The following is a 144,179-nucleotide window of genomic DNA, read 5'->3' on the forward strand; positions in this document are numbered from 1 at the left end:
TCGTATGTATATGAAATTGTAGATACTGCATGTTATTTTTTCAAAATTATTATGCTCTGTTTGGGCAGAAAAATAAGGAAATGTAAACACGCAATATATATATATATATATATAATGGAAAAAAAAAAGGATGTTCAAGAGAAAATAATTTTAGCTCTCTAACAGGGTGTACAGCGTAAACTTTAGGGTGTTTTTTCAACCGACATCTAGGGGGAACGCGCCGCAGCAGTTGGCACCACTGCCAGCAGTCGACCTTCGTCGGCCAATAGGGACAGTCGCGTCCGCGCGACGTGGGATATTTCCGCCGTCCGCATTACGTCATCGCCGAGTGAGTGTGCCGTCGTCTGCACATCTGCCACGCCAGGTATCACCTCGCATTAGCGTGTGTTCTGGCGGTGTCGTCAGGGTGTTTACAGTGTCCACGTGGTGCGCAGCCATAACGCCCGAGCGTCTTTTGTAGTGCGATTGTACGCTCAAACGGCGCGTCCCATAACTACGTAGTGCAGCGCGACTCTCATCAGGCCTTAAGGCCCTTAATTAGTCACCAGCTGTGAGCTCGTTACCGTACGTCACCGCGCGTGCTGCGTCCAACCCGGCTTACAGACGTGGGGCTGCGGGCTGATAACGGTATATTATCCACGCTCCACCGGAAAACGTACCGTAATTCTCTGACTGCGCACCAACACGCGGAGCGCGTTCCGTTACGGCACTCGTGAGCGCCTCGGTGTGAATCGGTGACGTCGAAGGTAAGCAACCACTGAATAATCAGCATGTGCGTAAAATACACTGTTGTGTCAGCGAAATACGAACAGTTTGATTCATGATAATCTACAATTCTTTTTTTAAATTTTATTTCGAGAATATAAATTCATCAATGATTTCTTTAATAACTTTTTTTTAAATTTAAAGATAGAGTAAAATAAATGTGTCTATCAATGATTTCAAAACCCGTGTATTGCCGTAGCAAACATAAAACAATATTTAAAAAATACTGTAACAGTTCCTAACCTTAAATAATATTCTTTACGTTAAACTTCATTGTAAATATGTTTGTGTGGCTCCTAACGCACACAACTATATTAAAAGACAACCGTGCAACATTATTTAATACTAGCTAAAGTTACAATACATTGTTAACCTCTTATTCGTTTCACATTACCAACGGATACATGCGTAGTAAATAAAGTAGCACCGGTACGATAAATCCTACCGTACGATATTATGTGTTTTTACTCAAATGTTACGGTATATGACGTCAAAACGACATCAGTGGTCGGAGTTTAAGAAAACAAATGGGGTGTGGCTGTGTCATGGACACGGCCGTGTGTTGTACGTAAACACAAGAACGTAACAGGTAGTATTGGCTATACAAAATACAAAATTCCGCTATTTTATGTATTTTATAATCATGTTTAACACTGAGATGTCCTTCGGGTTTCCATGTTTTGTTTATGATAGTACAGTAACTATTTCCGTTCGTCGGGTTCGGGAAAGAAATCAAGTAAACAAACAACTAGTCGACCCGTGCGGAATTCCGCAGTGCGCGCCAAATCGTTTTGTGTGGCATTCCATTTTTTAAAAATTTGGAGGAAAAAAAACATTTTGAAGACGAATAGAAAAAAGTAAACTGGTGTTGGTACAAACGAAGACGTGTAATTGAACACAACAGTACAAATAGCTGTTACAAATTTTTTTTACAGAAGTATTATACTCAGGGGCGCAACAACTAAATTTCCAAAGGGGGGGCAATATACCTTTGTATAAAGAATCATCGATCCCCCCTATTGAAGCGGGGGATCCGGGGGTCCTCCCCCGGGAAAATCTGTATTTCAAGGTGGAAAATGGTGCTATTTAAGCAGTTTTATTATCTAAAAATTGATTACACAGCACATTCTTTGCCCCCGTTTGCCCCCACTTCAAGGTTTTAGAGGGGGGGGGGCAAAATACCCTTCCCCCACCCCCCTGTTTTTGCGCCCCTGATTATACTCAAACATACCAATTGTATCATTTTGAAGAAAAGTTAAAAACACATAGTAAAAAAAAGTAGATTTTTTTTATATCATCTTCTTACAGAATTAATTTAAAACTTTTAAAACCATAGCATTACTAAGGTTTTCCAAAACTACAAATATGGTTTTTGTTTGACGCTGTTATTAAAAGAATTGTGGCAATTGCGTGAAAGATTCTGTTGGCTTCTAAATGCCTATCCCGCGGTCGGACTTTATTTGGATGAAGTCCGGCCTTCACAGACTCAAGTATTTGCTCGGTCAGTCCGCAACACCAGAATGAACAACACGCCCTCTTCTAAAGCTGTGTACAGATTGCAGTACAGAGTAGTTTGCAGTACAGAGTAGGTTGCAGTACAGAGTAGGTTGCAGTACAGAGTAGATTGCAGTACAGAGTATGTTGCAGTACAGATTGGAATGCAGTACAGTGTAAATGGCATCCACTGTTGCCAGGTGTTAACATTTAAATCTTTAAATAATTATAATTATTGACAATATTTTTTATTATTATTACTATTTTGTTAATTATTCTAGGACCATAAATATTGTCTGTTTACAGTATTATTTCAGCTGTTATAATTCCGAAACAAAAATGCAATTCTAAAGAAAAATCATTCACGTCTACTATTTGTAGCAGTTGGTTACTATTAATAACAAGGCCTTCGATTAAATTAATTTACTTGCTGAAAGACAGCACACGGTTTTAAAATTAAAGATATAAACAAATTTGTTGACAAAAATATTTGAAACCCAAGATAATGTTTTTTTCAGTTTAGTCACTTAAGAATTAAAAATTGAATATTATTAGGTGAAGGTTTTGATGAATTACAAAAAGAAAACGTATTACCAGAATTCACATTTTTAATTTTTCTTTAAAAATTCGCATGCCAAATATTATATTCAAGATATTGAAGACTTTAGTAATTCTATGGTTTTAAAAGTTTTAAATTATTTATCCAAGATGGTGATCTATTGTGATACAATAAAAAAACATTTATACAATTTAACAAGGCGTTTTTAACATTGTACTTCAAAAATGCTGGAACTCCACAGCAGAATATCTCAAAAATACATCTAAAAAAAAATATAATTTCAAGTTGTGTGTAAAACGTTAATTATATATATATATATATATATATATATATATATATATATATATATATATATGCCAAATCTCTAACACATTACGAATTTCAGGAGATGTGTGTCTTTGTAATTCGGATCGAACAAGAATGATTTTAAGAAATCATATCGTAATTTATAATATTTTATACTATTACACATATAAATTTGTAATAATGCCACTTTGATGTAAATTTTAAATAAAAACTACCTATTGTAGACGAAAATTTCGTATAGTTTTCTTTTATGTTCTAAAAATCCCATATATTATATATAATCACATTTTCATGGGCCCGATAAATGCCGTATTTTTGGACAAGTCATGTCCAAAATGATAAATAAAATACGGTAATGGAAATTCTCGGTCAGGTAGTTATGGGAAAAATCCGATCAATTGGGTCGAAATGGGGAAGATTTTTTGAAAAACAGAAAAATCGCAACAATTCCCATAATATGAATAATATCGCATCTGTTTTAACGTATGCCAAAAAAATGTTTTTTAAATAAATTTTTGATACGACCAGCCATAATTGCATGGGTTCGAAAAATATTTTCACCGGACAAAAAAAAACGTAACTGCCTTAGTAGACACATTATCAAATCTGTTTAAATTGTTTGTAAATATCATAATTATTTTCCAAAACTTTGTCAAAAACAATGTTTGATAAGAATCTTGGTGTTGAGAAGGATAGAAAAATAATTCAAAATTTTGTACCATCATCGCTATTAAATTCCTTGGTATTTATTTTATAAATTTTACATATTATGTTCAAGATTCGATTAAAATATATATTGTAACAACCATTACTGCAAGGGGAAGAAAAAATATGGGTTTAAGGATATAAAAATCCCTTTTTGTTCTAATGTAAAGAAATATAATCATCAAAATCTTCCTGCGTCTTTAGGCTGTGCCGAAAAGGAATTATTTTTAACTTTAACTTACAACAAGAATCTGTTCACACACATTTCATTTATATGAATTTATACGATAAATGTAACGTTAACTTGATTAAGAAATTAATAACATCACATACCTTTTAATGAGTATCGCTACCGCTGACCAATGTTGATACCCCTTCCATAAGAGTAGCACAGAGCTGACCAGAAGAATGGTAAGCTTCCTTAATTGCATTGCACACACTCATATTTTTTGAAAAATACTCAAATACATTCAACACAATCTTGCGCTCCCTCCCGCGTAGCCTACCGATATAATTTCTTTTCGGTGTTCTAACTTCCATATTTTATATGTACGTAATAAAAATAAATGTAGAAAATAAAATCACGTATGTCAATATATAATTTGTTTGTCAAAATTATAACTGTAACGAGTCACCGAACACAACCTGTTGCTTCGTCGCGAGACGCGATACTAACTGGCAGGCTGGTTTTCAGAAATGCGTGTCTAAGGAAATACATGGTTGACTAAGGAAGCCATGTATTTGAAATTGCTTGCAGGACAGAACCTTACTTATCTAAACACACGACCCTGTTTCCTCTTACGACGGCAGCTTGTGAGAGAAACCTCTATTGCAGCGCGCTCTTGTACTGATAAGACACATCTTTAACAGCTATTTCCACGGAAACTGTAGAAGCAATTGAGATGGAGCTGCTTTTAAAAACTAATTCAATTCATTGTGAACATTTTCCACGCTTTCGTCCCCCATCTATCTTTAATAGAAAAAAAAGTTTTCCGCTGGTCAACTTTTTGATGTGTCAGTTTGTGAAAAAATGCATTTCAATATATTAAAAAAATTATTTAAGTGAAACCTGTATAGTTTTTGTCTTAACATTTGTTCGGTGGCGTCCTAAGGCATTAATTTATTAATAAAAAAAATTCTGAATGAAATACACATGTAGGTTATTTTTTTTATGTGAAACATCTCGGAATACTTCAAAACAGTTCGCAGTGAATAAGTTATGTTTTTTTTTAATTTTTTCGGACACTTAAAAAATATTGTTAAGTATTCAAAATAAGCATTGACTGATGCGTATTTCGATGCTATACAATATGAAAAAAGCTTGGTCCAAAAATTAAAATTTTAATTTCGTTTGATATTTGGCAACAACGCACGAAGAAACAAGGACAGCACTAACGGCAATCGGCGTGTGTTAGAGAGAGAGAGAGAGAGAATGCGCCCATTTTCTTCCACACTGCAATCTAAAAGTAGGATGCTCTATAACTAAGGATGAAGTCTTATGTCACCACATGTCACTGGACCTGGTGAACTACCAAGGCTCTACTTTCATCCACGTAAAGTGCAAAGCAGAGCTTAAGCATTATGTATACAAATATTTAAAATAACAAGTTACATACTTAAGAGGCCGTGTCAGTAAATGTTTATTTCCAATATTCTGCTCTAGAAGTTCTCTCTTTTAACAGTGAGATTTAGTGGCTTTTTCAACCGAAGGAACTGTAGCCGCAGCGCGTGATAAAGCTACTATACCCTTATCACAGGATTAGTGGGAAGGTTGACAGCTCGAGTTTACTCGACGAAAAATGTATCTGGTTCCTCGACAATCTGAGAGGATGACAATCTGACCGGCGGCTCACTAGGAAATTGCAGATGCAGGGATTCAGAATCAAGAAACCTCACTTTAACAAATGTAGTATGAGTCGTATCTAAAACTAAAACTAAAAATTTTAATACTTTAAACGTATCGGAATACAATTAATCTTCAAACATGTGGTAATTATTCTTTATCTGGATGTAATAGTCCGTGAAAAATAATGTTAGTTGACATTAAAAAGTATACGAAATTCATCATGTAACGTTTTAAAAGGATAATAACATAAATGCATATGCTTAGATATTGCATATGCATCACACACAATCTAAATACAATCTCACTTAAGTCAGACTACCTAATTTTTTACAATGCACCATCATACAGTTTAACAGAGGTAGGTGAACCTCTTATCGACGTTGTTTCAAAGAATTTAAATTTACAAATATTACTATTTATCTTAATACGATATGTAGCCTACCTTTATGAATACGAACATACAAAAAAAATATTGAATTTATCACATTACACAAGACTAAAACACTAACAAAACTTAATTTTATACATTGCTGTAGCATATTAGAAGACGAAATAACTCACAAGACTAACATTAAGAGGGCTGCATTACAAATTTACTTTACAGAGAAGAAAATATCCTTTCAGGATATTTCATTACCTCATTGATTACATAATACTGCCGTTGATGTGATCGTAGATATAAAGTATTTAAAAAATATATTCCATTATGTTTATGTAAATATTTTGAAAACGTTATTGCTTAAAGATGCTCATTATTTAAATAATAACGAATCTTTTACTTTTATGTACTGAACAAACAAAATACTTATAAGTTAATAAGAATAAGCTTAGTTGAGTAACATCTTCAATTTGTATTCAATTCAATGTACATATCGAAAATCATGTACAATGAATGCAACAGATTGAATTCAATAAATATTTGATCTTGTGAAACGGCCAGAATATTGATGTAGATTAGGGACCGGAAAAATTCGCGGTTTCGACGGCCTTCAGGATAGACTGCACATTCCCCTGTACACTCGGGCAAATAACGGCAGTTCATTTGCTGCTGACTTGTTAGTCGTCTCAGCTTGTTTGTCTGTGATTCGATCCTTCTTTGGTTGGTGTTTTATAATTGGTTGAGATTCGTCCAGATGAACAGTAAGCCAATAGCAAAATCATCTAAAAGGTATATGTATTTGACTTCTAGCCTATCGCCGAATGAATCCGCGAATTTTTCCGGTCTCTATTAATTATAGATGCTCACATGCATCGTGAGAGTCCGTATAAAGCCTATTACAATTCTATAAGTATACATTAAAATGCTTTTAAAATATACATGTGTAATATAATTAAAACTTGTTTAAGTAAGATCATCACAAAAAAAATGAAAATCCTTCAACAGTAAGTGATGTTTTATAAGATTTTAACAAAACACATCTTACAATAAGAGAATACTAATCATACCACATAATTCAACACAAAATATACATTCCAGTAGGCGCTACGTAAAAACAACTTCTATTTTTATGCTGATTACTCTGCATTGTTTTATATATATATATCATTATTTCTAACTTTTAATATTCTCTACACATTAACTGAAATTACTTATTTACAGAGTCTTAGCTAATGTTGGTCTGTACCACATACAGTTCGTACGATATCTCTACGCAAAACACATACAGTTCATTATTAGTAATATCAATTATATTTCATGAACATAATGAAATTAGTATAGGCCCTAGGTTGTTCACTGTTAATTGAGTACTTCTGAAGTATTTTCATTGTGAGTTAACATACATACCAAATGCCATTCTTCCAGTAAAGTTACAAAGAAGACAACAAGATAATATAAATATGTATGTAGTACCATATTTTAAACTCCTATTAAATGAAAAATAACTCAATCTCTATTCTGGACTATTAAGTAATAATTTTTATTACTGTTATTTATAACTTAAATAAAATTACAACTAACAAATTAGTAAAAAATAGAATTACGTGCGATATAGTGTGACATTTGTACTTGGACGGCAAACGAATATAATAAAATGTCTATGACAATGTTAACTTTACTCATTATTATGGAAAGAAACAAAATGGGCAGATAAGCATATTCTACGCTGACATTTAAAAATGCTCAATTCAAAATGAACATTCCCTAGCAAGAAAATTTATTTTATATCACCACAAAAAATCAAACTGCGGCGTCATTTTCCCGATGACAAACAAAAAAGTTGTATGGTCGCGAATAATACATTCGTATAGCGTCACATCAGCGGAATATTCCCTTGGCATAAATGTGTGAAGTCTGTGGCACTTATGGAGAAGTAAACCTTCGCTCGAACACAAAAACAAATGAACGAACAGCTTTTTTTTTTTTGATAAGATGTGCAATCGGAGACCCCTGGGGTGGTTGAAGAGTGTCAGGTCCGTCGCCAGACCAGATAGTAAAAGCTCAGGGGCTGAGGATAGAAAAGGCATATCTCCAAATTATTAAGTATAAATGTTGTCATGTAATTGTTAAAGACTTGATTACACCCAGGTTTATAAACCCATCATGATCATGAAGACACTGATCGGAAGGTAATGTGCAATACATTTCAATGGCGTTTTCAGTTTTTGCTAAATAATTATAAATATAAGCAAAATTTCAATGTATCTGGACAAATCAAAATATTGATAATATTATTTTCATCACAGAAATAATATATGATATGATAACTAAATTTGAAAAAAGCGGTTATGTAAAAATGTATTGTATACTTTCAGTAGGCAAAATTTCCGGCCCCTACCTCTTATAGACTTTGAGAAAAACTGCCTTTTAAAATAACATTGATATAGATAGGAGCGCAAATTTGTGACACGACCTCTTAACTTAAGTTACAGAGTTTTAGTTCAATTTAAAATTTAGTTTTCATATTTATTAAATTGCAGTTGGACTAAAGTTCATCAGGCCACTTCGGGTATGCTGTGTCTCTTACTATAAAATATTCCTAGCTATGCATTTTTAGTAATAGTGAAAAACCTTTTTTTATGAAATATATATTTTTTACTCCCACCCCTACACTTTTTCTGGTTTATGTCGCCTTCTGTCCCTGGTTCATTCTTCGAACAATACTTCGGTTAAGTTTGGTGAAAAAAGGCGTGGGGTAATCCCCAAATCATCCCCACCTTCTTGTATGCGGCGGGAGGAGAGGGGGAAATCTACCCACCACGTTTTAGGTCGTGTCCCAAACTTAAGGTAAAAATATACAATATACCTCACAGTTCATAGATGGATTGCTCGTTTAACGTATTTTATTGTTCGCACCAGCGTAACGCCTTAAGGTAATTCCGACTCTTGAAGATGGCGACTAGGTATAATGAAATCCGAACAGTCGGATATTGATTTTTCATCGTGATGCAATTTCAGTTAGTAACCATGAGTAGTTTATCATAAACCATGAATCATTTCTCATCTTCCTGTCCGCCATCTAAAGTGTGTCGCTCTGTTGGAAGGATGGAAGAGATGGAGTGTGAAGAGGCTGAGGTCAGACCGTGGTCCAGAAGGAGATCGCTGCCCCAGTACCTGGCAGCTCTCTCAGGTAGGTGTCCCGTGTTGCCTCTTGGGGCATCTGCTGGTGAAGGCTGTGATGGCAGTAACCACCTGAACATGGAGTGTTGTAGACTACTCAACTAAATTCTCTCTAGCATCCATCATCCTGCGACGGGAAAAATCGAAATTATGTTCCACACTTTGCAGTTCATGGCTCTGGCCTCTAGGTGGAGGAGCCAGGAGATCCTCAACTCCATTTTCCTCTTTTACTGCCCAATCGCAAACTCTTATAACTTCGGAGTGTTTTAAATTCCTGCTACAATGATGGAGGCCACAGTAAGCCTGCTTGAAAGCCAAATAATCATTCGCACGCATAGATGTGACTAAATTTCTGGCAATGGGTGGTCTAATTCCTAGAATCGAAGTGCAAATCCCTTGGTATATTATATAGTGTGATAAAGTCCCAACATATATTATTATTATTATCGTCGAAAATAAAAAAAAATAAAGAATTTGTATCTGTATATTCTTTTAAGCAGAAAAATTCTTATTTAATACGATACAATATACATAACAGGATATCAGTGTTAGATGTAAACACATCATTATTACTCGTAAAATAGTATAAACTACATTTGAATATAGCCTCTAGTTATTTAAGAATGAGTTAATAATTATCTATTAGCCTGTTTTTTAGCTATGTTTTCTCAAGGTGAAATGCAAATGTAAGATAAAAAAGATTTTAAAAGCAATTTTGACATTCAGGTTTTGTGTGTTTCAATGGTTATGTTTGCATGAAAATTATTTTCATTTTCCCGCCATTTGCGATTCGGCATTAATCCTTGATACAGTTTAGTCAATGGTGGTGTCACTTGTTTGTAGGCACACTTGTTTGTTGGCCACCGCAAGTGGACTCACCTGTGCAAGTGTCACCTGTCAGACCTGAAGGGTGGTCCTTAGCATAACCGGCCCACCTCGTCACGCCTATGTATGTCCGCTGTTGGAAAGAAACCCACGACCCGGGAACGAAAACTGAGGAATGATGGTCACTATACCAGCTTGGCTCGAGAGGTGCAGACAAATCTCGTAGTACACATGCCATGAGCATTTTGCAGTCATTTACATATGTTTGTCACTAAATAGTTCAATTATTGATATTTATTTTTTTGTATTCAAGATTTATTTTTTTAGTATTGGCATGTGTTCACAAATTGATAAGAAAATCTCTTTGAGTTTTCAAAGAGCAAAAATTATGTTATAAAAGGTTTATGCCTGCATTGATACATTTTTAATATATTAATAATGACTTTTTTTATTTTTCATCTATAAAAAATATATTTTACCTTAAATTATAACCAGAATTTTATTTCTGTGCATATAATACAGTTTCTAAATATCTGTAGGACTTGTAATAAAATGTGATTAATGTTTTACGTTTTGGTCTGCCTGGTTGTCTGTTTATTTGTTACAGCATATTACACGATGAATTTGAGGAGAAACTAGCACAATAATAATATATGTGTTTTTAAAGTAACATTGCTAGTATAACGATCACGTGACCATTTTCAACCACATCCCTCATGCATTGGCATATCATATCAGGAAGTGTATTAGGAGTTGGCTTACAAACAGTTCCTAGAGACACCCATGTTTGAGGTGGAACTGGAACAAACGACCACTAGACTGCTAGACAGGTATGCTGAACCTCAAACAACCCAGGCCAGTAAAATAAAAGATGTGACGAAAATTCGGCCATAGCTTATTGAAAAGGTTAATGATTTTTTACGACTAAGATCCATGCAAACGACTCGAAGGTATGAGTTCAGCTTTTTTTTTCCCGGTTGGTCCTAGTCATTGATGCCCTCTTTGTCCAAGAGCTTAATGTCAGTGCCTCGTCAGCGTAGAGTTCTAGGCAATTGCAGTTATCCAATGTCGTGCTATGTCATTTCCATACTTTTGAATCTAGAAAAATTATATCGCTCCACGCGAAAGCATTTAACCCACTCACTGTTCCACAAAACACCACAGGGTTGAACCTGCAGGAGCTAAATGAATTGGACTGAGATGTATCACACCTCTACAGACACATTTCCTAACGAGTCTTATTCCTGTAGACGATGTCATAGCCTTTCGCGGGACTCTTCCCAGTCTGCACTGCACCGATGACCACCAGAGCCTGCCTTAAGCAGGACACTTTAACCACCTCTCCCCTAAAGACCTACCAGAATGATTGTAGATGAAAGAACCATGGATTCTCGTGCGTCACACGAGGCACCGGCGACTCTACTAAGCATGCATATGTTTTCACCCCAACTGGAATCCACGGCTCCAGAGGATACCAGACAGCCTTTATCCAAGCTGTTATCTAACGATCCCTGGCCACATTTCAAAAAGATACAGTTACCCAAGGCACCGGTGACTACTATGCACTTTGTGTTGTCACCCTAACGAGTCTCCACTGCACCAGAGGACACCAAATAGCCTTTATTCAAGCAGACATGTAGTGACCCCTGTCGGCCATCGTTCAGCAAAGGGCAAGGGGTCGCAAACGTAATGACCTTAGTCGAACATTGCACAAGAGTGTTCTGTTCTTCTGCAAACAAGAACATTATATGCCAATTCTTCCTCACACTGTTAGCCACTGAAGACCAAAATTTTCCAGTCCATAGCATTTGGTGTGAGGAGTGTATTGGTTAAGAGAGGGTGTATAGTTGCATGATACTCCTTTTCATAGACAGATAGATATTGTAGGAGTGAGAATTCACACGGGAAACATAGTTACAACTATCACTTCCACACTTGCTTGTCCCTACACCCACCATGGCTGATAAACTGAAGCGATAACTAATTTTTAAGGCAAAGTGACAGACAGAAAGAACTTTTTCCTCTCGAGAAACCTGTCCATGATGTGCGCAGTTCGTTTGGTGCGCACTTACTTTCTCTGGTGTACCGCCTGGTGAAGTGCTAGAGTTCCATAGACGGACCCACGAGGTGCGTGGACATGTCCATAAAGTCGCAATCCTACATATGGAAACTGTAAGGATTGGGCATTATGGTCAAAGAGCCCAAGATTGTGGGTTCCATCCCAACCGCCCGCTTGAATAATCCTTGAGCACCAATTTGGTTATCAAATTGTTTTAGAGCCTTCTGTGGTCTTGTAGACCTAAGCCTTTATAGCACAACCCTGACTTTAAAATCCCAATTGTTTTACCTTTGGTGGGATTTTTTTGATTGGGAATTTTTCCTGTCTTTAGGTAAACTTTCATACTAGCTGAGAACCTTGGCAAACATTGCGACCGTAAAATCAATTCTTTTATCCTGTGTTTGTGTAAGCATATTCATTTTTCGAATTCTGATATAGTTATTTTTTTTTGTTTCTGTGTATGCAATTAACCACATATGTTCTGACTTGTTCCATTGTTAAGTGTATCATGCCATTAATTGTATAGTTTGTGTGATTCTTTTGAATGCATTTGTTCGAAAAGCTATTATTTGTTGAGAATAGCAGTGGCTGATGTCGAACCGGGCATGCCCGCTGATGGCACGCGATTGACCTTGCAGCGACGCTGACGGCATTCTGCAGCAGCTCGAGCCTGGTCTGGTACGGCATCGCGAGGGGCATGCTGGAGGAATCGGCAGCTCCGACGTTCGGGCAGCAGGCATCGGCGTACCGGCTGCAGCTCCTGGGCGCGATGCTGGGGGCGCTGGTGGCCGGCCGCCTGCTGCAGTGGCGCGGCCCCAGAGGGATGCTGCTGCTGCTGGTGGTGCCCTTCGTCCTGGGCCACGCGGTGGTGCTGGCCCTGCACACCCACCGCGCGTGGCTGTTCCTCGCGAGTTTCCTGTTCGGCGTCGCCACCGGGGCCATGCACGTCGCCGCGCCCGTCTACCTCGTCGAGATCCTGGAAGACTCCAACCGCGGGAAACTGGGCTGCTTCATACATGTAAGTGATTGTGTGCCATAGTGGACTCGCGATTTACGAATCTCTCTCGGAACGTGGATGACGCTCATTGTGCAAGAATTTGGTAGAATGTTAAGTATCGTGATGTTCAGTCCTAACAAAGGTCTGTCATTTTTCATCTTGAGGTTTTTTTTTCTTCAAGGATTTAGAACTGGCTTTTTAGGACTGTTACTTACTCGGGGATCACATGGTTTCGACAACTACTACTGTTGTTCAGCAGGAATTTAGTCAGTTTTCTATAAACTCAATGATCCTTTTGTGGAATTTACGTTCCCTCCGTGTTGGCTCCAACTGCAGCATTTCAATACTGTATGCCTTGAATGTAATGGTAGGGATCAGTTTGCTGATGGACATTGTTTAGAAAAAGATTAATCTATTTTTTTTGTAAGTTTATCCATAAGTAATCAAACTGGTGACTTTCGATATGTGTCATTTATTTAAGTGTATTTAAATGATTATTTTAAATGTTTAAGCATTATTTTTAATTTCTATAGTATTTTAAAATACATTACTACTGTTGGCAATTGCATGGTGTATTTGGGGACATCTGAAGTCGAATATGGAATGGGTTGTTTAATATAATTTAATTTATTTTATTTAAACTTTATTATATCGTATTTGGTAAGATTAAAGGTGTTAGCCTGGATGGGAGTCATATAGGCCGATTTATCTTCAAAAATATTTAAAAAAAAAAAAAACGGTAAATTTTGAGAAACTAGGTATAACATTATAGACCAAATAATGGGAATATGTAAGTCTAACCAGGACATCACACGGTTCAAGGTCACTAGCGCCACCTCTCCACTCTCAGAACCTATCACCAGTAACTACACACACACACACACACACCAACCCACACACGTATATATATATATATATATATATATATATATATATATATATATATGTTTGTGTGTGTGTGTGTGTGTGTATGTGTGTGTGTCAGAGGTGGACTGATGCCTGGTCTTATAAGATTAATTGTATTTCCCATTCAAACAAACCATGTTCATAGATTTTTGTTCAATACTCGGCTAAGTATTATTCCACATTTTTTAAAGTACTTTTACATTCACCTTTTTTTTATTTATTTCTGAGCTTTGTCGAACCTTGCTATTTCTGCTTACTGGACCTGAGACATTGATGCCAGACTGCACTGTTTGCAGCTCATGTTCAGCAGCGGCATCCTCTTCGTGGACCTGCTGAATCTAGCGGACAGCTACGTCCTCCTGGCCGCGTGCTGCTTCGTGGTGCCTCTCGTCTCCACGGTGGTGCTGTTCTGGATGCCCGAGTCCCCGCGCCACCTGCTCGCGAGGAACCGCCGGCAGGAGGCCAGAGCGTCCCTGCGCTGGCTGCGCGGGGGACATCGCGACGTGGCGGGCGAACTGCAGTCCCTCCAGGCCTCCGTCGACGAGGTTGCCCGACCGGTGGGCTCTTGGAGGGACCTGGCTTGCAGTCCCGTGGCGGCCAAAGCGCTCGGCATCTCGATGACCCTAGTGGCCTTCCAGGAGTTCAGCGGCCACGACTTCGTGGAGCCGATGTCCATGAGGTTCTTAGTGCTAGCGAGCAGCAGCACGTCCAATTTGACGATCCTCGCGGTGGTGGCGGTGCCGGTGGCGGGCTCGTGTCTCGGGCTGGTCCTCGCCGACCGTCTGGGCCGCAGGGTCCTGCTGCTGACGACGGGACTCGTCGTGACTGTCTCGCTGCTGTTCCTCGGAGTGTACTTCCTGCCCGACGATCCGGCGTACACGTGGGTGCCGGTCCTCCCCGCTTTTGTCTTCACGCTCGCCTTCAACGTCGGGCTCGGCCCCTTGCTGTGGACCCTCATGGCGGAGCTGATGCCGCCCAACGTGCGGGGTCTCGGAGCAGCGCTGGTCGGCATGTACTTCTGGCTGCTCAAGCTGCTCATGTCCTGGCCGTTCTACTCCATGACGTGGGCGGTCCACCGGTACATCTACTGGTGCTTCTTCCCCTGCTGCATCTTAGCCATCGTCGTCGTGTACTTCATCGTCCCGGAGACGAACGGCAAGTCTGTGCGCCAGGTGCAGGAAGAAATGAAACAGTGCATGTGCTCCCTGCGTCAGTGCACGCTAAGGACCCCCGGCTCCTACAGATCACGTTACTAACTGAGGGGCATGTTCTTGATCACGATCCAGTCAATCTTGAAAATACTCTCCGGAAAAACTTTTCATGCCACTTCAAGGTCTACACCAAGTAAAGAAATTTGACTAAAAAAAATCTAGCATTATGTGTTATTCATATAGAATCTCATCCGTCCAAGCTCTTATGAATTTTTATTTTCTGTCGGATTATTACATAGGAATTCCCACTATAGATACTTGTATTGCTTATTCGTTGGCAGTTATTTGTCACTAACATTGAAATATATTTAGTAAATGGACAAGAGTACCTACATGTTATGATATCAGAAAACAAATTTGTGCACACACTATGTTACTTAATATAATTTACACTGCAGTGCGCATGGTTTCAAGATAATAATAGCGAAACAAATCATTGTTGGATCTGATAGTTGCATTGGTAGAATTACATTTTATTGAAATATTTTATTTTTTTTGACATATAAGACAGAGGTGCCCACCCCCCCCCCCAAACATTATGACTCACCCCCCCCCCCCCAACCACATGATGCGCCCCCCCCCCCCCCCGAAATTTTTATGCCATTTTCTCATTGATTTACTCAATTATTTTATAATATTTTACTTTTTTAGTATTATATTTTATCACATTTTGCATTAATTAAAACTGATTTTCTAATAATAATAATTTTGGTCATATCAGGTAATATTTCCATCCTGAACCGACAGATGCCAAACTGCTTTTGTTGAGGAAAGTGTGGGGTTGCCAATTTGATTTACAAGATCCCTTTCAATTATCAAAGCACCAGAAACGTATTTTCACATTAGAAGCTATAATTATGTAAATAATATATACATTTTTCTCGTCTTTAAAACACCCCACCCCCTGAAAATTTAATGACGCAGTCTGCGTCGTTACCCCCCCTTGTGGGCACCCCTGTATAAGAGGTATTATGCAGATAAAATTTCAGTGAAAAACATTCTGCATTAGAACAGTCGATTTTGACTTTTTTTCAATATTTTTGTAACAACTATGTTTTTGAAGGAAAATGTATCATTCATAAATAAATACATAATCTCATGTCTGTTAAACAAAATTGTATAAATATTTACTTGAGGTTTTTTTTATCTTCGACTATCTTAGCATAGCTGCGTGTATGGTTGCTCATGTTTATTTTATTAAAGTGTAACTTTTTTTCCATATAGTATCTATAGTAAGTCAATGCGATTAATAATCAGAGCATAATGAAAAGAGCAAAGTTGTGGAGCCTCGCCTACACAAAAGCTGTTCATTGCGTTATTGTGTACTTCATTGTTTAGTTTTAATTTTATAAGTTTATTTCTCAGTATTTAGTTTTTTTATCGTTCGAGTAGAATAATGGAAGTGTAATGTTTCACTTCCAAAGCGCATGTTGGCCACATTTATTTTTGTCATAAATATTGGCCTTTTAATTTGGACATATTTTTTATCTGGCTGACGATAATATTACTAATTTAAAGCGACTATACTTGAGCAGCATTTTGAAGCGTCAAGTCACTTATTTTGAAACTAAATGTAAAATACATGATAAAATATTTTCAAATGTGACATGTAGCTATGTTAGTAATACATTAGCGGGTGGGCCCGAGACAACTTCAAGAATATAGTCTTCGGCCCCGGCAATAAGGAGGTATTTCCCGTGGAAGGGGGAGGGACTGTCACAGAAAGGCGTGACGAAGGACAGGGTGCTGTCAAGGTCACAGGCGCGCCTACCTGGCAGCTGTCCCCGGCCGCACTCCGCCCCTCGCAGACACACGCACACACGCGCACACACAATGCTCCCGCGGGCCACTGAAGGCCCGACACCCGCCTGCCGCGCCGTTATATCCCCTCTCTCCGCCCGGGGCGTGGCCCCCCAGGGAGACGATATGTGGCTCATCTCTCACGCGCAGGCGTACCTGCTCGGCGGAGATGTGTCCTCGCCCGTCACGACCGCTGTTTGCCCTCGGGATCCGTCTGCAAATCACTCCGCGCCGCGTGCACACAGCCCCGCGTCGCGCGAGGCCGTGTCTGAGCGCCCGACCCTCTGCCCCGGACCGCCCCTTCCGCACCACGCACGTCTGTGCCCCGGGTGCCCTCCTGCTCCCCCAGTCCTCTAGCTAGCATGGCCGAGCTCCCCCGAGCTCCCCCCGACCCTCTGCCCTGGACCCCCCTACCCACTGCCCTGGACCGCCCCTTCCACACCCCGCACGTCTGTGCCCCGGGTGCCCTCCTGCTCCCCCAGCCCTCTTGCTAGCATGGCCGAGCCCACACTGAGTCCCCCCTGACCCTCTGCCCCGGACCGCCCCTTCCACACCCCGCACGTCAGTGCCCCGGTGCCCCGCTGTTCCCCCAGCCCTCTTGCTAGCATGGCCGAGCTCCCCCGAGTCCCCCCCAACCCTCTGCCAAGGACCGCCCCTTCCACACCCCGCAACGTCTGTGCCCTGGGTGCCCCCCTGCTCCCCCAGCCCTCTTGTTAGCATGGCCGAGCTCACGCCGGGCTCCACCGAGTCCCCCCTGACCCAGGCGCCTCCCGAGCCGACAGCCCGACCTACCAGTTACTCGTGTCCGAGCGGCGACCCCCGGGGCCAGGGACAACCAGGAGCCATGTTGCAGTTCGCGTGAGGCATAGCCCCAGCTGCAAGCACCGACCCTTGCCGACCCACGAGGCACACACTTTTGCTTGCCTAGGTGGGGCCTGGCATGTACATCAAGGTAAAAACATCACAGAGGAAGTAACCTAAATGCTGAAAACATCAGAAGGTGGCAGAACATTATAAAGACAAAACAAGTAAGTTCTATTTTATTTATTCAAATGTGCATATCAAACATCTATAGGGAAAAAAATTTTCTTTAAACAATACACAGGCAAGTCTTACGTTTGTACTCTTCTTCTTGCTAAGATCTCGGTTAGTACCCCTTAGTTTGTTGGGCGTTTCGCAATGCTTAATCTGAATTGTGCATCATGCCTTCCCAGGAAAAATGGAAATCTTGGAACCGACATTCGAAACTCAATCCTGCCCCTGTATACGAGAAGTTAAACTTAAACAAAACCTGTTTTACACCTGTTTCAAATGTGATGTCATTAATACAACCAGTTTCATGTCTTAAGATGGTGTCTCACATTCCTTTATAAATTTTTTTTATTTACGCATCATTTCTTTTAGGAAGAGCTATTTCTGTAAATGTAACCCTGCACCTCCCTTGCATTTGTTGTTATGCAACAAACATTTTAAACAGATATTTGCTAAGTACATATAATCATTATGAAAAGTCGAGGAAGTGATAATAAATTACAAACTTTTGCGCGACTTTTTACACCCATTCTATAACACTTAGTAAATATCTGTTGAAAATATTTGGGGCAGACCACCAAACTCCTAATGTTAAATTTCAAGGAAAAAGCCCTGAACTAACAGTAACGACGGGATAATGAAATTCGATCAACATGGTGTGTGAGACTCCGCCTTAATGCATAATTGAGCAACATAAGCCGTTTGGCAAGAGTTAAAAAAAAAAAACTTCGGATTAGCTGGCATGCATGTAAATAAGATGATCATGTTAAGCAACGTGACCCAGGTGTACTTGAAAAGAAGTGGTCGTTTATCTCAAGGCCACGCGAACTGTTGCAATTTCTCGGTGGTTGTAGTGATAGTGCTGACAATGCTATCGCCAGATGGCAAGGTCTCGGCCGTCCAGGTGTAGAAGAAGGTCAGTCATTCGACGCGCAGCAGACATGACGGGCAAGGCGGTCCAATGGCGGCGGGTGTACAGGCAGCTGTTTGCGGCGGCTGTAGGTAAGACCACGCAACAGAACAAGGAGGGAAATAATAAGAAGTGCGACTCTTACAGTGGAAACTGAGACCATGTTTCACGCGACAAGTGTCGCTATTGTTGGGCGGGCCCATAACTACCAGCAGATAAAAAATCGGAATAGAGAGTCAATACGCTTTTTTGGTTATATTAAGTTATCTTCTTGGCGGCGCAAAACTAATTTAATCGATGCGAAAAACTTAATTCTGTTTTGTAATAAATCGTTATGTAATAAATAAAGGTGTAGGAGGTGCAAAAACTCATTGTATTACACACCACAAAATTAGTGGCTACCTAAATAGAGTGAATTTTCACTGGTTTGTTTGCCTGATAATAGCTTATACATTACTTCTCCTAATAAATTAATGTAGTTATGTCAGCAATATAATGATGAAAACTACTATCTAGCGGACGGGCCCATAACTACTTCAAAAAAAAACTAGGACTCAGTCTCGGTAAATAGAGTTTCTCCCCCATGGACCACGCCCACTCCCGGCCCACCCTGGCCCCTGATTGGCGAGCCGTGCTCCGCCATCTTGCTGGCCAGTCGCGCCGTGATGGCGACTCTCCCGAGTGTTTAGTTGCCCCGAGGATGGGGGAAACTCTAACTGCCGAGACCGAGACCCAGTTTTACGAAGTAGTTTCTGGCCCGCCCGCAAGATGGTAGCTTTCATAATAGATTTATAACAAAGATAAATTGATTGTGAGAAGTAATGCATAAAACCAGTGGAATTAATTCACTTAATCTTGATAGCCACATATTTTGTGGTGTGGCAAACCAGAAAAAAACTGCATCTACTGCTCATTTATTATAAAACAGTATTCCGTGTTTTTCGCACTGTCTGGATCTCTGTTATAAATTATAAAGTCTTCAAGTAGTTAAATTAACATTTTAACAACTTCTGATTTAAACTTCATCAGCGCCGATTTTTTTTTTTTTTTTTTTTTTTTTTTGCTAGTAGTTATGGGCCCACGAAACAGATATCTCGCAAAACATGTTTTCAGTCTCTACTGTAATGCTGGATTCACAATTGAAAAAATAACAGTAACAGTAACAGTAGGTCTTGTGCATAGGATATGAACACCATGTTTCCTAACCTAACGATTCACAATAGCAGAAAGTTGGTCGTGTGCATGGGAGCGAGGTCGTGCGCACAGGAGTGAGATGAATATATTTTATTTCGGTCGCGTACGCATGGCACAACAGCCAATGAGAGAAGAGCAGGGTGGTTTTTTGGCGGGACTAGAAATATGTGTATATTTACTAACCATATTGTGGTAAGAAAATGTCGAAATAATAATAGTATTATCATTATTTTGAAAGTTAATATGTTTATTTACTAACACTGCCAACAGATGTCGCATAGTTCGCGAAATTTCATTGGCTGAAATTAATAGTAAGAATTCAATTGTGAACCGATTTCGCAGTTCGCACAGGTCGTGTTCATAGGTGGTGTGCATGGCTTGCTGTGCACTCGCTTAATTTTTTTAATTGTGAACCCAGCCTAAGTGTCTATATCTCCCTTCTTGTTCTATGGAGCCAGCAATTGAACGTTTCGGCGGACTCGAATTGGTAACCTACGATTCACCAAACCTTTCAAACACGCCTTCGTGTAGATTCGGGATTTTCTGAACTTCACATGTAGTAGTAGCAGCAGTAGTAGTAGTATTATTATTATTATTATTATTATTATTAGTAGTAGTAGTAGTAGTAGTAGTCTTTAAACCACTAAATATTATTAAAGATATCTTTAAACGATACTATTCGCATTTATATAAATATATTTTACTGTTTAAAATGTATATAATAATTCCTTTAAATAGGTCCAGAAGTTATTATTAATTATTAACTAATGTGTGTCCCCGTGAAAATAATCGCTCGGTTATTTTTTCTTTAATCATCGCATCATGTATGTATATTTTAAAAATTTTACAGACATTCACATTTCTGTGGTTTTATTGTTATCTCTCCGGTTCCCGTCAGCATAACTAGATAAAATATGTAAAAAAAATTTTAAGCCTAATCATAAGCTTTAAAACACAAACAGGTTTCATCAAAATCGTTCCAGTAATTTATACGATATACTCTAACAAATAGACAAATATTAAATAATATTTAAATTCGATAAAAAATAATTCACTAATAAACTATTTTAATTCAAACAATTTTAATCAATAATAAAAAAATATTTATAAAATGATACCAAATTAATATGGATTAACTGCGTGGTTTTTGCAAAAATATATAGATCAATAATTTCAGTTATTATTGTATTAATATAAATATATGATTTTACAGTTTCTTTCAATAATGTGGGGATTAATTAAGGCAGTACAGCGAAAGGAAGTATCAATTTTTTGCGTCCCCCTTAATTTCAGCACAAAGTATTTTGTTTTGTTTAAGGATTGCATAAATATTTATTTCCATATTTGTAGCTTATTTTCAAAGAAGAAGAAAAAACGTTGTTGGTGTATCTCATGTTTTTTTATTATTATTTTTTATTTATACCGGAAAAAACTTTTTGACGTACCAGAATTCTTAAAAACATTACTGGGGGAAAATGAATGCTTTTTAAACTGGAAAACCTGTAAGCAAACTCCCTGAAGACTTTAGCCAGTATCATAGGACAAGTGGCAATATATTTTGGGATGCTAATGCTAAACTTAGGTTTGTCCGTAGACTGTAGCACGTATGTTTAAGGGTTTGGAGTTAACGTTGTTGTCAGACAAGATAAATTTTCATCAGCTGTGGTTATTTTGAGCACAGCTAGTCTTGAATGTGTTTCCCCCACCTAACCCCTGCAAAAAGCGCTGTTTCTACACGCAAGCACTTCTGTTCTGTTCGTCTCCCGAGCACTGGCCATTGGGGCGGTTATTGCGGTTACGAAACGGCGTGAAGCATGCCACGAACTGTCGAGCGAGTGTTTGCAAGCAGCTCCTGTTTGCCCGGGCCGTGGTAAATTAGTCGCTCTGAGCAAATGCAGCCTGTGGCTGGAACTGTGTGTCGACTGTCCCTCGCCGTCTGCAGTATATCAGCCGTGAAGTGGGCGGTCTCGTGACACTTGTCTGCTCGCTCATTGGAGCAGCGCTCTCGTTCCGTCTGTGCCTGGATTGTTAAGGAAACCATGGGGTAGGTTTTTCTGTTCTAGAGTTGAAGTCACCCTCGTCAGCTATTGGTTTGCCAAAGAAACTGTTATCGTGAAAAAGCGAAATGCTAGAAGTTTGTTTAATATATTTCTTGTGAGAAACTCTTTAAGAAATATCTTTCAAAAAAATGTCACGGAGTGGGTATAGTTAAACAAACGTTTTAACAACATATCGGCAATAAATCAGCTTTAAACGTCATTGTAACCAAAAGAAAAAGTATTTTTTTAAAGAGTCGTTCTCATTTTTATTTCAATTATTAATACTTATGACATATATTAGTAGTATATGTAGGCCGGTCTGGGGACAGAGTTTCAGGTGTGGTGTCGTTGGTGTCAGCCGTCATAGTGAATTTGACGTCACAGTGGCCATCTTGGATGACTTTGACCTTTGAGCTTGACCTTTACCTTTTAAAATTAAATTTACAAAAAATTCACCAAACTCCACCAAAATTTCCAGTTTTTAGGGGGAAAAATACCATCAAAAAATAAAATTAAAATAAAATTAAAATAATCCATTTTCGAGGGGAAAAACTCGCAAAGAATTCAAAATTTTGAAATTCGAAATGCCTCAAAAGCCTTTAAAAGATCCAAAATTCCTAAAAACATAATGGCTTAAGACTCCTAAAAGCAAGCCGCCATAATTCGCCGAGGTCATGACCTTGACAATTAGGATGGTATGGCCGCCATTTTAAATAGTTACATAACCTTACAATTTCCGTTATGGCCGCAATCTTGAAAATCCATATATTTATGCTAGAAAATCGGGAATATTAAAAAAAAAATTTTATCAATTTCAATAAAAAAAATTCGCCATCTTGGATTATGACGTCATAACCAGCCATCTTAAAAATTAGTAATTTAAATAAATTATAAAATTTTAATAAAAATGTTTTGCTATTTTAAAATTATGTAATGTCCTCTATAACGTAAATCCGTAATTATTTAGCTATAAATTCAGGGTAAATAAAATTTTTATTTAAATTTATTTGAATGCAAATTTTATAAAATTTATTAAAAAATAATTCCGTCATGAAGTTCAGAGTCCTCGGTTGGGACCTGGTGAAGGTCATTCCATTAAAAAACATGGCGATGGATCCTTCCTCCATGGAAGCCACCGGCAGACTGACCTCCCACCACTAATGCCAACGTATAAATATATCGCCAGCTAGTATGATGTCATGTCCGCCATCATGTTTTAGTCTGCTGGAGGGCACTATCTTGGAATCGAAATACTGTTTTCGCCCAACACCATGTTAATTTAATTTTTACCTGCTAGAGTGCAGAACGACCCGCCAATTTGAAATTTGTCTGCCATCTTGAAATCTTTAATTATTTAGCCAGAAATTCGAAAAAAAAAAAATAATTCATCAAAAATATTGCTTTTTAAAATAATGATTATCTTATCACCTTAGTTATATACTTGATCAATGCAAAAATTGTTTATTTTAAACAAAAATGCTTATTTAATAAAATATGGCAAAAAATCCTAAAAGAGGCATAAATTCCTCATGTCCCAAATTACAGCTGATTCGATACGAGCGATTCTAGTCCATTTTTCGATCCTTGCAAAAAAATATAATTGAATTAAAAATACCATAAAAACAGGTTCAATAAAACAACAAAATAACAAACAAAACATGTATTACATAAATACTACACTACTATGTGAACACTCACTAAAGTTAGCAATCTAATAAATATTCAGTTCTTGCATTGGCTTGAGCTGACTAATTCTCAGCTCCAAATGGTTTACTGAAGACAGAAACCAGTCAGATATTTTTCCTACATGGTATATTTCTTCCCGAGTTTATCAATGCAATTTTTTTAACAGAATGCTTCCCATCGTCGGAATTGTAAATGGGAGTATTCACTATCTTGAATGCAAACTTGTTCACTTGTTCCTCGAACCGATACGGTTTATCATAATACGCAGTCCAGCAACACGTTATATTTTAAAGGTCCGTACGTTGCGACTCCATCAGTAAGCTGATCGTTTATGTTCTGCTTGATATCGTCAAGAAAATCACAAATGTATTTTGACTCACTAAACGTATTTAGATAATAGTAGACTTTCAACTTTCCACGAAATGCAGATTGCGCCAAGTGGAATCCATTATCACTTACCTGCAAGTCACAGAGCACAGTCTTGTGTTTAGTGTCATGTCCAGCAGTCTGCCTGTGTGCTTGTACGCGCACGAGTCTCCAACCTAAACCGAGGGGTCGAAATGTCTGCAGGTAGTTCCACAGCAAGGCACGTGGATTTCACCTCTACAGTTTTTTCGCGTGTCGTCTCGAGCTGTCAATACGAGTAAACCACGAATGAAACAGCGAAACTTCGCACAAGAAGGTTTCTTCGTACATTTACTTATTTCGTGTCTTCGTGCGTCATTGGTCAAGGTCATCTAAGATGGCCGCCGTGGCGTGGCCGACACCACCGACACCACACCTTAAACCCTGTCCCCGAACCGGCCAGCATATACTACTCATATTGCTCACGCCATCTCAATAACATCTTACCTCCATGCTCAAGGCTGCGAGATGGACTACAGTTTCTCTGACACCGCGTGTTCACGTACGAGCCTTTCAACAGCTACAGTCACGAATTTTGGTATAAATGCATCTAAATGGTTTTAAAAGTTTTTTTTTAATCTCCCAATTCCAGTTGATAGTTATATTTTCCGCGCCTTCACAGGTGAGAGAGGGAAACTCAGTAATGGGTCGAGACTAGTGAATCTGACGCTATTTCACTGTTATAGACCATCAAAAATCATGCAAGAAAATTTCAATGTAAAATTAAAATGTTATAAAAAAGGTTTTTGGTTAGGTTACTGGACATTTAGGAACTAACAGACCTTTGTTACAAAATGGGGGGATAGGGTTTGAAAGGATAGCCTGACTTATTCACTAATATTCACATCAGTATCGGTCTGCAACGTGAGAACGACGCACGCCTCACGTCGGGGCGTGTGAGCGCAACACTGTCCCAAACACCAGGCACCAGTCTCACCAGCGTCGCATCAACAACTCCGCCTCTTCGACGTCACCTTGAGTTTCGCTCTTCGCCCTGAAGCCGCAGTCGCTTGTCGCCGGGAAAATCCCCTGCTCTCTGTTATCGCAAACTGCACCTCGCTGGTATCTGTATCACTACCAACATCTCCAACTCAAAACCATGACCGTAGTGGGCGGGGTAGGGATGGGGATAAAAAATATCCAGTTGGCAGGGTAGGGTTGGGGGGGGGGGGGCAAAAACCCCCAGTAGGCGGGGTAAGGTTGGTGGGACAAAAACCCCCAGTTAGCGGGGTAGGGTTGGCGGGACAAAAAACCCCAGTTGGCGGGGTAGGGTTGGGGGGACAAAAAAACCCAGTTGGCGGGATAGGGTTGGGGGGGGGGACAAAAACACCCAGTTGGCGGGGTAAGGTTGGTGGGACAAAAACTCCCAGTTGGCGGGGTAGGGTTGGCGGGACAAAAACCCCCAGTTAGCGGGGTAGGGTTGGGGGGACAAAACCCCCAGTTGGCGGGGTAGGGTTGGGGGGACAAAAACCCCCAGGGTCCCGACATCACAAGGGCCCCGGTTACATTGCAAAACTTATATTGTTTAAGTTTATCCTGATGGCAGGACGAAATTTACAAATTTGGGAACCTTACGTTATGCGATATCTTCATATCACGTTTACAGTCGTGGCCGCGGTGACTTTGTATTTGCACAAGCAAATCTGCCTGGAAGAAAATTATAACAGACTACAAGTGTGTGTGTGTGTATTATATGAGTTTGTGTAATGTGTGTGTCTACAAGTGTGTGTCTTGTCTAAAAGCTTGTGTATATTATCAAGTTTTACATAAATTATTAAGTTTTTAAATTTAAAAAAAATTGTCATATTTTTTTTAAAAAGATATAAAGGAATTAAAATTAAGTTTCATTAATAGAAACATAATAAAAAATTTATACAGCATGATGATCTCTTAAATTACTGCAGTGATTTGGAAAGGGGTAGCGGGAGTGTTTTAAGAGTCGAGTATTGGGTAATGGGAAGAGAGGCCGACCTAATGGTTTGACCCGGGGCCCCTAATTTCTCTCGACGGATGGCCCAGACTCGCCAGTATCGCGGTCCCGCTGGTCTACCCAGGGCCGGTGCGTCCATACAGTCGAACCAGGCAACCGCCTAGGGCGCCAAGTAGCTGGGGGCGGCGCAGCACGACACATAACAGTTGATATCATATGTTTAACGATTATTGAAACTAGATGGAAATGGATTTTTGTAACAGTTTGGAATGTTTACATTGAATATAAGTAATTATTTAAAGTCCACGGTGACCTGTTTATGATTTGTAATAAGTAAAAAAAAGTAAAAAAAAAACACAAGCCTGCTTACATTTGATTGTTGACAAAATCTTTGGCTTACGTGATGTATTTTGAGGCAAGGAAAAACATTTTTGGGGTGTCCGGCCGTGGTGGGGGGGGGGGGGGGCATTAAGAGGTTTTTCGCCTAGGGCTCTCGGCTGATCTCACTGAGTCTCGTCGACCAGGGCCTTGTAATTAATACACCCTTTTATGAAAGCCCGCACCAATATCTTGTAACCTTCCAATTGTATCGTAACATGAGGCGATGGACAAAACCGTCCAAGACGCCTATTGGCGTACCCAAGGAGCCGATGACACAAGTATCGTGCGGGTGATGTAGATTCTCACGCATGTACCGAGGGAAGGGGTAGAGTTCACTGACAGGACACGTGCGATTACGCCACATGTCATTCTGGAGGGGTATACATAACAAAGTGAAAACATCGAAACAATCCGAACCGAAACAAATGGATTTGAAATACAATCAAACAAAACGAAATGATATGAAACCTAATGTATCCAAACAAAATGAATTATTACAACACAAATGAAATGAAAAGTATCCAAATGTAATGAGATAAATGAAATGAAGTGAAATTACATGAAACAGAATCAAAATAAACCAATTCTAATGAAATAAAACGATTTTAAAAGAAAAGAATTTCAATTAATTCCCAAGTCGGCCATGCTTGGGTAGGCTGGCCGATGTAGGACTGTGCCGTAACAATATATTCCTGTGAAGGCTTTGTCCAACAACACATTAGAGAGGAAGGTTTTTTGGTACAACAAAAGTCTCCTACCGGAGAGAGGGTTGATGAAGGCATGGCATGGTTCAACAACACGCTAGGGAGGAAGTTCATGGAACAACAATAGCCTTCTACCTAAGAGAGAGTTGATGAAGGTATGGCATGCTTCAAAAACACACTAGGGAGGAAGGTCGTGGTGCAACAATAGCTTCCTACCGGAGAGAGGGTTGATGAAGGCATGGCATGCTTCAACAACACGCTAGTGAGGGAGGTCGTGGTACAACAAAATCCTCTTACCGGAGAGAGGGTTTATGAAGGCATGGTATGCTTCAACAACACACTAGGGAGGGAGATCGTGGTACAACAATAGCCTCCTATTTGAGAGAGGGTTGATGAAGGCATGGCATGCTTCAACAACACGCTAGTGAGGGAGGTCGTGGTACAACAAAATCCTCTTACCGGAGAGAGGGTTTATGAAGGCATGGCATGCTTCAACAACACGCTAGGGAGGGAGATCGTGGTACAACAATAGCCTCCTATTTGAGAGAGGGTTGATGAAGGCATGGCATGCTTCAACAACACGCTAGGGAGGGGAGTTCGTGGTACAACGATAGCCTCCTTGCGAATAGAGGGTTGAAGAAGGCATGACATGGTCTAACAACACGCTAGGGAGGAAGGTCGTGGTACAACAATAGCCTCCTATCTGAGAGAGGGTGATGAAGGCATGGCATGCTTCAACAAAAAACTAGGGAGGAAGGTCGTGGTACAACAATAGCCTCCTATCTGAGAGAGTGTTGATGAAGGAATGGCATGGTCCAACGACACGCTAGGGAGGGGAGTTCGTGGTACAACGATAGCCTCCTTCCGAATAGAGGGTTGAAGAAGGCATGGCATGGTTCAACAACACTCTAGTGAGGGAGGTCGTGGAACAACAATAGCCTCCTACCTGAGACAGGGTTGATGAAGGCATGGCATGGTTCAACAACATGCTAGTGAGGGAGGTCGTGGTACAACAATAGCCTCCTACTGGAGAGAGGGTTGGTGAAGGCATGGCATGGTCCAACAACACGCTAGGGAGGGAGGTCGTGGTAAAAGAATAGCCTCCTACCGAAGAGAGGGTTGATGAAGGCATGGCATGGTCCAACAACACGCTAGGGAGGGAGGTCGTGGTAAAACAATAGCCTCCTACCGAAGAGAGGGTTGATGAAGGCATGGCATGGTTCAACAACATGCTAGTGAGGGAGGTCGTGGTACAACAATAGCCTCCTACTGGAGAGAGGGTTGGTGAAGGCATGGCATGGTCCAACAACACGCTAGGGAGGGAGGTCGTGGTAAAAGAATAGCCTCCTACCGAAGAGAGGGTTGATGAAGGCATGGCATGGTCCAACAACACGCTAGGGAGGGAGGTCGTGGTAAAACAATAGCCTCCTACCGAAGAGAGGGTTGATGAAGGCATGGCATGGTTCAACAACATGCTAGTGAGGGAGGTCGTGGTACAACAATAGCCTCCTACCGGAGAGAGGGTTGATGAAGGCATGTCATGGTCCAACAACACGCTAGTGAGGGAGGTCGTGGTACCCTACCGGAGGGCTGGCGTGCTGACCGCAGTGAACCTGGCGACGCTGTGCGGCGGCTGCATCGTGACGTGGGTGTCCCCGGCGCTGACCTCGCTGGCGGAGCAGACCTCGCTGGTGCTGACGACGGCCGAGCAGTCGTGGGTGGGCTCGATGCAGCTGCTGGCGAGCGTGCTGGGCCCCGCCCCGGCCGTGTTCCTGGTGCGACTCTACGGTTGCCGTGCGACGCTGATGGCGGTGGCTACCGTGTACGCGTGCGGCTGGGTCCTCGTGGCGGCCATGCGCTCCGTCCAGGTGCTGCTGGTCGGGAGGTTCGTCCTGGGGCTGGCCATGGGCGCCACCTTCGCCGTGCTGCCCATCTACACTGGCGAGATCGCGCAGGTGAGGCCTTGCCGTCGACGTGCCTACCTCACCTTGACGTCTCTTCTATGACCCTCATCTGGCAATACATAACCACGGTTGCTAAATGTTGCACTTTTACAAGTCAAGCGTAGTCTATACCTAATGTTTGCATATTTGTCAAAAATTAAAAAGAAATAGTACTCTACTGATTTTGTTCACAACATTCTTGGCAGCAGCTGGATGGAATCTATCTGCTGTCATGCTAATGTCTAATGTTTTTGAACAATTTATCACTACATGTGTTGAACGTGCAGGTTTTTTTTCTTTGCTTAAATAGGTGGACTTAAATTGTTCGACCAATCACCTTCCAAACAAAAACCACCTGGATCATATTCTGGGTGAGGAATAAACCTTGTTTCTTCACATGTTGGAACCACGGCAGATGTTACAGTGAGCCTTCATGTATCTTACGGGTGCACATGCCATTGTTACATCCTCATTGTATCATCCACCGTCCCTCTCTTGTGTCCTACATGTGAATAAGTCGCAGAATATCGGGCTTGCGCGAACAGGATATCGGAGCAGTGAGGTGGCGCTGTTGTCGATGTGTAGAGTACATACAAACGTCGATCAAGTAAAAGGGGCATTTTCTGTGTGGTGTTGAAGAGGACAGTGTATTTTCTTACACTCTAAAACATGTTTACAAAAAGTGATCAGCGGTCGTGGATTAAAATCGTGGATTAAAATCGAGATGGCCCGAGGCACAAATGCATCGCAATGTTAACAAGGATTATCTGAAGCCTGTGGAGCGAAAGCGTTACTGCATGACACGGTTGCACGATGGGTCAAAGCGTTTCGAGCTTGTCAGACTGAGAATGCTGATTTGCACCGCACAGGTCAGCCATCTATTCCTCAACATCATGTTTACATCGTGAGTGGTCTCCTTTCCATAGGTCGTCGTTGGACTGTACAGGAAAATATATCAGCTAACTTTGGGCTCAGTCGTCAAATTGTGTGGCACTTACTGAAGAAAGATTTAACATGAGGGAATTTTTCATCCTGCTGGGTTCCACATAACATAATCAGATCCTGAAACCACTCATAGACATCGTGTGTGGTCCCCTTTCCATAGATCGTCGACGTACTGTACAGGGAAATATATCAGCTAAATTTGGGCACAGTCGTCAAATTGTGTGGCACGTACTGAAGGAAGGACTTAACATGAGGAAAATTGCATCCTGGCTGGGTTACACATCGCATAATCAGTTCCTGCAACCACTCATGGACAAAGCACAAATGTTTTAGACACATATGTGTAATGTTGCAGGAATGTTACCATGGTTCAGTGAGTCATTGTTTGTGTGGCATATATGTGCGCACATATATGAAATGTTGCTGCGGGGTTGTCGACAGGCTGAGGTTCGCGGCGTGCTGGGCTCCTTCTTCATGCTGTTCTTCACGTCGGGCTTCCTGCTCGAGTACAGCGTCGGGCCGTTCGTGTCGTACCTGGCGCTGGCGCTGCTGTCCGGCGCGCTGCCTCTGGCGCTGCTGGCGGGACTGCTGCTGGTGCCAGACTCGCCGCGCCAGCTGCTGGCGAGGGGCAGGGTGGACGAGGCGCGCGCGGCGCTCGCCTGGCTCAGGAACTGCTCCGGCGAGGAGGTCTCCACCGAGCTTGAGCTCATCAAGGTCAGCTCTGAGCTCACTTCGTCCTCAGACACCAGCGCTCTTTCCCAACCGGCGGGTCGCGACCCACTAGTGGGTTTGTCTTGCCATTGTTTCAATGATCATTCATTTTGTTTTACCATGAGACGATCTCTGGCCACATGGACACGCACGATGCGGATAACAACTGTTCCGAAATGCACTCAGAAACAATTTTTTTTTACTGGATAATTTATTGCGTATCTCGTATTTCAGGGGCACGTACCAGAATCGGTTAGTCATTAATTAACCTTTTTCGATGTGACGCAAGGTTTCCAACAGCCGAATTCGGTGATTTATAACGGAAAATTTTTTTATCATGTGTAAAGAAAGAACGGTCCACGAAATGTATAAATTTTCAAATTTCGCCTCATTCCGTTCAGTATTTCAAAAGTTATTGACGTTTGAATTCGGTCCCATATATCTTCCACTAGTGGGTTACAGGTGGGTCGCGACTCGATCCTGAAGCTATCAAAAACCATCGCATAAACCATCAGAAAAGATAAGAAGAATCAAAACAAATCGAATTGTGCTTTGCTACAAAGGGCTTTTATTTTTTCCATCATTTTCATATCAGAACACAAATTGTTTGTCAATAAGCAATCTGTATCTTCAAAAAACCATACATATTTAAAATATTTTATGGTCTATTATATATACGTAAGGAATGGATGCGATACAAATAATGTTTTTTTTTTTTTTTTTACTCCACCATGGACCGATGGACCGTGGAGGTATTCCGATTAGGAAAGGTGGGTCGCCAGCTGAAAAGGGTTGGGAACCACTGCTCTAAACACAGCTTGGCCTTTGTGACTTGGCACTGATCTTATTCACATGCCATAAATTCTGAACTCGTTATGTGATAATTGGGTTCCAAATATGTGTCTTTATTGCAAGGGTTTAAAGATGACTTGTGTCATTTAAATTCACATAGTGAATGCGTACCAATTTTTACAAAGTTCTTTGAAATGATTTTTTTTAAATATTTTAATAACAGTTTGAAAAGTATACTTATGGGATCCCACTAAGTTTTTATTCCAAAACCGTTATTGTAATAACAAGAGCGGCATTCAAACTCAACTTTATCTAATATTCGATTAAAAACACTCCACATGTGCATTCTCTCAATGTCACTTAGCTTTATATGTTAGTTAAAACTTGAGCTCACTACTGATTTTGTACTTGAGAAACCATTTTTTTCACATCACATTTATTTCTCACCTTGAATTTTATATTTTACTATTTAGGCTAACTTTGAGGCATATATACATATACTAAAAAAATAAAAGCTCTTTCAACAATTAGAGGGGCAGCATGCAAACATTAATGATAGTTTTTATCTTTTTGATCTTGGAAATTTATACAATTCCCAAAACCATTAAACCTGCTCTCCTTGAAGTAACCTTGTGTAGTCGAAGGAGAAGTTTGAGGTAGGGAGGAAACAAAATAAAATAGCTCATCGTGCAAGTGGTGGTACTGCTTGGGAAATGTGCTGCATTATTTATCTGTGTAATGTTGATAAATTTTCATATTTCCAGATGATATTATGAGTTTTATCTGAAAAAAAATTATTTTTCACTGATTAAAATTAATGTGTAGGAAGAAAGTGAGATTAACTCTACAAACTGAGTAGCCTGCTAATGAGAGTTCATTCCTCTCCATGAAAATATTTGGAGTTGTTGAAGGTAAAGTAGCTTGGCTTCTGGGTTGTAGCCGTGTTCTTGGCAAATAATTCACCGACGTTTCGGTCGACATTGCAGTCGCCATCATCAGGAAGCAGTTACTCACCATCCCTGGTGATGACGACTGCAATGTCGACCGAAACGTCGGTGAATTATTTGCCAAGGATACGGCTACAACCCAGAAGCCAAGCTACTTGAGACAATGGCTGTGAAAGCCTACGAACATCATTTTTGAGACACAGATAGATAGGAAACTAGGAAAGTGCTCTTTAAGTCAATTGTGGAACATCACCAATAAGTTCAGAAAGTGGTGTCTCCTGCGCCGAGTAGAATGACGCGATGTTGTCCACAGGCTAGCGAGAAGGCGCGGGCCCAGGACAAGGAGAAGAGCTCCTTCCAGCACCTGGCCACGCGGGGGAACCTCAAGGCCCTGGCCCTGTGCCTGGCGCTCTGCTTCTTCCAGCAGATGAGCGGGGCCACCGCCCTCGCCACCTACACGCAGACCATCTTCGCCGCGAGCGGCGCCGGCATCAGCCCCACGCTGTCCACCATCGTGACCGGGGTGTCCATGGTGCTGGCGGGCATCGCGTCCTGCCTGCTCATCGACCTCGTGGGCCGCAGACCGCTCATCTTCGTGTCCTCTGCCGGGGTCGCCTCGTCCATGGTGGGGCTCTCCACCTGTTGTGTCACTTGCTCGTCTGCCTTTTGCTCAACACGTCCACAATTTCGGCATTTGTCAGTATCAGCAGACACCATGTTGTTCTGCAATATAAAGACACACACTCTCACACAAGTCATCACTTGCTCGTTTGCCTTTTGCTCAACATGTCCACAATTTCGGCATTTGTCAGTATCAATAGACACCATGTTATTCTGCGATATAAAGACACACACTCTCACACAACCCATTATCACTTGTTCGTTTGCCTTTTGCTCAACACGTCCACAATTTCGGCATTTGTCAGTATCAGCAGACACCATGTTGTTCTACGATATAAAGACACACACTTACACAAGCCATTACCACTTGCTCGTTTGCCTTTTGCTCAACACGTCCACAATTTCTGCATTTGTCAGTATCAGCAGACACCATATTTTTCTGCTATACAAAGACACACACACTCACACAAGCCATTATCACTTGCTCGTTTGCCTTTTGCTCAACACGTCCACAATTTCTGCATTTGTCAGTATCAGCAGACACCATGTTGTTCTGCTATATAAAGACACACACACTCACACAAGCCATTATCACTTGCTCGTTTGCCTTTTGCTTAACACGTCCACAATTTCGGCATTTGTCAGTATCAGCAGACACCATGTTGTTCTACGATATAAAGACACACACTTACACAAGCCATTACCACTTTCTCGTTTGCCTTTTACTTAACACATCCACAATTTCGGCTTTTGTCAGTATCAGCAGACATCATGTTGTTCTGCAATATAAGGAAACACACTCTCACACAAGTCTTCACTTGTTCGTTTGCCTTTTGTTCAACACGTCCACAATTTCTGCATTTGTCAGTATCAGCAGACACCATGTTGTTTTCTATATAAAGACACACACACTCACACAAGCCATTATCACTTGCTCGTTTGCCTTTTGCTCAACACGTCCACAATTTCGGCATTTGTCAGTATCAGCAGACACCATGTTGTTCTGCAATATAAGGAAACATACTCTCACACAAGTCATCACTTGCTCGTTTGCCTTTTGCTCAACACGTCCACAATTTCTGCATTTGTCAGTATCAGCAGACACCATGTTGTTCTGCAATATAAGGAAACACACTCTCACACAAGTCATCACTTGCTCGTTTGCCTTTTGCTCAACTACTTCACAATTTCTGCATTTGTCAGTATCAGCAGACACCATGTTGTTCTGCTATACAAAGACACACACACTCACACAAGCCATTATCACTTGCTCGTTTGCCTTTTGCTCAACACGTCCACAATTTCTGCATTTGTCAGTATCAGCAGACATCATGTTGTTCTGCAATATAAGGAAACACACTCTCACACAAGTCGTCACTTGTTCGTTTGCCTTTTGTTCAACACGTCCACAATTTCTGCATTTGTCAGTATCAGCAGACACCATGTTGTTTTCTATATAAAGACACACACACTCACACAAGCCATTATCACTTGCTCGTTTGCCTTTTGCTCAACACGTCCACAATTTCTGCATTTGTCAGTATCAGCAGACACCATGTTGTTCTGCAATATAAGGAAACACACTCTCACACAAGTCATCACTTGCTCGTTTGCCTTTTGCTCAACACGTCCACAATTTCTGCATTTGTCAGTATCAGCAGACACCATGTTGTTCTGCAATATAAGGAAACACACTCTCACACAAGTCATCACTTGCTCGTTTGCCTTTTGCTCAACTACTTCACAATTTCTGCATTTGTCAGTATCAGCAGACACCATGTTGTTCTGCTATACAAAGACACACACACTCACACAAGCCATTATCACTTGCTCGTTTGCCTTTTGCTCATCACGTCCACAATTACGGCATTTGTCAGTATCAGCAGACACCATGTTGTTCTACGATATAAAGACACACACTTACACAAGCCATTACCACTTGCTCGTTTGCCTTTTGCTCAACACGTCCACAATTTCGGCATTTGTCAGTATCAGCAGACACCATGTAGTTCTGCGATATAAAGACTCACACTTACTCACACAAGCCATTACCACTTGCTCGTTTGCCTTTTGCTCAACACGTCCACAATTTCTGCATTTGTCAGTATCAGCAGACACCATGTTATTTTCCGATATAAAGACACACACACTCACACAAGCTATTATCACTTGCTCGTTTGCCTTTAGCTCAACACATCCACAATTTCGGCATTTGTCAGTTTCAGCAGACACCATGTTCTACGATATAACGACACACACACACAAAGCCATAACAATAACGGTTATTTACAGACTCGGGAAGTTTACAAACACATCGACAGATCGCACTTAAGGTTAAGTACGATTAAGAAAATTGGTGTGGGAATTATTGTTCTGATCGCCTCCCTCACCCAATATGTACCTGTTTGTTCTATCTAGAACTTGATGGGTGTGATTATCAAATGTGTCAATACACCAACCTGGTTTGTTATGTTCCCATTCATATTGTATGTGTATACCAACTCATTGTATTAATGAATATGGCCAACAGCCAACTTCAGAGAAAACTCATAGAGTAATCTGAGAGATAACTACTAAAACACATATGTTTATATTCATCTTTCATTCAGGCGACTCTTTCACAATTTAAGTGGACACCTGCAGAACATGCGACCATTACATTAATGTTGACTACCATTGATTTGGGACACCATCAAATTAAAAGTGTTTCTTGAATGGTTCTTGCAATGTGGGAGATGGGCTTAAAATTATTTTTGTGGACATACACCATTCTTGGTTACACTGTATGCCATAAAAAAACATTTTTTGCCACTAAATTGGAAGTGTATACACTCTTTAAAATCTCCCTTCTATCCTATCCCCCCTCAAATGCCTCAGAAAAACCACGAAGTCAGAGTCGCAACTGAATCCTTCTAAACTGGTTACACAGTCAAACAATCGAAAATCGAATGAGACTTCCAGACGTTTTCCCTAACGAGGTCCCAATTCTTCAGCTGTTAAGTTGGTGCACATGCACCCGTCCCTAGTGATTAATTGTACGAAGTTCATACATACTACACACAGCCTACAGTTTTGGTGGTGTTTACATAAAAATATTGTTTTGTTCAACTCCTTTATGTTAGAGGTAATTATTTTCTTTACATTTAAACTCATCTCTGTTACTTCAATTAAACACATGTTTGCAATATTAATGTGACCTTACAAATTGTCACATTATAGTTCAATATTATTTTTATTCGCATATAAGTAGTAAAATTAACAGTGAATATTATCAAAGTTTTTAATTAATGCCATAGTTTCCTTTAAAGGTATTGTTACATTGTATTATTTGCTCATGTCTAGTAAATTATCTTACATTATATATTTAAAAATAGATAAGCAAAAATTTTTATTGATTTTTTTACTGAACTTGAAATTTATAAAGAGGCAGGAACAAAATAATGTTGGAAAGGAATCATCTATTGCATAGCTTAAGAAGCTATACCAGCATGTGTCTAGTCGAGAACTGGTACAGCAATTTTAATTACAGTTGTCTATGGTTTTCCGAAATATCAGTTACAGCGAATGGTTTTGACCAATATAAATGCTTAGCATAGGCGTGCCCAGACATTTCCATTAGGGGGGGCCCTGCTAAATTTTTTAAATCAGAAGCTGAATTTAGAATGTTAAATAGCCTAAATACATTCACTCATTGCCGTGTTTATATTTTTGTGCAGTATCAACGAGATATGTTTACTAGTTAATATTTATATCCGTATAATTGAAACAATATTGAAAATATGTTTTTTTTATCCATAGACAATGTTTAAAGGGTACTTACACATTTCCCCCCTCCGAATTTTCCAATAGCTTGGTCCAGATCTACCTTGAAATGAACTTCTTTTTAGTGAATGCAAACACAGCAATTCAGACAACAGAACTTTAACAAACCTCTTAATTTTTTTTTTTTTTTTTTTGCTTGGTCATGACCTCGTGTTTTAAATAAACTAAGTCGGCTGTATTTCCAGAACGATAAAATGTTTAAAAATATTGGTATTGCTGCAACACTGAAAAACAGTTTGAGTGTAACAGTGCCAGGAATATACGAATATTAACGAACGCATTAGAGAAAATGCCGATCTGAGTGATTACATTGGGGAGGGGGGGCATGGCTAACCTGGCCCCCCCTGTAGGCACGCCTATGATGCTTAGTTGTGCATTTGTTTCAGATTCTTCTTGGCACATACTTTCATATGAAGGAAATCGGAGATGTTTCTAAATATGGAGTGTTGCCTATCACATGCGCTATTGGATTCAACATTTTCTACGGCATAGGTGAGATATTTTTATTGCTGTTAACAGTTTAAGACTGAAAAAACTTAAACTTTTACTAAACATCACAAAGTTTATTCAATGGTCAGTTCCAGATTTAATTTTCCGTTTAAAATATTTCGATAGGGTAAAGTTGTCCTCGAAATCGTTTTCATGAGTGTATAGTAGTGTGTTATATATGAACCTAAATGTACTGCCCATAATGTGTACGTCAATCCTTAATGCTTCCACGCACAAGTATCTCACCTGACACACAGTTATACAGTTGGCACCACGCCTCCACGGGGTCACGTGGTTGGTTATCCTTTGTTGGGAAACACGTGTTCTTGAAACTCAGAGTATTGAGACACCAATTTCAAAAACAGATATTTGAAAAATAGTCAAAAATTGTTCATTGCACTCTTAAGGTCTAGAGGGAGATAATAACTCAATTGATTTTTTTTTTTTCATTATTTTTTTCAAAAATGTTTACAAAAAACATGTTACAAATAATAATTACAAATAATGTATGTATGTTTATGTTTTAAAAATGTCTGTGATGGTTCATGTATATAATAATTTCTAAAATGCAAAATTCCACTCACATGTGAGCCAGTGTTAAAGGTAAAGAGGTACTAGGCCTCGCCATATTGCGATTTCAAGAACTGAATACCTACCGCTTGCAGTAAAGCTTCTGTATTGATTTTTTTTATTGACATTTCATAGGACTTAGCTTTGACTACTTGTTGAAGTCAACGTTTGTGAGTTGGCGTGATTATCACGACGGTTGTAGTCACCTACGTGAAAATTATAATTTTTTTCCTCGTGGCGCTAACTGACTAGAACCTGTTAGTAAATATGTGTGGTGGCAACAAGGTGTAGAAGGCTTGGGAGATACTATTTATGCCTTGACATGCCACAAATTGGGATAACCTAACCGACCACTTTTAATACTTGAATTCATTTTTTTTTTCCTGCGCAAAAATAAAACAAATCCCGAGGTTGGCCGAAGGTGAATTGTTCGGGCGTGTTCGGGCAGGGGACAGAACTTGATGTACATCTTTGGCTTCTCGTAATCTCTCTCGCGGGAGATCTATTGCACTCGCTCGGCTCCGAGCTGCGGCGGCTGAAGGGGGACTGTTGTGACGCAGGCTGGGGGCCAGTGCCCATGACGGTCGCCGCCGAGGTCTTCTCCGGCGAGGTCAAGGAGCGGGCCGTGTTCCTGACCATGGCCTGCCTCAACTTCCTGGGCTTCCTCAACGCGCGCTTCTTCCTGGAGGTGGCCGAGCGCGTGGGCATGGGCCCCTGCTTCTGGTTCTTCGGCGGCTGCAGCCTGGCCGGCGCGCTGGCGGCCTTCCTCTGGCTGCCGGAGACCCGGGGCCGCTCACTCGCGCAGATACAGGCCTCCTTCCACGGCTGAGCCCGGGGGCTGGTCTCAGTAGCGCCTGCTGCCCTGGTGGCATGGTGGCCTTCCTCTGGCTGCCGGAGACCCGGGGCCGCTCACTCGCGCAGATACAGGCCTCCTTCCACGGCTGAGCCCGGGGGCTGGTCTCAGTAGCGCCTGCTGCCCTGGTGGCATGGTGGCCTTCCTCTGGCTGCCGGAGACCCGGGGCCGCTCACTCGCGCAGATACAGGCCTCCTTCCACGGCTGAGCCCGGGGGCTGGTCTCAGTAGCGCCTGCTGCCCTGGTGGCATGGTGGCCTTCCTCTGGCTGCCGGAGACCCGGGGCCGCTCACTCGCGCAGATACAGGCCTCCTTCCACGGCTGAGCCCGGGGGCTGGTCTCAGTAGCGCCTGCTGCCCTGGTGGCATGGTGGCCTTCCTCTGGCTGCCGGAGACCCGGAGCCGCTCACTCGCGCAGATACAGGCCTCCTTCCACGGCTGAGCCCGGGGGCTGGTCTCAGGAGCACCTGCTGCCCTGGTGGCATGGTGGCCTTCCTCTGGCTGCCGGAGACCCGGGGCCGCTCACTGGCGCAGATACAGGCCTCCTTCCACGGCTGAGCCCGGGGGCTGGTCTCAGGAGCACCTGCTGCCCTGGTGGCATGGTGGCCTTCCTCTGGCTGCCGGAGACCCGGGGCCGCTCACTCGCGCAGATACAGGCCTCCTTCCACGGCTGAGCCCGGGGGCTGGTCTCAGGAGCACCTGCTGCCCTGGTGGCATGGTGGCCTTCCTCTGGCTGCCCGAGACCCGGGGCCGCTCACTCGCGCAGATACAGGCCTCCTTCCACGGCTGAGCCCGGGGGCTGGTCTCAGGAGCACCTGCTGCCCTGGTGGCATGGCGGCCTTCCTCTGGCTGCCCGAGACCCGGGGCCGCTCACTCGCGCAGATACAGGCCTCCTTCCACGGCTGAGCCCGGGGGCTGGTCTCAGGAGCACCTGCTGCCCTGGTGGCATGGTGGCCTTCCTCTGGCTGCCGGAGACCCGGGGCCGCTCACTCGCGCAGATACAGGCCTCCTTCCACGGCTGAGCCCGGGGGCTGGTCTCAGGAGCACCTGCTGCCCTGGTGGCATGGTGGCCTTCCTCTGGCTGCCGGAGACCCGGGGCCGCTCACTGGCGCAGATACAGGCCTCCTTCCACGGCTGAGCCCGGGGGCTGGTCTCAGTAGCGCCTGCTGCCCTGGTGGCATGGTGGCCTTCCTCTGGCTGCCGGAGACCCGGGGCCGCTCACTCGCGCAGATACAGGCCTCCTTCCACGGCTGAGCCCGGGGGCTGGTCTCAGTAGCGCCTGCTGCCCTGGTGGCATGGTGGCCTTCCTCTGGCTGCCGGAGACCCGGGGCCGCTCACTGGCGCAGATACAGGCCTCCTTCCACGGCTGAGCCCGGGGGCTGGTCTCAGTAGCGCCTGCTGCCCTGGTGGCATGGTGGCCTTCCTCTGGCTGCCGGAGACCCGGGGCCGCTCACTCGCGCAGATACAGGCCTCCTTCCACGGCTGAGCCCGGGGGCTGGTCTCAGGAGCACCTGCTGCCCTGGTGGCATGGTGGCCTTCCTCTGGCTGCCGGAGACCCGGGGCCGCTCACTGGCGCAGATACAGGCCTCCTTCCACGGCTGAGCCCGGGGGCTGGTCTCAGTAGCGCCTGCTGCCCTGGTGGCATGGTGGCCTTCCTCTGGCTGCCGGAGACCCGGGGCCGCTCACTGGCGCAGATACAGGCCTCCTTCCACGGCTGAGCCCGGGGGCTGGTCTCAGTAGCGCCTGCTGCCCTGGTGGCATGGTGGCCTTCCTCTGGCTGCCGGAGACCCGGGGCCGCTCACTGGCGCAGATACAGGCCTCCTTCCACGGCTGAGCCCGGGGGCTGGTCTCAGTAGCGCCTGCTGCCCTGGTGGCATGGTGGCCTTCCTCTGGCTGCCGGAGACCCGGGGCCGCTCACTGGCGCAGATACAGGCCTCCTTCCACGGCTGAGCCCGGGGGCTGGTCTCAGTAGCGCCTGCTGCCCTGGTGGCATGGTGGCCTTCCTCTGGCTGCCGGAGACCCGGGGCCGCTCACTGGCGCAGATACAGGCCTCCTTCCACGGCTGAGCCCGGGGGCTGGTCTCAGTAGCGCCTGCTGCCCTGGTGGCATGGTGGCCTTCCTCTGGCTGCCGGAGACCCGGGGCCGCTCACTCGCGCAGATACAGGCCTCCTTCCACGGCTGAGCCCGGGGGCTGGTCTCAGGAGCACCTGCTGCCCTGGTGGCATGGTGGCCTTCCTCTGGCTGCCGGAGACCCGGGGCCGCTCACTCGCGCAGATACAGGCCTCCTTCCACGGCTGAGCCCGGGGGCTGGTCTCAGGAGCACCTGCTGCCCTGGTGGCATGGTGGCCTTCCTCTGGCTGCCGGAGACCCGGGGCCGCTCACTCGCGCAGATACAGGCCTCCTTCCACGGCTGAGCCCGGGGGCTGGTCTCAGGAGCACCTGCTGCCCTGGTGGCATGGTGGCCTTCCTCTGGCTGCCGGAGACCCGGGGCCGCTCACTCGCGCAGATACAGGCCTCCTTCCACGGCTGAGCCAGGTGGCTCGCCGCAGTAGCGCCTGCTGCCCTGGTGGCATGGTGGCCTTCCTCTGGCTGCCGGAGACCAGGGGCCGCTCACTCGCGCAGATACAGGCCTCCTTCCACGGCTGAGCCCGGGGGCTGGTCTCAGTAGCGCCTGCTGCCCTGGTGGCATGGTGGCCTTCCTCTGGCTGCCGGAGACCCGGGGCCGCTCACTCGCGCAGATACAGGCCTCCTTCCACGGCTGAGCCCGGGGGCTGGTCTCAGTAGCGCCTGCTGCCCTGGTGGCATGGTGGCCTTCCTCTGGCTGCCGGAGACCCGGGGCCGCTCACTCGCGCAGATACAGGCCTCCTTCCACGGCTGAGCCCGGGGGCTGGTCTCAGTAGCGCCTGCTGCCCTGGTGGCATGGTGGCCTTCCTCTGGCTGCCGGAGACCCGGGGCCGCTCACTGGCGCAGATACAGGCCTCCTTCCACGGCTGAGCCCGGGGGCTGGTCTCAGGAGCACCTGCTGCCCTGGTGGCATGGTGGCCTTCCTCTGGCTGCCGGAGACCAGGGGCCGCTCACTCGCGCAGATACAGGCCTCCTTCCACGGCTGAGCCCGGGGGCTGGTCTCAGTAGCGCCTGCTGCCCTGGTGGCATGGTGGCCTTCCTCTGGCTGCCGGAGACCCGGGGCCGCTCACTCGCGCAGATACAGGCCTCCTTCCACGGCTGAGCCCGGGGGCTGGTCTCAGTAGCGCCTGCTGCCCTGGTGGCATGGTGGCCTTCCTCTGGCTGCCGGAGACCAGGGGCCGCTCACTCGCGCAGATACAGGCCTCCTTCCACGGCTGAGCCCGGGGGCTGGTCTCAGTAGCGCCTGCTGCCCTGGTGGCATGGTGGCCTTCCTCTGGCTGCCGGAGACCAGGGGCCGCTCACTCGCGCAGATACAGGCCTCCTTCCACGGCTGAGCCCGGGGGCTGGTCTCAGTAGCGCCTGCTGCCCTGGTGGCATGGTGGCCTTCCTCTGGCTGCCGGAGACCCGGGGCCGCTCACTCGCGCAGATACAGGCCTCCTTCCACGGCTGAGCCCGGGGGCTGGTCTCAGTAGCGCCTGCTGCCCTGGTGGCATGGTGGCCTTCCTCTGGCTGCCGGAGACCCGGGGCCGCTCACTCGCGCAGATACAGGCCTCCTTCCACGGCTGAGCCCGGGGGCTGGTCTCAGTAGCGCCTGCTGCCCTGGTGGCATGGTGGCCTTCCTCTGGCTGCCGGAGACCCGGGGCCGCTCACTGGCGCAGATACAGGCCTCCTTCCACGGCTGAGCCCGGGGGCTGGTCTCAGGAGCACCTGCTGCCCTGGTGGCATGGTGGCCTTCCTCTGGCTGCCGGAGACCAGGGGCCGCTCACTCGCGCAGATACAGGCCTCCTTCCACGGCTGAGCCCGGGGGCTGGTCTCAGTAGCGCCTGCTGCCCTGGTGGCATGGTGGCCTTCCTCTGGCTGCCGGAGACCCGGGGCCGCTCACTCGCGCAGATACAGGCCTCCTTCCACGGCTGAGCCCGGGGGCTGGTCTCAGTAGCGCCTGCTGCCCTGGTGGCATGGTGGCCTTCCTCTGGCTGCCGGAGACCCGGGGCCGCTCACTCGCGCAGATACAGGCCTCCTTCCACGGCTGAGCCCGGGGGCTGGTCTCAGTAGCGCCTGCTGCCCTGGTGGCATGGTGGCCTTCCTCTGGCTGCCGGAGACCAGGGGCCGCTCACTCGCGCAGATACAGGCCTCCTTCCACGGCTGAGCCCGGGGGCTGGTCTCAGTAGCGCCTGCTGCCCTGGTGGCATGGTGGCCTTCCTCTGGCTGCCGGAGACCCGGGGCCGCTCACTCGCGCAGATACAGGCCTCCTTCCACGGCTGAGCCCGGGGGCTGGTCTCAGTAGCGCCTGCTGCCCTGGTGGCATGGTGGCCTTCCTCTGGCTGCCGGAGACCAGGGGCCGCTCACTCGCGCAGATACAGGCCTCCTTCCACGGCTGAGCCCGGGGGCTGGTCTCAGTAGCGCCTGCTGCCCTGGTGGCATGGTGGCCTTCCTCTGGCTGCCGGAGACCCGGGGCCGCTCACTCGCGCAGATACAGGCCTCCTTCCACGGCTGAGCCCGGGGGCTGGTCTCAGGAGCACCTGCTGCCCTGGTGGCATGGTGGCCTTCCTCTGGCTGCCGGAGACCCGGGGCCGCTCACTCGCGCAGATACAGGCCTCCTTCCACGGCTGAGCCCGGGGGCTGGTCTCAGGAGCACCTGCTGCCCTGGTGGCATGGTGGCCTTCCTCTGGCTGCCGGAGACCCGGGGCCGCTCACTCGCGCAGATACAGGCCTCCTTCCACGGCTGAGCCCGGGGGCTGGTCTCAGTAGCGCCTGCTGCCCTGGTGGCATGGTGGCCTTCCTCTGGCTGCCGGAGACCCGGGGCCGCTCACTCGCGCAGATACAGGCCTCCTTCCACGGCTGAGCCCGGGGGCTGGTCTCAGTAGCGCCTGCTGCCCTGGTGGCATGGCGGCCTTCCTCTGGCTGCCGGAGACCCGGGGCCGCTCACTGGCGCAGATACAGGCCTCCTTCCACGGCTGAGCCCGGGGGCTGGTCTCAGTAGCGCCTGCTGCCCTGGTGGCATGGCGGCCTTCCTCTGGCTGCCGGAGACCCGGGGCCGCTCACTGGCGCAGATACAGGCCTCCTTCCACGGCTGAGCCCGGGGGCTGGTCTCAGTAGCGCCTGCTGCCCTGGTGGCATGGTGGCCTTCCTCTGGCTGCCCGAGACCCGGGGCCGCTCACTGGCGCAGATACAGGCCTCCTTCCACGGCTGAGCCCGGGGGCTGGTCTCAGGAGCACCTGCTGCCCTGGTGGCATGGTGGCCTTCCTCTGGCTGCCGGAGACCCGGGGCCGCTCACTGGCGCAGATACAGGCCTCCTTCCACGGCTGAGCCCGGGGGCTGGTCTCAGTAGCGCCTGCTGCCCTGGTGGCATGGTGGCCTTCCTCTGGCTGCCCGAGACCCGGGGCCGCTCACTCGCGCAGATACAGGCCTCCTTCCACGGCTGAGCCCGGGGGCTGGTCTCAGTAGCGCCTGCTGCCCTGGTGGCATGGTGGCCTTCCTCTGGCTGCCCGAGACCCGGGGCCGCTCACTCGCGCAGATACAGGCCTCCTTCCACGGCTGAGCCCGGGGGCTGGTCTCAGGAGCACCTGCTGCCCTGGTGGCATGGTGGCCTTCCTCTGGCTGCCGGAGACCCGGGGCCGCTCACTGGCGCAGATACAGGCCTCCTTCCACGGCTGAGCCCGGGGGCTGGTCTCAGTAGCGCCTGCTGCCCTGGTGGCATGGTGGCCTTCCTCTGGCTGCCCGAGACCCGGGGCCGCTCACTCGCGCAGATACAGGCCTCCTTCCACGGCTGAGCCCGGGGGCTGGTCTCAGTAGCGCCTGCTGCCCTGGTGGCATGGTGGCCTTCCTCTGGCTGCCCGAGACCCGGGGCCGCTCACTCGCGCAGATACAGGCCTCCTTCCACGGCTGAGCCCGGGGGCTGGTCTCAGTAGCGCCTGCTGCCCTGGTGGCATGGTGGCCTTCCTCTGGCTGCCGGAGACCCGGGGCCGCTCACTGGCGCAGATACAGGCCTCCTTCCACGGCTGAGCCCGGGGGCTGGTCTCAGTAGCGCCTGCTGCCCTGGTGGCATGGTGGCCTTCCTCTGGCTGCCGGAGACCCGGGGCCGCTCACTCGCGCAGATACAGGCCTCCTTCCACGGCTGAGCCCGGGGGCTGGTCTCAGTAGCGCCTGCTGCCCTGGTGGCATGGTGGCCTTCCTCTGGCTGCCGGAGACCCGGGGCCGCTCACTCGCGCAGATACAGGCCTCCTTCCACGGCTGAGCCCGGGGGCTGGTCTCAGTAGCGCCTGCTGCCCTGGTGGCTTGGTGGCCTTCCTCTGGCTGCCCGAGACCCGGGGCCGCTCACTCGCGCAGATACAGGCCTCCTTCCACGGCTGAGCCCGGGGGCTGGTCTCAGTAGCGCCTGCTGCCCTGGTGGCATGGTGGCCTTCCTCTGGCTGCCCGAGACCCGGGGCCGCTCACTCGCGCAGATACAGGCCTCCTTCCACGGCTGAGCCCGGGGGCTGGTCTCAGGAGCACCTGCTGCCCTGGTGGCATGGTGGCCTTCCTCTGGCTGCCGGAGACCCGGGGCCGCTCACTCGCGCAGATACAGGCCTCCTTCCACGGCTGAGCCCGGGGGCTGGTCTCAGTAGCGCCTGCTGCCCTGGTGGCATGGTGGCCTTCCTCTGGCTGCCCGAGACCCGGGGCCGCTCACTCGCGCAGATACAGGCCTCCTTCCACGGCTGAGCCCGGGGGCTGGTCTCAGGAGCACCTGCTGCCCTGGTGGCATGGTGGCCTTCCTCTGGCTGCCGGAGACCCGGGGCCGCTCACTGGCGCAGATACAGGCCTCCTTCCACGGCTGAGCCCGGGGGCTGGTCTCAGGAGCACCTGCTGCCCTGGTGGCATGGTGGCCTTCCTCTGGCTGCCGGAGACCCGGGGCCGCTCACTGGCGCAGATACAGGCCTCCTTCCACGGCTGAGCCCGGGGGCTGGTCTCAGGAGCACCTGCTGCCCTGGTGGCATGGTGGCCTTCCTCTGGCTGCCGGAGACCCGGGGCCGCTCACTGGCGCAGATACAGGCCTCCTTCCACGGCTGAGCCCGGGGGCTGGTCTCAGGAGCACCTGCTGCCCTGGTGGCATGGTGGCCTTCCTCTGGCTGCCGGAGACCCGGGGCCGCTCACTCGCGCAGATACAGGCCTCCTTCCACGGCTGAGCCCGGGGGCTGGTCTCAGGAGCACCTGCTGCCCTGGTGGCATGGTGGCCTTCCTCTGGCTGCCCGAGACCCGGGGCCGCTCACTCGCGCAGATACAGGCCTCCTTCCACGGCTGAGCCCGGGGGCTGGTCTCAGGAGCACCTGCTGCCCTGATGGCATGGTGGCCTTCCTCTGGCTGCCGGAGACCCGGGGCCGCTCACTGGCGCAGATACAGGCCTCCTTCCACGGCTGAGCCCGGGGGCTGGTCTCAGGAGCACCTGCTGCCCTGGTGGCATGGTGGCCTTCCTCTGGCTGCCGGAGACCCGGGGCCGCTCACTCGCGCAGATACAGGCCTCCTTCCACGGCTGAGCCCGGGGGCTGGTCTCAGGAGCACCTGCTGCCCTGGTGGCATGGTGGCCTTCCTCTGGCTGCCGGAGACCCGGGGCCGCTCACTGGCGCAGATACAGGCCTCCTTCCACGGCTGAGCCCGGGGGCTGGTCTCAGTAGCGCCTGCTGCCCTGGTGGCATGGCGGCCTTCCTCTGGCTGCCGGAGACCCGGGGCCGCTCACTGGCGCAGATACAGGCCTCCTTCCACGGCTGAGCCCGGGGGCTGGTCTCAGTAGCGCCTGCTGCCCTGGTGGCATGGTGGCCTTCCTCTGGCTGCCGGAGACCCGGGGCCGCTCACTCGCGCAGATACAGGCCTCCTTCCACGGCTGAGCCCGGGGGCTGGTCTCAGTAGCGCCTGCTGCCCTGGTGGCATGGTGGCCTTCCTCTGGCTGCCGGAGACCCGGGGCCGCTCACTCGCGCAGATACAGGCCTCCTTCCACGGCTGAGCCCGGGGGCTGGTCTCAGTAGCGCCTGCTGCCCTGGTGGCATGGTGGCCTTCCTCTGGCTGCCGGAGACCCGGGGCCGCTCACTGGCGCAGATACAGGCCTCCTTCCACGGCTGAGCCCGGGGGCTGGTCTCAGTAGCGCCTGCTGCCCTGGTGGCATGGTGGCCTTCCTCTGGCTGCCGGAGACCCGGGGCCGCTCACTCGCGCAGATACAGGCCTCCTTCCACGGCTGAGCCCGGGGGCTGGTCTCAGTAGCGCCTGCTGCCCTGGTGGCATGGTGGCCTTCCTCTGGCTGCCGGAGACCCGGGGCCGCTCACTGGCGCAGATACAGGCCTCCTTCCACGGCTGAGCCCGGGGGCTGGTCTCAGTAGCGCCTGCTGCCCTGGTGGCATGGTGGCCTTCCTCTGGCTGCCGGAGACCCGGGGCCGCTCACTCGCGCAGATACAGGCCTCCTTCCACGGCTGAGCCCGGGGGCTGGTCTCAGTAGCGCCTGCTGCCCTGGTGGCATGGCGGCCTTCCTCTGGCTGCCGGAGACCCGGGGCCGCTCACTGGCGCAGATACAGGCCTCCTTCCACGGCTGAGCCCGGGGGCTGGTCTCAGTAGCGCCTGCTGCCCTGGTGGCATGGTGGCCTTCCTCTGGCTGCCGGAGACCCGGGGCCGCTCACTGGCGCAGATACAGGCCTCCTTCCACGGCTGAGCCCGGGGGCTGGTCTCAGTAGCGCCTGCTGCCCTGGTGGCATGGCGGCCTTCCTCTGGCTGCCGGAGACCCGGGGCCGCTCACTGGCGCAGATACAGGCCTCCTTCCACGGCTGAGCCCGGGGGCTGGTCTCAGTAGCGCCTGCTGCCCTGGTGGCATGGCGGCCTTCCTCTGGCTGCCGGAGACCCGGGGCCGCTCACTGGCGCAGATACAGGCCTCCTTCCACGGCTGAGCCCGGGGGCTGGTCTCAGTAGCGCCTGCTGCCCTGGTGGCATGGTGGCCTTCCTCTGGCTGCCCGAGACCCGGGGCCGCTCACTGGCGCAGATACAGGCCTCCTTCCACGGCTGAGCCCGGGGGCTGGTCTCAGTAGCGCCTGCTGCCCTGGTGGCATGGTGGCCTTCCTCTGGCTGCCGGAGACCCGGGGCCGCTCACTGGCGCAGATACAGGCCTCCTTCCACGGCTGAGCCCGGGGGCTGGTCTCAGGAGCACCTGCTGCCCTGGTGGCATGGTGGCCTTCCTCTGGCTGCCGGAGACCCGGGGCCGCTCACTCGCGCAGATACAGGCCTCCTTCCACAGCTGAGCCCGGGGGCTGGTCTCAGGAGCACCTGCTGCCCTGGTGGCATGGTGGCCTTCCTCTGGCTGCCGGAGACCCGGGGCCGCTCACTGGCGCAGATACAGGCCTCCTTCCACGGCTGAGCCCGGGGGCTGGTCTCAGGAGCACCTGCTGCCCTGGTGGCATGGTGGCCTTCCTCTGGCTGCCGGAGACCCGGGGCCGCTCACTCGCGCAGATACAGGCCTCCTTCCACGGCTGAGCCCGGGGGCTGGTCTCAGGAGCACCTGCTGCCCTGGTGGCATGGTGGCCTTCCTCTGGCTGCCGGAGACCCGGGGCCGCTCACTCGCGCAGATACAGGCCTCCTTCCACGGCTGAGCCCGGGGGCTGGTCTCAGTAGCGCCTGCTGCCCTGGTGGCATGGTGGCCTTCCTCTGGCTGCCGGAGACCCGGGGCCGCTCACTGGCGCAGATACAGGCCTCCTTCCACGGCTGAGCCCGGGGGCTGGTCTCAGGAGCACCTGCTGCCCTGGTGGCATGGTGGCCTTCCTCTGGCTGCCGGAGACCCGGGGCCGCTCACTCGCGCAGATACAGGCCTCCTTCCACAGCTGAGCCCGGGGGCTGGTCTCAGGAGCACCTGCTGCCCTGGTGGCATGGTGGCCTTCCTCTGGCTGCCGGAGACCCGGGGCCGCCCACTGGCGCAGATACAGGCCTCCTTCCACGGCTGAGCCCGGGGGCTGGTCTCAGGAGCACCTGCTGCCCTGGTGGCATGGTGGCCTTCCTCTGGCTGCCGGAGACCCGGGGCCGCTCACTCGCGCAGATACAGTCCTCCTTCCACGGCTGAGCCCGGGGGCTGGTCTCAGGAGCACCTGCTGCCCTGGTGGCATGGTGGCCTTCCTCTGGCTGCCGGAGACCCGGGGCCGCTCACTCGCGCAGATACAGGCCTCCTTCCACGGCTGAGCCCGGGGGCTGGTCTCAGTAGCGCCTGCTGCCCTGGTGGCATGGTGGCCTTCCTCTGGCTGCCGGAGACCCGGGGCCGCTCACTCGCGCAGATACAGGCCTCCTTCCACGGCTGAGCCCGGGGGCTGGTCTCAGTAGCGCCTGCTGCCCTGGTGGCATGGTGGCCTTCCTCTGGCTGCCGGAGACCCGGGGCCGCTCACTCGCGCAGATACAGGCCTCCTTCCACGGCTGAGCCCGGGGGCTGGTCTCAGGAGCACCTGCTGCCCTGGTGGCATGGTGGCCTTCCTCTGGCTGCCGGAGACCCGGGGCCGCTCACTCGCGCAGATACAGGCCTCCTTCCACGGCTGAGCCCGGGGGCTGGTCTCAGGAGCACCTGCTGCCCTGGTGGCATGGTGGCCTTCCTCTGGCTGCCCGAGACCCGGGGCCGCTCACTCGCGCAGATACAGGCCTCCTTCCACGGCTGAGCCCGGGGGCTGGTCTCAGGAGCACCTGCTGCCCTGGTGGCATGGTGGCCTTCCTCTGGCTGCCGGAGACCCGGGGCCGCTCACTCGCGCAGATACAGGCCTCCTTCCACGGCTGAGCCCGGGGGCTGGTCTCAGGAGCACCTGCTGCCCTGGTGGCATGGTGGCCTTCCTCTGGCTGCCGGAGACCCGGGGCCGCTCACTCGCGCAGATACAGGCCTCCTTCCACGGCTGAGCCCGGGGGCTGGTCTCAGGAGCACCTGCTGCCCTGGTGGCATGGTGGCCTTCCTCTGGCTGCCGGAGACCCGGGGCCGCTCACTCGCGCAGATACAGGCCTCCTTCCACGGCTGAGCCCGGGGGCTGGTCTCAGTAGCGCCTGCTGCCCTGGTGGCATGGTGGCCTTCCTCTGGCTGCCGGAGACCCGGGGCCGCTCACTCGCGCAGATACAGGCCTCCTTCCACGGCTGAGCCCGGGGGCTGGTCTCAGGAGCACCTGCTGCCCTGGTGGCATGGTGGCCTTCCTCTGGCTGCCGGAGACCCGGGGCCGCTCACTCGCGCAGATACAGGCCTCCTTCCACGGCTGAGCCCGGGGGCTGGTCTCAGTAGCGCCTGCTGCCCTGGTGGCATGGTGGCCTTCCTCTGGCTGCCGGAGACCCGGGGCCGCTCACTCGCGCAGATACAGGCCTCCTTCCACGGCTGAGCCCGGGGGCTGGTCTCAGGAGCACCTGCTGCCCTGGTGGCATGGTGGCCTTCCTCTGGCTGCCCGAGACCCGGGGCCGCTCACTCGCGCAGATACAGGCCTCCTTCCACGGCTGAGCCCGGGGGCTGGTCTCAGGAGCACCTGCTGCCCTGGTGGCATGGTGGCCTTCCTCTGGCTGCCGGAGACCCGGGGCCGCTCACTCGCGCAGATACAGGCCTCCTTCCACGGCTGAGCCCGGGGGCTGGTCTCAGGAGCACCTGCTGCCCTGGTGGCATGGTGGCCTTCCTCTGGCTGCCCGAGACCCGGGGCCGCTCACTCGCGCAGATACAGGCCTCCTTCCACGGCTGAGCCCGGGGGCTGGTCTCAGTAGCGCCTGCTGCCCTGGTGGCATGGTGGCCTTCCTCTGGCTGCCGGAGACCCGGGGCCGCTCACTCGCGCAGATACAGGCCTCCTTCCACGGCTGAGCCCGGGGGCTGGTCTCAGTAGCGCCTGCTGCCCTGGTGGCATGGTGGCCTTCCTCTGGCTGCCGGAGACCCGGGGCCGCTCACTCGCGCAGATACAGGCCTCCTTCCACGGCTGAGCCCGGGGGCTGGTCTCAGGAGCACCTGCTGCCCTGGTGGCATGGTGGCCTTCCTCTGGCTGCCCGAGACCCGGGGCCGCTCACTCGCGCAGATACAGGCCTCCTTCCACGGCTGAGCCCGGGGGCTGGTCTCAGTAGCGCCTGCTGCCCTGGTGGCATGGCGGCCTTCCTCTGGCTGCCGGAGACCCGGGGCCGCTCACTGGCGCAGATACAGGCCTCCTTCCACGGCTGAGCCCGGGGGCTGGTCTCAGTAGCGCCTGCTGCCCTGGTGGCATGGCGGCCTTCCTCTGGCTGCCGGAGACCCGGGGCCGCTCACTGGCGCAGATACAGGCCTCCTTCCACGGCTGAGCCCGGGGGCTGGTCTCAGTAGCGCCTGCTGCCCTGGTGGCATGGTGGCCTTCCTCTGGCTGCCGGAGACCCGGGGCCGCTCACTGGCGCAGATACAGGCCTCCTTCCACGGCTGAGCCCGGGGGCTGGTCTCAGTAGCGCCTGCTGCCCTGGTGGCATGGCGGCCTTCCTCTGGCTGCCGGAGACCCGGGGCCGCTCACTGGCGCAGATACAGGCCTCCTTCCACGGCTGAGCCCGGGGGCTGGTCTCAGTAGCGCCTGCTGCCCTGGTGGCATGGCGGCCTTCCTCTGGCTGCCGGAGACCCGGGGCCGCTCACTGGCGCAGATACAGGCCTCCTTCCACGGCTGAGCCCGGGGGCTGGTCTCAGTAGCGCCTGCTGCCCTGGTGGCATGGTGGCCTTCCTCTGGCTGCCGGAGACCCGGGGCCGCTCACTCGCGCAGATACAGGCCTCCTTCCACGGCTGAGCCCGGGGGCTGGTCTCAGTAGCGCCTGCTGCCCTGGTGGCATGGTGGCCTTCCTCTGGCTGCCGGAGACCCGGGGCCGCTCACTCGCGCAGATACAGGCCTCCTTCCACGGCTGAGCCCGGGGGCTGGTCTCAGGAGCACCTGCTGCCCTGGTGGCATGGTGGCCTTCCTCTGGCTGCCGGAGACCCGGGGCCGCTCACTCGCGCAGATACAGGCCTCCTTCCACGGCTGAGCCCGGGGGCTGGTCTCAGTAGCGCCTGCTGCCCTGGTGGCATGGTGGCCTTCCTCTGGCTGCCCGAGACCCGGGGCCGCTCACTCGCGCAGATACAGGCCTCCTTCCACGGCTGAGCCCGGGGGCTGGTCTCAGTAGCGCCTGCTGCCCTGGTGGCATGGTGGCCTTCCTCTGGCTGCCGGAGACCCGGGGCCGCTCACTCGCGCAGATACAGGCCTCCTTCCACGGCTGAGCCCGGGGGCTGGTCTCAGTAGCACCTGCTGCCCTGGTGGCATGGCGGCCTTCCTCTGGCTGCCGGAGACCCGGGGCCGCTCACTGGCGCAGATACAGGCCTCCTTCCACGGCTGAGCCCGGGGGCTGGTCTCAGTAGCACCTGCTGCCCTGGTGGCATGGTGGCCTTCCTCTGGCTGCCGGAGACCCGGGGCCGCTCACTCGCGCAGATACAGGCCTCCTTCCACGGCTGAGCCCGGGGGCTGGTCTCAGGAGCACCTGCTGCCCTGGTGGCATGGTGGCCTTCCTCTGGCTGCCGGAGACCCGGGGCCGCTCACTCGCGCAGATACAGGCCTCCTTCCACGGCTGAGCCCGGGGGCTGGTCTCAGTAGCGCCTGCTGCCCTGGTGGCATGGTGGCCTTCCTCTGGCTGCCCGAGACCCGGGGCCGCTCACTCGCGCAGATACAGGCCTCCTTCCACGGCTGAGCCCGGGGGCTGGTCTCAGGAGCACCTGCTGCCCTGGTGGCATGGTGGCCTTCCTCTGGCTGCCCGAGACCCGGGGCCGCTCACTCGCGCAGATACAGGCCTCCTTCCACGGCTGAGCCCGGGGGCTGGTCTCAGGAGCACCTGCTGCCCTGGTGGCATGGTGGCCTTCCTCTGGCTGCCCGAGACCCGGGGCCGCTCACTCGCGCAGATACAGGCCTCCTTCCACGGCTGAGCCCGGGGGCTGGTCTCAGGAGCACCTGCTGCCCTGGTGGCATGGTGGCCTTCCTCTGGCTGCCGGAGACCCGGGGCCGCTCACTCGCGCAGATACAGGCCTCCTTCCACGGCTGAGCCCGGGGGCTGGTCTCAGGAGCACCTGCTGCCCTGGTGGCATGGTGGCCTTCCTCTGGCTGCCGGAGACCCGGGGCCGCTCACTCGCGCAGATACAGGCCTCCTTCCACGGCTGAGCCCGGGGGCTGGTCTCAGGAGCACCTGCTGCCCTGGTGGCATGGTGGCCTTCCTCTGGCTGCCCGAGACCCGGGGCCGCTCACTCGCGCAGATACAGGCCTCCTTCCACGGCTGAGCCCGGGGGCTGGTCTCAGGAGCACCTGCTGCCCTGGTGGCATGGTGGCCTTCCTCTGGCTGCCCGAGACCCGGGGCCGCTCACTCGCGCAGATACAGGCCTCCTTCCACGGCTGAGCCCGGGGGCTGGTCTCAGGAGCACCTGCTGCCCTGGTGGCATGGTGGCCTTCCTCTGGCTGCCCGAGACCCGGGGCCGCTCACTCGCGCAGATACAGGCCTCCTTCCACGGCTGAGCCCGGGGGCTGGTCTCAGGAGCACCTGCTGCCCTGGTGGCATGGTGGCCTTCCTCTGGCTGCCGGAGACCCGGGGCCGCTCACTCGCGCAGATACAGGCCTCCTTCCACGGCTGAGCCCGGGGGCTGGTCTCAGGAGCACCTGCTGCCCTGGTGGCATGGTGGCCTTCCTCTGGCTGCCCGAGACCCGGGGCCGCTCACTCGCGCAGATACAGGCCTCCTTCCACGGCTGAGCCCGGGGGCTGGTCTCAGGAGCACCTGCTGCCCTGGTGGCATGGTGGCCTTCCTCTGGCTGCCGGAGACCCGGGGCCGCTCACTCGCGCAGATACAGGCCTCCTTCCACGGCTGAGCCCGGGGGCTGGTCTCAGGAGCACCTGCTGCCCTGGTGGCTGGGTGCCGACTGGGTGCGCGGGAAAGGAACTCGTGTCCACCCGGACACACACCCGGTGCGCCGGGCTTCAGAAAAAAAACGTGTCTTCAAAGCTACCCAAAAACATCCGAGTGGCATCTGTCTACGAAAACCATTTAAGAATTCTCTGATGGCCTATAAGTAGTTTTTTTTTTCCTGATTAATTTTTTTAAATGTATTTTTAGAAGAGTTTAAAAATGTGTAAAAGGCAGGTTTTTAAGAGTAATTTTTAGGCACAAAACAATCTGTACAATGTGTTGGAAGCACTTAAAGAACTTGTATTACACCTTTTATCTTCATTTCTCCGCCGTGTAATGTTACGGTCACCGCTCATACGCACGACGAGAAGACTGCGCGCCAGTCCAGAGGAGACACCGCGCTAGAAGCACCAGCCAGTCCCGCCTCGCCGACGCGGATACGCCCCTGACTGGGCGGACCCCTTGAAGTGGGTGCCTTCAGAACATCCCACCAGCACCTGTTCGGGGCACATCTCGGCGCCAGACGCGAGGAGTTGCAGACTGTGAAATAAGTAAAAACTACTGTAACGGAGTCACGTACTCTTGATGTATTGGTGGATCGTTTAGCTCTAGATTTAAAACCTTTTTTTAACTGTTTTTATATGTTTTCTTTTATTTTATAGTATGTTTTAAATGACAATTTTTTAACCATGTGTAATTATATCTTCTTTGTATTTACCGAAAATAAATTTGGAATGACTTTTGTTTTGGTCGTAATTATTTTTATTTTTTTACTTTTCTATTAATATATATGCATACTTATAATTTGTTATACAAAAATTAAAATCGTGCACACGAGAACTTCAATAATTCAGAAAAGCTGTTAATTTTTTATATGATATGGAGAACGAACCCAAGCATACGGGATGCGATGCGATGGTTGTCAGGAGCGCCTGTAGGGTAGGCCGCCACCCACTCGGTGAAGTCTGCCCGGTTGCATACATCCAGGGCGACGCCACGTCACTTTCCCTAAGCGTCTACACAGAACACAGTTTACATACTTTTAACGTACAGCACTTCCAACCATATTTGCATTGTCACGTCATTAATTTTGAGTTAGGACAATTCCTTATACTAATTCACTGGGCAGTGCGTATTGTGTTTTATTGCAGATTGTGTGCCGACCCATTATGTTTTCTATGTAAAACCTTTCGTTTGACTTATTACATCACATCCACCAAGTAGAAGTTTGTTTTATGGGTTTTTCTTTTTTTACATATCTGTAGGAAAATAAGCAAGCCCCTGGTCTTACACAACAAGTCTGTTATCTACTGTTAGGTCGTGTTATCGCTCTTGCATTCAATGTCTCGATTCTCTCTCCGTTCTTATTCCCTGTTTTGCAACAGCAGTGACAAGCCACACCTAGTATTCATAATTATGATCACAGATACAAAAAAATTGGTTGTCTGTAAAGTCGGTTTACGGGCGATAGTTTAACGTGACAACGTCATAAAAAAACATTGATGAAATGATTGCATACTTTTATGAATAAAATTGATTCATTTTTTTATTGAATTATCACTATTTTGTATGGATACAAAGAAGGAGTGAAATTAAATCGACAATTTAATTGATAAATTTACTTTTATTTGCACTCATTCATTCAAATATGTTTATTACTTTAACGAACAGATTATTTTAACTATAACTTTTATACATGTTTGCTATTTAACTTCTTCCAATCTGTGTTATTCTGTTAAGGAAAGGACGATGATAGGAAACGTAGGAAACGAATGGGAGTGTTTCAAGTTTAATGTGTCTCGAAAAAGTCAAATCGATGGTTGTTCCAATGGAGTGGAAGAGAGATAGATTCGGCGCAAGCGTACAATGAGAGTAACGTGACACAGCGTAAGGGGACAATGTGCGTAACGGGACACTTTTTGTGCGTGCAGCCGACGTTCATCGATTTATTAGACGTTGTCACGTCAAAAATGACGATAAGTAAATATCTCGTGTGAAATTTTGACACGAAAGAGCTGTAGAAATATATTTGCCATTCAGGAAAATTCCTCAAGAATTAGCAATGACGAGAACTAGGCGTGTGAGACAGCGTCCAAATGCATCCGTCATACTGTAACAGTTTACAGTACCAGAGGGCTTTAAGCTTTCAGGCGATAAGGGCGACAATGGCCCACGCTTTAGAGGCCGCATCGTCCTCACGTGCAAGGCAGTGTGACCCACCACAGGCTCGCCTCTGCACGAATGTAACCTGTGACTTTTCTCTTAAGCATAGTGATAGTGCTGACTGAGCCACCCCCCCCCCCCCCCCATAATGCCAAACATCCCGGGATCATCTCAGCAGGGAGAGACAGGCTCTGTGCTGACACAGGCGTCTCAGCACAGGCCAAGTCTACAGTTCACTGAACCACGATCTAGTCAGCTCGCTTGTACTACTTTGCACTCGGGTAAAAACAAATATTATAAAAACAGTCATGGGGACTGCCGACATAAGTGAAAACTTAAAACAACTGTGTTCCTTTTTTTAAATTTTTGAATTAATTATAGTCTGAAAAATTATTTCGCACTTACTTAAATCAGATACTGGCGTAACATTAATGGCATAATGATGATGTTAGTCTGACATCATTATGAACTCCCTTAAGTGGATTTGACATACTGATGACATAGTAATGATCCTCAATTATATCGATTAAACCAGGCGTCGAATAAAAATAATAGTAATAATGTTTTTAAAGGCTAGCGATTCAGGTTTGAATCCCACTCGGGTCCTTTTTTAATGTCTTTATTTTAATAAAATAATAATAAAAAACTAAATAAATAATGACTTGAGTATTGTTATTATCATTATGAAATCATAATTATTATTAAATTATAATTTTATAGTAAAATAATTCAATGTGATTTAAATACAAAAAAAATTAAGAAAATTGTACCACTTGGGATCCGAATTTATAACCTACCGCTCGTTAGTCTTACGCGCTATCCGCAACGCTAAACAACCGATTTACATACAGATATTTTAGTATGTTGATATTAGTGTCTCGTAAACCACGCCTCTACAATTAACAATACATTCTGTCGAATATTCAAGGTAGAAGGGATAAAAAGTCACGATCACATGTAAAATTAATATGTACGCAGTTGGAAATTATATAAAAGTTGAACTCTATATTATTGGCTATAAAATATATACGTTTTTATTTTCTGGTTTCACTTTTCGGAATACTATTGTAAACAATTATATTAAATTAAGAAAATTTAAATTCTTGATTTATATTTTATCGAGCAAGGGCTTCAGATGATTTCAAACCGATTTTCTCAGCTCTCTATACCTCGATTTCTATAAATATCAATACAACGTCAGCATGATATCATTTATCCTTACATCATTTTTTAGTTACAACAGATGTCAGTGGTATGTAAAAATTCATTACCTAGCTATGACTTACCAGTGATGTCAGACCTAGGTCATGTATTCACGTGGTCAAATTAACTTCACTCACTGTGACTACAGCCATGTCGGTGATGCGAACTCACAAGATTTTACCCATCCAAAAAAGAGTCCAACACGCACATGATCCAGTCGAGTATATACAATGTATTAGTGTACATATGCGTATACATGTACGCAGGCCGCTGCGATTCGCCAGTCTGGCGCAACACGTCACTAGCATGTCGGTGACGCGAACCCATACCTAAGTTTTGCACCTACCGAAAATCGCTCAACCCGGCTAATGAAGTTATTTTTAAAAAAAAAAAACACACATTTTTGGGGAAATTTAATATATTTTCACTTACGTGGTATTAGGCCTCAATATCTTGAGATTTGAAATATTTTTATACCGCTTGCAATAAAGCTTCCGTGTTTTCTTTTCTACTTGTCGAAGTCAGCACTTGTAAACTGGTGTGATATTCATGACATTTGTAGTTACTCGAGGGAAATAATAAGTTGTTTTCTCATGGCGCTTACAGACTATAGCCTGTTGGTAAATGTGTATTTACAACAAGGTATAGAATGTCTGGGAGATATGATTCATGACTTGACATGCCCAAATTTTGGATAAATAGTTCGAAATTAAAATTATAGCAAAAAGACAGAAAAATCCAAGATGACCAGGGCTTAAACCCTCTTAAGTAACGATCACCTAGACGAACAAAAAATTATCCTCTTAAAGAAAAATTAAACGAATTGTTCGAGAATTTTTGAAGTGAAACCTCTTTGCGCGCGATGGGAGTAAAATTTCAAGGCCGAATTTTAATGCAACGTTTTCGTGTTGTGAAACGAGTTCTGACGCTAATAAGTTGCGGACGGTGCAGAGAACTGCTCCCTCGAGCGGGCTCAACGTGGCGGCGTGCGGCTCAGGTGGAACCCCGCCATGCTGCAGGGATAGGCGGGTCGCGGCGGTAGGGACCCGCCTGCACCTGACGTCATCCGACTTGCTGGCGTCTAGTAAGGGAGTGTTTGGCCAGTGGGTAACACAGCGGGGTTTCAGGTTAATTCGAAGTGAGCAAGAATTATGTTAATGCATGTTTATTTAGAAAAAAAAAGTATCATTTCTCTCTTTATTTCGCTCTCTCTCTCTCTCTCTCTCTCTCTGCCGTTTTACCGCTTACGATATACATAAGATTAGAGGTTTGAATTGCAAAGAAGTTTCACTCATATCACTTGTATGGAGTTACACGCTCTTTATATATACATATATAAATTTGCAACAGAAAAATTCAAAGTGGCGCGAACACTCGAGGTAGCACGAACACGGATTATTCCGGCGCCTGACTAAGGATGAGTGAACAGCAGGTTTCTGAGCACCCGGTTGCAGTCTGCTCCAGATGGCTGCGAGAAGGCGAGCTGAAACGGCGGCCAGCAGTTGACAAGAGGCGGAGCCTACACACATCAGCATGCGTTTTCAGGTGATTCTGACCTCAACAGTTTCTATTCCAAACTAGCTATTGCCAGACATGCGTTGCTATGCCTCAACATTTTTATTTTTTATTTTTTGTAATTTGTTTGAAGTAGGTAAATATACAGAGCATCTCTAAATATCTAATTATTTATCGCTCTGCCTATGTACATCTCTATATCGCTCTGTCTCTCTCCTATATATACCTATATCTATATATGTCACACTATAGAATTGAAAATATTAAAAATCTATGTTTTACCTATAAATAGTTTTCTCAAATTTTTAACTGCCATAGGTGTGACACGGGTATATAAAACACGCGCGTATTCGAATGCAACGTTTTATCAAATTTTCAAAACTATCGTTGAGGATATTTCTGAGATTTAAGAATTTTAACGTAAAAAAAACATTTACATTTTTATTTTATATGTATTAACATAGTAATGACGATAAAAGGAGCAGTGCTGGTAGTTTCGGCCGCTTCTTTTGTGGAAACACATTTTATAATCTTTCACTATAAAACTAATTGAGGCTTTCAGAGACAAGCCGCAAGAACAATAGCAATGTTGCTACATCGATTGTCTCTTCGAACAAAGGCCTCTCGGATAGTTGAGCAGTTCTTCAAACGGCACGCGCTCTTAAGTTAGTGGTGCTCGGCAGACAGTGACCTAGAGTGACCTGGAGCTACCTAGAGTGGCCTGGAGAAACCTAGAGTGACCTGGAGCTACCTAGAGTGGCCTGGAGCAACCTAGAGTGACCTGGAGCTACCTATAGTGACCTGGAGTTACCTGGAGCAACCTAGAGTGGCCTGGAACAACCTAGAGTGACCTGGAGCTACCTAGAGTGACCTGGAGTGACCTAGAGTGACCTGAAGTTACCTAGAGTGACATTTAGCTACCTAGAGTGGTCTGGAGCAACCTAGAGTGGCCTGGAGAAACCTAGAGTGACCTAGAGTGACCTTAAGTGACCTAGAGTGACCTGGAGCTCCATAGAGTGACCTGGAGCTACCTAGAGTGTCCTGGAGCAACCTGGAGTGGCCTGGAGCTACCTAGAGTGGCCTGGCGCAACTTAGAATGACATAGAGTGATTTAGAGTGACATGGATTGACCTGGAGTGATCTAGAGTGACATGGAGCAACCTGGAGTTACCTGGAGTGACCTGGAATGATCTAGAGTGACATGGAGCAACCTGGAGTGACCTGGAGTGACCTAGAGTGGCCTAGATTGACATGATGCAATATAGAGTGACCAAGAGTGACTTAGAGTGACGTGGAGCAACTAGAGTGGTCTGGAGTAACCTGTAGTGACCTAGAGTGACCTGGAGCAACCTAGAGTGGCCTAGAGAGACCTGGAGTGACCTGTAGTGGCATAGAGTGACCTAGAGTGACGTGGCTCTGTCACGGGCAGCATGACTGACTCCATGTGAGGGGTTGGAATCACTCCCTCGCTTCCAGCCGAACTGTGGCGCGCGATTCTAAACGTGTGAATGATGTTATTCACCTACACACTGGTTATTTTTTCTTTAATGTAACATAAATATTCATGTGAAATTACAGATGTATGTATGTTTGTACATGAAAACAACTGTAATTATTTTTCGCATCTACAAGATTAAACGTTTAAAACCTCACCGAAAATTGACCATATCTGATAGCACGAGAGTTTTGTTTTTATGTGTGTATCATTTTATCTCTCGACATACGGCATTTGGTGGGAGTCATTTCTCGGTGGATGGCGCCACCAAAGTTCACAAACACAAAGTGAAATTTTATAGTATTAACTGTTTACTGAATTTTTAATAGATGGGCAGTACTTTAATTAAATTCCTTGTCGAACATCAGGTCCAATGTCAGGGTTCTTTTTTTTTCCAAGTCCTTTTCTCTTTTATCGGAGCCGTTACAAACTAAAGTTTTCATGTTCGGTCTGCTAATCGAATGATTCAATAGTCGACGTAGCTGCTCCGGCTCTAGTGGCGGGCGCATAAACTACGTGTGATTAGCGTCCAGAAATATACTTAGTTGTACGCACAATTCTCGTATATTTATCACGCTCGGCATTATTATTTGAAAGAATTCTACGTTAAATATCGTGTCTGAGTTTTGTTTCATGAGTGTATTTGCGACGTGATAACACGTGATCTAGCTCGTTACCGGGGTTAGGTGTTACACATCACTGGCTCACTTCATTTTTCTATTGTATGGGATTTTACGCCGCGCGCTGATGCAAAGGGACGCAAGGCAACGGAATCTCAGAGATTGCACTCGGCTCCGAACCACAGAGCGGTCATGTCCGAGTGTTGTCTCGGTGTTGGCCTCAGTAGCGCCTCAGTAGCGCCTCAGTAGCGCCTCACTGGCGCTTCAGTAGCGCCTCAGTAGCGCCTCAGTAGCGCCTCAGTAGCGCCTCAGTAGCGCCTCAGTAGCGCCTCAGTAGAGCCTCAGTAGCGCCTCAGTAGCGCCTCAGTAGCGCCTCAGTAGCGCCTCACTGGCGCTTCAGTAGCGCCTCAGTAGCGCCTCACTGGCGCTTCAGTAGCGCCTCAGTAGCGCCTCAGTAGAGCCTCAGTAGCGCCTCAGTGGCGCCTCAGTGACTCTCGCAGCGAAGCCAGAGAGGCCCTCGAGATACAGGGTGTTACGCAACGGCGTGCTCTGGACTCTGCTCCCTGGCGCTAGACTGGCGACACGCCCGGTCCTGGGAGAGGGGAGTGGTGGTGGTGGTGATGGCGGTTATCGCAATGATGACCTTGAACCACGAGCTGTTGTCGCCAGCGAGAGCCGTTCACGGCGTGTTGCGAGCTCTCTCGGAGGGGATTGTGTTGGTGTATAACAAATACCCTTTGTTAGGTGTCTGTGAATTCAGGGAGCCAAATTTTTACAGTAACATTTTTCTTTGAAAATGTTGGTAGACCGCTGGTGTCCAAAATCCTGGTCCAAGCTGTCCCCGAGGCGAGATGTCGACATTGTTTTGGTTTCATGCGTTGGTATTAACAGTTCACGGTTCGATTTTGAACGGGTCCGAAGACTTTGACGCAAGCTGAAAATCGCAAATCACCAGGACAAAAATTGAGGAGTAACTGCTTTAATTATTTTAGGTAGCATCTGTAGAGCGTTTAGTGATCGGGTTTTCGGTGTAGTTTATCTCTTACTACAAGAACACTACGTTCGTCTGAGGTGCATACTTTGTTGAAAAGTCTGTTTATTTACACTTATTTCTAACAGTGCACGAGTATTAAAATCCGCGACGTAAAATAGTTCACAAACAATTCTTAACTGCATAATTGTGATGGCAGAAATTTAGGTTATCATTTAAAAAAAACGTATAAGGTAGCGCAAAATACGTAACTCACTGCGAATTTCACCAGGATTTCAATCATTGCTAATTTCTGCTTGGTGACTGCGCGGAAAAGGGCCAAAATAACTAATCTACTTGTTAAAACGCGGATCACTTCTAATGCCCATCATTTGCACCATTGAAGTTCTCCGAGTTATTTTCTGGTTTCGAGCCGATATGGATTGTCTAACATTTGCACCTGTAGTTTGTTATGTGAACCGAGTTTATTTGTACCTGCAACATCTCAGCTCTCGGTATACGGCATTTGGTGGGAGTAATTTCGTAAATGGAACGGAAGTCGATTGGAACGGAAATGTGTAACCACGGTGCTGCCATCCATGAAAGTCTTAGAAATATAGAAATAGATGGCGGACCCCGTGAGCTTTATTAATGTATATTTTGTTTGGAGTGTGATGATACTTTTATGGACTTATATTTGTGCGATGCACCTGTTTAAAATAATAGTGAGTTAATTTTTCGTAAGTGCTCATAAAGTTAGTTTCGTCCTTGTTGCACTTTTGTACACCTTTCTACACCTTTTTTGCTAATGAATGCTAGTTTTTTGGAGGCCATGTGGGTTTCAGGAAAATACTCATCTTAACCTTAAAATTATATAATTCTCTAGTTTGATTTTTTATCACTTTATGAATTTGTTTCGGTTTGATTCAGGCTGGTGATATAATTTATTTAAGCTATCATCACAGCCTTTAAAAGTTGCTATTTTGTTCATTAAATTTTGCCTTAAGGTGTATATGATAAAATAAACTTATGTACCTCACATGTGTAACGAAGTGATACATATAGTATATATAGGAAATTATATATCATATTTTGATGATTCTAAATAAACAACTCATACGTGATCTTTTTGTTGAAGTTATGCCACCCTCTAAAGATTCTGTATTTATGGTCATTACTTCTGGTTTGATATTGATGTTCAGGCTAGTTCCCATCTGGACAAGCAAGTATTCACCTTGTGTTTTCTAAAACATGATAAATAGAGTGGGGCTTGCAGCGGGTGTTGGGTTCAGGTGGGAAAAACCTTCAAGAAAGCAAAAGTTTCGATAGTGAGCTAAGTTCTTGTGAACCATGTTCCTTTGCAACAGTACACGCAACTGTCAACTGGCAGAGATATTTTGTCATCATCGAAAATAAGCTTCATCTAATAATTTTCCCACACGTACAATTGGACAAATACGCTGAAAGTTTATAAGTGCTTAATTTATGTTTGATAATTGTGTGACGTGTCCATTTTCCGACAGCGTTCAATCACTTTGTGAGATTCAAAACAAAACACTTGAGATATGAAGATTTTGCGCGTAAAACAAAACGTAAAGATATGATAAAAATGCTGTTGATATTCTAACTAGAAAATATTTGCACTGAATTAACACTGAACTCGTATAAGCGTTAACATGGGTTTAAACAAATATTTGCAAAACCTGGTATATTAAAGAGCTAAGTTATATATATATATATATATATATATATATATATATATATATGTTTGTGCGTGGAAAGTGATATTTTTATATGTTCCATGTTTTGGAATTTTATTTCTGTTGGCTGACTTTAAGTTATTTAAGTTATTCTAATGGTTTAAATACAATTACCTCTAACATTATGTTATAGCTCATAAACTTTGACATACAAGTGAACATTTACTGCGTTAAATAAACGATCTGAAGTAATTATTTGTCCTTCATAAAATTAAATATTTTGAAGTTATGGATAATATTTTAATTAAGTTATTAAATTTAATATATGATTACTTTTATTTCTATTTATAGTTCTTCCTAAAGTCTTCAAAAATTGTTTTGTATATAAAAGTGAGACAGTAAACTGAGTACAAAAGAAATCAAAGTCACATAATATAAAAGTTATTGACGTAACAACGTCTAATAAATCGATGAACTCCGGCTGCACGCACGAAAAAGTGTCCCGTTACACACATTGTTCCGTTACGCTCTGTCCCGTTACGCACATTGTTCCGTTACGCTCATTGTACGCTTGCGCCGCATCTATCTCTCTTCCACTCGACTGTTTATAAAGTGAAGTGAAACGTTAATGTGATTTTCATTGCTTATTACAACAACAATTTCGTTAATAAAGGTTAATTATTCTTGCATTTAATCAAACCTGATTACTAGTATAATTTCAAGTATTTATTATTTTATTATTAAAATAAAAATGATTCAATTTTAATCACTAATGTTTTGTTATGACGTTGTCACGTTAAACTATCGTCCGTAAACCGACTTTACAGACTACCGATTTTTTTTTTAATAACAACTAAGACACCGAAAAATTTCCTTATAGTGTTACGAATAATGTGGGGAGAACTGGGTTCGTAATATATAGCCCAATTAACATTCATACAATTCAATTACTAATATTTGCAATACTAATAAATAATCGTAATTAAAAATGTGTGTTCGCAAGTCACTCTATGTCTGTCAAGTTCCACAGTTCGCACTCCTCGCTGGAGCTAGGCTCGACATTGGCTCGCGCCTGTCCACACACACAGTCTCGCACCACTCAGTCGCACTCTCACGGTCCCATCGCTCCGCGTCGCGCCACTCTCGAGGGGGTCTCTCACCCTCTTCGTCGATGTCGCACTTCACTCCACTCTGGAACTCCCACGGAGGCCGGCGTCGCTGCTGAAATACCTGTGGCGTCCTTCTCTAACCGACGAGAGCGGCTATGACGTGCCGCGTCATCCCGGGAAAAACCCGACGCCCGAAACATCCAGAACAGCGACGCTTATTCACGCCACTCCGCGCGGCGGCCTCCCAGGCCACTAAGGGTGACAATATCCCGAGGCGGGACGGTACTCACGGAGCGAAGGGGGAAATGGGTAACGAGGACCCTTGTGATCCGGCCAGGCACACGTGGCACGCCTCACGTCAGTGGACGGCGCGTTACTCCAGTGGCCGTGTGGGGCCGCCAGCCGGCTCCGAACCTGGCGCGCGTCGCGGTCTCGTCTCTCGCTCTCGTAACAATTTAACAACCTACATAAATGAAGGTTTTAGCTGGCGGCCCTTTGGGCCCCAGTTATAATTCCCATAGTCATTTCAACACTGCATACAGGCGTACATAGATATCAATGTACCTATTTATTATGGAACATTCTGGGAAATTCTGAGACTGTATGTTCCCCAAAATTCCAAAATGTTTGATCAAAAAATTTAATTATTTTTCACGCAGAAAAAAAGTTTTGAATATTTTTAATTCAATGCATTCAGGATTGTACAACTTAGATTTAATATCATACTTTGCTTAATAATGTACTGGGCCTAAATAATTTTTTTTTAAATCTTAAAACTCTATAGTTAATTTCTTACGTGGTCGTATAAAATTTAAGTTTTAAGATAATATTTAGAAGTTATAAAATTAGTTTCAATGAATTTGATATTGCATGTATTAAGTAAATTTGTTTTATTTAAAAACCTGTTTTATTTTCAATCCCTTGCAGTAATAGTTCATCTCATTAAAACTTGTTTCAGCCAAAAGTTTCGGAAAATATTTAGGATTGATACAATAACGAACTTTATAGTATGCTTAATAAAGGACATTTAATTTTTTTGGCCGTCAACTCTTGTTATTTCCACCTTTTACAGTAGTGATTGGTTATATAAAGTCTACTTTAGAGAAAAGTTTATAAAGTATATAAAGATAATATTTAGAAGGTATAAAATAAATGTGAACATATTCGTTAGTGTACATGGCATGGAATTTTCATTATTTTTTTTAAATTTTAACTCATGATTTTTGCAATCATTTGCGGTAATGGTTTGTCTTATCAAAATTTGTTTCAGTCCAAAGTTTTAGATAATATTTAGAAGAGTTACATTAAATTGTTTTGGGTTTAATAGAGTGCCTGATAAGTGAGTTACGATTTTTTTTTTCAAATTGTTTGGCAAATATTCTAATTATTATCTAAAACATTTGTCTGCAGCAAATTTTGATAAGACGAACTCTGGCTGGAAGGGTTTAAATACTCTAAGATTGAAAATAAAAAAATATATTATTTAGTGTACCATGTGACTATTAAATTCGATTTTTATTTATTGTAAATTTTCTAAATATTATCTATGACTTTCGTCTTAAATTAAAGTTAATACGACCAACCATTAGCTGCACAGGGTGTACAAACAGGGGTTTAAGAACAAACAAAAATTCTTACATTCCTTAGTCAGCACGCTATAAAATTCGTTAAAATTGAACTTTCTGAAATGTTCCACTTGTAATGTAAATATAGTGACGTAAGTTTATGTTGTTCTATTTTTAGCGTAGCCGAGACTGTTTTCTACGAGATATTGTCCTGATTGTTATCGCTGCCATTTTATTTACTTGATACTAGCGGCAAGTTGATCCTGAGATCAGGATCTCTAGATCCAGAGATCTCTAGGAATATAGCGTAGCCGAAACTGTTTTTAAATTACAGGGATTTTTAATGTCAGTACGTTACGTTTGAGGCCAGACTGCTTTTTACTCTTATTGGTTTTCCAACTCCAATGAATATTGAACAATATTGAACAACGCGTTACTGCGCAGGCTACCCAAATTAACCCGTCTTCATATCTGCAGCTGAGTGGAAAAAGGATAATATTCCACAAAATGGCGAAATGAAACTGAGATAGCCATTTTGTAGTATGTATTATACTCTATCCATTTAGTGTAAGAAGGATAATATTGCAGTGGTAGGCCATTGTTGAAAATGATGCTGAATATTTAATTGGATAGATTCCAGGTGCATTTTCTTTGTCAAATAGTGTTCGTTTCTCTTTATTTTGTGTGCCAGTATATTTTTTTTAAATTTTATTCAGTATAATAAAATATTATTTTGCCTTGAAGAAAGTTTTTCTTAAATCATCACAGCTGTCAAAATATTATATAGGTATGACTATTAATTGCCTCAAATGTGTGCAAAAATAGATTTATTATGTTAAGTACATTAATATTTTGTCTTTAATGCATTATTTCTTATGATTTTGGGTTGCAAACATTATTTATTATTACTTTTTTTGACTGTTTGTTGATTAGTGGAAGAAGGATAACATTCCAGCACTTTAAATTATTCGTATTTCTTTACTTACTTTGACTATGGACTCAAAAATTGTGTACTTTTGCTGTATACTACTACACCTGCAGTTGCTCAATAGTGAAGTTTTTGATCCAAACTGTAGTTTTCGTACAAATCAGTTTTTCCTATTTTTCTCCAAACATGTATATATGGAATATTAACCTTTTTCCACTCAGCGTACAGAACTAGTATCATTATTAATAAAATACCACACTTGACACAAGCAGTAGCAAAACAGATACAAACATAGTTAACATAGCGCTATTTATATTCTTACATTAACACACGACTTCACCTATAAACATTAGTTTCTCAGAACGAGTAAGAATTTTCATACGCTATAGTGAGTTGTAAATAGAAAAAGGTCTGTAGTGTTCAAAAACACAGCTTTCGGAATTCTATTTTTTTTTATCAGCCTCTAAACTATAAATTGTCCTTGCCTAAGACAGAAATAACACATTAGGAGATTTTCAATAACCATAACATAGTGTATATTAACCGTATGATTTACGGATTTAGTCGTCCCCTATAATTAATCAAACTCTAAACGCCAATGACTTCACAGAGAAATTAATTTGTAGCAGCTAGTCAATATTAAGAGCAGGGATTGATATTAGAAGTTTAAAAATTAAAATGGTTATGACACAAAAAAAAATGGTGTGTAGCTGTGTCATGGACATGGCAGTGTGTTGTACGTGAATACGCTGTTTGACGCGTATAGACCGACATTATATATTTTTGATTAAATTATTTTTATTTTAACACCATATATATTCACTGTAACTATTTTACACTAATGTTTTATACATGCAATCGATAGATTTTGACGAGAGCTGACGATTGAAACTGAAACGAACGTCGTAGCTTCTCCGAGTCAAAAGTTATACTGAATGGAAATCTCGAAACGCAGAAAACAATGACCTCAAAATGGCGGCGCTTCCCCCTCCACCGCGCGCGATGCGTCACAGTCCTCGCTTAGCGTAACGAATTATTTGATCCTTTAGCTGCCCGGTGGTGTAATTAAATTTTGGATGTAGGTGGTAGATATGTAGCTGCAACACCAAACTGTTTTCCCCTGATTTCTTTAGTTTGTTTTTTTTACGTGACAACGTCTAATAAATCGATGAACGCCGGCTGCACGCACGAAAAAGTGTCCCGTTACGCACATTGTCCGTTACGCTGTGTCCCGTTAGGCTCATTGTACGCTTACGCCGCATCTATCTCTCTTCCACTCGATTGGAACAACCATCGATTTGACGTTTTCGAGGCACATTAAACTTGAAACACTCCCATTCGTTTCCTACTTTTCCTATCATCGTCCTATCCTTAACAGAATAACACAGATTGAAAGAAGTTAAATAGCAAACATGAATAAAAGTTATAGTTAAAATAATCTGTTCGTTAAAGTAATAAACATATTTGAATTAATGAGTGCAAATAAAAGTAAATTTATCAATTAAATTGTAGATTTCATTTCGCTCCTTCTTTGTATCCATACAAAATAGTGATAGTTCAATAAAAATGATTCAATTTTATTCATAAAAGTATGCAATCATTTCATCAATGTTTTGTTATGACGTTGTCACGTTAAACTATCGTCCGTAAACCGACTTTACAGACAAACACCCCCCCCCCCTTTTTTTTTTATTGCCTCCCACTATGGAAGCAATTTTAAAGACGTATTCACGTCAAAATGTTTGGAATGCAAACGGCGCCTGTCGGTTCCTCGCTCTGCCCGGAGGCGCCTCCCCCGCCGGAGTCCTGATAAGCGCTATCGAGCCCGGCTTATCACAACTCACTTCACGGAGCAGCAAGCCTGCAGGAGTCCCTGGCTTATCAGTGGCGGGCTCAGCCTCATTCCAGCGAGGGGTGGGAGACGGCACGGTTTTGGACGGTGGGGGAAAAAAAGGAGTCCAAAATTTTGGAAACAAAAAATTAATTTACCTCCTTCAAAGATATTTCAACACAATTTGGCGTCTCGAAAAGTTATTAGACAAATTTTTGGACTTTGAATTCAAAAACACCAATTGAAAAAAAAAATCACAGTACAGATAAAAAAAAAGTTTTAGATAAAAAAATTGGTTGTCTGTAAAGTCGGTTTACGGACGATAGTTTAACGTGACGTCATAACAAAACATTGATGAAATGATTGATCCAGAAGAAAAGGAAATATCATATTCGGCCTGAGACTGAGCCGTAATAGATTTTCGCAACCAAACCATTTAGGCATTAAAAATATTATATTCTTTGAGGAAGAATTTTTTTTTAATTGTTCAATCTTTTGCATGATAAAATCTACCTCTGCATACTTTTATGAATAAAATTGAATCATTTTTATTGAATTATCACTATTTTGTATGGATACAATAGAGTGAAATGAAATGTGCGATTGAATCAATAAATTTACTTTTATTTGCATTCATTAATTCAAATATATTTATTACTTTTGAAATGTTGCGTGCGCCATATTTATTTTTACAAGTACAAAACAAACTCTCGCAACTGCCGGGTTTCGAACCGTCAACCTTTAGTTTAAGAGTTAGGTACGCTAACCACACGCTCACGAGACCATACTAGGGTAATATAGTTTCAAATGTTACATATATCTTTATAAAAACTTTGTTCACGGTAGGGGTATAATATTAACACGATTTTATAACAAATACGCATCCCAAATACACCAAACTTATTTATAATGTGTTACAATATTTTTTAAAACATTGTGCAAAAGATCCCGGGTGTAATTTGAATTATGTGTAACTGTAAAACACCATTGTTGGTTCAAAACGTATTTGAATTTTCAACATTACTTTTAAATAACCGTACCGATTGTGCTGAAAATCGGTGGACGATCGTTAAATTACATAATATTAATAATTCAAACGACGAAAATATGATTTAAAAGTCAAATCGATGGTAGTTCCGATCGAATGGAAGAGAGATGCCACGCATGCGTACAATGAGCAAACATAACAAATCCGTAGTGGGACATCCGTAGTGGGACACTTTTTCGTGCGTGCAGCCGGCGTTCATCGATTTATTAGACGTTGTCACGTCAAAAAACAAAAATGTATGTAAAGATAAATTCTTAAAAACAATTTTCTTCAAACGATTTAGGTACGATTAGTACCTTAAAATCTTCCAACTTAACCGACTGCGTAGGTGGCCTGGAGTAGATTTTATCTTATCAATATCAGGTGGTTTTTTTTTTAAAAGATCCATTGGATCGCCACTGTTTCTTATCTCTGTTATTGATAGCGACTACACCACAACTCTGATTCTGTTACGTCACGCTTTCAGGTGAGCTACGTCATACGCAATAAACATCAGATTTCCAAACAGAATTTAAGTACCCTTATCTACGCCTGGAACTATACGTTCGTAACAGAGGGGTTGAAAATGATAACCGTTTGCCACGCAATACCTTGACATACTTTTATGAACCTGTTATTTTGTTTTTCAGCATAGATAGTAAAAAGCTTATTGATGGTTGAGTGAGATAATGCATCGCTGTGTCTCGGTAAGGAAACTTGACGGTTTATGGCGTCGTCATTGTCCGAAGGGCTTAAAAGGCTCTGAACAATCTGGACACCAAACGTGATGCTCATGAACTGAAGACTTCGCGCTACCACATATCGCAGCGCCGTAGCATCCATGTTCGCCAAAGACATCTGCTTGGAGTGTGTGGCCCCAACTTAGAACCTGGAAATAGCAACACATTTGACCTTAAACATTATAATTGCGTATCCACGACATAAGTTACGGCTTATAAAATTAAAAAACAACATTATTCAGAGAGAGGCCCAAAATTCAACAGTCTGGATGGCCTTTTCTTTAGCTTTAAAATTATCGTTCATAGTTTATGTCACAAAATATTTTTTTTTTCCCAAGCAGAAGATGACATTGCAGTCTACCCACTCATGTGGATCATCTACGGATAGTTACGGATAATTATCCTTGCATCGAGAGACGCAAGTTCTAATCTATTATCGCTCATAGTTCCATCTATGTATTTGTAGTACTTGTTTTGTCTATTGTTTATTTGTATTTTAATGTGTTTCATTTCTTTGTTACTGTCTTTCATTCAGTTTGTCAATGGGAAAAGGGGTTTAGCAACGGTTCGCTCAATGAATGCAAGATAAGTCACACAGAGTACAACTCAAGACTGGCCAACAGCAGACATTCAGACGAGGCAATACTTGACTTGTCAGATACAGAAGCCAATGGCAGGAGAGTCCTCCTCTGATTGGCTGACACCAGGGCCAATGGGAGAAAGACTCTCGTGATTTGTCACATAAAGAAGACCCCTGGCGATAGTAACTAAATTCAAACAGCCATCCCTTTCATTCAATTTAACAAATGATGATAGCAAACACACTACCCTTCTTACCAAAGACATCGTCACTACACTAGCTTCACGTGACCACACTGGAGATAAGGATCGGAAATGCGCCGCCTGGTTCTCCCAGGGACTCCACGGTCCGAGGTCCTAGTCTATCACTGGTCCCGGGGTCTACGGTATCCGTGTTGTGACTATACCCCCGTTGCAGTCAGCAATGCTTGCACGAGGCTGATTCACCAAGTATGTGTGGAATATAGACCTTCTACCTTCCAATTCTCAGTTTGTTCTGAATCCTGAAGATGCTTTCTGGAATGTAGAGCGAAACGTCGGTACACAATACAAATGCGACGTGGCTTAGCCAGTTAAACCCAAGTTATTTGATAAACAATGCCCGCAGAGCCCTGCAATGCAACAACTGTTCTCTCCGACAAACTGCAAGTCCAAGAAATTGTGTTAGACCAAAACTCTCCATTGCATGAATCATTTAAAGAACGTACGACTGAGACATTATGAATGAAAAATGAAGATAAAGGGGGAAGAAAATTAACATTTACGAAAACAGATTAAAGAGAACAAGAAGAAAGTATATAAGTGACAAAATAAATATGACTAGATAGATCAATATTTTGTGGAACCTGCTACCGACCTGAAAATTATTGGAGTGATATAATACATATATTAATATATTCTTTAAATTTTACGAGTTATGATTATAAAGGAGAAATTAACATTGAAATGGGAATTAATTGTTCGAGACACTAAAGAGAAATATATAAAGCATAAAGACAGAGACCCCTAGAACAACTAAAATAAGGAAGACGAAAAGGAATATCTGAAGAAGAGATGTTCACGAAAAAGCTAAAGGGAAAAATAAAACTCCTAGTATGCCCAAATAGGATTCGGATCCAGGTCATATGTATATATTATACCTTAGAGGCATAAGAAACTACGTTACAAAAAAAATTATGAGATCAGTTTAAAGAAATTTAAAGTGTACCTCACTTATTACTCAACTATGTTCTACCCAGAATATGTAAAAAATTTACATAACGTAGATCTTACTGTTGTTCGCCGCTGGAAAGAAGTCTAACGATGTACAAGTCTGCTCAAAAGTGGACATAATGTCTCATGCCTCCCAGGTACAGATGTAGGTAGGTCTGAATACCTTAACTAGAATAAAATTGGCGGGAGTGTCTTGAACGGTGGAAATTTACTCGGACATATCTTATCGGCATCAAAGTAATCCTTGAGGGCTACGTCAGCGACCAAACACCTTCGAAACCAATTATTAGGCTATCTGGGAATTGTGCGGACTCCACGGTCTAAATACATTAACTAGAATAATTGGTGGGAGTGTCTTGAACGGTGGAAATTTACTCGGACATATCTTATCGGCATCGAAGTAATCCTTGAGGACTACGTCAACGACCAAACGCCTTCGAAACCAATTATTAGGCTATCTGGGAATTGCGCGGACCCCACGGTCTAAATACCTTAACTAGAATAATTGGTGGGAGTGTCTTGAATGGTGTAAATTTACTAGGACATATCTTATCGGCATCGAAGTAATCCTTAAGGACTATGTCAACGACCAAACGCCTTCGAGACCAATTATTAGGCTATCTGGGAATTGCGCGGACCCCACGGTCTAAATACCCTAACTAGAATAATTGGTGGGAGTGTCTTGAACGGTGGAAATTTACTCGGACATATCTTATCGGCATCGAAGTAATCCTTGAGGACTACGTCAACGACCAAACGCCTTCGAAACCAATTATTAGGCTATCTGGGAATTGCGCGGACCCCACGGTCTAAATACATTAACTAGAATAATTGGTGGGAGTGTCTTGAACGGTGTAAATTTACTAGGACATATCTTATCGGCATCGAAGTAATCCTTAAGGACTATGTCAACGACCAAACGCCTTCGAGACCAATTATTAGGCTATCTGGGAATTGCGCGGACCCCACGGTCTAAATACCCTAACTAGAATTATTGGTGGGAGTGTTTTGAACGGTTGAAATTTACTCGGACATATCTTATCGGCATCGAAGTAATCCTTGAGGACTATGTCAACGACCAAACGCCTTCGAGACCAATTATTAGGCTATTTGGGAATTGCGCGGACCCCACGGTCTAAATACCCTAACTAGAATTATTGGTGGGAGTGTTTTGAACGGTTGAAATTTACTCGGACATATCTTATCGGCATCGAAGTAATCCTTGAGGACTACGTCAACGACCAAACGCCTTCGAGACCAATTATTAGGCTATCTGGGAATTGCGCGGACCCCACGGTCTAAATACCCTAACTAGAATTATTGGTGGGAGTGTTTTGAACGGTGGAAATTTACTCGGACATATCTTATCGGCATCGAAGTAATCCTCGAGGACTATGTCGAGCGACCAAACACCTTCGAGACCAATTATTAGGCTATTTGGGAATTGCGTGGACCCCACGGTCTAAATACCCTAACTAGAATTATTGGTGGGAGTGTTTTGAACGGTTGAAATTTACTCGGACATATCTTATCGGCATCGAAGTAATCCTTGAGGACTACGTCAACGACCAAACGCCTTCGAGACCAATTATTAGGCTATCTGGAAATTGCGCGGACCCCACGGTCTAAATACCTTAACTAGAATAATTGGTGGGAGTGTCTTGAACGGTGGAAATTTACTCGGACATATCTCATCGGCATCGAAGTAATCCTTGAGGACTACGTCGAGCGACCAAACACCTTCGAGACCAATTATTAGGCTATCTGGGAATTGCGTGGACCCCACGGTCTAAATACCTTAACTAGAATAATTGGTGGGAGTGTCTTGAACGGTGGAAATTTACTCGGACATATCTTATCGGCATCGAAGTAATCCTTGAGGATTGCGTCAGTGACCAAACACCTCCGAGATCAACTACTAGGGTATCTGGGACTTGCGCGGACCCCGCGTGGCCATCCGGCGGCGGAGAGCCACTCGACCGGTGCTTATCTGAGTGGTTTATAAGAGCCGCTTGGAGTGGCGCGCCAGCACTCTGCCCCGCGCGTACCTCGAGAGCTGGGAGCACATGACTTGGAGCTCCGAGCGAGACGTGTGCGAGAGAATGGTGCTGGAGAAGCAACAGGTGTCCGCGGGGAAGGAGGAGGCAGGCTCCGTCTGGCCGCAGTGGGTCGCAGCGCTCATTGGTAACGTCCCCTAGTCTCCCATCAGCGGTGCGAGGGTCCTGACGGTTCCTCCGCCGAGATCCAGCACACGTCCCAGACCCTTCTCCGGAGCGGAAGCGCGTTGCAAGCGCTCCGAGAGAGCCGGCGAGGCAACACATCTCACACTCACCTTACAAATTACCTTAATATGTATCGTTAAATAACGAATAGTATTTTTTTTTAGTTTTTTAAAGTAATACTGTGTTGTTTACATAGGTTTTGTGCCTTTGAATGACTAGGAAGAGACGTGCACATGTGGAAGTAGAAGCTGTCTTCGGTGATTGGTGAAGGGTTGTAGTAGTTCAATTGTACCGAAGTTGCTTTCCAAAGTCGAGACTGATGACAGAATGTAAACTGTATGGAGAATTGCTTCCTCTTTTTGGTTTGGTAACCCAGCCCTCTTAGTCGATAGGCCCTGCCGGCCTGGGGCCCCAACGGGCGTGGATACGGGATATACGCCGTTCACGCGAAACATGAGAGGTGTTGGAGATTCAGCTATGTCCAGAGGCTGAGGCTACCCGTCCCAGCTTAGACACTATCTCGGCCCTCTGCCTCCCTCAGCTAACCAGACAATAGGCTGCATCCTGAGCTCCAAGACGTTACCAGTGTTGATGGCGTCTAATTTTAAGTGTGGCATCCTCTGGAAGCGAGAGGTGGAACTAAAGATGGTGACACTCTATGTCGACTACTCTGGGAGCTAGAGTTGGAATCCAAGACACCAAGTCTGGCGTGTGACCGGGAAGTGTTTGTCCGCAGCGAGCCTGGGCTACATGAGCGCCGGCTGCGCCCTGGGATGGACGTCGCCGACGCTGCCCCTGCTGGAGAGCAGCCACTACATCGAGCTGACGGATGCCGAGGAGGCGTGGGTGAGCGCGCTGACGCCCTTGGGAGCGGCCCTCAGCCCTCTGCCGACGGGACTGCTGGCGGGCTGGCTGGGGCACAAGGTCACCCTCACCTGCACGGCGGCGCTGTACCTGGGCGGCTGGGGCGCGATCGCCGCCGCGCGCTCCGCCGAGGTCCTGTACGCCGCCAGACTCGTCCTCGGGATCGCCAACGGCATCTCCTTCACGATCTGCCCCACCTACATCGGGGAGATCTCTCAGGTGGGTCTTTTGCATTCAGTTCCCCATCTGTCCCACCAACATCGGGGAGATATCTCAGGTGTACTTGCTACATTCAGTTAACCATCTGCCCCACCTACATCGGGGAGATCTCTCAGGTGGGTCTTCTGCATTCAGTTCCCCATCTGCCTCACCTAAATCGGGGAGATCTCTCAGGTGGGTCTGCTACATTCAGTTAACCATCTGCCCCACCTACATCGGGGAGATATCTCAGGTGTACCTGCTACATTCAGTTAACCATCTGCTCCACCTACATCGGGGAGATATCTCAGGTGAGTCTTCTACATTCAGTTCCCCATCTGTCCCACCTACATCGGGGAGATATCTCAAGCGATTCTGCGGCATGGAGTTCACAATCTGCCCCACCTACATCGGGGAGATCTCTCAGGTGATTCTACTGCATGAAGTTCACCATCTGCCCCACCTAAATCGGCAAGATCTCTCAGGTTAACCTGCTGCATTCAGTTTACCTATAGTGCTCAAATCAAGTTCTTTTCGTTGTTCCATTAAAATTTATAATCACCCAAGCAGTACCAACGCAATAACTCACTTGGTAACTTGAACCTATTTTTGGCAATGTCTTATTAATCACAGTTGGCTACATTCTTATATAATCGTCGCCCACTACTTGGATCCTCAGTATAGTGCTTACAGCACAATTCTTATGAAGATAACGATTTTATAGTGATTCTGGAGGTAAAGGTTTTGTTGCCAATGCTGTTGCTGGAGCATCGTAATATCAGAAAGATTTTACTTCATTGTTTACTACACTGTAGTAAGCCGATTTAGGTGGGGTACATGGTTATATCGTGGCATTCAGCTCACCATCTTCTACACCTACGTCGGGGAGATCTCTCATGTTAACATTCTGCATTCAGCTCACCATCTTCTACACCTATGTCGGGGAGATCTCTCATGTTAACATTCTGAATTTAGCTCACCATCTTCTACACCTACGTCGGGAAGATCTCTCATGTTAACATTCTGCATTTAGCTCACCATCTTCTACACCTACGTCGGGGAGATCTCTCATGTTAACATTCTGCATTCAGCTCACCATCTTCTACACCTATGTCGGGGAGATCTCTCATGTTAACATTCTGAATTTAGCTCACCATCTTCTACACCTACGTCGGGGAGATCTCTCATGTTAACATTCTGCATTCAGCTCACCATCTTCTACACCTATGTCGGGGAGATCTCTCATGTTAACATTCTGCATTCAGCTCACCATCTTCTACACCTATGTCGGGGAGATCTCTCTTGTTAACATTCTGCATTCAGCTCACCATCTTCTACACCTAGGTCGGGGAGATCTCTCATGTTAACATTCTGCATTCAGCTCACCATCTTCTACACCTATGTCGGGGAGATCTCTCATGTTAACATTCTGCATTTAGCTCACCATCTTCTACACCTAGGTCGGGGAGATCTCTCATGTTAACATTCTGCATTTAGCTCACCATCTTCTACACCTAGGTCGGGGAGATCTCTCATGTTAACATTCTGCATTTAGCTCACCATCTTCTACACCTAGGTCGGGGAGATCTCTCATGTTAACATTCTGCATTCAGCTCACCATCTTCTACACCTATGTCGGGGAGATCTCTCATGTTAACATTCTGCATTCAGCTCACCATCTTCTACACCTAGGTCGGGGAGATCTCTCATGTTAACATTCTGAATTTAGCTCACCATCTTCTACACCTACGTCGGGGAGATCTCTCATGTTAACATTCTGCATTTAGCTCACCATCTTCTACACCTAGGTCGGGGAGATCTCTCATGTTTACATTCTGCATTCAGCTCACCATCTTCTACACCTAGGTCGGGGAGATCTCTCATGTTAACATTCTGAATTCAGCTCACCATCTGCTACACCTAGGTCGGGGAGATCTCTCATGTTAACATTCTGCATTCAGCTCACCATCTGCTACACCTACATTGGGGAGATATCTCGGGTGATCTTGCTGCATTAATCTCACTATCTGTCTTACTTGCATAGGGAGATCTCTATTTACTTTATGGTTTACTACATTGTAGTCATAGTTTATGTTGCACTCGTGGTGGATGCACGGGGAATTGTGTCCTGTCCTAACGAGGACGGTGACGTGCGTGCTCGCAGGTGAAGGTGCGCGGCGCGCTGGGCTCCATGGCTCAGCTCATGTCCACCGCCGGCTTCCTGTACCAGTACGTGGTGGGTCCGTGGTCCAGCTACGTGGCGCTGGCGGTCGCCTCGGCCGCCATACCGGCGCTGCTGCTCGTGGGGTCGCTCTTCATCCCCGACTCACCGTACCAGCTGCTGAGGCGCGGCAGGAGGGCGGAGGCCAGGCGCGCCTTCCTCTGGCTGCGCGGCAAGAGGGATGACTCTACCGGCGGCGACGAGTTCCGGGACATGGAGGTACTTCTGCCCACTCGCCCGGGGTACAAGTCGTACACGGCATCCCAAAAACATCCCACCACGAAACTTTGCAGAATACTTTTCTTCCCTCAATCGAGGATATAGACACATGAAACTTCCTACAGAAATGTTCGCCTTTCAATACTATTAAACGTTTGGTATATTAAATGGAAGTGAGCTAAATATATTGTTTCACACAGCATCGAACCTAAGCAAATAAGTGACCAAAGATTTGGTGTCTAACAAAGGTAAGATAGTATAGTATATAATAGACGATACTGGCACAGGGTTCCCCAGGAGGAGCCAGAGTAGTCGATCGCCATCTTGGATTGCGATGTTATGGCGGCCACCTCGGGTGACCTTTATCTTGACCTTAACCCCGGCCGCATTCTTGGTTACGCCAATTTGGATTCTGCAATATTATATTCCACCATTTTGAATTTCACACCCGCCATTTTGTTTAAAGATATTTTGAATTATGATGTCACTGGTGGAATTATTATTATGGCCACCATCTTGAAAATTCATAATTATTATCAGGAAATATTGGGGAGGAATTAAAATTTTTGAAAAACTTAATAGAATTTAAATAAAACTTTTAAATAAAATACTAACTTACATTATAGAGCTCGAATTCCTCGGTTAATACCTAGAGAGCACAAAAATAAAAATGGCGACAGATCCTTCTTCATGAAAGCCACAGGCATACTAACCTCCCGCAACTAATTTCAAGTTATACATATCACAAGCTAATATGACATCATTCGTCATTTTTTCGTCTGCTGGAGACCGCCATTTGGATCCAACATATTGTTTTTGTGTGCTAGAGGTGCTACTGCAAATTCGGTTTAGTTTTAACCTACAAGAGTGCAGGAATCATATATTGTCAGGGCACCTGCAATATTGTCTGCCGTCTTGACCACCATCTTGGAAATTCGTAATTATTTAGCTAGAAATTCGAAAATAAATTCCAAAATTTATTTTAAAAATCTGCAACTTATATACTGATTTATTCGTTCAATTCCTGACTAGTTCCATACTAGTTCGAGGCCAAAAAATGTATTTTACATTTAAAATGTTAATTTCAATAAAATAAGTTGTAAAGTCCTAAATGATTAAATTCCTCTACTATCAGCTTCCAGTAAGCCGATGAATATATATTGACCACAATCTTGGAAATTTGTAATTACATAGCTGGAAAATCGGGAAAAAATTCCAAACATCATTTTTAAAAATCTCTTATTAAATTACTTATTGCTCTGACCTTGCTCTTGTCTCTTTATGACCTCACTATCGACGAAATTATTCAACATGAGAATGTATCCTTTATCATAAGGTGGCTACAGCCGGTTGCAGCTTAATTTTGACTTTGGTTAACAGCAGGAATTAAACCTCTATTTAATTCATTTGGTATTTTCAATGGATTGCTTACCTTTTTTTAACATCTTTCGTAACAATGAGCGACAAAAAAAGGGCGTCAGACTCTGATAAAATAAAACAGTGACCCTAAAAACCAACAAAGAATATATTTTTGTTTCAGCTTGATTGGTTTGAGTAATTGTGCATCATGATTCATATTAATCCTATGATGTTGAAGTACGAAGCGAGAGAGCAACAATGTGTTGATTGTGTTTCGCCTGTGTGCCGCCAGAGCGAGGTGGCGGCGATGCTGAAGCAGGAGTCCTCGGTGAGGGACCTGGTCGCCAACCGAGCCACCATCAGGGCTCTCCTGGTCTCCCAGGGCCTGGTGACCTTCCAGCAGCTCAGCGGCATCAACGCCGTGCTGTTCTTCGCGCAGAAGATCCTCGGCATGAGCGTGAGCGCGCTCAGCCCCAGCGTCGCCACCATCGTGGTGGGCTCCGTCATGCTGGCGGCCTCCTTGGTCACTCCTCTCATCGTGGACCGCTCCGGCCGCAGGGTGCTGCTGCTGCTGTCGTCCGTGGGGATGACCGTCTCCCTGGTGAGTGCCCCTTTCCCCCTCCCAGCCCACGGGGTCTCAGGGTTGTCGTCAGTGGGGATGACCGTCTCTATGGTGAGCACCCCTTTCCCCCCTCCCAGCCCCCGGGGTCTCAGGGTGGTCGTCCGTGGGGATGACCGTCTCTTTGGTGAGCACCCCTTTCCCCCCTCCCAGCCCCCAGGGTCTCAGGGTTGTCGTCCGTGGGGATGACCGTCTCTTTGGTGAGCACCCCTTTCCCCCCTCCCAGACCCCGGGGTCTCAGGGTGGTCGTCCATGGGGATGACCGTCTCTTTGGTGAGCACCCCTTTCCCCCCTCCCAGCCCCAGGGGTCTCAGGGTGGTCGTCCGTGGGGATGACCGTCTCTTTGGTGAGCACCCCTTACCCCCCTCCCAGCCCCTGGGGTCTCAGGGTGGTCGTCCGTGGGGATTACCGGTTCCCTGGTGAGCACCCCTTTCCCCCCTCCCAGCCCCCGGGGTCTCAGGGTGGTCGTCCGTGGGGATGACCGTCTCTTTGGTGAGCACCCCTTTCCCCCCTCCCAGCCCCCGGGGTCTCAGGGTGGTCGTCCGTGGGGATGACCGTCTCTTTGGTGAGCACCCCTTTCCCCCCTCCCAGCCCCCGGGGTCTCAGGGTGGTCGTCCGTGGGGATGACCGTCTCTTTGGTGAGCACCCCTTTCCCCCCTCCCAGCCCCCGGGGTCTCAGGGTGGTCGTCCGTGGGGATGACCGTCTCTTTGGTGAGCACCCCTTTCCCCCCTCCCAGCCCCCGGGGTCTCAGGGTGGTCGTCCGTGGGGATGACCGTCTCTTTGGTGAGCACCCCTTACCCCCCTCCCAGCCCCCGGGGTCTCAGGGTGGTCGTCCGTGGGGATTACCGGTTCCCTGGTTAGCACCCCTTTCCCCCCTCCCAGCCCCCGGGGTCTCAGGGTGGTCGTCCGTGGGGATTACCGGTTCCCTGGTGAGCACCCCTTTCCCCCCTCCCAGCCCCCGGGGTCTCAGGGTGGTCGTCCGTGGGGATGACCGTCTCTTTGGTGAGCACCCCTTTCCCCCCTCCCAGCCCCTGGGGTCACAGGGTGGTCGTCCGTGGGGATTACCGGTTCCCTGGTGAGCACCCCTTTCCCCCCTCCCAGCCCCCGGGGTCTCAGGGTGGTCGTCCGTGGGGATGACCGTCTCTTTGGTGAGCACCCCTTTCCCCACTCCCAGCCCCTGGGGTCACAGGGTGGTCGTCCGTGGAGATTACCGGTTCCCTGGTTAGCACCCCTTTCCCCCCTCCCAGCCCCCGGGGTCTCAGGGTGGTCGTCCGTGGGGATTACCGGTTCCCTGGTGAGCACCCCTTTCCCCCCTCCCAGCCCCCGGGGTCTCAGGGTGGTCGTCCGTGGGGATGACCGTCTCTTTGGTGAGCACCCCTTTCCCCCCTCCCAGCCCCTGGGGTCACAGGGTGGTCGTCCGTGGGGATTACCAGTTCCCTGGTTAGCACCCCTTTCCCCCCTCCCAGCCCCCGGGGTCTCAGGGTGGTCGTCCGTGGGGATTACCGGTTCCCTGGTGAGCGCCCCTTTCCCCCCTCCCAGCCCCCGGGGTCTCAGGGTGGTCGTCCGTGGGGATTACCGGTTCCCTGGTGAGCGCCCCTTTCCCCCCTCCCAGCCCCCGGGGTCTCAGGGTGGTCGTCCGTGGGGATTACCGGTTCCCTGGTGAGCGCCCCTTTCCCCCCTCCCAGCTCCCGGGGTCTCAGGGTGGTCGTCCGTGGGGATTACCGGTTCCCTGGTGAGCACCCCTTTCCCCCCTCCCAGCCCCCGGGGTCTCAGGGTGGTCGTCCGTGGGATTACCGGTTCCCTGGTGAGCGCCCCTTTCCCCCCTCCCAGCCCACGGGGTCTCAGGGTGGTCGTCCGTGGGGATTACCGGTTCCCTGGTGAGCGCCCCTTTCCCCCCTCCCAGCCCCCGGGGTCTCAGGGTGGTCGTCCGTGGGGATTACCGGTTCCCTGGTGAGCACCCCTTTCCCCCCTCCCAGCCCCCGGGGTCTCAGGGTGGTCGTCCGTGGGGATTACCGGTTCCCTGGTGAGCGCCCCTTTCCACCCTCCCAGCCCCCGGGGTCTCAGGGTGGTCGTCCGTGGGGATTACCGGTTCCCTGGTGAGCACCCCTTTCCCCCCTCCCAGCCCCCGGGGTCTCAGGGTGGTCGTCCGTGGGGATGACCGTCTCTTTGGTGAGCACCCCTTTCCCCCCTCCCAGCCCCTGGGGTCTCAGGGTGGTCATCCGTGGGGATTACCGGTTCCCTGGTGAGCGCCCCTTTCCCCCCTTCCAGCCCCCGGGGTCTCAGGGTGGTCGTCCGTGGGGATTACCGGTTCCCTGGTGAGCACCCCTTTCCCCCCTCCCAGCCCCCGGGGTCTCAGGGTGGTCGTCCGTGGGGATTACCGGTTCCCTGGTGAGCGCCCCTTTCCCCCCTCCCAGCCCCCGGGGTCTCAGGGTGGTCGTCCGTGGGGATTACCGGTTCCCTGGTGAGCGCCCCTTTCCCCCCTCCCAGCCCCCGGGGTCTCTGGGTGGTCGTCCGTGGGGATTACCGGTTCCCTGGTGAGCACCCCTTTCCCCCCTCCCAGCCCCCGGGGTCTCTGGGTGGTCGTCCGTGGGGATTACCGGTTCCCTGGTGAGCACCCCTTTCCCCCCTCCCAGCCCCCGGGGTCTCAGGGTGGTCGTCCGTGGGGATGACCGTCTCTTTGGTGAGCACCCCTTTCCCCCCTTCCAGCCCCTGGGGTCTCAGGGTGGTCGTCCGTGGGGATTTCCGGTTCCCTGGTGAGCACCCCTTTCCCCCCTCCCAGCCCCCGGGGTCTCAGGGTTGTCGTCTGTGGGGATTACCGGCTCCCTCTAATTGCAGCCCTCCCCATTGGACTCTCTTTGTACGAGAGTGGTTAAACTTCCAAGTCCCTGACTTTTGAGTTGGTTGTAATGGTCGAGACGACAGAGCTCTTTTTCGCTGGCTTCCACATTCACCTGACATAAGCCACAATTTTTTTTTTCATTTGGGGTTTTATAAAAGATCGTGTGTACGTTCCGCCGCTACAAAATAATTTTCCTGAGTTGAGACACAGAATCTAAGATGCTATAGCTTCCATTACTCTGGACGTGTCAACCAAAGTTCGGGGAGAATTTGACTTACGGTAGATGCGTGCATGTATTGAACATTTTTAAAAAAATGTTTACTCTAAATCTAATATATGATTGTTGTAAATATTCTAAATTAATTTGTTATAGTATGTCATTGAAACTGGGACATTATTTAATGGACATTCTCTAGAATTTATGTCATAAGGTGGCTCAGCTGGTCGTAGCTTAATTTTGACTTTAGTCGACAGCAGGAATCTTTCCTTGATTGAATTCATTTGGTATTTATTTACTTTTTCAAATATAATTCGTAACATTGAGTAACAAAAAGGACACCACACTCTGATTGAATACAACAGTGATCCTAAAAACCAAATAAGATCATATTTGTGATTCAGCCTGATTATTATGTGTAATTGTGCATCGTAATCATATTTATCCTAGGCAAACTAAGTATGTGTATATTGAGAAACTGAGAATGAGGTTAGCTCCAGGGAAACTTAGTTTTGTTCGGTGACTAGCTTCATGTAGTTCTTGTTTTTCGAAGGTGTTTAAATAATTATGACGATTTTCTCTAGAATTCCCCATACCACTTTATCACAACAAACAGAGGATCTATGAGCAAGCTTTGATAAAAGAACACTTTTAATGACAGATTTCAAATGTTTTCCTAGTGCTTCTGCTGAGACAATAATTATTCTTATTCCGGCACTACCATTTATTTTGTCTTTGGTATTGCATTCTTGTTTTTTGTTGGCTGTAAGAAAGTTAGTGTTCTAATGGTGGATTAAATATTTGGAATGTGATTATTTGAGTGCGTTTAGTTACAAGGTGGTAACATTAGTCATGTAACACTCATCATTTCATGAAAGCACTACTATCACATCTGTATCTCATTTCATGAAACGACTACTATCACATTTGTACCTCATTTCATGAAAGGACTACAATGTTCTGTTCTTCATTTCTTTAAAAAAAATTTCAGGTTGTACTCGGGGCATTCTTCTACATTACGAATACAGGCACAGACGCCTCCAGCTATGGATTTGTCCCCACGCTGTCTTTGGTTTTATACATCATTGTATACTCAATAGGTAAGTCGAATATATGAATAGTTTATACTAGTTCAAAGGTAATTATAGAAGCCACATAATAATGAAACAACTATATTAAATCTGCGAAGACCTAGAATATCTTAATCATCACATAAAACACAAAACATAGCGGTTAGTGACTCTTTTACACATAAGGTGGTGTAGATTTATATATATGTATATAAGTTTATAAAATATCATCGAAAGATGTCTTAGTTTTATCATTACAATCCAAATATTTGTAAGAATTGGCTGATCTTATGATAAATAACATGTAATATAATTATTTCATACATCTAGGTTACCTAAATTAATTCTAACTAGTTTCTTAAAACAAGATCTTAACTTTTAACTCCGCAAATAGTTAACATTTGATCTAAAATACCCGAACAGTATCAAAATTTATATTTTGATTTTTCATCACAATAATAATATTCGGGCTTTTGAAATTTACCTTTAGCTCTCTATCTGTCAAATCAGCTTAAATTTATTTCTATATTCTTAGTGTTATGCCTCATAAATCAGTTGTAAATTTGTTGACTTAAGTAGTTAAAATAACTCAATGTTGACCTTGAGTTGATCATCACCTACTTCTGCTTCCCAGGGTGATCTGTGATAAGATGCCGTAAGAACGGGGGCATAATGCTAGGGTGACAGTATGAGCCTTTCCCAGATAATGACTCGGTTTAAGAACCTAGAGTCGTACTAGATTATTTCAGACCCCGCTATAATCTCAATATAAATCCGTCTTAAAAATCTGTACAATGAAATGCGATCTTAAAACACTTTTTAATACGTTCTGTTGCCTTCAATCACATCTATATCTTCAACATGGGGAGAGAAAGGATTGTTTGTTTCAGTCGTATGTTGGTTTAAATAATGACAATAAAACAAGTTGTGATAACTGAATACATTGATAAAAGATATAAATTGATCAACAAAACCAAAGTCATTTTTCAGGTACATTATTATTATTATTATGTGCCACATTACCCTTCACTGTCTTGGACCTGACTGTTCCAGCTTATATGCATTCTCTGTAATCTTTAGTCTCATTTAGTTGGTATACTTCAACTCTTGGATTTTTACCTTCTTTGAGCGCGATGAGAGCTAAATTTCAATGCAAATTCTTTGAAAAACATTGTTGTGAGACGTTTCTGACGCGAAAAGGACAGAGAAAAGGTTCTTGGCCAAAGAGATACAAGTCGAGTTTTAAATTGCCAAAGGAGTTTCCCTGTGTACTGAGATGCACAATATTCAAATGCAAATTCAATATGCAAATTCTTATAATCTTTTAATTAATTTTCATATCTATGGCTGTAATATTACAGTATCTTCTCTCGTTGTAGATATGATAAAAGGTGTGATTCAAGGTAACCAACTTCGAAGAAATCAATATAGGTGCCTGAAAGAGACAACTGTCAGCAGGCATTAAAATCTGTCTTGGTGATGGCCTATTAAAGATAACTGTGTGGTAGTCTATGGTGCCTTTTGACAACAAAAAAACTCAAACTGGAGTTGATCGTAAATAGGATGTGAATGAGGCATTGTAATTAAGGGAATACTCCAAGTGGGATCTTCCGTTCTTTCCAGGATTCGGCCCGCTGGCGTGGGCGGTTTCGGCCGAGCTGTTCGCGCCCATCGTCAGGAGCAAGGCGGCTTCGCTGACGGCCACCACCTGCTGGGTGCTGTGCTTCCTCGTCACCTTCTTCTTCAACAGCCTCGTGGAGCTGTTCGGCAGCCACGTGGTGTTCTGGACCTTCGCCGCCTGCTGCACCGCGGCGGGGGTGTTCGTGTACTGCCTGCTGCCGGAGACCAAGGGCCGGACCCTGCGGCAGATACAGGAGCTGCTGGAGGGCTGAGCTCACACGCTCCTGCTCAGAGTGCTCGGCTGGGGCTCACACACTCCTGCTCAGAGTGTTAGACTTCTGGCTCACAGACTCTCCTGCTACAAGAGCTCGGCTTGAAGCCTCACACACTCCTGCTACAAGAGCTCGGCTTGATGCTCACACACTCCTGCTCAGAGTGCTCGGCTTGAAGCCTCACAGACTCCTGCTACAAGATCTCAGAGCACGTGGGTAGACGAGTAAGATCTCTGGTGGATGCATGTTACCAGCACAGTAGTGCACCTACTGGGAAACGCTAGTCGATTGTGATCTTCTAGGAATAACTAAGCGATCCTTCTCTAAAAAGGTCATAATTTATCAACGAGATGAAAATTTCAGATTAACCGTCTGTAAGGTTAAAAAAAATGCCAAAATGATTCTTTGAAGATCGCCCACGAAACCAGAAGACATTTATCACCTCGGTTGAAAACGTTTAGAAATTTATTTTATAATGGGTTTATGTGACCAAGGAAATCACTTAATGTGTGCGTGTGTTTCAGGTTTTAACTTGGCAGAATTAAAACATAAGTTCATTTAGCCCTCCCAATAAAACTAATTAATCCATTTGTGGACACAAATACAGAACTATGACACTATCGATGTTTCAAAGTATGGTCATCTTCGACTGTGGCATTGACTTGGAGGTTAGATATCTCATGGACAATGAAACTTTGATATTCTACTGTGAGTATGCTCTATGTGCTTTAAAACACTACGATGATCTGATGATATTTATTATCATTTTATATGCTTAAATCATTCATTCGGTCACAAAGATAACGCTGCATCTTTAATCGTGCCAAAGATTCTGTTGATATGTGACTGAGATGGAAAAAAAAATATATATATATATATTGTGTTTTCGAATGTGAATCATAACCATGTTTGTAAGTAACGTTACACCAGAGCCACAAAATTACCGATGGTTGATTTTGTTAATCATGAATGTAATCTTAAGTATAATAAAGAAATGTTTATATCCATGTGTGATACCTATATGATAAACATATTTTAAAAATAAATGATCTAATATTTGTTTAAGTGTGCGCCTAGAATTAGTGAAAATGTGGTTAAAACTTCGCCTCATAGGTCTTTTTTGATTAAGGCAATTCTAAAGTCTTACATTTAATATTATTCAAGCACCCTAACACATTTGGAAACTGGTAAAGTTTTAATGTATACACAAAAATCCCCTACACGTGAGAATTGTACCCAAGATTTTTTTTTATTATGTAGGAATTTCGGTATTCATTATATGATAAATATTAATTTTGCTTTCAGACAATTTGTCAGCACTGCGACTTTGGAAAATAAAAAAAATCAGGCAATAAAAACATTTACTAGCTTATAAACTAAAACTCGCTTCTGCATTTAAGTAATGGACACTGAAGCAGTGGTCAGTGTGGTGTGGTGCAGCAAGTGATGTGTTGCAGCATGTGGTGTGGTGCAGCAGGTGGTATGGTGCAGGTGGCGTGGTGAATATTTAAAGGAAAAATCATTGATATTTGAGAAATTCACATTGAGATGCAAACTAAAGAACTTATGTACCAAATTGTATCGCTCTTTTGCATCCTTGTTTTTATTATTTAATTATTTATCCACGAACAAATTCAGCACTTGGTAGGTTTACAATTTTCTCGTGTTATTACACAGTTCAGAAAGTAAAATACTAGTTTAACACTAAACATTCAAACCATGCTATAGAACACCATTTAAGAACATTAATTAAGAAAAACGTGATGGAAACCATTCCATAGATTAAAAAAAATTATTCAAATTCTTTAAAATAAAAAAATAACTCTACTTCTCTAACCACACACAAAATCTTTCTTTTAGTATATCGATAACAACTCTGATATCGTCCAATGAAGCTTCGTGGGCGAACAACGAACCTCGGGTGTATTCGTTTGAGTCCATTTCGATGAATATTAGGCTTTTCGAAAATATGTATCAGGTAATTTTTATTTCATAACAGCATGTCTCTGTAATGATCTGGAACATAGTAGTGGGAGTACCAGTGTTAGATATCATTATTTAAAAACTGACATTTCAAACATACTTAAAATATAATCAATAGAATCTCTTAATAATGGACATTCATTGTTTTTGTTATTCTCTTATGCATATTAATCAGCATAGGCTACATTGTAACAGTATGAACTATAATCTGGTAGGCTATGTAATTTTTATGTTATTCTTACTTGCTCATTTTTACTAATACTAATTTGTATTAGTTACCTCTTGGGGTTAGAGTAATTATGTAAGTTTGTGTGTGTTATACATTTCCCATAAATATAAATATATATATTTATGTATAAAAAAGTTAAATGTAAAAATTTAAGTATTATTTGTAGTTAAGAGTGCATGGTTACGACCTAAGTGGGGTGAACTGGGTTCGTAAGGGATAGCCCAATCAAGTTGTATTACAGTTTTAGTGAATTATTAATATTTACATTACTAATAAAAATTATTAATTCTGCAATGGCGTATGTCCAAGAAATTGTATTAAGTAAATACATATATATATATATATATATATATAGAAATATAGATTGAGATATAGATAGAAACATCTTTGGGTTAGGTTATGTTATGTTAGGTTGGGTTAGGTTAGGTTAGGGTAAGAATGGTGCACTAACACAAACCATACACGGGATAAGAATTTTCCTCAGATCATATATTCTGATCGAAGCAGAGTTTATACGCAGAACAAAAGACAAAAGAGAAGACAATTTAAAATGTTACACTACATAGGCGGTTATTTTGCTAAGGTATTCTGTGGACACTTCCTACCAGCGCTACCTAGTATGAAACTGAGAAACTAGGTGCTTGTATCTATACATTACTTGTCTGGCAGCCATTTTGGGATATGTTTCCAGAGGGGATAACTTTCAGGATTTTAAAGCAGAAAATAGTACCCAGTTTCTACCCATATACACTACCGCCACCAAAAGTATGAAAGGTACCCTTTCCAAGGGGATACAATTCTGTCGCCCGCCCCTTCTCACCCGACCTGACAGACCGTAACCGACGGAGACGGATGACGTAAACGGAGAGGGAGACGTATCTCCCGGAACATTTCACCGTCGCGTCTGCTGGTTCCCCAGTACAAGGAGAACGTAAAAAATGGAAACCAATGAGATTGAATTTCAAGGTTAGATACGAAATGATAATTTAATAAAAAATATATTATGTCTGTATCCGGATACATTATGGATGCGTCCATAGCATTTACACCCCCACATCCCTTAGCAAATCCAGCCATAATGTAGAGGACGCAATTCTACTGGATGAAAAATATTAGAATACCTGTTCACAGTTGATAGTACTAATATGTACGTAGCCATTTTGAGTCGTTTTATCAACGAATATTCAACCAAACGTAAATAACAGTGACTATTTAAAAATATTTAACGTAGCGTGGATGTTATAAATGTTACCGATGAACATAAAAATATTGGTTGTCTGTAAAGTCGGTTTGCGGACAATAGTTTACCGTGACAACGTCATAACAAATCATGATTGCATACTTTTATGAATAAGATAGAATCATTTTTATTTAATTATCACTATTTTGTATGGATACAAAGAAGGAGTGAAATGAAATCTACAATTTAATTGATAAATTTAATTTTATTTGCACTCATTAATTCAAATATGTTCATTACTTTAACGAAGAGATTATTATTTTAACTCTAACTTTTATACATGTTTGCTATTTAACTTCTTCCAATCTGTGTTATTCTGTTAAGGATAGGACGATGATGGGAAAAGTAGGAAACTAATGGGAGTGTTCCAAGTTTAATGTGCCTCGAAAAAGTCAAATCGATGGTTGTTCCAATCGAGTGGAAGAGAGATAGATGCGGCGCAAGCGTACAATGAGCGTAACGGGACACAGCGTAACGGGAAAATGTACGTTTATGACCACTTTTTCGTGCGTGCAGCCCGCGTTCATCGGTTTATTAGACGTTGTAAAATACATACTTTTATTAATCTTAAATTATATTTTTAAAAAAATTCTCAGGGGCATTAAATACCGCTGTAAGTTTAAATTGCATTTGGATAGTTTTTAATAACGTCTGATGTGTCTATAGTTGAATTAATTTTTTTTTAACAAATAATATGCCAAAAATCGGAAGTAATATTGCATGAAAACAAAATAAACCCCGATTCGGAAAGTAATGGACGCAGGAACGCATCAGCGGAGGCGAATCTCGCATCCCTAAGAGTCTCTGGTTCAGTGGATGCCAGCACGGATGCCTTGCGAGGATTCGGGAGCAACGCAAAGATGGCCGCGTCCACACAGCGATGCACCACTCAGCTCAGGGATACACTAGGCTGGTATTCGCCCGCAGCTGATGCTTCGAGACCACAGCACGGGCGTAACTCACATGCATGGTAAAAAATAAAACACAATGCAATAAAATAATACTAGATATACTTGAATTTGAAATATTTTTTGACGTGACGTCTAATAAATCGATGAACGCCGGCTGCACGCACGAAAAAGTGTCCCGTTACGCACATTGTCCCGTTACGCTGTGTCCCGTTACGCTTATTGTTCCGTTACGCTCATTGTTCCGTTACGCTGTGTTCCGTTACGCTGTCGGCGAGCGCAGTAATAATAGGTTATGTTACAATTGACTAAAAAATTATGGTGATTCATATAATTGATGATAGATATTTGATTACAGTTTATTTATATGAAAACTTGTTCATAATTATATTTAAACTTTATAGCTAAACGCCAATTTTTAAAATTAATTACAAGTCATCTACACGTGAACTGTTTCGTCGACTGCTTATAAAGTGAAGCGAAAAGTTGATGTGGTTTTCATTGCTTATTACAACAACAATTTCGGCAATAAAGGTTAATTATTCTTGCATTTTAAAAATCTGATTACTAGTACAATATCAAGTATTTATTCTTTTATTATTAAAATTAAAATTATTCAACTTTATTCATAAAAGTATGCAATCATTTCATTAAATGTTTTGTTATGACGTTGTCACGTTAAACTATCGTCCGTAAACAGACTTCACAGACAACCAATTTTTTTTTTTTTTAACGTATTGAGAACCACTCGTAGACGGAAGAGCTGAGCACAGACGGGTCAGTTGTGGAGACTCCGGATCCGCGGGATCCGTCTCCCGCTGAACGGGTCATCCTGCGGACGTCAGCTCCACGTGCCAAAGGTCGGGGGAGGGGGGAGGGGTCACGCGTGCCGGAGTACAGCAGAAATAGACGGCGCCGCGCGGTTTTATCTCGTAATAGTTTCCCAGCTCTCGGCGGAGTGGGGGGTGTGTGGTGGGGGGCAGAGCCAGGGGGCGCGCCGGGGTGCTGTCAGGGCCAGCAGGCAGCAGACAGTCGCCCCATGGAGGACAACTCGCGCGAGACCCTAGGCGGACCGGCGCCGCAGCAGTTCCGCCCGGCCGGCGAGGAGGCGCCGGGCTCCGTCTGGCCGCAGTGCGTCGCGGCGCTCATAGGTAACCTCTACCTCCTCCAGTAGCGGCGCTCATGGCTAACCTCTACCTCCTCCAGTAGCGGCGCTCATGGCTAACCTCTACCTCCTCCAGTAGCGGCGCTCATGGCTAACCTCTACCTCCTCCAGTAGCGGCGCTCATGGCTAACCTCTACCTCCTCCAGTAGCGGCGCTCATGGCTAACCTCTACCTCCTCCAGTAGCTGCGCTCATGGCTAACCTCTACCTCCTCCAGTAGCGGCGCTCATGGCTAACCTCTACCTCCTCCAGTAGCTGCGCTCATGGCTAACCTCTACCTCCTCCAGTAGCGGCGCTCATGGCTAACCTCTACCTCCTCCAGTAGCTGCGCTCATGGCTAACCTCTACCTCCTCCAGTAGCGGCGCTCATGGCTAACCTCTACCTCCTCCAGTAGCTGCGCTCATGGCTAACCTCTACCTCCTCCAGTAGCGGCGCTCATGGCTAACCTCTACCTCCTCCAGTAGCGGCGCTCATAACTAACCTCTACCTCCTCCAGTAGCGGCGCTCATGGCTAACCTCTACCTCCTCCAGTAGCTGCGCTCATGGCTAACCTCTACCTCCTCCAGTAGCGGCGCTCATGGCTAACCTCTACCTCCTCCAGTAGCGGCGCTCATGGCTAACCTCTACCTCCTCCAGTAGCGGCGCTCATGGCTAACCTCTACCTCCTCCAGTAGCGGCGCTCATGGCTAACCTCTACCTCCTCCAGTAGCGGCGCTCATGGCTAACCTCTACCTCCTCCAGTAGCGGCGCTCATGGCTAACCTCTACCTCCTCCAGTAGCTGCGCTCATGGCTAACCTCTACCTCCTCCAGTAGCGGCGCTCATGGCTAACCTCTACCTCCTCCAGTAGCGGCGCTCATGGCTAACCTCTACCTCCTCCAGTAGCGGCGCTCATGGCTAACCTCTACCTCCTCCAGTAGCGGCGCTCATGGCTAACCTCTACCTCCTCCAGTAGCGGCGCTCATGGCTAACCTCTACCTCCTCCAGTAGCGGCGCTCATGGCTAACCTCTACCTCCTCCAGTAGCGGCGCTCATGGCTAACCTCTACCTCCTCCAGTAGCGGCGCTCATGGCTAACCTCTACCTCCTCCAGTAGCGGCGCTCATGGCTAACCTCTACCTCCTCCAGTAGCGGCGCTCATAGGTAACCAATACCGCCTGCAGGAGCGGCGCTCATGGCTAACCTCTACCTCCTCCAGTAGCGGCGCTCATAGGTAACCAATACCGCCTGCAGGAGCGGCGCTCATAGGTAACCTCTACCTCCTCCAGTAGCGGCGCTCATAGGTAACCAATACCGCCTGCAGGAGCGGCGCTCATAGGTAACCAATACCGCCTGCAGGAGCGGCGCTCATGGCTAACCTCTACCTCCTCCAGTAGCGGCGCTCATAGGTAACCAATACCGCCTGCAGGAGCGGCGCTCATAGGTAACCTCTACCTCCTCCAGTAGCGGCGCTCATAGGTAACCAATACCGCCTGCAGGAGCGGCGCTCATAGGTAACCAATACCGCCTGCAGGAGCGGCGCTCATGGCTAACCTCTACCTCCTCCAGTAGCGGCGCTCATAGGTAACCAATACCGCCTGCAGGAGCGGCGCTCATAGGTAACCAATACCGCCTGCAGGAGCGGCGCTCATAGGTAACCAATACCGCCTGCAGGAGCGGCGCTCATGGCTAACCTCTACCTCCTCCAGTAGCGGCGCTCATAGGTAACCAATACCGCCTGCAGGAGCGGCGCTCATGGCTAACCTCTACCTCCTCCAGTAGCGGCGCTCATAGGTAACCAATACCGCCTGCAGGAGCGGCGCTCATAGGTAACCAATACCGCCTGCAGGAGCGGCGCTCATAGGTAACCAATACCGCCTGCAGGAGCGGCGCTCATGGCTAACCTCTACCTCCTCCAGTAGCGGCGCTCATAGGTAACCAATACCGCCTGCAGGAGCGGCGCTCATAGGTAACCAATACCGCCTGCAGGAGCGGCGCTCATAGGTAACCAATACCGCCTGCAGGAGCGGCGCTCATGGCTAACCTCTACCTCCTCCAGTAGCGGCGCTCATAGGTAACCAATACCGCCTGCAGGAGCGGCGCTCATGGCTAACCTCTACCTCCTCCAGTAGCGGCGCTCATAGGTAACCAATACCGCCTGCAGGAGCGGCGCTCATAGGTAACCAATACCGCCTGCAGGAGCGGCGCTCATAGGTAACCAATACCGCCTGCAGGAGCGGCGCTCATGGCTAACCTCTACCTCCTCCAGTAGCGGCGCTCATAGGTAACCAATACCGCCTGCAGGAGCGGCGCTCATGGCTAACCTCTACCTCCTCCAGTAGCGGCGCTCATAGGTAACCAATACCGCCTGCAGGAGCGGCGCTCATGGCTAACCTCTACCTCCTCCAGTAGCGGCGCTCATAGGTAACCAATACCGCCTGCAGGAGCGGCGCTCATAGGTAACCAATACCGCCTGCAGGAGCGGCGCTCATAGGTAACCAATACCGCCTGCAGGAGCGGCGCTCATGGCTAACCTCTACCTCCTCCAGTAGCGGCGCTCATAGGTAACCAATACCGCCTGCAGGAGCGGCGCTCATGGCTAACCTCTACCTCCTCCAGTAGCGGCGCTCATAGGTAACCAATACCGCCTGCAGGAGCGGCGCTCATAGGTAACCAATACCGCCTGCAGGAGCGGCGCTCATAGGTAACCAATACCGCCTGCAGGAGCGGCGCTCATGGCTAACCTCTACCTCCTCCAGTAGCGGCGCTCATAGGTAACCAATACCGCCTGCAGGAGCGGCGCTCATGGCTAACCTCTACCTCCTCCAGTAGCGGCGCTCATGGCTAACCTCTACCTCCTCCAGTAGCGGCGCTCATGGCTAACCTCTACCTCCTCCAGTAGCGGCGCTCATAGGTAACCAATACCGCCTGCAGGAGCGGCGCTCATAGGTAACCAATACCGCCTGCAGGAGCGGCGCTCATGGCTAACCTCTACCTCCTCCAGTAGCGGCGCTCATAGGTAACCAATACCGCCTGCAGGAGCGGCGCTCATGGCTAACCTCTACCTCCTCCAGTAGCGGCGCTCATAGGTAACCAATACCGCCTGCAGGAGCGGCGCTCATAGGTAACCAATACCGCCTGCAGGAGCGGCGCTCATAGGTAACCAATACCGCCTGCAGGAGCGGCGCTCATGGCTAACCTCTACCTCCTCCAGTAGCGGCGCTCATAGGTAACCAATACCGCCTGCAGGAGCGGCGCTCATGGCTAACCTCTACCTCCTCCAGTAGCGGCGCTCATGGCTAACCTCTACCTCCTCCAGTAGCGGCGCTCATGGCTAACCTCTACCTCCTCCAGTAGCGGCGCTCATAGGTAACCTCTACCTCCTCCAGTAGCGGCGCTCATGGCTAACCTCTACCTCCTCCAGTAGCGGCGCTCATAGGTAACCTCTACCTCCTCCAGTAGCGGCGCTCATAGGTAACCTCTACCTCCTCCAGTAGCGGCGCTCATGGCTAACCTCTACCTCCTCCAGTAGCGGCGCTCATAGGTAACCTCTACCTCCTCCAGTAGCGGCGCTCATGGCTAACCTCTACCTCCTCCAGTAGCGGCGCTCATAGGTAACCTCTACCTCCTCCAGTAGCGGCGCTCATAGGTAACCTCTACCTCCTCCAGTAGCGGCGCTCATAGGTAACCTCTACCTCCTCCAGTAGCGGCGCTCATGGCTAACCTCTACCTCCTCCAGTAGCGGCGCTCATAGGTAACCTCTACCTCCTCCAGTAGCGGCGCTCATGGCTAACCTCTACCTCCTCCAGTAGCGGCGCTCATAGGTAACCAATACCGCCTGCAGGAGCGGCGCTCATGGCTAACCTCTACCTCCTCCAGTAGCGGCGCTCATAGGTAACCAATACCGCCTGCAGGAGCGGCGCTCATGGCTAACCTCTACCTCCTCCAGTAGCGGCGCTCATAGGTAACCAATACCGCCTGCAGGAGCGGCGCTCATGGCTAACCTCTACCTCCTCCAGTAGCGGCGATCATGGCTAACCTCTACCTCCTCCAGTAGCGGCGCTCATGGCTAACCTCTACCTCCTCCAGTAGCGGCGCTCATGGCTAACCTCTACCTCCTCCAGTAGCGGCGCTCATGGCTAACCTCTACCTCCTCCAGTAGCGGCGCTCATGGCTAACCTCTACCTCCTCCAGTAGCGGCGCTCATAGGTAACCAATACCGCCTGCAGGAGCGGCGCTCATGGCTAACCTCTACCTCCTCCAGTAGCGGCGCTCATAGGTAACCAATACCGCCTGCAGGAGCGGCGCTCATAGGTAACCAATACCGCCTGCAGGAGCGGCGCTCATAGGTAACCAATACCGCCTGCAGGAGCGGCGCTCATGGCTAACCTCTACCTCCTCCAGTAGCGGCGCTCATAGGTAACCAATACCGCCTGCAGGAGCGGCGCTCATGGCTAACCTCTACCTCCTCCAGTAGCGGCGCTCATAGGTAACCAATACCGCCTGCAGGAGCGGCGCTCATGGCTAACCTCTACCTCCTCCAGTAGCGGCGCTCATAGGTAACCAATACCGCCTGCAGGAGCGGCGCTCATGGCTAACCTCTACCTCCTCCAGTAGCGGCGCTCATAGGTAACCAATACCGCCTGCAGGAGCGGCGCTCATGGCTAACCTCTACCTCCTCCAGTAGCGGCGCTCATAGGTAACCAATACCGCCTGCAGGAGCGGCGCTCATAGGTAACCAATACCGCCTGCAGGAGCGGCGCTCATAGGTAACCAATACCGCCTGCAGGAGCGGCGCTCATGGCTAACCTCTACCTCCTCCAGTAGCGGCGCTCATAGGTAACCAATACCGCCTGCAGGAGCGGCGCTCATGGCTAACCTCTACCTCCTCCAGTAGCGGCGCTCATAGGTAACCAATACCGCCTGCAGGAGCGGCGCTCATGGCTAACCTCTACCTCCTCCAGTAGCGGCGCTCATAGGTAACCAATACCGCCTGCAGGAGCGGCGCTCATGGCTAACCTCTACCTCCTCCAGTAGCGGCGCTCATAGGTAACCAATACCGCCTGCAGGAGCGGCGCTCATGGCTAACCTCTACCTCCTCCAGTAGCGGCGCTCATGGCTAACCTCTACCTCCTCCAGTAGCGGCGCTCATGGCTAACCTCTACCTCCTCCAGTAGCGGCGCTCATAGGTAACCAATACCGCCTGCAGGAGCGGCGCTCATGGCTAACCTCTACCTCCTCCAGTAGCGGCGCTCATGGCTAACCTCTACCTCCTCCAGTAGCGGCGCTCATGGCTAACCTCTACCTCCTCCAGTAGCGGCGCTCATGGCTAACCTCTACCTCCTCCAGTAGCGGCGCTCATGGCTAACCTCTACCTCCTCCAGTAGCGGCGCTCATGGCTAACCTCTACCTCCTCCAGTAGCGGCGCTCATAACTAACCTCTACCTCCTCCAGTAGCGGCGCTCATGGCTAACCTCTACCTCCTCCAGTAGCGGCGCTCATGGCTAACCTCTACCTCCTCCAGTAGCGGCGCTCATGGCTAACCTCTACCTCCTCCAGTAGCGGCGCTCATAGGTAACCTCTACCTCCTCCAGTAGCGGCGCTCATGGCTAACCTCTACCTCCTCCAGTAGCGGCGCTCATGGCTAACCTCTACCTCCTCCAGTAGCGGCGCTCATGGCTAACCTCTACCTCCTCCAGTAGCGGCGCTCATGGCTAACCTCTACCTCCTCCAGTAGCGGCGCTCATGGCTAACCTCTACCTCCTCCAGTAGCGGCGCTCATGGCTAACCTCTACCTCCTCCAGTAGCGGCGCTCATGGCTAACCTCTACCTCCTCCAGTAGCGGCGCTCATGGCTAACCTCTACCTCCTCCAGTAGCGGCGCTCATGGCTAACCTCTACCTCCTCCAGTAGCGGCGCTCATGGCTAACCTCTACCTCCTCCAGTAGCGGCGCTCATGGCTAACCTCTACCTCCTCCAGTAGCGGCGCTCATAGGTAACCTCTACCTCCTCCAGTAGCGGCGCTCATAGGTAACCTCTACCTCCTCCAGTAGCGGCGCTCATAGGTAACCTCTACCTCCTCCAGTAGCGGCGCTCATGGCTAACCTCTACCTCCTCCAGTAGCGGCGCTCATGGCTAACCTCTACCTCCTCCAGTAGCGGCGCTCATAGGTAACCTCTACCTCCTCCAGTAGCGGCGCTCATAGGTAACCTCTACCTCCTCCAGTAGCGGCGCTCATGGCTAACCTCTACCTCCTCCAGTAGCGGCGCTCATGGCTAACCTCTACCTCCTCCAGTAGCGGCGCTCATGGCTAACCTCTACCTCCTCCAGTAGCGGCGCTCATAGGTAACCTCTACCTCCTCCAGTAGCGGCGCTCATAGGTAACCTCTACCTCCTCCAGTAGCGGCGCTCATGGCTAACCTCTACCTCCTCCAGTAGCGGCGCTCATGGCTAACCTCTACCTCCTCCAGTAGCGGCGCTCATAGGTAACCTCTACCTCCTCCAGTAGCGGCGCTCATAGGTAACCAATACCGCCTGCAGGAGCGGCGCTCATGGCTAACCTCTACCTCCTCCAGTAGCGGCGCTCATGGCTAACCTCTACCTCCTCCAGTAGCGGCGCTCATGGCTAACCTCTACCTCCTCCAGTAGCGGCGCTCATAGGTAACCTCTACCTCCTCCAGTAGCGGCGCTCATAGGTAACCTCTACCTCCTCCAGTAGCGGCGCTCATGGCTAACCTCTACCTCCTCCAGTAGCGGCGCTCATGGCTAACCTCTACCTCCTCCAGTAGCGGCGCTCATAGGTAACCTCTACCTCCTCCAGTAGCGGCGCTCATAGGTAACCTCTACCTCCTCCAGTAGCGGCGCTCATGGCTAACCTCTACCTCCTCCAGTAGCGGCGCTCATGGCTAACCTCTACCTCCTCCAGTAGCGGCGCTCATGGCTAACCTCTACCTCCTCCAGTAGCGGCGCTCATAGGTAACCTCTACCTCCTCCAGTAGCGGCGCTCATAGGTAACCTCTACCTCCTCCAGTAGCGGCGCTCATAGGTAACCTCTACCTCCTCCAGTAGCGGCGCTCATGGCTAACCTCTACCTCCTCCAGTAGCGGCGCTCATGGCTAACCTCTACCTCCTCCAGTAGCGGCGCTCATAGGTAACCTCTACCTCCTCCAGTAGCGGCGCTCATAGGTAACCTCTACCTCCTCCAGTAGCGGCGCTCATGGCTAACCTCTACCTCCTCCAGTAGCGGCGCTCATGGCTAACCTCTACCTCCTCCAGTAGCGGCGCTCATGGCTAACCTCTACCTCCTCCAGTAGCGGCGCTCATAGGTAACCTCTACCTCCTCCAGTAGCGGCGCTCATAGGTAACCTCTACCTCCTCCAGTAGCGGCGCTCATGGCTAACCTCTACCTCCTCCAGTAGCGGCGCTCATGGCTAACCTCTACCTCCTCCAGTAGCGGCGCTCATAGGTAACCTCTACCTCCTCCAGTAGCGGCGCTCATAGGTAACCAATACCGCCTGCAGGAGCGGCGCTCATGGCTAACCTCTACCTCCTCCAGTAGCGGCGCTCATGGCTAACCTCTACCTCCTCCAGTAGCGGCGCTCATGGCTAACCTCTACCTCCTCCAGTAGCGGCGCTCATAGGTAACCTCTACCTCCTCCAGTAGCGGCGCTCATAGGTAACCTCTACCTCCTCCAGTAGCGGCGCTCATGGCTAACCTCTACCTCCTCCAGTAGCGGCGCTCATGGCTAACCTCTACCTCCTCCAGTAGCGGCGCTCATAGGTAACCTCTACCTCCTCCAGTAGCGGCGCTCATAGGTAACCTCTACCTCCTCCAGTAGCGGCGCTCATGGCTAACCTCTACCTCCTCCAGTAGCGGCGCTCATGGCTAACCTCTACCTCCTCCAGTAGCGGCGCTCATAGGTAACCTCTACCTCCTCCAGTAGCGGCGCTCATGGCTAACCTCTACCTCCTCCAGTAGCGGCGCTCATGGCTAACCTCTACCTCCTCCAGTAGCGGCGCTCATAGGTAACCTCTACCTCCTCCAGTAGCGGCGCTCATAGGTAACCAATACCGCCTGCAGGAGCGGCGCTCATGGCTAACCTCTACCTCCTCCAGTAGCGGCGCTCATGGCTAACCTCTACCTCCTCCAGTAGCGGCGCTCATGGCTAACCTCTACCTCCTCCAGTAGCGGCGCTCATAGGTAACCTCTACCTCCTCCAGTAGCGGCGCTCATAGGTAACCTCTACCTCCTCCAGTAGCGGCGCTCATGGCTAACCTCTACCTCCTCCAGTAGCGGCGCTCATAGGTAACCAATACCGCCTGCAGGAGCGGCGCTCATGGCTAACCTCTACCTCCTCCAGTAGCGGCGCTCATGGCTAACCTCTACCTCCTCCAGTAGCGGCGCTCATGGCTAACCTCTACCTCCTCCAGTAGCGGCGCTCATAGGTAACCTCTACCTCCTCCAGTAGCGGCGCTCATAGGTAACCTCTACCTCCTCCAGTAGCGGCGCTCATGGCTAACCTCTACCTCCTCCAGTAGCGGCGCTCATGGCTAACCTCTACCTCCTCCAGTAGCGGCGCTCATGGCTAACCTCTACCTCCTCCAGTAGCGGCGCTCATGGCTAACCTCTACCTCCTCCAGTAGCGGCGCTCATGGCTAACCTCTACCTCCTCCAGTAGCGGCGCTCATGGCTAACCTCTACCTCCTCCAGTAGCGGCGCTCATGGCTAACCTCTACCTCCTCCAGTAGCGGCGCTCATGGCTAACCTCTACCTCCTCCAGTAGCGGCGCTCATGGCTAACCTCTACCTCCTCCAGTAGCGGCGCTCATGGCTAACCTCTACCTCCTCCAGTAGCGGCGCTCATGGCTAACCTCTACCTCCTCCAGTAGCGGCGCTCATAGGTAACCTCTACCTCCTCCAGTAGCGGCGCTCATGGCTAACCTCTACCTCCTCCAGTAGCGGCGCTCATAGGTAACCAATACCGCCTGCAGGAGCGGCGCTCATGGCTAACCTCTACCTCCTCCAGTAGCGGCGCTCATAGGTAACCAATACCGCCTGCAGGAGCGGCGCTCATGGCTAACCTCTACCTCCTCCAGTAGCGGCGCTCATAGGTAACCAATACCGCCTGCAGGAGCGGCGCTCATGGCTAACCTCTACCTCCTCCAGTAGCGGCGCTCATGGCTAACCTCTTACACCTCCAGTAGCGGCGCTCATAGGTAACCTCTACCTCCTCCAGTAGCGGCGCTCATGGCTAACCTCTACCTCCTCCAGTAGCGGCGCTCATGGCTAACCTCTACCTCCTCCAGTAGCGGCGCTCATAGGTAACCTCTACCTCCTCCAGTAGCGGCGCTCATAGGTAACCAATACCGCCTGCAGGAGCGGCGCTCATGGCTAACCTCTACCTCCTCCAGTAGCGGCGCTCATAGGTAACCAATACCGCCTGCAGGAGCGGCGCTCATGGCTAACCTCTACCTCCTCCAGTAGCGGCGCTCATAGGTAACCAATACCGCCTGCAGGAGCGGCGCTCATGGCTAACCTCTACCTCCTCCAGTAGCGGCGCTCATAGGTAACCAATACCGCCTGCAGGAGCGGCGCTCATGGCTAACCTCTACCTCCTCCAGTAGCGGCGCTCATAGGTAACCAATACCGCCTGCAGGAGCGGCGCTCATGGCTAACCTCTACCTCCTCCAGTAGCGGCGCTCATAGGTAACCAATACCGCCTGCAGGAGCGGCGCTCATGGCTAACCTCTACCTCCTCCAGTAGCGGCGCTCATGGCTAACCTCTTACACCTCCAGTAGCGGCGCTCATGGCTAACCTCTACCTCCTCCAGTAGCGGCGCTCATGGCTAACCTCTACCTCCTCCAGTAGCGGCGCTCATGGCTAACCTCTACCTCCTCCAGTAGCGGCGCTCATGGCTAACCTCTACCTCCTCCAGTAGCGGCGCTCATGGCTAACCTCTACCTCCTCCAGTAGCGGCGCTCATAGGTAACCAATACCGCCTGCAGGAGCGGCGCTCATGGCTAACCTCTACCTCCTCCAGTAGCGGCGCTCATGGCTAACCTCTTACACCTCCAGTAGCGGCGCTCATGGCTAACCTCTACCTCCTCCAGTAGCGGCGCTCATGGCTAACCTCTACCTCCTCCAGTAGCGGCGCTCATGGCTAACCTCTACCTCCTCCAGTAGCGGCGCTCATGGCTAACCTCTACCTCCTCCAGTAGCGGCGCTCATGGCTAACCTCTACCTCCTCCAGTAGCTGCGCTCATGGCTAACCTCTACCTCCTCCAGTAGCGGCGCTCATGGCTAACCTCTACCTCCTCCAGTAGCTGCGCTCATGGCTAACCTCTACCTCCTCCAGTAGCGGCGCTCATGGCTAACCTCTACCTCCTCCAGTAGCGGCGCTCATGGCTAACCTCTACCTCCTCCAGTAGCGGCGCTCATGGCTAACCTCTACCTCCTCCAGTAGCGGCGCTCATGGCTAACCTCTACCTCCTCCAGTAGCGGCGCTCATGGCTAACCTCTACCTCCTCCAGTAGCGGCGCTCATGGCTAACCTCTACCTCCTCCAGTAGCGGCGCTCATGGCTAACCTCTACCTCCTCCAGTAGCTGCGCTCATGGCTAACCTCTACCTCCTCCAGTAGCGGCGCTCATGGCTAACCTCTACCTCCTCCAGTAGCGGCGCTCATGGCTAACCTCTACCTCCTCCAGTAGCGGCGCTCATGGCTAACCTCTACCTCCTCCAGTAGCGGCGCTCATGGCTAACCTCTACCTCCTCCAGTAGCGGCGCTCATGGCTAACCTCTACCTCCTCCAGTAGCGGCGCTCATGGCTAACCTCTACCTCCTCCAGTAGCTGCGCTCATGGCTAACCTCTACCTCCTCCAGTAGCGGCGCTCATGGCTAACCTCTACCTCCTCCAGTAGCGGCGCTCATGGCTAACCTCTACCTCCTCCAGTAGCGGCGCTCATGGCTAACCTCTACCTCCTCCAGTAGCGGCGCTCATGGCTAACCTCTACCTCCTCCAGTAGCGGCGCTCATGGCTAACCTCTACCTCCTCCAGTAGCGGCGCTCATGGCTAACCTCTACCTCCTCCAGTAGCGGCGCTCATGGCTAACCTCTACCTCCTCCAGTAGCGGCGCTCATGGCTAACCTCTACCTCCTCCAGTAGCGGCGCTCATGGCTAACCTCTACCTCCTCCAGTAGCGGCGCTCATGGCTAACCTCTACCTCCTCCAGTAGCGGCGCTCATGGCTAACCTCTACCTCCTCCAGTAGCGGCGCTCATGGCTAACCTCTACCTCCTCCAGTAGCGGCGCTCATGGCTAACCTCTACCTCCTCCAGTAGCGGCGCTCATAGGTAGAGACCCCAAAAATTCGCGGTTTCAATGACCTCTAGGATAGACGCCATGATACTCTATGTACTGGGAAAAATTGCACCTGCTCATTGGTTACTGACTCGTGACACGCGTCAACTGGGGTGCTCGTGATTTGATACGTCTTTTGTTGAAGGTTTTTCATTGGCTTAGAGTCGTTCAGATAAACGGTGGTCCAATCGCTGACTCGGCATAAAAGTTTACGAGTTTGGAGTCTAGCCTATCGCGAAATGAACCCGCGAATTTTTCCGATCTCTACTCATAGGTAACCACAACCACCTGCAGTCCCTTCGCCCGGAGGAACAGATCTTATCTCCTGGCTTCCTGGAGTACACAGTAGCATGTTGTTTCCTCGCTTGCGGCGCCAGCCTGCGCAAAATGTAGACTCCTCAGCTCAAACCCCCCCCCCTTTTTTATTTCTATTTGTCTCTTCATTTAACATTTGACATCAGCTGATTGTCTCTATTCTCTTTCCTGTACATTCTTGTGTTTATCTTTTCTGTGACATACAGTGAAAACCACCAATGGCTTATATTCATGAAGAAATGGGTACGTGTACTTACGTACGCCCGTTAGAAGTTATAGTTGCTTGGTATAGTAAACAAACTACCTTTAAATTTCCATGCAAATATTAATTAAAATAAAACCAAAATATTCACTGTTGTTATATTATAAATACGGTTGGTAAAATAAGTAATAAATCGAAACAAATTTAAAATAAATAAATATTTCGTATTCAATATTAATATAAACACGTGTATAAAATTAATTTTAAAATTTCGTAAAACAATGGAAATAATTTTTAATTAATAATGAAAATCAATCAATTATTTATTATTTATTAAATAATAACAAATTAATAATTTGTAAAGCAAATAAATAATACATTCAGTAACATAACCTCACTTATATAAATACACTTGAAAAAGTTTATAAACACAATTGTATCACTAATATTCACTATATATATATATATATATATATATATATATATGTGTGTGTGTGTGTGTGTGTGTGTTTTAATTATATGAACCGGTATTTAATATAAATATAAAATGTATAAGATTTTAAAACACATATATATAATATTAATTTGCATGTAGCCTTTTTTTCATCCTGTGAAAATTTCGTTGTACGGTGCGTTTGCATCGTAAAAGTGCACTCTCATGATTATTTTCACGACGTGCCTAAAGAAGTACAAGTTGAAAATGTTGTAGAAGCACGTGTCTGAGCTCGGCAGCGGCCCAGAGGCGGGGAGGGGGGGGGGTGCCTGCTCGGGGGTCGAGGAAGGTCAGAGCCGCGAGCCAACCGCCGCGGACAAACAGCGCGCCACGTGACCAAGGTCGACCGCTTCGGCACAGGAAAGTTACAACCCGACCGCTTCGCCCTCTGGACCAGTCGTGGCCCGTCACACAAGTGTCTGTGAAGCACCGGCCAGGTTGATTTATAATGGGGAGAACTACTGGGTTCGTAAGGGACAGCCCAATTGATCAGCGCACTTTTATTTATTACCAATGTCTGCATTATAAATAAAATAACTCCACTCGAAATTTCTGTCCACAACAAATAGTCTTACACTGGTCTATGAAACATCGACACTTCCCAACGGAGATTGGTTCGACAGTGGCTCGCTCTTCTGTCCGTCACTGTCCGCTTCCTTCACCGCGCCGCAGGCACAGTCCCCAACTATCGCTCGTCGCACCCGACTGGCTCACCTGGCCTTCTGCCACTTGCCCTCTTCACCTCTTGCTGGTTGCACTGGTGTCGCCGGTATCACTCCCCGAGGGGGAGACTCTCTCCCCTGCTCTCAGAACTATCCGAACCCTCGAAACTCCCGCGGAGGCCGGCGTCGTCGCTTATATACCCGTGCCGTCCTTCTCGAAGGGACGAGAGTGGCCGTGACGTGTCTCGCGTCATCCCGGGCCGACCAGACGCCCGAAACACCCAGAACAGCGACTCTTATTCATGCCACTCCTCGCGGTGGAATTTGTAAGCCGGGGATGAGGAACAATCTGGGGGTGTTGCAGCAAGCCTGGCCTACGTCAGCGCCGGCTGCACCATCGGCTGGACCTCACCGTCGCTGCCGCTGCTGAACGCCACGGGCTACATCGAGCTGACGGCGACGGAGGTGGCGTGGGTGAGCGGGCTGACACCCCTGGGCGCGATGTTCAGCCCGGCCCCCACGGGACTGCTGACGGCCAAGCTGGGGCACAAGGCGTCCTTCACGTGCGTGGCGGCGCTGTACCTGGGCGCCTGGGCCATCCTCGCCGCCGCGCGCTCCGCCGCCGTGCTCTGCGTCGCGAGGTTCATCCTGGGCGTCGCCAGCGGCGTCGTCTTCACAATCACGCCCACCTACATCGGCGAGATCTCCCAGGTGAGCTCTCTTCCTAGTCTGACCCAGACCGCTCCAGTCAATCCCAGTCCTCCCCGGTCCGACCCGGTCCACACCAGGCACACCCCGGTCCAACCCGGTCCACCCTGCTCCGACCCGGTCAGACCTGGTTCAACCGATGCCGACCTGGTCCACCCCGGTCCGACCCGGTCCACACCAGTTCGACCCTGTCCACCCCGGTCCAACCCGGTCCGACCCAGTCGGCCCCGGTCCGACCCGGTCCGACCCAGTCGGCCCCGGTCCACCCCGAACCTACCTGGACCATCCCGGACCACCCCAGAACTAATTACAGTTGAAACTATTAAATTTTATAAGTGGGATATTCTTTTACGGCCATACTTTATACATGTACCCTTCAAAGCTATTTTAACACAATTGTGAAGTTTTGAAAAGTTTTAATTCAAACTTTCGGCTTATCTAAAATTATGAGTACTATTTAGAAAAAGTTACAAAACTGGGGGGGGGGGGGGAAACAATAATCCTTCCATTGGACCGCCAGTCAGTTTTATCTCTGTTATTGATAGCGACCACTTCACAGCGGGACGTTTCTTTACGGACACGCTGTACTCGAGGAGCGGGGCGGTGACGTGTGTGTGCTCGCAGGCGCACATACGGGGGGCGCTGGGCTCGCTGGCTCAGTTGTCGGCCACCGCCGGCTTCCTGTACCAGTACGTGGTTGGCCCGTGGTCCAGCTACGTGGCGCTGGCGGTCGCCTCGGCCGCCGTACCGGCGCTGCTGCTCGCGGGGTCGCTCTTCATCCCCGACTCGCCGTACCAGCTGCTGAGGCGCGGCAGGCGGGCGGAGGCCAGGCGCGCCTTCCTCTGGCTGCGCGGCAAGAGGGATGACTCTACCGGCGGCGACGAGTTCCGGGAAATGGAGGTACTTCTGCCCACTCGCCGCTGGGTACGTGCCTTCCCCACAGGAGACGCGACACTGCCGAGAGCTTCAAAGGATATTCCGAAAATAGATGAATAATTCCTTTAAGGAAAAAAAGTGTTTCACCTTACTTTTAACAGAGCCATTCATCCAAGGGCTGGCTGATCTGTTCACTCGTCGGCGCGAGCAGATCATCTTATAGCTTATATAAAGAAATGTATTATGGGTTATATATATATATTACTTAAAACTACTCTGGATATAATCCTTTTTCAAGGTTTGCAAGAGTAGTATATTCTAATTCTAGTACACAAATTGTATTAGACACACGCAAGATTATATTATATATTATATTATACAGTTTATATTATATAATAAATAAATCGGTTCCTTTTATCTGACTTATTCAAGTTTCCAGGGTATAGCTTTCCAGCATCATTTTATTCCTTTTTTTAGAGAGATCTGGTTTATATTGCTTGTTTAATACTATTTATACATTTTATTTCAAGTACAAGAATTAAATTCAATCCGATTGTTCGATTACGCGTACACAAGAAGAACAGCCAAGAAACTTGTGTAGGAATTCGCAGATAATCTTTCATAATTATTATTCCGTATCGGAAAGTAAGTCTTCCATCAACGATTGTTCATGTATCCAGCTGTCAAAACGTTCAAGCCGTTTTGATAATTCAAAAGTGTAGCTTCGCCATATGTCATAGGTCTTCTTATTTCTTGCTATTTGAATAATGTTCTTGATGTCTACATCCTCCAGGGCCATCTTCCAAGTATATAGGTCTCGAATATCTTCTGTTTTGATACAGCCATTTAAAACATGCTCTGCCGTGTCTTCTTCCGCACAAACTGGGCACAAAAGGCTTTCTACAAGATTAAAGAAGTCGGCGCGAGCAGTGTGACCAAGTAATTGGGCCACGGGGCTGGCACGGCGTGCTCTTGGCTTGCAGATTGCACATTATTTTTGTAGTTTGTTTGTCCGGCTGGGCGCTGGCACAACCACTGGCCGTGGTTACTGGGGGCTCGCTGTCGCAACAGGCCGTGCAGTGTGGCTGCACTTCTGGGTGGAGGGGTTAGCCTGCTCAGCTGTCTTGGGTAGTTGTTTGTAACTTTGGTTGCAATAACCATTGATTATTCAGGGTAGGCGGGGCACTGCTCGGAGATTCAAATAGAGGTTAGGGAAGATAAACAACACTAAAACAAACTTTAAACTAAATATTCAGCTGGGTTAAGGAAAAGGGGGGTTAGGTTACCCATGAAATAAATATAACACTGGATGGTGGTCTCAACTATGAAAAAGTGGAAATAAATTATTGTCCTACTGCACCAAACTCCATTATAGTTAATATTGAAAATATCTTCTCAAGTATCACTTGTCCAGTGAAATAACTGTACTAAAGGGCCACTTGAGCACAAGCTATGCCAGCTATATCTGTGATAATAATGAACTTGCACTGACCACCGCGTGTGCATATTCTAATTCTAGAACGAAGTGACGGCGATGCTGAAACAGGAGCCCTCGATGAAGGACCTGGTTGCCAACCGAGCCACCATCAGGGCTCTCCTGCTCTCCCAAGGCCTGATGACCTTCCAGCAGCTCAGCGGTATCAACGCCGTGCTGTTCTTCACTGAGACGATCCTCAGCATCGGAGTGGGCTCACTCGACCCCAGCATCGCCACCATCATCGTAGGCGTGGTGATGCTAGCCGCAGCCGCAGTCACGCCGCTTGTGGTGGATCGCGCTGGGCGCAGGATCATGCTTCTGCTGTCCACGTCAGGGATGACTCTGTCCCTGGTGGGTACCGAGGTGACCTTTTCCTACGACAGCAGTGTAGTCAGTCTGTACCATCCTCCTACATCGCCTCCATAATCGTGGATGTGGTGATGCTATGAGTGGTTGGAGAGTCGCCGCTTGTGGTGGAGCGAGCTGGGCGCAGGATCATGCTTCTGCTGTCCACGTCAGGGATGACTCTGTCCTTGATGGGTACCGAGGTGACCTTTTCCTACGACAGCAGTGTAGTCAGTCTGTACCATCCCCCTACATCGCCACCATCATCGTAGGCGTGGTGATGCTAGCCGCAGCCGCAGTCACGCCGCTTGTGGTGGATCGCGCTGGGCGCAGGATCATGCTTCTGCTGTCCACGTCAGGGATGACTCTGTCCCTGGTGAGTACCAAGGTGACCTTTTCCCACGACAGCAGTGTGGTCAGTCTGTACCATCCCCCTACATCGCCACCATCATCGTAGGCGTGGTGATGCTAGCCGCAGCCGCAGTCACGCCGCTTGTGGTGGATCGCGCTGGGCGCAGGATCATGCTTCTGCTGTCCACGTCAGGGATGACTCTGTCCCTGGTGAGTACCAAGGTGACCTTTTCCCACGACAGCAGTGTAGTCAGTCTGTACCATCCCCCTACATCGCCTCAATAATCATGGATGTGGTGATGCTATGAGTGATTGGAGACACGCCGATTGTGGTGGAGCGCGCTGGGCGCAGGATCATGCTTCTGCTGTCCACGTGAGTGATGACTCTGTCCCTGGTGAGTACCGAGGTAACCTTTTCACACGACAGCAGTGTGGTCAGTCAGTACCATCCTCCTACATCGCCTCCATAATCGTGGATGTGGTGATGCTATGGGTGGTTGGAGACACGCCGCTTGTGGTGGATCGCGCTGGGCGCAGGATCATGCTTCTGCTGTCCACGTCAGGGATGACTCTGTCCCTGGTGAGTACCGAGGTAACCTTTTCACACGACAGCAGTGTGGTCAGTCAGTACCATCCTCCTACATCGCCTCCATAATCGTGGATGTGGTGATGCTATGGGTGGTTGGAGACACGCAGCTTGTGGTGGATCGCGCTGGGCGCAGGATCATGCTTCTGCCGTCCACGTCAGGCATGACTCTGTCCCTGGTGAGTACCGAGGTAACCTCTTTCCCATAACAACAGTGTAGTCAGTCTTTACAGTCACAACATCTCTATCATCGGAGGTGTGGAAATACCAGGTGCAATCTGGGTGCGATCATGCTACATGTGGTGGATCGCGTCGAGTGCAGGATCATGCTGCTGCTGACCATGTCAGGGATGATTCTCCCTGATGAATACTAAAGTGCCCTTTCTCCCTTAACAACCGTGTAGTTTGTACAGTCCCAACGTCTCCTCCAGCATCATTGATGTTGTAATGCTAGCGGTTGTCTCAGTCATGCTGCTCTTAGTGGTATGCACGGGAGCAGGATAATGCTGATGCTCTCCATTTTAGGAATGATTATCTCTGGTGAGTGCTGAAGTTGCCTTTCTCCCTTGACAGCAGTGTAGTCAGTGTGTATATTCCCAACACCTCCTCCATCATAATGGGTGTGGTGATGCTAGCGGTGACTGCAGTCACGCCGCATAGTATTTTAGTATTTAACTCACAATCTAAGTAGTTACTTGTGATAAGCTCCTCTGAAGATATAAATCACAGTCTAGGCAAAACAGCTTGTAATGTCAAAATATCTTGAATGTCGGGATGCCAATTTGATAAGCGAAGTGTAATGAATGTAGGATATATTTTGAAATGTTATAAAATTCTAACTATACTTAGTATATATGTGTTCATTTGTTGAAGATTGACTTCCCAGCTCCAGTTCATACTACGAAAGGCATACCATAGTTGAATCACCCTGCATTGAAAATCTCAAATATGCCAAATATTCCATTCTTGTGGGATAACCTGAGGGAAACTAGATGTTTGCTGCATGAGCTAACTCGCTTTGTAAAAAGAAGTCTTTAACTACTTAAGATCAATAATGATTATTTAGATGTTAAAGTTTTGCTTTTTTTGTTAGAAAATTTGTTATGGAGGACTACTATAAATCATCTTCTCTGTTTCTTTTGTAATGTGTTCGATAGCAATTTATGTTCCATTTTTAACCTTTTTTGCTTCAAGCAGAGGAAGTTAATTAGGTATTAGTCAATTTGAAAGATAATAAATATGTTATGTAAAATACAACTATATTTCAGGTACGGATACAGTTTGGAAAATGGGAGGAATATAACCCTCTCCCTCCCACAAAACATCGAAATCATAAAGAATCTATAAAAAATCTTTCATTCCCAGCAAAATATGGAAGTATTTGAAAGCAAACAACTGGGAAAGTGGTTGAATTGCCCCCCTTCTCCCAATGATATTCTGCATCAACTACTGTCTATAATGTTTGAAGTTGCACAATATCCTCATTCCTTAAGTTCACAACATTTGTCATCATTTATTGTGCTGATGCTGGAGAGTACAGAATATATATTGTCTGTTCCAGGGGATACTTGGAACATTTTTTTACTTTACAAACATACATGCAGATACAAGCAGCTTCGGATTCGTCCCAGTGCTGTGTCTGGTGTTTTACATCATTGTCTACGCAGCAGGTAAGATGAATGATTCTACGTCAGTAGTCTAAAAAAACGAGAAGGAAGATGAATATAAGAATAAAATAATGTGCTTTTGAATTATTGTCTCTATTCAGTAATATTTCACTTCACACAAAACTGATAGCAATCTTAATCATGCTTAAGTTTAGCATCAACAGATTATTAGATACAATCTTTGTGCATAAAATAGATTATTAAGATTAATTTAGGATACAAGATCTGAAATAATTGGTCTAAAAAAGGTTATAATAGTTTTTCAACATCTGGAAGGAGAGGAATTTTTTTCTTTGGTCCCATGGTTATATGCCAAGGATTAAATCACAGGATTCCAACAATTTAGTGGGTTACTAATCGCTTGGATACAATTAGGGTCATGCGTTAAAAGGGAATCGAACCCATATACCTACCTCGCTACATCATCATCATGTAATGATCACCAAGCTGAAAAACAAAATTTTTAACTTTTTGACATTATAGTTTGTTTTTGTAAATATATATATACTAATGAAGAGAATTCTCGCACCTGGTAAGTGGACTTATTAATTTTAAAAAAATCAGAAATTTAATGTTTTTGTTTTGATGTTGAAATAGAAAGTGGGTGCTTTCAGTGGATAAAGTACTGTCATAATGCAAAGTAGTAATGTAAACTTTTTATAAATTGTGGTCAGGTAAATTAAGTGATTAGAGCAGTTCCTTACCAGCAACAAAACATGTTTAACATTGAAATTAATTGAGTTACATTCATAATGTGATCGCAATACAGAAATGTTGACATACAAAGTGTTTGAACGCCGTGAGCCCGAGCCTAGAGTGTCTCGTGTCTTGCAGGGATCGGCCCGCTGGCGTGGGCTGTTTCGGCCGAGCTGTTCGCGCCCATCGTCAGGAGCAAGGCGGCTTCGCTGACGGCCACCACCTGCTGGGTGCTCTGCTTCCTCGTCACCTTCTTCTTCAACAGCCTCGTGGAGCTGTTCGGCAGCCACGTGGTGTTCTGGACCTTCGCCGCCTGCTGCACCGCGGCGGGGGTGTTCGTGTACTGCCTGCTGCCGGAGACCAAGGGCCGGACCCTGCGGCAGATACAGGAGCTGCTGGAGGGCTGAGCTCACACGCTCCTGCTCAGAGTGCTCGGCTGGGGCTCACACACTCCTGCTCAGAGTGTTCGTGTACTGCTTGCTGCCAGAGACCAAGGGCCGGACCCTGCGGAAGATACAGGAGCTGCTGGAGGGCTGAGCTCACACGCTCCTGCTACAATAGCTCGGCTTGTGGCTCACAGACTCCTGCTCAGGGTGCTAGACTTGTGGCTCACACGCTCCTTCTCAGAGTGCTAGACTTGTGGCTCACACACTCCTGCTACAAGAGCTCGGCTTGAAGCCTCACACACTCCTGCTCAGGGTGCTAGACTTGTGGCTCACACGCTCCTGCTCAGAGTGCTAGACTTGTGGCTCACACACTCCTGCTACAAGAGCTCGGCTTGAAGCCTCACAGACTTCTGCTCAGAGTGCTAGACTTCTGGCTCACAGACTCTCCTGCTACAAGAGCTCGGCTTCAAACCTCACAGACTCCTGCTCAGAGTGCTCAGCTGGGGCTCACACACTCCTGCTCAGAGTGCTCGGCTTGAAGCCTCACAGGCTCCTGCTACAAGAGCTCGGCTTGAAGCCTCACACACTCCTGCTCAGGGTGCTAGACTTGTGGCTCACACACTCCTGCTCAGAGTGCTCGGCTTGAAGCCTCACAGGCTCCTGCTACAAGAGCTCGGCTTGAAGCCTCACAGACTACTGCTCAGAGTGCTCGGCTTGAAGCCTCACAGACTCCTGCTACAAGAGCTCGGCTTGAAGCCTCACACACTCCTGCTCAGAGTGCTCGGCTTGAAGCCTCACAGGCTCCTGCTACAAGAGCTCGGCTTGAAACCTCACAGACTACTGCTCAGAGTGCTCGGCTTGAAGCCTCACAGACTCCTGCTACAAGAGCTCGGCTTGAAGCCTCACACACTCCTGCTCAGAGTGCTCGGCTGGGGCTCACACACTCCTGCTCAGAGTGCTCGGCTTCGGGCTCACACACTCCTGTTACAAGAGATCGGCTTGAAACCTCATGGACTCCTGCTCAGAGTGCTTGGCTTGGGGCTCACACACTCCTGCTCAGAGTGCTCGGCTTGAGGCTCACACACTCTTGCTACAATAGCTCGGCGTGTGGCTCACAGACTCCTACTCAGAGTGCTCGGCTGCGGCTCACAGACCCTGCTCAAAGTTCTCAGAGCACGTGGGTAGATGAGGAGAATCTCTGGTGCATGAATGTTACCAGCATCAGAGTACAACAACTGGGAATCACTAAAATGATTCTTTTTTTTTATGTTCCAAATAATCTACATTTTTCGGTTTTAATGTTAAACGTATTTTTTAATTTTTTTCAGATCGGCCTAAAATATTTTTAAATATTTTGTAAATAAATATTTTTTTATTAATTTTCTGTCTACTTATTTCATTATATTATTGTAATTAACAACTTATTCTCACTTTCTTTTCAAATGAGTTTACTCTAAAACTCTACAACGAGTTTTGAGCACCTTAGCTCAGCTTCTTGTTGAACTCAAGTAAAAAATCGTCTTGACAATATATTTTAGGAAAATGTACATGTTATTTATACGCAAATTTAATTTTTAATTGGAAATGCATAACATATTTCTAACTCATTTAACATTAATTAAATTTTGCATTAGTTATGAGTCATGTAAAAAAATATTCAATCAAAAAATACTAAATCAAGGAACTTTTTTCAACTAGACAAAATTTTCTGCCTAACCTCCCAGCCATTGCTCACTTTAAATTAATACCAATTAAAACAACCAAACATTTTGCCTAACTGCCTTGCCAGGGTGGTGTGGTGATGAGTTGGGCACAAACATGCTGTGTGCTTTGAGACCCTGGGTTCTCGAGCATGATGTCACCATGTGCCTGCGAGGCAGTAAGTGAAGAAATAGTCAAAAAAATAGTGCGTGGAGTCCCTCCGCGCGGAAGAAGTGAAACTTCGAAATGTGGAAATTAAAATAGGAAGGGGTAGAAATTGATTTTTAGTGAAATCATATCGTTTCTTTAAGACAAACTTTATTAACATTGCTTACAATTCACAATTGATCGCATCTTTTAATTATCATTTTCGAGTGGAGAAATATCCAAATCTATAACATTTACAATGGGATTATGATAACTAAAGTAAGATACGAAATGTTTGAGTTCTATTTTTTCAATATTTCTTGCAAAAACTGCATCAATGGTAGTTCCCCCTTTGGTTTTCACGACGCTCACACTGTTTACTTCGCTGCATAGCAAGAATACCACGCGCATGTGCTTGGGATCTACCGACTCACTCTCTTTCTCTCTCCTACTTTCTACCTTTGTGTATCTTTCTTTCTCTCTCCCTCTTGCGTGGGAATATTGGACGCTACTCGTTGCTAACGCTCGCGCATGCGTTCGAGTGCCACGCATTCACTCTCGCTCTGTCTCTTTCTATTCCCCCTCCCCAGGTGTGCTTTCATACCCCCTCCATGGTAGCGTTAAACGTTTAACGCTACCTTGTCGGAAGTCGCATTAGAAGTTTCACTTCAAAATACTCCAGGCTGTAAGTCCCCCAGGACACTATGCTAATGGAGGTGCAATGAAAGAGGAGGTTCGGGTGAGATGCAGGTTTATTACCTGAGGATCACTCATGCATGGCCTATCCAGGTTCTATATAGGGTGCTCGTAACGGCATATGGTAAATGTAAATATATTCGGAAGTTACGTGACTTGTCATGACAGTGTTAAAACCCGTGCCCTCGCTATGTGGTTGTGTACTGAAGCAACAAAGAAACTAAAACGCTGAATGTTTTGCACGGTATGGGGAGTGGAATGTTACTTAACATAAGGAGACATGCTCATACATCTAACATATAATGCTCAACATATTGAAAAAGGGGGAGCTGAATTGTTGCCCCTTGGAAGGGCAGCCCTTCAGGATTTTTCTGACAGTGGTTAGTTTAGGTGAGGTGAGGTTAGGTTAGGTTAGGTCACTTTACAAACTAACCACTGTGAGAAAAATTCTGAAAGGTTGCACATCCAAGGGGCAACAATTCAGACAACCTTTCAAAAACACTGCTGTCAGAAAAATCCTGAAGGGCTGCCCTTCCAAGGGGCAGCATTTCAGTCGCCCCTTGAAAAATACACCATATCTCGAGCCCACGCAACATGACCACAAGTTACGTCAACCCTAACACAAAACAAATGAACTAGCACTAGAAAGCCGTAAGCTGTTAGGTACACTACACCATGCGGGTCGAATAAAGAAACCGGTGGCCCTGTGCAGGTGAAGCTGAGAGAAGTCTTGGGACACGTTTATTAACAGTGAGATCCATCCCACGTCTCATGACTGAACAAAGACAATACCTAGTACAAAGTAAACTACCACGTGAGGGACGAATTAATGTATTAAACGGCTGGTGAGTTGGGACTAGTGGTGAGGCTAGCCGCAGAATCTAAAAATGATTAAAAAGAAAACATTCTAGAAACGGTCTATGCACACAAAGTATGAGGGGCTCCCCAGTGTGATAAACATCTAGCCCCGTTTATCAGAGATGGCGAACTATGACCCCGAAAGGCCTAGGTCACTAAAGGTCCCATCGCGCGAAAAGACATGCGCAATGGTAGAGTAGGCAAGGTCATGACTTTTGAGCTTAGTCGCATCAGTTGAAAAAAAACCTTTATCATTATGCATTAAACATCAATGGAAAAACATTATCTAACATTCCACGTGCATTATTAATAGAACATATTTCAAACAAAAGGAGCACAATTGATTGTCTTGCGGGTGGCAATCGATCTGTCGGTGTTGGCAGCTGTTCGCCGCGCAACACCATGTTGCACTCGCATGACACCGAGTGTTTTCGGCGCACATGCACGGCCACGCATATGCCCTGGCGAGGCGACGACTGGGAAAACTAATGAAAGTCATCAAACATTAAAAAATTAATAGAATAGAAATTAATAGAATAGGCATTATTGATTCAAAACCAGAACACTTGATTTTCTTAAAGAATTGTTTGTTTCAAAGTGAAAATTTACTTACAGTAAATTGAATATTACAGAATTCATGCACACTGCCATAAACATCTCATGATGTGCTGAAATATAAATGATTATCATTAAAATTATTAAATAAGAATTCTTTCTATAGTTTATATAAAATCTACGCCCAACCAGCATATTCACCACAAGCAAGATTTAATTTATATGTGCACAATATTTAACATATAATATTTGGTCACATAAAGCTGTGCCAAAATTAATTTAAGCTGACATCTACCACTTTGGCATCGCCCATAATCTTAATTAACACGATATTCTCATCACATTAAAAACACTCACCAATGTGAACTCTACAGAGTTTATACTATGCCAATAGTCTGCAGTCAAGACATTGAAATCATAATGTGTTGTACTCTCTTGCATAATAGAGTTTATACACACATATATGTTAATTTTGTAATTGATATGTGTAACTCTGAATAGTGTACAGACTCTGTCTTCTTGTTTTATGTAATGTACCCCTGTTATGCATGCATACAAATGTTGTAATTTACTGTATATGTAGCTGTGGAAACAGACCCAACTTTATAGAAGACTCCTGTCAGAGTAATCTGGAAGGCTAATAAAGGACACTCTTTCCCTTTGGTAGCGGGCTTCACGAACTCGCATTCGAATCCTTTTCCTTTGGTAGCAGCCTTCGGCACTCGCTCCGAGACTCTCAGACCTCCTTTATAGGAGCGACCTTTAAGGGCATTCTCTTACCTCCACCCCTAACCCACATTCCTGACTGACATCTGGGAACACCTCAATATGGCATCCAAGGTGCAGCCTGTGACATCTGGCTACGATCCCGAATGCATCGATGCTGCCACCCGAAGCTGCTGGAAAATTCCACAATTTCCAGGAGGGCCAAAATTACCATGTGGTGTCCAAACACCACCCATGGAGTGGTATCTTGGACGTGTGCAGCACCCAGACGCATCACCACAGAAGGCCAGAGAATCAACCTGCATAGTATGTCCTGCCCAGTTTCACGTGTAATTGCTTGTGTGAGGGACCAACTAAATGATCCCCCAGGCACTCCCTCCTCTGCAACACCTATCGCGAATGGCTTGTGGACATGGAGTCAATAACCCCAACATCTCGACACTGCTTCGAATCGAGCTGTCCTGAGACCGCAGCAGTCTTGACCACCTGCCAGACCTGCCTATGTTTGGAAGACACTCCACTGAACATCGCCGAGTTGTCATTTAAGTGTTGTAAGTGCCGCGAGCCACCCCATGTCCGAACCGCTACTGCACCCGGACTACTCAGAGGCAAGGATCGTGAGGATCTAGCCTGTTAGATATGGCAATATGAACGTTCATTGCAATCACAAGGAAAACTCCCCACCGAATGGGTAAACTTTATCAGGACTTGTTTACTCAGAAAGGCCGCCAAATGGTGGAGTCACCTCAAGGGATTGTACAATGACTGGGAATATTTCACCAGGTGCTTCCTGAATCACCTTGGCAGCCAACTTAAAATGACGGAACTCACTGCCCAGCTATTTGGTCACAAACGGAAGGTGAGGCAGTAGGAGAATTCTTTATATCCAAGAAGAAACAAAAGCTTTCATCCTGAATGGGACATTCAACAACTTCCTTCCAGTTCTGTTGAAGCTAGTTCAGCCCATTCTTGAGACCTGGGGAACTACTCGCCCGAGCCATGGCAGTGAAGCACGATTGCCATGAAACCTAAAGGGACATACCAGCAAAACTAAGTGATGGATCACTATTTGTTACAAAAAGAATACAGTGACATCAAGAAAATTTATCCCAGAAGACCGAAGACTCATGCGGGGGATCACATATGTGTGTCATGAAAGAAGACTGTTTTTGAAAAAAAGTATTCTATTAATTGGTCGCATGAAATTTTTAAAGTGGTGAGGATAAAAACAAATATCCATGAGAGTTTAATATTTTTCAGATCTGGAGGGTAGTGAGGTACGAGAAGGATTCTCTGCTCCAGAAATTCAAATTATGAAATACCAAATACCCAACACGTACTAAGTAGATCAAATTCATCGAAAGCATAAGGTCTGTGTGTTCGTCCTCTGTTTTGTAAAGGTAAAAAATATAGATGGGAAGATATAGACATAGATAGAGATATATAGATTGGTATAGATAGAGAGATATGTACAGATATAGAGAGATATAGAAGATAGAGCGAGGGATTTATATATATAGAGATGTAGAGATATATAGATAGGGAGATAGATTGAGATATAGATGAAACATAGATACATAGAGTGATATAGATATATGGATAGAGATATATAGGTGTATAGAGAGAGACACAGAGGGATATATAGAGAGATATAGTGAGATTTATATTAGAGAGAGTAAATGCTTTGTATATGTGTACTTACTTCAAACAAATGACAAAAACATTGAGAGAGGCATAGCCACGCATGGCGGGCATTAGCTGGTGTTAGATAAGCGGAAGTGTGGTAACCCCTCACTGAACACCTGAGCGCCCACGAAACCAGAAGACATTTATCACCTCGGTTGAAAACGTTCAGAAATTTATTTTATTATGGGTTTATGTGACCAAGGAAATCACTTAATGTGTGCTGGCTGAAGAGATCGCAGCGGCGCGGGGTGTTGGCACAGCTGGCAGGAGAGGGCTTGCGGCGGCAGGCAGATCCTCGTGACCTTGAGCGCACTTGGCGGAGGGCAAACAAGACCTTGGAGTGCCTCGGTGCCGGACTTAAGTCCTCGCAGGAGTCGCGGTGTGACGTCAGCACCCGGTGCTTGGCTCTGAGGCCCCGACACATTTGTATCGTCCAACGTATCCAGTATCACACCTGTATACAACCACCACAAGTATACAACCACCACAAGCAGGCAGACGATCCACTTGTGCATACAGTGTAAATAAAGTGTGTTGCCAAATTCTTCTATAATAATTAATGCGAAATACGTACTTGATCCCAACAATCACATGTTCCACAAACTAATGAATCTTTTCTCATTTTTCCGGTTATATGTTTCCAGTTTTATGTGTATTGTAAATATCAAAACGTATTCATGAACGAGCTCATGGAGGCTGGAGCATGTGAAAATGTTATGTGCTGTGAAGTGTAAATAAAGTGATGACAATGTCTTAGCTAAACTTAAACAAAAGGGGGTTCTCTGTAAAGTCGGTTTACGGACGATAATTTTGCGTGATAACGTCATAAGAAAACATCGATGAAAAATTGTATACTTATTAATTTTAAAATTGTATTTGCAGTTTTTGCAAATTTAATTTAAATAATTTGTTTAAATATAATCACGAAAAATTAGTTTTAAAAAAAAAAAACACCTTAACCTGTTTTATATTATGGAAGATTTTCTCGCACGGTGGTTGGCCGGTTTTGCACGCTCGGCTCAGGTGGAACCTTGACAATTTTTTTCGTGCGTGCAGCCGGCGTTCATCGATTTATAAGATTGTTATCACGTCAAAAAAAAAGCTTTATTTTGTACCAAAAAAAATGCTTTGCTTTCCGACCTGACGCAGCAACTGTTGACTCGGAGACCCGGGGTTCGTGCTGCTCCCTCGTCAACTCCTGCCGTCGTGTTGGCCGGCCTGAGCAGCAGGCTGTCCACAAGGAGAAAATATTTCGTGCCAACCTAGGCGAGAAAAAAGTACTAGATTACAATTTGTTATAGTTTTTAACAATTTAGGAAGTTATCATGAAATTGCAATGCTCTAACTTAAATATCGCCACACACACATACATTCCATAGTTATTAAAATAATTACGCTTAATAATGAAACATATTGGAGTTACTGTAACATTATTATAGTAAAGAAAAAAAAGTACTAGATCTGAGCGTAAATATTTTGCATTAATTTTTATAGAAGAATTTGGCAACACACTTTATTTACACTGTATGCACAAGTGAATTGTCTGCCTGCTTGCGGTGGTTGTATACTTGTATCTTAAGAGGCCACTCCAGTGTTTCAGGGGCACTACGCAACCCGCGTTAACCTCATAAGATTCAATGCTATTTTCATTTTGCTTATAACTAATTAACTAATATAGATTTCGAAATGATGCTTGCTTGATATGTAAGACACTGAGGCTCTTATCAAAGCTCGTTTCTTCAAAAACGTGCATAAATTATTGTTCAAACCTAGGCAATACACTAATGCATATTAGTAAAGATTAGTATAAAAGCATAATTTATGCACGTTTTTGAAGAAAGGGGCTTTGATAAGAGCATCGTTTTCTTACATATCAAGCAAGCATCATTTCGAAATCTATATTAGTTAATTAGTTATAAGCAAAATGAAAATAGCATTGAATCTCATGAGGTTAATGCGGGTTGCGTAGTGCCCCTGAAACACTGGAGTGGCCTCTTAAGTTCAACAGGTGTGATACTGGATATGTTGGACGATACAAATGTGTCGGGACCTCAGAGCCAAGCACCGGGTATAAAAGTACTAGATCTAGTAGGAAAGTACTGACTCTGGACGCCCTGCCTCCCAGTCTGGAGTCGGAGCTGGAGTGAGTGTCATCTGCCCTAGCGGGGCACTCTCCACTTCTCCCCGCGCAGGTACCGACACTCGCGTGTTGTTTCAACCTCTCATCGAAGCGACGAGAAACACTGCGACCAGCTCACCAGCTAACAAGAACGCTTGAGTTTAATTTCAATAATTAAAATTGCATAAAAACTACCTGATGTGCCACTGACTTATGTTCACATGGGAATTTTAGGATGGGTTTTAGTATTGATTTGGCAAGCTAGGACTATATTACAAAATGAACAGAAGGGAGTATAATTTACCGACGCACGGACGATCACACGGATAGGCCAAAATTGTGAATATTTTAGTTTTGGCATATGTATCGCTTCTTATCACCAAAGCTGCCATTTTTCTTCTTCAAACTTTTCAATTTCAAGCATGACCGCGTTTAAATTTTACGATAACACGAGATTTTTCTTCCCGTCGAAAAATGCGGTAAAAAATAAATAATTTATTCGAAGTAGCTTGGATTCTGGGTTGTAGCCGCGTCCTTGGCGAATAATTCACCGAAGTTTCGGTCGACATTGCAGTCGCCATCGTGTAGATAAATGCTCCCTGATGATGGCGAATGCAATGTTCGACCGAAACGTTGGTTGAATTATCCGCCAAAGGACGCGGCTACAACCCAGAAGCCAAGCTACTTCAGACAACGGCCGTGAAAGCCTGCGAACATTATTAATGATTTAATTCGGCAAGGTGCACTGAGAGAAAGGTTTGTTTGCCTCAACAAAATATTTGTTTATATATAGTGAAATAAATATATTTTGTTGATTCAAACAAATATTTTGTAGTAGGAAAGATTCTATTGACCCAACAAAATGATTTTGTCAACTCAATTGTATATTTGGTTAGGTGTAACAAATTATTTTTGTTACTTGCCGGGTTTGGTTAAACTAACAAAATATTTTGTTCCACCAAGTAAATATTTTTTTCGCCATATATAAAGAAATATTTTTTTGATTCAAACAAACCTTTTTCTCTGTGTGTGATGCTGAATGTGTTTAAGTCCACACGAAAAAGAAAAAAAATGGCGGACGTTAGCTGGAGATTACGACGTGCCGGGCTGGCGAGAGAGGAAGGAAAAGGGAATTTTAAAAACCGCGACGATAAGGCGCGGCTCACTGTGGAAGTGCGTTCATCCGCGGTATTCCCCGGCGCGGTCTCTGCAAACAAGGACCTCTCGTCGGCGACCTCTAGTCCTGAGTGGACTGGCCCCACCTCCAGCCGGCCCCCGGGTATATAGCCTCGCGCCCTCGCCGCGAGGCGCACTCGCCATGCTGCGCTGCGTACTGCTGGTGAGTACGTTCTCGTCGACCTGCACTCGTCGTTCCAGTCGGCGTCTGTTTCTTCCTGGGTGTCGGACTCCGGGACACGACAACACATCAGTTCATCTGTTCAAACGAGAAAAAAAAGGGGGGGGGGTTGTCTGTAAAGTCCGTGTCGTTGCTACTCAGATCCCTCAGAGGGGGCTGGCTCTGTTGGAGGTCAGGGGGTGGACGGCGGAGCTGGGGGTGTTTTGGTGGGGCTGAAGTTGGGATGGGTCTCCTCAACCTCTCGGCCTAGCTGGGCACTCCCCAGTAGCATGCCGCGATTAGAAATGGCGTATCTATTTCTCGGTTCTAGGAACCCATGTCAGACTCTGGAAACAGTGTCTGGCATGTAAAAGAACCATCTTTCTCCTAACCGGGATCAAGCCCTAACGGGATTATCTACCTGGGGGAGTTATGATGTAATTTTGAGATGTGAATCTTTGAATCTGTCTGTAAAGTCGGTTCACGGACGATAATTTCACGTGATAACGTCATAAGAAAACATTGATGAAAAAATGGCATACTATTTTTTTAATTTTCAAATAATATTATTTACAGTTTTTTTGCAAACTTTTAATTAAAATAAATTTGTTTAAAAATATAATCACGAACAATTAGTTTAAAAAAGCCCGCCTTAACCTGATTTGATATCGTAGAAGATTTTCCTCGCGCGGTGGTTGGCCGGTTCTCGCACGCTCGGCTCAGGCGGAACGTGACAATTTTTACGTGCGTGCGATTTATAAGACGTTATCACGTCAAAAAAAAATTAATGTTCGCAGGCTCTCCACGGCCATTGTCCGAAGTAGCCTGGCTTCTGGGTTGTAGCCGCGTCCTTGGCTTATAGTTCACTGACGTTTCGGTCGACATTGCAGTCGCCATCATCGGTAACTGCTCCCCTGATGATGGCGACTGCAATGTCGACCGAAACGTTGGTGAATTAATCACCAAGGACGCGGTTACAACCCGGAAGCCAAGCTACTTCAAAATTAATTAACCTTCAGATTAATATCGTTGGGGTAATACCACCTGCACTACAACGAAAAAAAAAATTGTTTTCAAACTTAAAATTATATTTTTTTGATACTGCTTTAACAAACTTTAATTCGGGAAACATGTTTTCAACTTCCATTTTTTTCGCTGCCATTAGTATGAAATTGTAATATATCATGTCCATGTAAAGTTAAGGAACTCGTGTAACATACTGACCTCACTTGATGAATTAGGCATTGTTTGTTTTCACCGCAGCGTCTCGGATCTGTGTGACTGCACAGCAGACTGTCCACTTCGACATGTAGCTGAACCGACTCCGAGCTAGCAGAATCTCTATAAACATGAACACGCTATTGTTTGGTACTAAACAAAAAGTTAACTGTCACATCAAACAAGACATATCATTGCCCCCCCCCCTTGCCGCTCTTTTGGAGAATTTAAGTCATTATTTTGGACTCACGCCATTATTACTCAGACTTGTATGTCATAGAAACAACTCCAATAATGGATAAGAAAGATGAATACACAAACACACAGTAAAACAAGCCACGATCAACCGAAGTAAAATGTTAGAATTATAGACAACACAGATAATTCCGTGGAAGCAAGTTGTCAGAACTATACCAAACCTCAAACGAACACATTGCACTGACAATTACAATACAGTTGCAACAATAACAGTAAATCAGTCTGTTTGTGCTTGTTTACTGGAACATACCTCCGTTATTGAAACGGTCTTGGAAAAACCTACTTTGTTCTTCTATGCTGTCGTCGTTGTGTTGTCAGAATAACTGATTGATTTCATCGCTGGGTTCGCACGTGTGTCGCTGTATTTTTTGTTGTTTTGTCAAGAGTGTGTCTTTAGTGGCATCTTTGGGTTCCTTTGTCTGTTTGTATTTGCTGTTTATTTGCAACTGTCTCGGTGTTCGCCTGTGCTGTGATATATTTCTGACTAATTCCTACCACTGCGGCCTGTACTTTTAACATTTGACATCGCCTTATTATGTGTTGTTTTTTATATGTTTGTGTGTTCATATTTCTTTGTCCGTTCTTCAATTTGTAACTATTACAAACATTGAAAAAATCAGTCTTTTTTTCCAAAATAATGATTAAAATTTATCTTTCCCAGCGGAAAAATTATTCAAATATGTGTCGAACAACAAGTGTGTATATTCACTGCAACCTCTTTCAATTGTCCGTCACGTCCGTCCGTCATCCGTTCATCCGTCAACAAGCCTAGTGAGTCAACTGTTCGCACGTCCGTCATGAAACTTGCTCACCTGCAGCTGGCCAACTGACTAGAAGGCTTAGATTTGGGAAAGAATTTCTCTTGAGGAAGTAGAACAATTTGACAATCATGTAAGCTTAGCATTTATAAAACATCAAACTCATGTTTTTCTCGCTGATATTTATTTTAATATTTTCAGATACCTAAAGTAAACAATTACACTTATTTGTATCGGTTAATTCTTCTTTGTATTAAGAATATAATTTTAAGACGCGTGAAAACGCAAGTTAACAACATGTGATGGAAACCGCTTGACAAATAAATAAAATTTTAAAAATACATATATTAATCTACAGGCAATGCCAGCCAACAATATCTAGGAAGTAAAATTTACGCCCGTCCGTCAAAAGTTAAAGCTTAGCAATATTATTTGACGGTAGAATGGGTGGAGTTTTTCAAGCCCTCTGATTGGCTTCAGGTCACGTGATTGAAGGACAGACGTTAAGTATAATCGTGAGTCCAGGTTATTACGTAAAATTCTTTGGTAGGTAATATAATTCCGCAGAAATTCCTTTTGTCATTTCACCAGTCTAGGTGATTGGTATAAAATAAAAGTTTTCGTTAGACGTTGTGTTGCGGGGAGTACTACCGGGACGTCTGAGCCTCGTGCGGCCTCGCCTAGTGTAAGTGGTACCGCAGTACGGGAAGCCTACAACTCACGTAGTTTCGGTTCCCTGCAAGAATTTCCCGAAGATTTCCGAAGTTTTTGCGTTTTGGTATCAACGCCACTTCAGCCGCTAAATCAGAAGTTTCCAATGAAAACAAGCATGTCGTGACTGACCTAACCTAACCTAACCCTCCGATTTTTTTTTTAATTTCAATTTTTGAGAGAAATCCGAAGTCGCACGAACGTGGTAGGGAACCGAAACGACGTGAGTTGTAGGCTTCCCGACGTCACTCGGCTGCCGGGTATATTAGCCCGCGCGCGCGCCGGCTCACGAGCTTACAGCCGGACTGCGCACCTGAGTCTTCTGCCATGTCGAGCGGCTCAGCGGTCGCTACAGTTGGTGGTAGAGCCCATTTTCCGTTTTAACAGCTAGCACACGAGTGGTATCCTGTTCACCACGGACTCCGACGGCTGCGACTATAAAGGCAAGTACTGGGAAAGTCTGAGGGGCAGAATCGGCCCGTGTCCACCGTTGTGTTTTGACGTCTACAACTACACGCGCGCTTAATGAACTGTGACGGTGTTCGCTGGTCTCCCCCCCCCCCAACTTGGAAACAGTGACATTAATGAATCGTATGCAGGGAATGATACCACATGAGGACAACGAGCAGTGACGTATTAGGTTAAGTAATAGAGACTCGATAGTATCTAGAAGGAGTCAGTAATTAATATGTTGTTTGTGCCTGCTCCCGTTTCCATAATAAATGTAGCGTTTTGGAAAGTGACTTAGTATCACCTGCCTCTCTATCACCTCCTTTTTTCCTTAATTCAATGTTGCCGGTTAGCTCAGGCTAACCTCTCACAACAGTTGTGTTGGTTGAGCAACATTTGAAACGCTTTAAAATTATGGGTAGGGAATGTCGTAAACTGCTGTTATTTATTCGCGTCTCGAAGTCGAACGAGCAACCGGCAGAGATGCGGATTGTGTCGGTGGCTGATCGGGGGTCAGTGAAACTAGGCCTCCCGTGGGGCGCTGTGCGGGTCAGCATACCGCGCAGGCGGAGCGACGAGGGAGGGGTGTGGCGCTCCACAGAGGACTGGCTTGATGAAAGCTTTAGCAATGGCGTATGTCCGAAAGCTTACATCAAGTAATGCACTCCCATTGCACAAATATTTCAAAGATAATTCCACAGAGGACTGGCCGGGGTCGACTCTGCAGCAGTGCTGGGCAGCTCAGAGAAGTGGCGGGTGCAGCAACAAGCATCTCAGTTCTAAACAAGGTAGCCTTGCGTGTAGTCGCGTGGATGCTGGCTGTATCCGAGCTGCCTCCCCGAGTGCTGAGTGCTGAGTGCTGAGTGCTGAGTGCTGAGTGCTGAGTGCTGAGTGCTGAGTGCTGAGTGCTGAGTGCTGAGTGCTGAGTGCTGAGTGCTGAGTGCTGAGTGCTGAGTGCTGAGTGCTGAGAGCTGAGTGCTGAGTGCTGAGTGCTGAGTGCTGAGTGCTGAGTGCTGAGTGCTGAGTGCTGAGTGCTGAGTGCTGAGTGCTGAGTGCTGAGTGCTGAGTGCTGAGTGCTGAGTGCTGAGTGCTGAGTGCTGAGTGCTGAGTGCTGAGAGCTGAGAGCTGAGTGCTGAGTGCTGAGAGCTGAGAGCTGAGAGCTGAGAGCTGAGAGCTGAGAGCTGAGTGCTGAGTGCTGAGAGCTGAGAGCTGAGTGCTGAGTGCTGAGTGCTGAGTGCTGAGTGCTGAGTGCTGAGTGCTGAGAGCTGAGAGCTGAGAGCTGAGAGCTGAGAGCTGAGTGCTGAGTGCTGAGTGCTGAGAGCTGAGTGCTGAGTGCTGAGTGCTGAGTGCTGAGTGCTGAGTGCTGAGTGCTGAGTGCTGAGTGCTGAGAGCTGAGAGCTGAGAGCTGAGAGCTGAGAGCTGAGTGCTGAGTGCTGAGTGCTGAGTGCTGAGTGCTGAGTGCTGAGTGCTGAGTGCTGAGTGCTGAGTGCTGAGTGCTGAGTGCTGAGTGCTGAGTGCTGAGTGCTGAGTGCTGAGTGCTGAGAGCTGAGTGCTGAGTGCTGAGTGCTGAGTGCTGAGTGCTGAGTGCTGAGAGCTGAGAGCTGAGAGCTGAGTGCTGAGTGCTGAGTGCTGAGTGCTGAGTGCTGAGTGCTGAGTGCTGAGAGCTGAGTGCTGAGTGCTGAGTGCTGAGTGCTGAGTGCTGAGTGCTGAGAGCTGAGTGCTGAGTGCTGAGTGCTGAGTGCTGAGTGCTGAGTGCTGAGTGCTGAGAGCTGAGTGCTGAGTGCTGAGTGCTGAGTGCTGAGTGCTGAGTGCTGAGTGCTGAGAGCTGAGAGCTGAGAGCTGAGAGCTGAGAGCTGAGTGCTGAGTGCTGAGTGCTGAGTGCTGAGTGCTGAGTGCTGAGTGATGAGTGCTGAGTGCTGAGTGCTGAGTGCTGAGTGCTGAGTGCTGAGTGCTGAGTGCTGAGTGCTGAGTGCTGAGTGCTGAGTGCTGAGTGCTGAGTGCTGAGTGCTGAGTGCTGAGTGCTGAGTGCTGAGTGCTGAGTGCTGAGAGCTGAGTGCTGAGTGCTGAGTGCTGAGTGCTGAGTGCTGAGTGCTGAGTGCTGAGTGCTGAGTGCTGAGTGCTGAGTGCTGAGAGCTGAGAGCTGAGTGCTGAGTGCTGAGTGCTGAGTGCTGAGTGCTGAGTGCTGAGTGCTGAGTGCTGAGTGCTGAGTGCTGAGTGCTGAGAGCTGAGAGCTGAGTGCTGAGTGCTGAGTGCTGAGTGCTGAGTGCTGAGTGCTGAGTGCTGAGTGCTGAGTGCTGAGTGCTGAGTGCTGAGTGCTGAGAGCTGAGAGCTGAGAGCTGAGAGCTGAGAGCTGAGAGCTGAGAGCTGAGTGCTGAGAGCTGAGAGCTGAGAGCTGAGAGCTGAGTGCTGAGTGCTGAGTGCTGAGTGCTGAGTGCTGAGAGCTGAGAGCTGAGAGCTGAGAGCTGAGAGCTGAGAGCTGAGTGCTGAGTGCTGAGAGCTGAGAGCTGAGTGCTGAGTGCTGAGTGCTGAGTGCTGAGTGCTGAGTGCTGAGTGCTGAGAGCTGAGAGCTGAGAGCTGAGAGCTGAGTGCTGAGTGCTGAGTGCTGAGTGCTGAGTGCTAAGAGCTGAGTGCTGAGTGCTGAGTGCTGAGTGCTGAGTGCTGAGTGCTGAGTGCTGAGTGCTGAGAGCTGAGAGCTGAGAGCTGAGAGCTGAGTGCTGAGTGCTGAGTGCTGAGTGCTGAGTGCTGAGTGCTGAGTGCTGAGTGCTGAGTGCTGAGTGCTGAGTGCTGAGTGCTGAGTGCTGAGTGCTGAGTGCTGAGTGCTGAGTGCTGAGTGCTGAGTGCTGAGTGCTGAGTGCTGAGTGCTGAGAGCTGAGAGCTGAGAGCTGAGTGCTGAGTGCTGAGTGCTGAGTGCTGAGTGCTGAGTGCTGAGTGCTGAGAGCTGAGAGCTGAGAGCTGAGAGCTGAGTGCTGAGTGCTGAGTGCTGAGTGCTGAGTGCTGAGTGCTGAGTGCTGAGTGCTGAGTGCTGAGTGCTGAGTGCTGAGTGCTGAGTGCTGAGAGCTGAGAGCTTAGAGCTGAGTGCTGAGTGCTGAGTGCTGAGTGCTGAGTGCTGAGTGCTGAGTGCTGAGTGCTGAGTGCTGAGTGCTGAGTGCTGAGTGCTGAGTGCTGAGAGCTGAGTGCTGAGTGCTGAGTGCTGAGTGCTGAGTGCTGAGTGCTGAGTGCTGAGTGCTGAGTGCTGAGTGCTGAGTGCTGAGTGCTGAGTGCTGAGAGCTGAGTGCTGAGTGCTGAGTGCTGAGTGCTGAGTGCTGAGTGCTGAGTGCTGAGTGCTGAGTGCTGAGTGCTGAGTGCTGAGTGCTGAGTGCTGAGTGCTGAGTGCTGAGTGCTGAGAGCTGAGAGCTGAGAGCTGAGAGCTGAGTGCTGAGTGCTGAGTGCTGAGTGCTGAGTGCTGAGTGCTGAGTGCTGAGTGCTGAGAGCTGAGTGCTGAGTGCTGAGTGCTGAGTGCTGAGTGCTGAGTGCTGAGTGCTGAGAGCTGAGAGCTGAGAGCTGAGTGCTGAGTGCTGAGTGCTGAGTGCTGAGTGCTGAGTGCTGAGTGCTGAGTGCTGAGTCTCTGGGACCGCTGCTGGCTGAGCAGGTGGCTATGTTCCAACATATGGTCGGCATCTTCCACCACTCCTCCCAAATGTGCGCCCTTTTAGGGTAGATTGTGAGTGGCTTACAGGTCCATTTTCTTATAAATCGATGAACTCCGGCTGCACGCACGAAAAAAAAATTGTCACGTTCCGCCTCAGACCGAGGGTGCAAGAACCGGCCAACCACCGTGCGAGAAAAATCTTCTATAATTATCAAAACAGGTTGAGGCGGGGGCTTTTTTAACTAATTGTTCGTGATTATATTCAAAGAAATTATTTAAATTAAAATTTTGCAAAAAAAAACCTGTGAATAATAGATATTTGAAAAATTTAAAAAAAAAGTGTGCAAATTTTTTCATCAATGTTTTTCTCATGACGTTATCACGTATAATTATCGTCCGTGAACCGACTTTACAGACAACCCCCTTTTTTTAACATTTTAGAGCAATTTAATATTCCGACAGAGCTGTCAAGGTATCAGGAAGGTGTTAGTAGAGGTGAGTTGTTACAGCAATTTTCGGTAACTTATCTGTTCCAACCTGTTACTGATACAGTAATGTTCTAGTTATAAGTAGCTGATACTTCTGTATCAGCTAGAGCAGTAAGCATTCTCGTTACAGGTTACACATCCACCGTGCCGTCATCACCAGTGTAAAAAGGTATCGGTGTTCTCTTTCCACGCCTTTCGTAATCTGCAGCCCCCCCCCCCCCCTCCGTCACCTTGTCATACTTTATTCCCCTCTTTCTGACGTTAAAAGAGTATTTCTCACTCTCTTCCAACCTCCCCTCCCTGTTCTTACTTCTCTCCAACAGTAAAATAAAAAGCTCCGCGTACGCAGACCGTGCGACCGTAAGGAGAATCTGATACATTATTTATCACGCCCGGTAATTCTCTACCTCTGTTACGCTCATGCCCGCCAAATACAGCCAGTATCAATCAGTTCAACATTCACTGCAGTTCGTCCTGGCCGTATATTGTTGCGGGCTGTCATGCTTTGTAGTTAGTATCTTTATAGTGAAATAAGGAATGGATAAGTGCAGGAAAAATACTTCATTTGTGTGGAATTTTTTCACGGAAAATAATGAGTTTGCTAAGTGTAATTTGTGTAAACAAAAACTGAGTTATAATGCAATACTATTTGTTAAATAGTGACTGAACTTGCAAAGTGTTTGTTTTTTTATCGATATTGGCACTGCTATCTGCCTGATGTAACTCAAATGTCTATTGATATAGTATGCTCACTAATGTACCTATCTGTTTTTTAATGTATGAAAACACTAGTTACTAATTGTTTTCGAAAAAAGAAAGTCCATATGTTGATTACATCTGTTATTAGGGTCAACTGAGAATTTATTTGCATTTTCATAGTTGTTAGGTGCACAAATATAAATATCATATCTTTTATTAATGTACTTTTTAATATTAAAATTTCATTAGTTTTATTATTAAACGAGACGGTGTTTTAGCTTTGCTCCCTAGATCGTAGATCCACATATCTATCACCTAAGGATGATGGATCTAGAACCAGTGTCCTTGGTCTTGTATCGCTATTAGCGTACTAACTAGAGTCTTCAGTCTTCGCAAGAAGCACGCACTGCGCACTGAGCGTACTTTTATGTGGGACAATAAACAAAACGACTCGTAACAATTTCGCTCTGCGCCTCTCCTTCAACGCCTTCCCCTGCGCTTCCTCCCCTACATTATTTCCCTTCTTTATCCCTTATTCGTCGTTCCTGCTCCCTCCCCTTTCACAAGCTCCGCCCAAGTGACCGTCATCTGCGATCGGGTTCTGCGCACATTGGCCGTGGTGTTGTTCCAGGCGAATTCAAAAACTGATACCAAAGTACTTGATACTTGAATAGTGTACTCGTTTGCAGTACCTGATACAGGCGCGTATCAGTTACAAAGTAGCTGGTTGATACTCTACTACCCACCTGTAGGTGTAAGAGTCTCAGCAAGACCAGACTAGGACAACCCAGCATAGTCACCGCCTCACCCAGCTGACCAGACAGTCGGCTGTGTCCTGAGCCCTCGGACCTTGTCAGCGCTGCTGGTGGCTGACCCCCGGGTCTCCGGCTCTGTGTGCAGGTAGCGGCGGCGGCGCTGTGCGGCCTGGTGGTGGCCGGGGGCGGCGCGGGGGCGGCAGGGGGCGGCCCGGAGAGCTTGTCGGGGGAGGGCTCGCCCCAGCAGAGCTACGACACCCGCCAGCTGTGGCACCAGGTGCTGCCTCGCGCGGCGCCCAGGGACCTGGACACCGCTGAGTCCTTCTACCACCACCATCACCGCGGCTGGGGCGGAGGCGGCTGGGGCGGCGGCGGCTGGGGCGGGCCCGGAGGCGGCTGGGGCGGACCCGGGGGTGGCTGGGGCGGCGGCGGCTGGGGCGGAGGAGGCGGCTTCGGGTTCGGCGGCTGGAAAGGCATCGGCTGGAGCGGCGGCTGGGGTCGCTGACCACGACCTTGCGAGTGAACATGGTACCAACCTGGGAAAACCGATCAACACGAACTTTTTTTAACTAATAAACTATTTTTTTTTTAAAAAGTGTTAATTAAATTTTACGAAATCAAAAACGCTTGTTTAAAAAATACATATACCCTAATGAAATGAACATCGTGATGTCTTTTTTTTTAAATTCCTCTGGTGTATTTGATGTTTCAAAGCTTTCACTTGGACAGAACCGATCCCAGCTCTTCCTGGTGGTGCAGACACGCTCTCTCTCTCTCTCTCTCTCTCTCTCTCCTGGGTGGACGATGCTGCCACCTCGTGTCGACGGTAGCTGTCCGAAGTACAGTAAAAACCTCGTCCATCCGGCCCTCGTTCAACCGGATCTGCGGATGATCCGGATCAGATCTGAAAAACATTTTATTTAAGATTCACATGAATATAATATATTATATATTTTTTTAACTAATTTAGCAACTTTGAGTACGCCAAATATTGACTTCGTGGTTTGATTCTAAGTACAGCTCCTGCGTGGATGGTAGAAGTTTGGTGATAAAAATAAATTTTGTTGACTTTTAAACAGCTGACAAAAATCTTTGGGGTACTTGGGAGCGTCAGCCCAGATGAAATACTAATGAAAAAAACGTTTGCATCTCCGTGCTTCATTCAAACACCATACATTAAAAAAAAAAAAAAACATAAAATCGTGGGTGAATTCTTTGTTAAGAAGTTATGTGAAAAGTTATGTTTATATTTTTAATATCTTTTTTTATCAATATAGGGCATGTATAATATCCATTTTTGTTACAAAACTTAGTGTTTTATTGTAATAAAAGGTAAGTCTGCTAATTTAAGGATTTTGTTTTTTGTATTACCCATATCATCCGGATTATCCGGTTTTTCGGTTGTCCGGATTGCATTTCGCCCCAGTTAGCCCGGATGGACGAGGTTGAACTTTAAAGGGATATAAAAGAATATAGGCCAGTTTAGAGGTTTTCAGATTTTTTTTCTCAAAAAAAATAATACCTAAACATTTTGTTAAGTAATTTACGTAAGCATGCTACATGGCAACCGAAATTTTAGAATACGCATGTATCCCTTTGGGACCAGACAGTTTCACGTCAACGTTCAACTAAACATAAATACTTATATATATTGTGTCACTTTCACCCTTCTGATTCTAACTGTCTCAACTATTGTAATTAATTGATTGCCGAACAAAGGTGTTGGCTTCTAGCCGTCTCTCGTCTACAGGCGAGCGAGCGACGCAGCGCAAACGAACGGGCATGGAATGTTTATTCTAAGTTATTAATTTCAATTATTTATTAAATAACAATGTAACCATTTATCATTTATAACGCAAATAAATTATACATACGGGCACATAACCTCACACAACTCTCCTGTGAAAACAGACAGGGCACTACTAAAGCTTTGACTACCAAACCAGATGCACAACGAACACAGTAGGATTACATGAGTTGTGTTTGTTCACAGTATCTGTTTAGTTTCATCGCAGAGTTCACCTGTTGCGTCGGTGTGTTTTTCCAAGGTTTTTGTTCGACTGTGTTTTCTGTCCTTGTCACAACTTTCTCGTCGTTTACAGACCACTGCTCGTCTGTGACGCCATATTTTTTTCCCCCGACTAATTTCTTCCGCGGAACTATCTGTGCTGTCGATGTGTTTAACTTTTGAACTTCAGCTGAGTTTGGCTTGATCCCTGTGTTTGTTTTTGTACTTGTATCTTTTGGTCCATTCCCGTAGTTTCTGTGCGACATATATACAGTGAGAACATGGCATTTTTGAGTATGTTCGTTAAAAATTTTTTAATGAAGAATTTTCGCAGCTTGTTATGGTAGGTTACTCCTACCTAACGATTTTGCCCCTAAACGGCAGGACATCTGCGAAACGGTCAAGTCAAGAGGGTTGCATAACACTCAGGTATTGACGACTCGTATAGCTACAAGAGAATCACTAGCGGCCACGTGCTTAGTAACAGCTAAGCGAACAGCTATTGGGCGCTGATGCGGTCATCCGCGAATTATGTCATTTTCATTTCCCCGAGAATAAGTAGGGGTCTCCTGATATGATTCAAGCAGAGTGGCGCATTTTATGTCATCTGTAAATCTTGTTCTAATAAAAATAAAAGTGTATTACACCAAACTGTTTAAGTTTGATCACAAGTATACCTAACCCATTTCTCCTTTGGCATCTCTTGATGAGCTGCTACAGGAGAGATGACAAGCTCCTCCATCGTCGCGGCTGAAACATGGTTTACAAGGTCGAGTCAGTGTCGCTATTTCTGCCCAGCAGGAAACCTGTCAGACGCCTGCCTTATACGGCGGGTAGCGGCGGTTCTGATTGGCCCGCGACCTTTTGCGGCCACAGAGCAAGGTCACGGGGTGATTACTGGCCATTTGCAACGAGACCGGTGCTCCTGAACCAACCAGCGCGTCCGACAGCTTGCCGCGTCGTTGCCCGAGGACTTCATGTTCACCGGCGTGCTACCCTGATGATGGCGGCTGCAACGTCGACCGAAACTCCGGTTGAAATTTTCTCCCCGCGCGACTAAATCCCACAATACGAGAAAATTCAATTTATTTCTTCTAGTTTTTACCATTTCATGCTTCATACACCTCGAAACCATAGTCTACGTAAAAATTTTTATATATATTACAAATTCGTACCAATCAGAGCTTTACGGTCACGATAACTGTTGTAATTTTGTACATATTGATAATGTTCGCAGGCTTTCACGGGAGCAGTTACCTAGCCGTGTCCTTGGTAAATATTCACCGACGTTTCGGTCGACATTGCAGTCGCCATCAACATGGAACAGTCACCTACTGTACCCTGATGATGGCGACTGCAATATCGACCGTAACGTCGGTGAATTATTTGCCAAGGACACGGGTGCGACCCAGAAGCCAAGCTAAATCTTTGTTAACATTGCGTCTGGAACTGTACATTAAACATAGAGATGGAAAATGTGGGTCGAGTTTGTTCGTAGGAACTGAAACATCAGTGCAGCTTCCTTGATGTGAAACGTGCTGCGTGCGTATGAGTGACCTCGCTGGCGCTACGTGGAGACAGACAGGCAGTGACCCTGGGGTCTGTCTGCAGCTCGAGTCAGAGGACCTGGAGGGGGGTCACGCGGTCCGAGCGCTGCTATTGGCTGGGCGGGCCGTGACCGCGTTCATTTCCTGCTGGCGAGCCCTGCGCGTCACGTCACACCCCGTCACGACTCTTCACGACTCGTCATGACTCGTCACGCCTCGTCACGACATGTCACAACTGGTCATGCTTTGTCGCATCTTGTTACAACTCATCACGACTCGTCATAGCTCGTCACACCTCGTCACGACTTGTCACGACTCGTCAGACCACATCACAGCTCATCAAAACTCGTTACATTTCGTCACACCTCGTCAAAAATAGTCACGACTCGTCGCAACTCGTCACGCCTCGTCGCAACTTCTCACAACTGGTCATACTTCGTCGTGCCTTGTTACAACTCATCACACCTTGTCACAATCCATCACATGATCATCACACTTCATCACAAACTCGTTTTTACTTCGTCACGACTCATCATATACCTCGTCACACAATTCGTCACGCCTCTTGGCAAACTCGTCACCGTTCCTCACGAAACGCCGTACCTTGTCGCAACTCGTCGTAAACTCATCGCACACCCTGTGTCACAACGAGTATCGCCGCGTCACGACACGGAACACCTCGTCACAAATCTTTTCCGGATCGTCAACGATTCGTCGTACCTCGTCACAATTCGTCATACCTCTCGCTCACTCTGGAGCGTGCATCAGGTCACACGATCATTATTTTATTTATTAGTAAATAAATATACAATATGTACGCTTTTCTCTGAACAGAGATCTATAGTGCACCCCAGCGAAATTTATCTAATCGAATTCTGACACTGCTCAATATCAAACATAGCCTGTATTACACGTGACCTAGCGGGCAACGTATTCAGACAATAGAGCCGTGTTTCAGGGACTCCCGACTTACGGGACACAACATCTCGCGGCTTCTTGGAGTTTTAATGTTTTGCCACAGATGCAATTAGGTTACGAATGGTGTTCTTTTTTTTTTGACGTGGCCTTACAACCTATCACTGGCCACGTTTTAAGTCAAAATTCTTGTGACTGAAGTTAATATTTCGATAGTAACAGTTGCCCACGAGTCATGATTGGTCATTTCCTTCCAGTGACCACAGGTTGGTGCCCACTAACACCAGACTGTGACAAGGTGTAAGTGCTTGAGATGTTAAGGTTTATGTTTGTTATGCAAAAACATGTTGAAGAAAAGCTTTAGATTGAAATTACAGCAATAAAAAATTATAAATCTAAGACAGTAGGGACGTAATCTCCAACCAAGGATGCAAAAGTATTCATATTGCCTGGAATTCACTGTATATTATATTATGCAACTTTGTTTCCTTATAATTTTTTATTGTTGTGAAGGCAGTGCGTCATAAAACTGAGCTGAGGTGAAGTTTGCTGTGTTAAGTAGTTGCGCAGGTTAGGAAATAATGCCTAACATCTGTAACAATGGCTGCATTCTTTTCTATCGAATAGTGTTAGTGAAAATATAAATCTGACGTTTGAAAGTAACTTGCATAAATGACACAATTTCACCGCATGTGAACTGTGCATTTCGAAAACGTGTACAAACAAAGTAATTCTGAGCCTTGCATAAATAGATTTTTTTATTTGTATACAGAACGTTTAATACAATTCACATTTTTTGTTGCATTCATGATGTATGAATGATTACGTAGTCACCAAAACATAGACACAACTACAAAATCAATTGATTCATAAAAACCAAGACCATTATATATTACTGCACTAGGACTAAGTAAATTATTTTATAAAATTTCAAAAAACGTTTTACCAGAAAAACAAAATACATGTTACCAAAAACATCCTTAAATATAAAAGCTTTAAAAAGCTAAAAATTGTAACAAATAGAAATATTACATTCATATTTTATAATACAATTTACGATTAAAAGCATTAAAACAATACTTCTTGTAAATGAAGTGATATAATAGTTGCATTCTTAATTCTCTTATCGATCATGAATATCATGAATGTCACAACGTTCGAAAACTTAAACATGGTTTGACACTTCTGGGTCATTACGTCGTGAAGAAAATAACCTTGGATTGGCTGAAAGCGAGGTGTATTGCTAATATCACAGTTATTAATCGTTCACAATAGCACTTCCGATTTCCACACACACAAAAAAGTAGGTATAGGTAATAAAATTGCCAGGATTGCTTTATATTAAAAGAATAAAAAAGAAAATAAAGGTGTGTCATTATTTAGGAAGTTGAAAATTTAAAAAAAATAAACTTAACTTGAACAGAATAATTTAGTCAAAGACAAGCGAACAATAACTTTACATGTCTACATGAACCTAATTAGAAACAATAAAAACCAAACAGTTTCTTCTATTGAAAGATGTGGGATATGTGTTGGGTTATGCTTCTCTTTATAACTGATGCAATTTTAACATGAAAATAAAATAAAACCTAGTTGGTGAAAAGCCATGGTAAACAAAGACTGCTGCGTTACATCACTAATTAAAACATACTTTGCAGACAATTAGGGAACTTTAATTAGCTGGTCACGATTTCATGATTATTACGTATGCTTCGTTTCAAACGTTTATTTCGAATACATATGTATGGACCAAGGTAGGGTTTTTGAATTTCAATAATTTTTTTCCGTGTTTGAATCATATTTTTGTAAAATATTCTAATAACATAATATTTTGATACTACAAAAAGTAAACAAAATCAAATGGGCTAGTTATTGTGACATTTATTGAACAACTAATTTGGGCGTAGGTTCAATTGCATTAATGTAATGAATTGAAAATTTGCACTTTTGTCTGTGCTTGGAGGTGACATGATGGAGGCAAAAGAAGAAGATACATAAAAATATGGTTTCAAAACGAATTGGAAGAAAAAACATTGTCAATTAAATACTTTTGATTAAAACGCAGAAAATAAATACATTACTTGAAAACGATTATTTAAAAAAAAGTCTAATTTTATTTTTCGTACTGATTTAAACTGTTATTAGAATTATAAAAGTGGTAAATAATTTATTTTTTATCAAATTTATCATAACATAAATACAATTTCTGAATAAAAACTGCCTGATACGTAAAGGGCGATCTTGCTACACGATGCTGTTTATGACACTAGTACAGAGCATTATTTGTGAATAAGCCGTTCAGACGATGCTGCTATACATGTTAAACGAAGCAGGTTTTCGTGAAGGAGTTTCGTGGGAACAGAAGTTCAGGGTGATGTATTACGTGCCACTGTTCCGCCTGATGCTAGAGCTCTTTAAACTTAATTCATGATTCTGTGACAAAGAAAAAGAATAGCGTGAGTAAAGAAATGGACGTTGTTATGGCATTCTGAATTCAGATACGAGTACCAAGGGGGGGAAATTTTGTATTTGGCTGGACGCCTCGTATATGTAGGTACACAGTACCCTCTGCTTCATCAGCTACAATTGTGTGTAGCTATTGATGATATCAGTCAGCTAGTAGCTTGATGCTAGCGATCAAGTTGGACATGTTCAACTCTACCGTAGCTACTTCGCTCTTCTATAGTCCAGCGAATAAAAGAAGCCGTGTATATTACAGTTTCCCCAGGGACTCTACCGGGAAACTCACAAGCCTGTCCAAAGCGAACAGAAACAGTACCGTGTTCATCACCCTTTGCAAAGTTTCACCTTTATTTCAGTAAAAACGGTTGAAATATTTATGTTGCCTTGGTGGCATTTAGAAGTAAATAGAGCAGGCTCAGGGGGTAGAAACTAGCAGCGAGGAAACAAAGGTTTCAGCCAAGCTGATGGATGGGACCTAGTAAACAGGAAAGTAGGGTTTCTAGAGACAAAACTATGGACCCTAGTAAAGAGCGAAGCTGAATGATGGAGACTATTACCGAGAAAAGTAGTCTTTCAGAGAGACTAGAGGATGGAACACAGTAATAAGGGGGGGGAAAAGGCTTTCAGCTAGGCTGAAAGATGGAACCGTATAAAAAGGAAATTGGAGTTACAGCGAGGTTGAAGGAGGGAACCTAGTAAAGAGAAAAGTAAAGAAGAATGTTGTAATACAATGAAATTGAAGGACAGAAACTAGTAAAGAGGAAAGTATTGTATCACTGAAGTTGACGGATAGAGCCTTGTAAATAGAAAAGAAGGAATTAAGAGAGGTTGAAGGAGGGAACGTAGTGTAGAAGAAAGAATTGTTGCACCGAAATTGAAGGAAAGAACCTAGTAAATAGGAAAATTAAGATTTTAGCGAGGCAGAAGGTGGGCATATAGTAATTAAAAAAGCATTGTTTCACCGAAGTTGAAGGATACAACATAGTAATGATGATAGTGGTGTTTTAGCAAGGGTGGAGGATTTAACCTAGTAAAGAAGAAAATCTTGTTTCAGCGAATTTGAAGGAGGGAACCTATTAAAAAAGAAAGTAATCTTTCAGAGATGACTATAGAGGGAACCTAGTGAAGAGGAAAGTAGTCTTTCAGAGATGACTATGGAGGAAATCTAGTGAAGAGGAAAGTAGTCTTTCAGAGATGACTATGGAGGGAACCTAGTGAAGAAGAAAGTAGTCTTTCAGAGATGACTATGGGGGGAATCTAGCGAAGAGGAAAGTAGTCTTTCAGAGATGACTATGGAAGGAATCTAGTGAAGAGGAAAGTAGTCTTTCAGAGTTTACTATGGAGGGAATCTAGTGAAGAGGAAAGTAGTCTTTCAGAGATGACTATGGAGGGAACCTAGTGAAGAGGAAAGTAGTCTTTCAGAGATGACTATGGAGGGAACCTAGTGAAGAAGAAAACAGTCTTTCAGAGATGACTATGGAAGGAATCTAGTGAAGAGGAAAGTAGTCTATCAGAGATGACTATGGAGGGAACCTAGTGAAGAGGAAAGTAGTCTTTCAGAGATGACTATGGAGGGAATCTAGTGAAGAGGAAAGTATTCTTTCAGAGATGACTATGGAAGAAATCTAGTGAAGAGGAAAGTAGTCTTTCAGAGATGATTACGGAGGGAACCTAGTGAAGAGGAAAGTAGTCTTTCAGAGATGACTATGGAGGGAACCTAGTGAAGAGGAAAGTATTCTTTCAGAGATGACTATGGAAGAAATCTAGTGAAGAGGAAAGTAGTCTTTCAGAGATGACTATGGAGGGAATCTAGCGAAGAGGAAAGTAGTCTTTCAGAGATGACTATGGAAGGAATCTAGTGAAGAGGAAAGTAGTCTTTCAGAGATGACTATGGAGGGAATCTAGCGAAGAGGAAAGTAGTCTTTCAGAGATGACTATGGAAGGAATCTAGTGAAGAGGAAAGTAGTCTTTCAGAGTTTACTATGGAGGGAATCTAGTGAAGAGGAAAGTAGTCTTTCAGAGATGACTATGGAGGGAACCTAGTGAAGAGGAAAGTAGTCTTTCAGAGATGACTATGGAGGGAACCTAGTGAAGAAGAAAACAGTCTTTCAGAGATGACTATGGAAGGAATCTAGTGAAGAGGAAAGTAGTCTATCAGAGATGACTATGGAGGGAACCTAGTGAAGAGGAAAGTAGTCTTTCAGAGATGACTATGGAGGGAATCTAGTGAAGAGGAAAGTATTCTTTCAGAGATGACTATGGAAGAAATCTAGTGAAGAGGAAAGTAGTCTTTCAGAGATGATTACGGAGGGAACCTAGTGAAGAGGAAAGTAGTCTTTCAGAGATGACTACGGAGGGAACCTAGTGAAGAGGAAAGTAGTCTTTCAGAGATGACTATGGAGGGAACCTAGTGAAGAGGAAAGTATTCTTTCAGAGATGACTATGGAAGAAATCTAGTGAAGAGGAAAGTAGTCTTTCAGAGATGATTACGGAGGGAATCTAGTGAAGAGGAAAGTAGTCTTTCAGAGATGACTACGGAGGGAACCTAGTGAAGAGGAAAGTAGTCTTTCAGAGATGACTACGGAGGGAACCTAGTGAAGAGGAAAGTAGTCTTTCAGAGATGACTACGGAGGGAACCTAGTGAAGAGGAAAGTAGTCTTTCAGAGATGACTATGGAGGGAACCTAGTGAAGAGGAAAGTATTCTTTCAGAGATGACTATGGAAGAAATCTAGTGAAGAGGAAAGTAGTCTTTCAGAGATGATTACGGAGGGAACCTAGTGAAGAGGAAAGTAGTCTTTCAGAGATGATTACAGAGGGAATCTAGTGAAGAGGAAAGTAGTCTTTCAGAGATGACTATGGAAGAAATCTAGTGAAGAGGAAAGTAGTCTTTCAGAGATGATTACGGAGGGAACCTAGTGAAGAGGAAAGTAGTCTTTCAGAGATGACTATGGAGGGAACCTAGTGAAGAGGAAAGTATTCTTTCAGAGATGACTATGGAAGAAATCTAGTGAAGAGGAAAGTAGTCTTTCAGAGATGACTATGGAGGGAATCTAGCGAAGAGGAAAGTAGTCTTTCAGAGATGACTATGGAAGGAATCTAGTGAAGCGGAAAGTAGTCTTTCAGAGATGACTATGGAGGGAATCTAGCGAAGAGGAAAGTAGTCTTTCAGAGATGACTATGGAAGGAATCTAGTGAAGAGGAAAGTAGTCTTTCAGAGTTTACTATGGAGGGAATCTAGTGAAGAGGAAAGTAGTCTTTCAGAGATGACTATGGAGGGAACCTAGTGAAGAGGAAAGTAGTCTTTCAGAGATGACTATGGAGGGAACCTAGTGAAGAAGAAAACAGTCTTTCAGAGATGACTATGGAAGGAATCTAGTGAAGAGGAAAGTAGTCTATCAGAGATGACTATGGAGGGAACCTAGTGAAGAGGAAAGTAGTCTTTCAGAGATGACTATGGAGGGAATCTAGTGAAGAGGAAAGTATTCTTTCAGAGATGACTATGGAAGAAATCTAGTGAAGAGGAAAGTAGTCTTTCAGAGATGATTACGGAGGGAACCTAGTGAAGAGGAAAGTAGTCTTTCAGAGATGACTACGGAGGGAACCTAGTGAAGAGGAAAGTAGTCTTTCAGAGATGACTATGGAGGGAACCTAGTGAAGAGGAAAGTATTCTTTCAGAGATGACTATGGAAGAAATCTAGTGAAGAGGAAAGTAGTCTTTCAGAGATGATTACGGAGGGAATCTAGTGAAGAGGAAAGTAGTCTTTCAGAGATGACTACGGAGGGAACCTAGTGAAGAGGAAAGTAGTCTTTCAGAGATGACTACGGAGGGAACCTAGTGAAGAGGAAAGTAGTCTTTCAGAGATGACTACGGAGGGAACCTAGTGAAGAGGAAAGTAGTCTTTCAGAGATGACTATGGAGGGAACCTAGTGAAGAGGAAAGTATTCTTTCAGAGATGACTATGGAAGAAATCTAGTGAAGAGGAAAGTAGTCTTTCAGAGATGATTACGGAGGGAACCTAGTGAAGAGGAAAGTAGTCTTTCAGAGATGATTACGGAGGGAATCTAGTGAAGAGGAAAGTAGTCTTTCAGAGATGACTACGGAGGGAACCTAGTGAAGAGGAAAGTAGTCTTTCAGAGATGACTACGGAGGGAACCTAGTGAAGAGGAAAGTAGGGATGTAGCAAGGTTGAAGGAGGGAAGCCAGCAGCTAGGACCAGCAGTATGCCTAATAGAAGGGAAAGGTTCTGGCGGGGCGGGTGTACACGTAGGGGCTGGGGAAGAAGGAGGGGGGAAAGGGCGAGCCGGCTGAGGGGTGGTGCGACACGGTGGAGTAGTAGAAGCCGCCGCCGCCGCTGGGACTCGGCGCCTGGTTGAACGCGGTGTACGCGAGGCCGGCCCGGGCCTGCGGGAAGCCGCTGAAGAACGAGAAGGCGGCGCCGGGGGCAGCGGCCTGTGGGGCGGAGTCCTGTGGGGCGGCGTCCCGGGAGGCGGCCGGCGTGGTCGAGGTGGCGTCCTCCGCCTGCGCCCTCGCCAGCGCCTCCAGGTGCAGCGCCTTGGCGCGCGCCACCACGGGCGAGTCGCTGACGGGCGCGCGGGTCAGCGCCGCCTCGAAGGCGACCAGGAAGGCAGCGTTGGCGGCGGCGACCTCTGGGTCCTCCTCGAGATACGGCGGCGGCGCGGCTGTCTCGGGGGCGGTGAAGGAGGCGGCGGCCACCTGCGGGTCCAGCAGGTTGTCCGCGGGGAAGGCGGGCGACTGCGGTGCGGGCTGGGAGGACCGCAACAGGACCTCCATGGAGCGGATCACGTCGGGCGTGCTCAGGGCTGCCTTGGGCGCCTCAGAGCTCGCTTCGGTAGATGACGTAGCGACCTCGGATGTCGTAGCAGTAGATGATATAGAGACCTCGGAGGTCGCAGCAGTAGATGATGTGGTTGCCTCGGAGCTGGCCTCAGTAGATGGTATAGAGACCTCGGAGGTCGTAGAGCTAGATGGTGTAGTTGCTTCGGGGCTCGCTTCAGTAGATGACTGGGTTGCCTCGGAGGTCGCTACGGTGGATGTCGTGGTTTCCTCGGAGCTCGCCTCGGTAGAAGAGGCGGTGGTGGGCGACGCGGCAGCCTCAGGGGTGGCCGTCGTGGTCTCGTCCAGGCCGACGGCCGTCGAGGTCGGCGGGTCCTGGCACAGCGCGTGCGCCGCCAGCAGCAGCAGGGTCAGCAACTGCACAGACACACAGACACACACAGTCCACACACACTCCACTCCTCCAGCGCGCAGTTCCCCAGCTTAAGTTCACGTGTTTCCCACGTGCGATGGAATCGCAGGATTTTTTTTTTTTTAACTTTTCTAGTAAACGTTCGAGCATGTAAGGAATTGGATTGACGTTTCGGTCGACAATGCAGTCTCGCCATCTTGAGGGTGGCCAGACACCCAGGAGACAAGCAAGTAGTGCGCAGCTGTCGGGAAACCAGCTGTGCACGCCGTAAGTACACTTGGTCCGGTGGTTTTCCGGCTCTTTTCCAGCTTCGCTCTGGCTCTCGGGTTTCCGGAGGCGGCTTAACGACCACGCGAGCCGCAGTTTGCGCGACAAGTAGGTTACAGTTGCGTCACGCGGCCTTGGGGGCCCGCTGGTCCGTGCGCGAGTCCAGCTCTCTACAGGTCCGTCCGAAATGTTAGAACATTCAAGTTGATAATGTTTTTGGTTATAGATTTCCTGCAGAAAATACCTGTTAATTTTGACAACACTCAAAATTCTCAATTATTGCATTATTAAATAACTAATTCATAATTCATATTTTTTTCTAAATTATTGTTTAAAAAAACAAAATTTAGAGTTTCAGAAAATCTTGACCCTATTAAAAAAATTAAAACTTTTCACGATTGTTTTTGAGTATTTTATTTTTCCGTATATATGGATGTACCTACATTTGGTAAAAAAATTATATCTCTCAGGAAGACAATTTTTATTTATTTTTCGTAAATAGTTAAGAATTTTACGTAGGTGAATATTAGTGCAGAGAAAAAGTGGTTGTCGCCTTTATTTGGCTTTTTTAAAAAAATTTACTAACCAGGTGTCAAAAGCTACTTAGGCCCTAGTGGTAGGTTTCGAAAGATGTATTGCTGTTAATAAGCAGTTTTTACCAAAAGTGTAGAGCGAAAATGTTATGAAATTGAATTTTTCATCAGTCTAAAACTTTTGGTGGAATGTGTACGCTTCCCCCCTTCCCCCCCCCCCCCCCCCCACCCCCACTGGCCGAGATCTTATCGTTCATCGGAACCTGAGTACTTTTACTGCTGCCGGTGAACGTCTCGCGAATAAATGAATTAATGAGTTGAGCTGACCGATTCGTCCACATCGGGGTCATTATAAGCGATGAGAGGTGTAGAACTGGAGCACGCTACACGACACAGATAAGCTAATTGAATATATTCGGGTAGCCATTCCTTTTTTTAATTTACTTGAACGAGTACAGTGCTTGT

The 144,179-nt window shown here is 46.6% G+C and overlaps 5 protein-coding genes across 10 annotated transcripts; all 5 read left to right on the forward strand.

Moving 5' to 3' along the window:
- Nucleotides 1-253: 253 nt before the first annotated feature.
- LOC134538970 (facilitated trehalose transporter Tret1-2 homolog) lies at nt 254-15,560 on the forward strand. Of its 6 annotated transcripts, none has more exons than XM_063380621.1 (5): nt 340-746; nt 9,159-9,244; nt 10,078-10,266; nt 12,757-13,136; nt 14,318-15,560. In XM_063380621.1, exons 4-5 carry the CDS (start codon nt 12,816-12,818, stop codon nt 15,275-15,277), a joined length of 1,281 nt encoding a protein of 426 aa, XP_063236691.1. In that variant the 5' UTR covers nt 340-746; nt 9,159-9,244; nt 10,078-10,266; nt 12,757-12,815; the 3' UTR covers nt 15,278-15,560. The 6 variants fall into 6 exon arrangements, with proteins under 6 accessions (XP_063236687.1, XP_063236688.1, XP_063236690.1 ...); XM_063380622.1 differs by lacking the exon at nt 340-746 and adding an exon at nt 764-1,354; XM_063380617.1 differs by lacking the exons at nt 340-746; nt 10,078-10,266 and adding an exon at nt 254-328.
- A 2,190-nt stretch (nt 15,561-17,750) lies between these two features.
- LOC134538993 (facilitated trehalose transporter Tret1-2 homolog) lies at nt 17,751-74,839 on the forward strand. Its single transcript, XM_063380655.1, has 8 exons — nt 17,751-17,890; nt 18,919-18,980; nt 28,922-29,268; nt 30,643-30,915; nt 32,965-33,276; nt 37,481-37,586; nt 38,714-38,924; nt 74,671-74,839. Exons 1-8 carry the CDS (start codon nt 17,751-17,753, stop codon nt 74,837-74,839), a joined length of 1,620 nt encoding a protein of 539 aa, XP_063236725.1.
- A 766-nt stretch (nt 74,840-75,605) lies between these two features.
- LOC134538915 (facilitated trehalose transporter Tret1-like) lies at nt 75,606-87,369 on the forward strand. The gene is made up of 5 exons (XM_063380527.1): nt 75,606-75,946; nt 78,090-78,365; nt 80,017-80,325; nt 84,392-84,500; nt 86,094-87,369. Exons 1-5 carry the CDS (start codon nt 75,614-75,616, stop codon nt 86,360-86,362), a joined length of 1,296 nt encoding a protein of 431 aa, XP_063236597.1. The 5' UTR covers nt 75,606-75,613; the 3' UTR covers nt 86,363-87,369.
- A 4,340-nt stretch (nt 87,370-91,709) lies between these two features.
- LOC134538971 (facilitated trehalose transporter Tret1-like) lies at nt 91,710-113,360 on the forward strand. Its single transcript, XM_063380623.1, has 6 exons — nt 91,710-91,873; nt 105,257-105,603; nt 106,225-106,500; nt 107,996-108,304; nt 110,797-110,905; nt 111,737-113,360. The coding sequence occupies exons 1-6, from the start codon at nt 91,762-91,764 to the stop codon at nt 112,003-112,005; spliced, it is 1,422 nt and encodes a 473-aa protein (XP_063236693.1). The 5' UTR covers nt 91,710-91,761; the 3' UTR covers nt 112,006-113,360.
- Nucleotides 113,361-121,678: 8,318 nt separating this feature from the next.
- On the forward strand, nt 121,679-133,432 carry LOC134538972 (uncharacterized). The gene is made up of 2 exons (XM_063380625.1): nt 121,679-121,811; nt 130,919-133,432. Exons 1-2 carry the CDS (start codon nt 121,791-121,793, stop codon nt 131,276-131,278), a joined length of 381 nt encoding a protein of 126 aa, XP_063236695.1. The 5' UTR covers nt 121,679-121,790; the 3' UTR covers nt 131,279-133,432.
- The last annotated feature ends 10,747 nt before the right edge of the window (nt 133,433-144,179 follow it).

The sequence above is a fragment of the Bacillus rossius genome, chromosome 14, assembly GCF_032445375.1.
Source record: "Bacillus rossius redtenbacheri isolate Brsri chromosome 14, Brsri_v3, whole genome shotgun sequence".
NCBI classification, from domain to species: domain Eukaryota; kingdom Metazoa; phylum Arthropoda; class Insecta; order Phasmatodea; family Bacillidae; genus Bacillus; species Bacillus rossius.

Bases quoted from the DNA above. Each gene is read 5' to 3' on its own strand.
- LOC134538971 (XM_063380623.1), top strand. From the start codon at position 91,762: ATGGAGGACAACTCGCGCGAGACCCTAGGCGGACCGGCGCCGCAGCAG. The intron at 106,501-107,995 runs GTACTTCTGCCC...TTCTAATTCTAG, and splicing joins ACGAGTTCCGGGAAATGGAG to AACGAAGTGACGGCGATGCT. The intron at 110,906-111,736 runs GTAAGATGAATG...CGTGTCTTGCAG, and splicing joins CATCATTGTCTACGCAGCAG to GGATCGGCCCGCTGGCGTGG.
- LOC134538993 (XM_063380655.1), top strand. From the start codon at position 17,751: ATGGCCGAGCTCACGCCGGGCTCCACCGAGTCCCCCCTGACCCAGGCG. The intron at 17,891-18,918 runs GTGAGGCATAGC...CGGTGGTTGTAG, and splicing joins GGAGCCATGTTGCAGTTCGC to TGATAGTGCTGACAATGCTA. The intron at 33,277-37,480 runs GTGGGGCTCTCC...CATTTGTTTCAG, and splicing joins CCGGGGTCGCCTCGTCCATG to ATTCTTCTTGGCACATACTT.
- LOC134538915 (XM_063380527.1), top strand. From the start codon at position 75,614: ATGAGCGCCGGCTGCGCCCTGGGATGGACGTCGCCGACGCTGCCCCTG. The intron at 75,947-78,089 runs GTGGGTCTTTTG...GCGTGCTCGCAG, and splicing joins ACATCGGGGAGATCTCTCAG to GTGAAGGTGCGCGGCGCGCT. The intron at 78,366-80,016 runs GTACTTCTGCCC...GTGTGCCGCCAG, and splicing joins ACGAGTTCCGGGACATGGAG to AGCGAGGTGGCGGCGATGCT.
- LOC134538972 (XM_063380625.1), top strand. From the start codon at position 121,791: ATGCTGCGCTGCGTACTGCTG. The intron at 121,812-130,918 runs GTGAGTACGTTC...CTCTGTGTGCAG, and splicing joins TGCTGCGCTGCGTACTGCTG to GTAGCGGCGGCGGCGCTGTG.
- LOC134538970 (XM_063380617.1), top strand. From the start codon at position 9,160: ATGGAAGAGATGGAGTGTGAAGAGGCTGAGGTCAGACCGTGGTCCAGA. The intron at 9,245-12,756 runs GTAGGTGTCCCG...TTGACCTTGCAG, and splicing joins GTACCTGGCAGCTCTCTCAG to CGACGCTGACGGCATTCTGC. The intron at 13,137-14,317 runs GTAAGTGATTGT...CACTGTTTGCAG, and splicing joins AACTGGGCTGCTTCATACAT to CTCATGTTCAGCAGCGGCAT.